This window comes from Gopherus evgoodei, chromosome 3, assembly GCF_007399415.2.
Source record: "Gopherus evgoodei ecotype Sinaloan lineage chromosome 3, rGopEvg1_v1.p, whole genome shotgun sequence".
Taxonomy (NCBI): domain Eukaryota; kingdom Metazoa; phylum Chordata; order Testudines; family Testudinidae; genus Gopherus; species Gopherus evgoodei.
The window spans coordinates 210,206,319-210,348,900 of record NC_044324.1 but is presented as its reverse complement, the minus strand read 5'-3'; the positions used below and the strand labels follow the sequence as shown (position 1 = coordinate 210,348,900).

Below are 142,582 nucleotides of genomic sequence, written 5' to 3'. Positions count from 1 at the left end.
GTACTTTCAGTCTTTCCAAATAAATACAAAAGTGGCTTATTAAATATTATTTTTCTATGGGCATTGTCAAATGACTGCCTACATTCATTTCCTGGAGTTTCTTATGTCATATTTTAGTCCTTGTCGCAGGGCAAGTGCACTCTGCCTCCTCTTGGGGTGGGCTGTCTGTGTGTGTTAATTACTTCCCCATGGTCACATCTTTATGACCATCCCTTATCTTGGGGTAGAGAGAGGCCTAGCAGTAAAATATGGCCACTCTCTCTCAAGGTTGTGTGATCCAATGACCAGAGTCAAGGTGACGGCCCTTTCCCACTGGGCTGTGGGACCTAATGGCCTGAGTCAGGATGGCTCCCTAGTTCAGCCAGAGTGTATAACCTAGTGGTCAGAGTCAGCGTGGCCACTTGACTCAGCAAGGCAGTGTGGCCTAGTGGCAAGAGTCAGTAGGACCACCCTCTCTCAGGGCTGCATGGCCCAATGGCCAAAGTCAGTATAAATATTCCCATAGGGCTGCATGGCCTGTCAGGGAAATGAGCTGCCACCCTGGGGTGGATGGCAGCCAGGTAAGGGGAGCCAGGCCCTCCCTGCTCCACCAGGTCCCAGCTCAGGCCCTGTCTGGCAAGTATGCCCACCACAAGGGCAGCAGGGAATCCACTCAAAACACACTTACCCCACTCAACACAATAACTAGTCCCCTCAAGCTACTTCCTACCATGTTCCTGATGCAGCAGTCCCAGCATCTCCAGGGTCTCTGGGCTCCTTGGTCAGTGCAGCTCCATCATGCCTTGGGCATCCTCTGGAGTCTCAGCATCCCTGGCTTCTACCATCTGAGGCTTCTGCAGTTCCAGACTGGAGGTCACAGGGTGTATCCTCCCTCTTCAGAGATCTACCCCCAATGAGCCAAGCTGTTCCCTTTTATACCCAGTTTCCATCAGGAGCATGCCCAGCAGGGCTGCAAGGGCGAGGCCTCCTTGGTCCAGAGAGTAGAGTTAACCATCGCAGTACCAGAGTGGGGCAAGTGCACCCTGTCACAGTCCTCCATTGATGGATAATGGTAAATAACTTTCAGTAGTGTTATTGTCTCCTGAAAATGCTACACTCTTTCTCATGAAAGCCTCAATCAGGAAAACATTTATTTATATACTTAAAGTTTAGCACACGTGTAACTACGGTACATATCTGTTTACGCATGGATGTCAGGAGTCAAGCCATCACGACCACGTGTTAACAGACGGTGGGTTAAGAGAACCGTGCTGAAATATATATACATGTATAATTATCTAGGATTACATACATATTCACAGTGTCCTAAATACTGCAGGCCTATCTGTTAATGGTGCTTTGCAAGAATATGAATTCAAATGTGTAATCTATTAAAAACATTATTATTACTACACAGGGGTGAAAGTAACTCAAGACAGTTACCAGTATGGGGTGAGGGCGGCTCTGGCCCCCAGAAGGGGCAGGGCCTTGGGTGGAAGGGGCGGGGCTAGCGATCAGCATCCCCCTGCCAGCCCTTCCAGGCTGCTTGGTCTGTGCCACCCAGGGTTCCCATGGTGATTTAAAAGGACCCGGGGCTCCAGATGCTGCTGCTGCAGTAGTGGCATCTGGAGCCATGGGCCCTTTTAAATTCCCAGCCCCCGAGCAGCTTTTGCCAGCCATCAGCGTCCGAGGCGGAGCAAAAGGGGCTGGGACCTTAAAGCGCTGCAGGGTCCTTTGCTGCAGCAGCGCTTTAACGTTCCTGCGCCCCCACCTCCCGTCGGCAGCCCAGCGCTACCTCAGCAAAGGCCCATCCTTAAAGCGCTGCCCTTTTTGCCTCCCCTGCAGAGCTGCCGATAGAGTGGGGGGGGAAGGGGCAGCAACGTTAAAGTGCTGCCAGTGCTGCCATAGCAGCACTTTAAGGATGATCCTTTGCCGCAGCAGCGCTTTGAGGATTCTTAAAGTGCTGCCGCAGCAAAGGACCATCCTTTAAGTGCTGCTGCGGCAGCACTTTAACGTTGCTGCCCCTTCCCTCCACCCCCCGCCCCCGTTGAAGGTAAAGACGTACCACACATTTCCACTCCACACTTCCTGTCGATTTCTATGTCAGTGAGTCAGTGAGCAAATCTGTAGTGTTACATAGCAAGTTCCTGTACCGCACATTAATGAGTCTCGCGTGTTAAATAGGTAGCACTGGGAGGCATGGCGCTACCGTGCGTTAAGCGGATTCGCGCATAAACGGGTCACGCGTAAACAGGTCTGTACTGTAATCATGTACTTAAACACATTAGTAAATGCTTTCAGGATCAGGGCCATCCAGAAAAAAAAAACAACTCTAAGTTGTTTGTTACAATGTACATATGCCAAAAAATACTGGAAACAATTACACAGGCAGACTGAATTCCTGACCCCACTAAAGTCATTGTCAAAACTCCCATTGACTTCACATGAGCCAAGATTTCACCCAATAGTTCATTATGGGACTAATCCAAAGACAACTGAAGTCAATAGCAATGTTTCTGTAAACTTCAATCGTAATCTCTTAAATAAATGTGCACAGGTAGGTCAGGATTCTCTGGTCTGCTAAAGCCACTTCATACTGTGCAAAGTGACACTAAAACAACCAAAGGCCAAATGCATGACAACTTTCCACTGATGCCAAGTGAATAGAGGCAGCTATGTCTTCTCATATGCTTACTGGCTTCCCCATCACTGGGGTAATGGGAGAAAGGAGGTATGCATAATTAATCACACCTTATGTTGGCTTTCTCCACAGGGTGAATTTCATCTGGAATGCTCAAACTGTCACTAGTCTCTAGTTTAGGTAACGTCGAAGGTAAGATTATCTCCCAAAGTGAAGAGAGCCTGGAATATTCAATAAAATGGTATCCATTCTCCTTTCAATATATGCAAATCACCCTGTTAAAGTTAATGGTGGTTTTGTGGTTGGTCCACATCAAAGGTAGGATAGATGTCTTTGGTGCATTGCATATAAGTTTTTAATTACAGTATAATGAGAAAAATAGATGGGCTGCAACAAGATATAAAGAACTAACTGCAAGTGATTTGATTTTAAAAGAGAGAATTTTGTTGAGTTTTACATTGCCAGCATAATCCAATCAACCCACAAGGAAAGAGAACATTTGGCTTTGCATACAGATTTCCACTGAACCTGGTGAAGGTTGGGAGGCCTTGTGTAAAGTAGGAAAATCTGTAAGTGTTTTCTCCACCATGCAGATCTATTGCTGTTACCAATGGTGGAAGCTTCAGTATAAGAAGGTGGCCTTGTGCTGTGAGCACAATGCCTGCAGGAGCAAAGGGAAGCATGGTTTCTGTGCCATCCAGAGACTGGATGCAGTATGCACTGATTTGTCCCTGCCTGCTCAGTTGAGGAATTTGGTGCCAACAGTGTTGCTGGAGCTGATCAGTCTTTTCACTCAGAGGAGCCCAAACACAGCCATTGTGACTAGCCCTTATGCAGGTTCATGAAGAGATGCCTTGTTACGTCCACCCCTTGCACATCTCCACAGAGGTCTGTGGTGCCCTAAATGTGCATAACCAAGACTGCTTCCTCCCAGCAGCAGAACTAGCTTGGCTGGCCAGCTCCAATGGTCAGATTCTCCTCTGGACTGAAACTGAGACAATCCAGTATAGTCATTAAATAGGACACTTGTTCAGAGAAGTGGCAATTACAGTGCATCATACATGTCAGTGCTCTGAGATGGGCGGAACTGCCTACAGAAAACTGCCATCCGATGGTGTTGAGGCAGGAGAAGAGTTATGATCACTGCTACGGATTGGCTAAGAAGCATGCACAAGGTTAGGTTGTACTAAAAACATCTCGCTACATCTGAAACCCAGTCCAACACCCGCCCCTTCCCTAATCACTTGTTTGTCTCATTCACGTGCTATGTCTTGTTTATTTAGATTATTAGCCCTTTGGAGAAGGGACCGTCATTTACTATATCAGTAAAGTTCTAGTACAATGAGGCCCCACTGGCTGAGGGCTCTAGATGCTACAACAATGTAAATGATAAATAATGATAAATTGGAAACTAAAGCTCCATGCTCCTGTTATAAGACTGAACAAAGTTCTCAGCTAATTAACATCAAAAGCAACCTCCCTCACTAACTCCTGCCTTCCAGATGATAGTATTCTCTACATACCCCGTGGGGAACCACCCCAGTAGCAGTCACTTCAAGAGCTGTTGGTTTGAGATTTGATTTTTTTTTAATTCAATTTTTGGTTATTTGTGGTGGATGGGCAAGAGGGATAAGATCATGCCCAACACAAAAAACTCACCTCCTGCCTCTTTGCCTAGGGCAGGGATAGGCAACCTATGGCATGGGTGCTGGAGGCGGCCCGCAAGCTAATTTTCAGTGGCACTCACATTGTCTGGGTCCTGGCCACTGGTCCGAAGGGCTCTGCATTTTATTTAATTTTAAATAAAGCTTCTTAAATATTTTTAAAACCTTATTTACTTTACATACAACAATAGTTTAGTTATATATTATAGACTTATAGAAAGAGACCTTCTAAGAATGTTAAAATGTATTATTGGCACGTGAAACCGTAAATTAGAGTGAATGAATGAAGACTCTGCACACCAGTTCTGAAAGGTTGCCGACCCCTGGCCTAGGGTGACCAGCCAAAGGCTACACCACTTTTCCACTGATATGAAGAACCCCCAGAATATTCACAACATTGCCCATAGCAATGCCCGCTGTGGTCAGAAGACACAGCAAGTGGTGCAGAGGACGGTGACCGTAAAAGAGAGGTTAACATGAATAGGTAAGTCAAACTGGCTGGTGGGGGCTGATAGGGAATGGCACTTACATAGTACTGAACTGGAACTGTCCACCAGTCAGGGACTACACATGGGTTAATTTAAATGGGCACAGAAATACAGTCCAGATTCTTTGCCTCATTCCAAGTGGATTTCCAGGCAGAATGAGGCCTCTATTTGTTTGTCACACTAGTGTAGACTTCATAAGCTAATCTTTTTCAGTTTGTGCCTACTTGGAATGGGTTCTTGGTATGTTCCTCAATGCTGAGGTTCAGCTTTTGTTCAAGGGAAACAGAAACATGAAGAATGGTGTTAGAGGTTTTTAAATTTAACTGTGGGTGATGAATTGTGACTAGAAGTGACTGGAGTCTATAGTGATGTCCCACTGCCCCCCAGAGAATCGAATCTCTCTGCAGAAAAGCAGTATTGCCCATACCAGTGTCTGTATTTCAGAAATTCCTCCTGTGCATCTGAGAACCTCATTGGAAGGAAGCGCTGCCATACAGGAAAGTTATCCTCATGGGTGGCAGGTATCATAGGCTGGGACAGGTTATGCCTCCCCAAACAGCCTAGCATGGCCCCACCCACCCTCTGCCCTCACACCCCTCCTGCAGTTCCCGGCACTCTGCCTGGCCCATGCTGTCTGGGGCTGGGCGGCCTGTCACAGGGATTTGGGGTGGCTGGCACTGGAGCCGCGCTGCCCAGCACCTTGGGGCTGGGGATGCTGCGGTCATGCTGCCCAGCAGCCCGGCGCTGAGGGTGCTCTGGGCTCCTGTGGGGAAGGGAGAGAAAGGTGAGGGGGCTAGCCCCTCCTATGGTCAGGTCACCACCTGCCCATGGTTATCCTGCAGTCTTGTAGCTGCAACCTATCTCTGTGTTGATGCACTCAGGCAAGGACAATATTCTGTAAGCATCTTGCTGTTTTTCTTTTTGAGGTGGGGAAATTCCCCCCCTTTTATTTCCTGTTCCTGTATCAGGATAACCCTTCCTTCTAGGTAAGGAGGTCAGGATGTGGCTCCCAGCCAGAACCTATCAATAACAAACAGTCCTGTGTTGGCTGCAGAAGGTTTCACAAGAGCACTGTAATGTGCTCCTTACTCACAAAGGACTGAGTGTGCTGGCCTCACAGTGATTCTAGGCCCTACAAGCCTAAGAGTGTGGGATCAAACTTGGGACTGTAACATGGATTCCCCATTTGACAGCACATTATGTTGCCTCCAGACTGGTCTTTGTTGGCTCCTTTGAAGCTGAAGTAAATATGTATCTATTTAAACAAGTACAGTGGTTGGCCAGCGGTGGTGCAGTGCATAGCCGGAGATAAGATCCACATATACAAGCTATCTTGATACTCATCTTCCCTGGACCAGTGAAGATCAGGTATATTGTAAAACAATCATGGCTCTCACTTGACATTTGCAGACTATTGGTACTCAGCTTGTGTTTTCTAATCCTTCCATTCATGAGCAAACCCGTTGTCAGTTTACTTCCTGGTTGAAAGATGCAGACTGTGTCTCTGTACCTACAGTTATAGTGTCAAAAATTCATTGTCTTCTCTTTCATGCAGGATAACTGCCGCTGCTTGTATTTTCCTGCCCACAATCTCCCATGGAGACTTTGTAATAACTTAATTAGCACTTAGCTCAGATTGTATATAGGTGTTCATGGTGAAGTATACAATACTCCATTATTTGTAGACAGAAAGATAAACACATCTTGCCTGAAAGAAACCTGTTTCTCACCTTTTGGTGACTGGCCCCAAATCACAGATGTTAAGAACATAATTTTTATTATATGCACATAACTCCTTACCTATTATCCATTCACACATTCTGCAATGATTACGAGGACCAGTGTGACACAGGCTTTCTGCAGAGACATTATTTGACAGTCTTTGGTAAACTAGTATGTAGACACCAGACCCAGGGAATCCCTGTAACCCTTATGCATCCCTGTGCCCTCTGCTCGTTGGCACCAAGAGGTCTCTGGGTCACAGAGGGATACTAGGGGAAGGGAGGGAATAGGAAGGGAGGCGTTGTGGGCTGTGTTGTGGTGTTTGGAGATGGCTGGGAATCACATGACCTACAGTGAATTCCTGCCCTGTCCCTGGAGCAAGTCTGGATGGTTGCAGACCAAAGCTCTGGCCAGGCTTTGCCCCACACTTTGGTACTAAGCAGATGCTTCATCTTCCCTCCAGCAGGCAGGACTCATCCCTGGGTTAGTCATAGAATCCATCCAGGTCCCTGGAGTCAGACAGACTCTCCTTTCTGCCCTTGCTCTACATCTTGCCGTCGCATTCAGAACCACCCAGAGCCTGGCCAGTCCATAGCTGGGATGGGATGGGAGCCCTGGTTCTGGCTGCGGAGGAGAGGGGACCAGGTACGCCTCCTCCTTCTTCACCTGGAGTTGAGCAGGATGGCAATCAGCAGACAAGTGGCACGGGGTAGGAGCAGGTGAACTTTGGGTGGCCGAAGTGCTAACTGGGTGGGCCATGGCCAGCCCTGTGTCTATGCCCTCTGTGTAAGAGATGTCACCTTTAGAGCTCTTAGCAACTCATAATGGGCCAAATTCTGTGCTACACAACTGCAACCCCATTGACGTCAATGGAATTATACTGGTGTTTACTCATTCTTGAACCAAGCGGTTTGCCAACATCTAGCAAGTTGTTTCTGTTAGGAGGAGAAATTGATAATGGAGTCAGGTATTTATTTGACGCAATGTACACGAAGTTCTGTTTCCCTGAACACAGTAGGAATCAAACAACTGGAGATAGTGTCTTTGCTCACAGCAACACCAACTCTTTCAACCACTACCCTCAAAAGCTCTTTTTCTAGGCTTCTTCCAGGGCTGTGCTCCCAGCAGCTTGTTCAGGATCTGTGTCTGTCTCTCTCCAGGTACGTCTACACTACAGGATTATTCCGATTTTACATAAACCGGTTTTGTAAAACAGATTGTATAAAGTCGAGTGCACGCGGCCACACTAAGCACATTAATTGGGCGGGGTGCGTCCATGGTCCGAGGCTAGCGTCGATTTCTGGAGCTTTGCACTGTGGGTAGCTATTCCGTAGCTATCGCATAGTTCCCGCAGTCTCCCCCGCCCATTGGAATTCTGGGTTGAGATCCCAGTGCCTGATGGGGCAAAAATCATTGTCGCGGGTGGTTCTGGGTAAATGTCATCACTCATTCCTTCCTCCGTGAAAGCAACGGCAGACAATCATTTCGCGCCCTTTTTCCCTGGATTGCCCTGGCAGATGCCATAGCATGGCAACCATGGAGCCTGTTTTGCCTTTTGTCACTTTCACCGTATGTGTACTGGATGCCGCTGACAGAGGCGATACTGCAGCGCTACACAGCAGCATTCATTTGCCTTTGCGTGATAGCAGAGACGGTTATCAGTTGTTCTGTACTGTCTGCTGTGTCATTGTACATTGGCAATGAGATGACGGTTATCTGTCGTTCTGTACTGTCTGCTACTGTCATGGGTGCCCCTGGCTGAGGTCGGCTGGGGGCGCAAAGACAAAAATGGGAATGACTCCCTGAGTCAATTCCTCCTTTATAGTATCTAAAAATAGAGTCAGTCCTGCCTAGAATATGGGGCAAGTGTACTAGAGAACCAGTGTACCAGAGAACCAGAAAGCACAGCCGCTCCGTGTCAGATCCCGCAGAAATGATGAGCTGCATGCCATTCTCAGGGGGTGCCTCTGCAACAACCCCACCTGTAGGGAACCGCGGAAGACTGTGTTAAGGCCTAGCTAGGGTATTTCCATTTTCTCAGCGGCCGGTCACTGTAGGACACAGCACGCCAGTAATAATCCGCTCTTAACTGGTTAGGACCAGTTTGTATGGCCCTTAGCCAAAGGGCGAACACAGCCTGTGGAAAGTCCCTGGCCTTTGGCCAAGGGGCGGACACAGCCTGTGGAAAGTCCCTATTTGCTTATGTATGAGTTGTGTTTGTGTCTTGTATATATAGCTGCATGATCCCGGTCCCGCCTTTGGACTCCATAACAGGCCAAGCTTCAGTGCGCTGGGTTCCCCGCCTCCGTGACAGCAACGCCATGAGTCCCCGTTGTGGGTGTGTCACTTTACCTTCATTAAAGCCAATAACTCACAGTGTGTGTGGCCCTCGTTCTTGCAGAGCACCCTGGGTAGGCCCGTAGCCTCCCAAGAACCTTACACCACCCATTGCTTCCCTCCTCCCCCAACCTTCCTGGGCTACCATGGCAGTGCCCCCCCCCATTTGTGTGATGAAGTAATAAAGAATGCAGGAATAAGAAACACTGACTTGTTAGTGAGATAAAATGAGGGGGAGGCAGCCTTCAGCTGCTATGATAGTCCAGGCAGGACATTAAGCGGTGTGGGGGAGAGAAACCCAGCATCTCACTGCTATGATAGTCCAGGCAGTACAGAATCTTTTCTTTACACATGAAAGGGAGAGGGCTGATGTAGCTCAGCCCCTAGTTGCTATGATGAGGACGATTACCAGCTGCTCTGTACCATCTACTGGGAATGACCGGGAATCATTCCTATTTTTACCCAGGCGCCCCCGGCCAGCCTCACCTGAGGCCAGCCAGGAGCACTCACAGGCTGATGACGAGGACGGCTATCAGTCCTACTGCACTGTACCATCTGCCACCGGGGAGGGGAAGAGAGAGGATGCTACTGTTTACTGCTGCAGCACCGTGTCTACCAGCAGCATGCAGTATACATAGGGTGACATATAAAAAAGTCAAGAAATGATTTTTTCCCCTTTTCTATCACGGAGGGGGAGGGGGGGTAAATTGACGAGATAGACCCTGAACCACCCCGGACAATGTGTTTGACCCTACAGGCATTGGGAGCTCAGCCAAGAATGCAAATACTTTTCAGAGACTGCAGGTACTGTGGGATAGCTGGAGTCCTCGGTATCCCCTCCCTCCCTCCCTCCATGAGCATCCATTTGATTCTTTGGCTTTCCGTTACGCATGTCACGCAGCACTGTGCTGTGGACTCTGTATCATAGCCTGGAGATTTTTTTCAAATGCTTTGGCATTTCGTCTTCTGTAACAGCGCTGTGATAGAACAGATTTGTCTCCCCATACAGCGGTCAGATCCAGTATCTCCCGTACAGTCCATGCTGGAGCTTTTTTTGGATTTGAGACTGCATCACCACCCGTGCTGATCAGAGCTCCATGCTGGACAAATATGAAATGAAATTCAAAAGTTCGCGGGGCTTTTCCTGTCCACCTGGCCACTGCATCCGAGTTCAGATTGCTGCCCAGAGCGGTCACAGTGGAGCACTGTGGGATACCGCCCGGAGGCCAATACTGTCGATTTACGGCCACACTAACCCTAATCCCATATGGTAATACCGATTTTAGCGCTACTCCTCTCGTTGAGGAGGAGTACAGAAACCGATTTAAAGAGCCCTTTATATCGATATAAAGGGCCTCGTTGTGTGGACGGGTACAGCGTTAAATCGGTTCAACGCTGCTAAAATCGGTTTAAATGCGTAGTGTAGACCAGGCCTCCATCTTGATTCTCCACTCACCCAGACATACATCCTTATCTCCAGGCAACACTCAGTGAAAATCTCTCCTTCCAAGAAGTTAAAATTCCTAATGGCTTGGCTATGCCTTTGGATTGGAGACCGCTGTTGCATCTTATGTTTAACCTGAATAAAGGGCACTTGTTACACTCATCAATTTATGTGGGTTTAATCCATTTAATCTATTACAGAAGGTTTCTAATTACCTTCATCCCTTTGGTGGCCAAATATCAGAAGGGATGTTCTGGGCCCAGCACAATTTTTAGACTTGCTAAGTGGAATCTTGTCACCTTTCTCCTCCCAGGCTGAGTATCCTCACCTTCTCTCTCCCAGTGATGATGAGTTCTGCCAGGTTTTTCTGGAACAGAACTGCTGGAGGGTGTCTAAAGGAGACCTAATTAATAACCTACAGCAGACCACGGGCTCCTTACACAGCCTGAACCCAAGAAACCCCCAACTGCAAGGGAACCGGAATAGGAACAGTGAGTGGGGCATCCCTAGAAGAGGGACTTTACATCTGACAACACCTGACAAAAGCAGTGGGAAGGTGAGTTGCAAAACAGCCAAGAGTAGTGAGGAGATAATACAGAGATTCACAGAGAAACACTCAGGGCCAGATCCACAGCTGGTGTTAATAGGCATTGCTCCATTGGCTTCAGTGGAGCTATGCTGATTTACACCATCAGAGGATCTGTCCCCATGGGTTCACTATTTTGATTCCCTTTTTTAGAAGGCATTAGTGACCGTGAAATATTTGGCTGTACTGATTATACAGTATCCTCCCACCCCCGCCACACACACACACAAAAGAGAAAGAGTTATGGTTAAACATGTGTTTCAATGGAGTCAAGCTAGTATTCCCCCCAAAATTACACTTTCTTTAAAAAACCCTAACCTTAAAAAAACCTCATCATTCAAAGTCTAGAAATGGAATGATTAAGGGATCCAGCCAGTTTCCCACTATTTCTCTCAACACCCAATACATACTGCTCATCCATCCTTAATGATGATCCTTTCTTTTGTCTGCCAAGGCAGCCTGATGTGGCATGTTCTGAAGGAGCAGAGAGACTTCAGCTGGACACGACAGGGGTTAAAGAATACCTGTGGGTTCAGCTAGCCCCGCCCCGTTATACTTGCAGTACCTGCAGCCAGTGCCAGGCCTGGAGGAGGGGGAGAAAGAAGAGAGCCTGGCTCAGTCATGGACTGACTGGTGAAGAGGCAGGAACTGTCTGTATGCCTGCCAGAAGGCACAGACCAGCAACCGGCCTGCCAACGCAGTCACTGGAGGCAACTGGTGAGACTCCCCATCCAGTGGTCAAGGGCCCCTATCTCTGGCCCCCGGCCAGTCTGAAGGTGCGACCCTTGCGTTGGGGAGAGTTTGCTGATCTTGGTGAAAGGACTTCCCAGTTCTCAGCATCAGCCCAGGCCAACCAGGCCCCCTCCCAGCCAGGAGGGAAGCTCCCCTCCATTATCCAAATTGGACATCCTGACTCGCCTCTCTGATTTTGTGGAGGAGCAATGGGCTGATGATACCCTGAGTCAGGCATATGCCCAGGTGGCTGCAGTGAACGGAGAGACTGTCGAATGCCAACAAGCGGGACAGTTCCCAAGCTTTGAGATTCAAGGTGACCGTCTGTACCGCATAGAGAAAGACCAACTGACTGAAGAGGGCCAGCATCAGTTCCTGGTGCCCCTATCATACTGAAAGGAAGTTATATGACTTGCCCATGCCGTACCCGCGGCTGGGCACGTTGGAAGGGAAAAGATGCTAGCCCAGATTTTAGCCCGGTTCTTTTGGCCAGGAGTCTACTGAGAAGTGGCAGACTTCTGTGCCTCATGCCCAGAGTGCCAGCTCACCGCACCTCGGCCAGCTGAGAGAACCCTGTTGATCCCACTCTCATTTGTAAGTATACCCTTTGAGTGAATTGGAGTCAACTTATTTGGCCCGCTAGAGAAGAGTGCTGCTGGATACCGGTTCATTCTTCTTGTAGTGGACTACACGACCCGGTACCCTGAAGTAGTGTCACTGTGCTCCAAGGGGATGGCTACAGAACTTATGAACATCTTTGTCCAAGTTGGGGTTCTCTGGGAAATCTTGACAGATCAAGGGACAAACTTTAGTCCCAGACAATCAAGCAGCTCTGCTGGTTACTCAGAATCAAGACCTTAAGAACATCTGTATACCACCTCCAAACAGACGGCCTGGTAGAGCACTTTAACCAAACCCTAAAAACAATGCTCCGAAGGTTCGTCCTGACAGATGTCCGGCATTGGGACCAGCTGCTCCCATCTCTCTTGATCTCAGTGCAGGAAGTACCTCAGTCTTCCACCGGCTTCTCACCATTTGAGCTTTTATACGGAAGGCAACAAAAGGCAAGAACGATGGGAAAAGCAACCATCCCAAGCCAACGACATGGTGCAGTATGTTTTAAACCTGCGTGAGAGGCTTGAGGCCCTAGGCTTGTTTGCCAGGGAGAACCTCCTAATGCCCAGGATACCCAAGAAATAGCCTACAATAAATGGGAGTTTCAGCCCTGTGACCAGGTGCTGTTATTGTTGCCCAGTTCAGAATCGAAGCTCCTAGCCCGCTGGCAAGGACTATATGATGTGATCTGACATTTGGGACAGGTGAACTATGAAATTAAGCAACCAGACAAACGTAAGGTATGATAAATCTACCACTGAACCTGTTAAAACTGTGGAAAGCCCAGGAAGCCTTACTAATAGCGCCCTACCCACCAGAGCCTGAACTAGGCCCACAAGTGGAGGCCTCAACTCCAGGGGGTGGTCAAGATTGGGGACAATCTTACCCCAGAGCAGAGAGATCAGGCGCAAAAACTGATCACTGCCTTCTCTTCTGTTTTCTCGACCCGACCAGGGCGGACTCACCTAATAACTCATAATATTCAAATGGACTCGGGAGTTAAGGTCAGAGAAAAGCCCTGGCCCCTCCTCCAGAAGCTTAGAGAGACCATGAAAGAGGAACTCTGCTCAATGTTAGCGTTGGAGGTGATTGAGGAATCGTTTAGTGACTGGAAAAGCCCTATGGTACTGGTCCCTAAGCCCAGTGAAAGCACCTGTTTTTGCATCAACTTCCATAAGGTCAATTCAGTATTGATGTTCAATGCCTATCCAATGCCACAGGTTGATGAACTGCTTGACCAGCTGGGAAAGGCAGAATACATCACCACTTTAGATTTAACGAAGGGCTATTGGCAGATCCCTCTCACACCCGAGTCCAGGGAAAAAATCGCTTTCTCCACCCCCTTTGGACTTTTTCAGTTCCAGACCATGCTCTTTGGTTTGCATGGGGTCCCAGCCACATTTCAGCAGCTAATGAACTGAATTCTCCATCCCAATAGCAGATATGCAGCCACGTACCTTGGCAACGTGGTAATTTATAGTCGCAACTGGCAACACCATTTGAAACATGTGACTTCAGTCCTGCAGAACCCCGCCAAATGCCACCTTGAGAAGAATGAGACCACCTACCTTGGGTACACATTGGGAAAGGACTTGATCCGACCCTTGGTTAGCAAAGTTCAAGCCCTCCAGCTGTGCCCCATGCCATCCTCAAAGAAACATGTATACCGATTCCTGGGACTAGCCTGGTATTACCGCCGCTTTATCCCAGGATTCTCCTCCATTGCAGTCCCCCATCCGATCTCCTCAAGAATGAGAGTCCTGAAATGATCCAGTAGACCAGAGCCTGTGAGGAGGCGTTTCAAACTCTGAAGGCCCGGCTCTCTCAGAAACCCATCTTGTACAGCCCTGAGTTTGCCAAGGACTTTTTGTTACAAACAGACACCTCAGATGTGGGGCTAGGAGCTGTTCAATCACAGGTAGCCGGGGGTGATGAACGCCCAATCCTATATATTACCAGGAAGCTATTCCCGCGAGAGAAGACCTATACTGTAATCAAAAGAGAAGCTCTGGTGGCAAAATGGGTCATAGATTCACTCTGTTATTATCTTCTCTGTTATTATCTGCACACTTCACCCTCATTACCGACCTTGCCCTCTCCATTGGCTCCATGCCATGAAGGACACAAATTCCAGAATCATGAGGTGGTACCTTTCCCTCCAGCCCTTCTCCTTTCGTATCCAGCATCCCGGCTTCTCACCGTTTGAGCTTTTATATGGGAAAGTGCATCTGAATGCAGACTTCTTTTCACGGGATGGGGGAGAGCAGTTGGGGAGGGGGGGCAGACCCCAAAGGGGCCATGAGGGTGGATGTGTGAAGGAACAGAGAGACTGCAGCTGGGCACAGCAGGGATTAAAGAATGCAGCTGCTGGAGTCAGGTAAATCTCCCCCTGCCAAGGGGAACGAACAGATAAGCCCCAATTGTGGGGCAACTGGACTTGCGGGGCTGCTCCCCAAACCAAAAGGATTTGCATAGGGAGCAGGCCAGGAAAACAGGCCTTGAACCCCTGCTTACAGCTGGGGAAAAGATCCATTTCCCCTGTTTAGGGATTGAGTGACACAGGACCCTGGGCCAGGATCCGAGGGAGAAGGAAGGATCAAGTCCCTCTATACCCCCCCAACCTATGATCTAGCCACTAGGCTCCCCAGCCACTGAGGGCCCTATCACACATGTATTCAGTTGATTTTAATATATGTTAATTAAATGTATAGAAAAGATTTTGAAAGGACTATAATCCCAGCATACAATACTTTATGTCAGCGTTTTATACACTTTCTTATAGTGCAACGTGTTGGTAGAGTTGAAGAATATTTTTATGAACAGAGTTTGAATGAATGATCTCTTTGGTGTCATGACATGGGTTGATTACATGGTGTTATACGTATATGTAAATGTATGCAGTTTGTATGTTTAACTATACGAACTATACTTTGTAGCCAGGGCCGGCGCTTCCATTAGGCGGCACCCTAGGCGGTCGCCTAGGGCGCCAGGATTCGGAGGCAGCATTTTGTGCGCTCCCTACGGGTCGCACAGGAGCTTCTGGTTCTGCTCCCATCTTGCCGCCGAAGAAGGACCTTCTGCTGATGTGCCGTGGAAAACAGCGGCAGGCAATTGAGCAGCTCAATGACTGCCGCTGTCGCCTGCGGCATTTCGGCAGAGGATCCTTCTTCGGCGGCGTGACGAGAGTGGAACCAGAAGCTCCCGCGCACCCCGTGGGGAGTGCACAAAATGCTGCCTCCCAAATTCTGCCTAGGGCGCCAGAAATTCTGGCACTGCTCCTGTTTGTAGCACCTAATGTGTATAAGATAGGATCGATTCTCCCTCAGAGCTATGCATGCCGGGGAATCTTTGCATGTGGCTGTCCCTGCTCCTGCACAGAAGAGGAGACTGGCCTCCTCCATGGCATCATCCTCCCTCCTCAGACCCCACAGAGAGTACTCCAGGTAAAGGGTCATGCTGAGACATTTATTGGAGACTGAGTGGATTGCAGGCAGGAGTGGGTGCATTGGGTGTACATATAGCATTCTTTCTTCAGCCTCTTAGTGATTTCTGGGCCTTTATATTATTTTTTCAGTGGCCATGCCCTGAGGGTCCTGAGGACAGCTGTAGTTATGGGGAGTATAGAACAACATTGTGAGGGATTGTATGGGGCTCCCAGAGATCATAGCAACTGAGACAGGATCTGGATCTGGTTTCTTGAGGGTCCCTGAACACCCATAGGGTTTCTGGATGGTTCCTGCAGCCTATTTCAAGGGGGTTGGGTAAACCCCAAGCTCCTGAGTGAACAACTAAAGAGGAACTGTGATTTTCTCCCAGAGCTCCTCCTGTAAAGTTTTCTATGAGAGATGGTCATCTTTTTGTGTACAGTAATGTTGCAGTATATATTAGTGTGACATCAGATTTGGATCCCTTGGCTAAGAAATGGTACTTTTTAATCTAGCACTGCCACTTTGAACTTTGCACTTATTTTTACAGAGTTTATAGGGCAAAGTTAAGGTTCTGTGGGAGGTGCTAATTGGATAGGATGATAGTGTGCAGTGAAGGATTTTATGGCACTAGGGCAATATCTGGATCCCTTTAGTTTCCAGACTTTTAAAGCTAGCTTCATCCTTAACCATGGAACAGTACACATCTTCTGAGAGAAAGAATGCATGAAGATGTCTCAAAGACACCGGGATAAATCCCTATGCTTACAAAGAGTAACGTGAGATCTTAAATGAGCATGCAGATAAGACAACATTTTGTTAATCTGAAAGATCGATTACTGTCTGGAATTCAATTCTTCTCCCTCAGACAATGATGAGCTGCAGCACCCCTACCAAGTTTCAAATCTGTAATTCTGGGGTTTTTATTTTAAACTTGATATTTAGACCACAATGCCATTACCTCCTGCTGAATATCAGCATATAGCCCTATTCCTAACTTGTCACCTTTTAATATCTGGACAACACCAAAGATCCCAAAAGGTGATGCTGCAAAGAGGACAGAGTGCATGCTAATAATAGTTCCACAGAGACGTCCTTAGGATTTGTGGTGCCCTAGGCAGGATTATTAAACTGGTGCCCCTGTGCCTGACTTGCTCTGAGCAACACAAACATAAGCTTACAGTATTGGAAAACTTGCCACATGCATGTTATTAAAACCAGTTTAACTTAATGAAGCACACTGTAATGCTGATGGACTAGCACTAAAGAAGTAGCGCTATAGAAAAAATTCTGATTTGACAGAATGATGCAAATAATATAATTTTTTTAATTTGTCAACATTTTATTGGAAATGTATATGAAGAGGTATTGAAACAAGGATTAGCTTTTAATTAAAAGCAATCGTTCTGGCTTTTTTGGCTGCAAAATCAGGAATAATGTCATCGTATGACAAAGACAAAGTGATGTCTTGTTTGATTGCAAGAATAGCAAGACCAGTCAAGCGTTCCTGACTCCATGTAGAGTGGCGATAGTTTTTAATGAGCTTTAGTTTTGAGAAACTCTGTTCTCCTGATGCTACTGTTACAGAAATTGTCAGTAGAATACGAGTGGCAATGTACACATTAGGAGATATATCAACAAGTTTGCTCGTATGAGTAAACTGTACAATGTCCATCATTGATTTTGCATGTGGCAACATTGATGACAGTGTACTCAATTCCTTGTACAGTTCAAGTCCATTTAAATCAAAACTATCGCCGTGTTTCAGGATGCTCTCTAGGTTCGTGCACTTTGTCATTGGTTGCTCTTGTTTTCCTATTTTGTTGAATTTAGTCCCGCTCAGCCTGCTGCCAGCTGAGTGAATGGAACCCCGGGCCGACCGTGGGTTGAGTGGCTCAGCTGGGAACTCAGCCGCCGGTCTGCTTAGCCCGCTGCCAGCCTGGGGTTCCTTGGGGATCCCCAGGCCAGCAGTGGGTGCTGAGTGGGGCCGGTGGCTGGGACCCTGGCTGGCAATGGGTAGCAGCCAGAACCCCAGAGAATCAAAAATCAGCTGGCATGCCACCTTTGGCACATGTGCCATAGGTTGCCGACCCCTGTTCTATATCAGTCATTCCCAAACTGGGGTTCATGAACCTCTGGGGGTTTGCAGAACATTACTGGGGGTTCACCAGAAAAATTTCACTAATGACAGCCAGAGGACCCCAGGCACTGGAAACAGCAGATGGGACCCGGTTGCAGGGCAGTCACCCTGAGCCCAGGGAGAGCGGGGCCGGGCAGTTGGGGCTGGCAGCCCGAGTTCCGGCAGTCAGTGAGGGAGCCGGCAGCCCAAACCCCAGCACTCCGCGTGGGGCTGGTTGCCCAAGCCCCAGGGAGAGTGATGCCAGCAGCCCGAGTCCCAGCGGTCAGCAAGGTAGCCGGCAGCCTGAACCCCAGTGCTCTGTGCGGGGCTGGCAGCCCGAGTAACAGGAAGAGTGGGGCTGGGCAGTTGGGGCTGGCAGCGGGGAAGCCGGCAGCCCGAACCCCAGCCTGAGCTCCAGGAACAGCGGGGCGGGCAGTTGGGGCATCCATCACACTGAGGACATTTAAATTTAAATCCCTGAAAATATTCACTTTTAGGAGGGGGTTCATGACATTTCACAATTCAGTGAAAGGGGTTTGAGGGCTGTTAAAGTTTGGGAACCACTGCTCTATACACTAGTAAGGAAATTAGCATATTACAGTTGTTGGAGGGCTCTATTTAGCACAGGGGTAGGCAACCTATGGCACACGTGCCGAAGGAGGCACACAAGCTGATTTTCAGTGGCACTCACGCTGCCCAGGTCCTGGCCACCGGTCCGGGGGGCTCTGCATTTTAATGTAATTTTAAATGAATCTTCTTAAACATTTTTAAAAACCTTATTTACTTTACGTACAACAATAGTTTAGTTATATATTATAGACTTATAGAAAGAGATCTTCTAAAAACGTTGCAATGTATTACTGGCACATGAACCTTACATTAGAGTGAATAAATGAAGACTTGACACACTACTTCTGAAAGGTTGCCGACCCCTGATTTAGCAGTAACAGGGCTATAGGAAAGTCAGTCAACATTTTTTGTTTCTCTGATGAAAACTGGCCCACTCCCTTCCCCATACCAAACTTGTGACAAATAATTGTCAATAACTTAATTTTCTGTTTTTGGCTCAGATATTGATTTTTTTTTTAATGAAATTGAATTCAGGATTGTTAGCAAGCATTTTTGGCACACAAATTTTTTAAATGACAATCTAAATGGCAACACAGTACTGCTTTCATGCTTGGCTCACCCCCCAGCCTGCTGATCCAACAGCTGCAGTAGAGGAGGAGATAGGTGGAAAACTGTAGGACCCCAAAACCCACCTCTTGGGGTGCAAAGTGGCAACAGCAGCAGCAGCAAACCCTCAGGTCCGATCACACTGCAATGGGCACCAACACCAGCCCAACAGACCATGGTGAAGTTAGCACAGCATCTGATCTCAGGGACGGGGCACCCATGGAGCAACAGCAGCTCATCCTGCCCTGTGCAGCTCTGCCCGGATGTGCTCCCCAGCTAGGCTGACCAGATCCAGATGTCCTGATTTTATAGTGCCAGTCCCCATATTTGGGGCTTTTTCTTATATAGGCACCAGCAGCCTATATAAGAAAAAGACTCCCAAATTGGGACTGTCCTTATAAAAGTGGAACATCTGCTCTCCCTACCCCAACCCCCTGTCCTGATTTTTTGCACATGCTATCTGGCTACCCCCAGCCCAGTCCTGTGCGACCATTCCAATCCTGCCTGCCAAGGAAGTGAGTTACTTTCACTTTCATTCCTCAGTAGGCAGCCAGGGAAGGGGGAGAAGGGGTGCTCCATTGGGGGAGGGAGAAAGGTAGGGTGCTCCGTGGGGCAGAGGGGAGAAGAATGGATGTTATGGGGGACAACAAAGGATACTTCCAGAGCCTCCGAGCCTGCCTCACCTCACGCCGGGGGAAAGAGTCACACTCACAGGTGAGTTCCTTCCCCCACCCCTTCCCAGAGACCCCAGCAGCCAATCCTCTCCCTCAGACTGTGCTGCATTCAGCTCTCTCTAGGACCCAGCAGCCCTGCTCTTACACGCTCCACTGCTTTCAGTCTGTCCCGGCTCCGGGCAGAGCGGTGCTCCCAGACCTTGTTGTTGCCTGGGTGGCTGCCTCTTCTTTCTATGGCTAAGGACGGCCCTGTAGTTCCACCAGGCTGATTCTTGGGATCTTTATCCCAAAACTATGCAGTAGGAAACTTACATGTTAATTCATTGATCGTGTAAATTGGGCTTTGGTGTTCACAGGGGGCACAGTGGAATTGCAGATTTGCTGGAATGGCTCAAAGGAAATGAAATCACCTTCCTATCAACGAAGCTCTAACGTCATCTGTCCAATACCTATGCAATGGGAAATGCCAATGCAATATGTAGAATAATAGACTGACCAGTATTGGCCCCAAAGTATTATAGGCTAAGCAAACTCCTAAAAAAAAAGTCCTGAAATAGTACTTTGAAAAAATTTCTGAATTTGCTTTTAGTGTGTTCACAACCCTTCTGGGACGACTTGTGCTTAAAGTAAAGCATGTGCTTAGTGCTTTGCTGGATCAGAGCCTTCCTGTAAATATTCTACTGAATAAATTACTAGAAGGCTAAAGAAGAGGAAGTCTCTGATGATGTCTGGGATACAATTAAAGACTTCTGTCTTTGGAATCGTCTAATGAACGGCATCAACGCGATGATGAAGCAACAGCGGGATGCAATTTTTAGCATCTTCCAAACTAGGAAGAGAATGAGAATGCAGGTTCTACAAAGGTCATTGAGTGGAAACTGCCAGGTTTGAGCAGCTAGAATTAAGATTCAAGTAACGAAGTTGTGTTCTGCATTCAGCTCAAAAACGAAGCACTAGAGGCTGTTTTCTGGACCTGCTGCTAGGAGGTAGTGGACAACAGAAACCGGGACAGTAGTATTACCTATGAATCCATGAGATCCAGGGAAGGGGGACATTTTACTCCATGTGAGACTGTTAAAATTAGGTCTGGGAAGAAAGATAACAGCTGTCCTGAACAGTATACTTGAGGCATCTTGAAGTGGCGTGTTTGCAGTTGAAGATGATTGTTTGTTGCGATCTTCAGAGAGAAAATTAAGTTTGCATATTGTTAACATTTAACGTTAGGGTACGGACTCCTGAATCTGTGTTGTCCCTTGCTGTTGTTCTTGGGTTACACCATTTAAATGTATTGATAATATCTATACATTCATCTTTTGGTTCAGCCGGCCCTTGTGAATGGTTACCTACAGTGAAGAGGTAGAGTGGCCTAAAAGCATCAGCCCTTCAGTTACATTGCACACTAACAAAAACAATTCCCCAGAGCAGGAAATTTCCACGTGTCCCTGCAGCGCCAGCAGTGAAGGGTGAAGGGGCAGAGCTTAGGCAGCCTTGCTCCAGTCTTACAAGCCCCCTTTGCTGACCCTGGCGCTGGGCGGGGGGGTTTCCTTCCCGGGGGGCTGCTGTCTGCGGGAGGAGCGGGCTGGGGGTCACCGTGGGGGGGGGGGCCTCCAGGGCTGGCTCAGGCTCAGGCCTCGCCCCTTGAGGCGGGGCGGGGGAGAACGAGGCGGGCTCCGGGGAGAAGAGCCGCTCGGGCCAGAGCCGCGTGCAGAGGCGCCGGCAGGGGTCGCTGTGGAGAGCGCGGCGGGCTCCGTCCACCGCTGGGTTTGTCCCCGCCCGGCCCCCGTCACTCGTAGTCATGGCGGCGGAGCAGCCCCAGCCCGAGGGCTCCAAGCCGCTGAGCGGGCTGCTGAGCGGCATCGCGCAGGCCACGTACTACGGCCACGCGGGCATCACCGAGGAGCTGCTGCGGGGCCAGCTCTACCCCGAGGCGGCGCCGCACGAGTTCCGGGCCCTGCTCGCCAAGATGAGCGGCGTCCTCAAGGTAGCAGCGCCCGCGGCCGGGCCGGGCTGGGCTGGGGGACCGGGGAGGGGGTGTCGGGACGGACCCTTGATGTCACCGCTGACGGGCGTGACACGGAGGCCTCGTGGTTTAAACAGACCCAGCTCCTCAGTCTTCCCTTGGGCGTGCCCCGTGAGCATCCGTGTGGCCAGCAGAGTTGGGGGCTGGGGTTGCCCCGAGGCAATTGGGATGGTCCCTGAAACCTCAGAGGAGCAGCGGGGTTGGTGCCTGCCCGTTTGCTTAAAAAACACCAAAATAAATCCCCTGCTCCGGTAGGTCTGTTCTTCTGCCATGTTCCAGCTGCACCCGAGATTTGGGACAAGTGGGTGGGTAAAACCACGGGGCATGGCTGGCATGGCGGGCGGTTATTAGTGTCTGGAAGAGGGAAGAAGGCTACTTTTTCTTTTAAATGTTCTACTGGTTGAGGCTGGTTTGACTGGCCACCGACTAGACATAACTAGGGCCCTACCAAATTCATGGTCCATTTTGGTCAATTTCATGGTAATAGGATTTTTTAAATAGTCAGTTTCATGGTTTCAGATGTTTACATCTGAAATCTCCTAGTGTTGTAACTCTGGGGGGGGAAGGGGAAGAGGGTTGGTGGTGATGCAACAGCGGGCTGTGGTGAGTAGTGGGATTGCCACCCTTACTTCTGTGTGGCTGCTGGCAGGGGCGCTGTCTTCAGAGTTGGGTGACCAGAGAGCAGAAGCTGCTGGCCAGGTGCCCAGCTCTGAAGTCAGTGTCACCACCTGCGGCAACTCAGAAGTGAGGGTCACAGAGTATCGTGGGGGTCATCACTTGGGGGAGTGGGCAGGGCCGGTTTTATGGGTGGATGACTGCCTAGCGCCTGGGGGTCATGGAGGTGCCCTCATCAAACCCCCCTCCCCTCAAAGCCATCCCAAGGCATCTTTAACCTTTGAGTGCTGGACCAGGAGCTGGGTTGGGGGTGCCCCAGACTGTGCACTGGGGTCCAGCTGTTAGTCCCAACTTGGCTGGGGAAGGACAGGATCTCCACTTCCCCTGCATGGGCCACTCCAGGGGCCAGCTCAGACCCATCTCAGGGAACCTCCCCTAGCTACAGGAAGCTCCAGCCCATCTGAAACTAGCAGCTGGAGCCCGGTGCATGGTGGGAGACCCCCTACCCTACAATAGCCAGATTTCATGGGGGAAATCAGATTTCATGGTCCATTATGCGTTTTTTAATGGCTGTGAATTTGGTAGGGCCTTAGACGTAACACACAGTAGTAGCAAGAGCTTCCCCCCGTGGTGTCCCACTAATGTTTCTCAGCGTTGATGGGAGGGACCATTTCAAGGGTGATAAGGTAGCTCAGTTTCTAAACTAATTTGTTCTTTGATGTCTCAGTTGAGAGTGCCAGCAGAATAACCAATTGATGGTGGTTTTGTGATGTGAACAGCTGTCCATTGGACAGTGCACTGAGGCCACCAAACCATTTTATATAGACATGAAAACAGGTATCATGTGGAGTGAACGTTAGTTGTTACCAATCTAAGGCCATGTTCTGCAGTCAGACCCTCTTACTGCATGGAGATATCAGCATAGATGCAATTGTAGGGTCAGGTGTTTCACCTGGATGTGAACGTGTCATTTAGAAGTTAAAGGCTCTATCGCATTTCCAATTTCTGAAAAATCTGTTTCTCCCGAAGACAATATTTCTTACACTGAATTTAACTATCCATTATATGAGTGACCATATTGCCTAAATCAGTGTATCTAGCCAGTCACTCAGTGAAACAAATAACGGTGAACGCACATGTTGCAAAGCGGAAGAGTTGTTAGAATACTCTCTGCTCTGTGATGTTATTGCAACATTTAATTGGAGCAGGTTGGAGTTGGCTGCAGCTGAGTGTCTTTATACTTTGGCACATCAAAGGAACAGGAAAAGTTGGCAGAGTGCATTGGTACCCTGGTAACCTATTGACACAATGTCTCTGTGCTACAGATAGGGAAAATGGAACTGATCAACCTCCATTAAAATGTCAAATTACTATCTGAAGTCATTGTACATCTCGCTGTACAGAAATGAGTTACATCTGTCAGCATAGTTCAGCAGATAGGAAACTAGAATGTGACTCTGGAGACTGGAGTTCTATTTCCAACTCATCTAAATTGAAGTTACTTGCCTAAAATCAAACAGCACCTGTTTGTCCTTCTGTTTCTCCTCTCACTCTATATCTGTCTTTTTTTATTTAGAGTGTAAGCTCTTTTCAGGGCAAAGACTGGCTTCTGCTGTGTGTTTGTAAAGTGCCTTGTGCAATGGGGCACTGATCTCATTGGGGGACGTCAGGCACTACTGTGATGCAGATAATAACACATACAAAATAATAGACCTTTAAAATGATTTATATATGAAATGTATAGGACAAAGTGCAGTTTTCTTTTGTATCATTTTAAAAAAATGAAAGGCAACTAGTAGGTACTCCCTGATTTGTATGAATAATTATTGTAATAGGCATGCCTGCTGTGAATAACTCGTTCCCAACATAAACTGAGTAGGAAATAAGAGATTTTATTTACCCTTCAAACAGATTTTCTTCGGGTATCCCTAGTAGAGGAGGAAAACCTTCATCTGGCATTGGAAGTAGAAATATTTCTTAGGAATGTATTTTTTTATCTCTACGTCCTACTAGGTCTAGATCCTACTAAGAAGTTAGTTATTAGCAGACTGCAGCAGACAGTGATGCTTTGCTTAAGACTGTAATTAAGAGATATACAGTAATCAGCCCATTGGGTCTATCTTCAGATGGCTAAATCATTGCTGCCACCTAGTGGGGAAAGTTAGATTTCTCAAATTACATTTTTAGGGATTTTTATTAGTAGTATTAATGGCTTTTGGGGATACTCGTATCCAAATGCATTTAAAAACATTCATTGGCTTGCATACTGTAAACAGTGTTGTGCATTGAATATTTCTATTGTGCTTTTCCCCCAAAACACATTTGCTTTATACCCTATATTTGTACCATCACAAGGTATCACTTTTTTTATTAGATGCTACTTGTTTTATTCAGATTGACTAAACCATTCTTCAGCATTACTTGTTGTTCAAATTATTGTCTTTCTGAACAGTCGTTGTGGCTCTTGTGGAGTATTTGGGACTGCTATATGTGACTTCTTATGAAGCAAAAACTAGCAGGGAAGAATAAATATAAATGTCTTTATAGAAATTTTTTGTTTCTGATTGAAATTGCAAGGTTGAAAGTAGGCATTGTCCAAAAAGATGCTATAAAAGGCATCATCTTCTTGTTCCATGTTTTGCTATCAGTTACTTCTGAACTGAAATATCGTCAATTTACTAGTGAAAGCAATAACTTGGTTTGTGTATATGGGTACACTCAACTGAGTATCTTAAATATGAGCTATTGCTTCAAATCCCATCCCACTCATATCCTAAAGGCTGATATCACCAGCTGCAAAATCTGCCTGTTCTTTCATGACTATATTGGCCCTGCAATGCAAATCGTAGCAAACTTTTGTTTTTGTCAGTAAACTAAGGAGTTACGTACACTTTTGCCAAACAGTGTTCACATTTAAATAACACTTTAAACTGAGAGTCATGGTCTGGGTATGGAACCGAGAACCAAAAAGTCTTGCATTCGGATTCCAGCTACTGATCCCCTCGGTGGCCTGTGGCCAGTTTCCCTTTATGTAAAATGGGGATATTACCTCCCTTACATGACCTTTGAGGATTAAGGACTTGTCCCTTTAGGTCTTTTCTCACATGCACAAACGTTATTTATTTCCCACTACTCATGATGCCTGATAGTGTTGCGGCACTAGGGTATAATTTTGTAAAGTTCTTTGCAGATAAAAACACTATTTATGCTACATAATTTTACTAAGGAAATATTATATTTTTTCTGTATTTGTGGCAGTGAATAATTTTTGGGATGAAGTGATTATATGTTCCCCTCTCTTCCTTCCCTCGCAAATTGTAAATATGGTTTATTGTTACCACGTTAACTCTTCCCATTCTGTATTTTTGTTTCTGACATCACTTTCTGCTGCAATCAGGATTTTTTAATTGCCTATATTTTGACTGATGGTTTTTGTTCAATTCTTGGTTTGTTTTACTTTGATTCTGTGTCTCTGGTTCTGAGTCTGTTCAGTGTACTGTATATCAGGGCATGTCTACATTAGCGGGCTACATCGGTCCAGCTGCACCGCATCTGGTGAAGACATGCATAGCACTGTTGTGGACAGTACTTAAGTCGATGTAACTTATGTCGCTCAAGGGGGTGTCTTTTTCTCACCCCTGGGCAACGTAAGTTACATCGACTTAAGAGGTAGCATAGCCCAGCCTTCAGGGTAGTGAAGACCCGCTAACTCGACCACAGATCGCTCTCCTGTCAACTCCGGTACTCCACCGGAACGAGAAGCGTAAAGTAAGTCAATGGGAGAGTTTCTGCCATCGACCCAGCGTGAACTAGACCAGGCCTGCACAACTTGTAAAGCGGTGAGGGCCATATTACTCCAAAGAAAACAGCTGAGGGCTGAAACACACCCCCAGCACCGCCAAAACACAACACCTCACCCCCCCAGTGCTGTCTGCCCTGTGGAAACAAACCCTTCTTCCCCAGCACCACCCCGCTGAAACAGCTGTGGGCTAAAAGGAAGGTTGGGGGTGTGTGATGTTGTAAGAATTTTTCAATTAAAACAAACAATTGCATGTATGGTACACTAGGAAGGCATTGACAGCGTGTGGAAACCTGTAGTGTAGAGTGGGGAAGAAACGGTGTGCATAGGGTGACCAGATCACAGCAGTAAAATAGGACCCACCCCATCCCCGCTCAGTCCCACCATCACACTTCTTTTCACTCCTAGCTCCCCTCCATCCCCCGCTGGCTTGCTAGTCAATCCCCCACCCACCACTCACCTCCTTTCACCTCCTCTCTCCCCTGCCAGAAACCCCCATGCCCGCCCCTAGAACTCCTACTGGCTCACTGCTTGCCTCTTTGCCCACCCGCTCGCCTCTGACTCGCCTCTCGCCCCCTGACCCCCCCAAGTATAAAGCCTCATTCAAATACCCAGGGGTCACTATATTACTGCACACAGCAGTCAATCAAAGCAGTTATAGATAAATTTCTGCATTATGCATTTTTACTTTTATATGACTTTGTATTGAACCTTGGTAATACGTTATAGCGGGCCCCTGAGGTAGTATAATTAAGGTAAAAGAAAAATGTCTTTTTGCTAGAAGTAGAATAAGATCTTCCCCTCACTTTGTAATCGATTGCCCTGTTGAATGAATGAGGTGTGAATGAGGAAGGTGTGGAAGGCAGCACCTCCAGGCAGCTGCAACCCTTGGAGAGGGGATGGGAGCCAGACCAGATCAGGCCCAATGCTGCTCGCTCATCTGGATGTAATGGGCCAGTGGTGGCCACTCCCATAGTTCAGACTGATCCTAACTTACAACTAAGATCCATTTTTAACTTCCGTGTAACTTCAAAAAATTACCAGATCCCCTGAGCTCTCCTAGGCCAGGCAGGATTTGTCTGGGAGGTTTGGTAACCTTCAGAAAAGGGGATTTGCAATTAAGGTATTCACAACTATCCATCATTCCTTTCTGAACATTTTCCTAGCTTCCTACTCCCAAAGTCCCAAAATGGCTTGGCCCCATACACCGGGTGTCTGGCTGAGTTGGACGGGGGCCTCTGGGTGTTACTGGGGGAGAGCCGAGGGATCAGAAAGACCTATATCATGTTTATAACATTGACTCTGTAAATTATTTAAACTGCCCTTCTGCTGAGTCCTGAAATGTAGTGTCTTAAATGTATACAGGCGAGTTTCATCTTACGCACATTTAACATGCGCAAATTCAGCTTTGCGCGGTCGGCAAAAAAAAAAAAGAGAGAAAAATAACAATTTTAATACTGTACCTGTAGTGCGGGCGATTCTGCCTGCCATTACACTCAATGTAATTTTGACTATATGCGATTTTTGCTTTACGTGCTGACAGCGGAACATAACCCCAGTGTAAGATGAGACTCGCCTGTATAGTGTCAGAATTCCCCAAGACCCCTAAGTTTATAAGTGCTTCATCTTCTCCATGTATGTGTATGTAGCTCTGTAGATAATATTCACCACCGTTGAAATGTGACAGCTATTCAACAGCACAAAGTACTGTATTGTAGTTCAGGGCTGGATGTAAGGGAAAATGACACATCCAATTGAAACAGCAAGGGAGATTAGGTTGGCAGAATGTAATTGCTAGAGTTGGAATTTGGCCAGGATACAGGGGTTAACAATGCTTTTCTTATGGCAAGTCCCAGGTTTTCTTTGAGGACTACATGAGTTCAGATCCTCATTGTTTTTAAGGCAACCCAACCGCGCAGTGCCTATAAAATCATGTTGGGGCATTGGCTCAGTATTGACTCACAGGGTAGGGTGTCTGGCAGACCACTGAGAAAGCATGTACATACAGTCTGTAGTGGGAATGCTAGGGATGGGACTAATTCAGGAGCCTGTGAAAATTGCTCCTTAACTTTCTGGAAAGGTTAATTGGTCAATATGGTTTTGTCTATGCTGCAGTTAAAAACCCCATGCCAGCTGACTTGGAATAGCACTATCTTAGTTTTCCTTAACATTTCTTTTTAAAAGAGCAACATAATAGTTATGTCTATGCTTCCTCTTTTTGAGCTCTCTTAGCAGGTTCATAGGTCTGAAGATGATGGCCCTGGCAACCATCTGAGGAAAAGGGTGTGAAAAGGTGGGATTAAAGCCAATGAGGGCTTCCTTTTCCTTATTGGATATTAGGTGCTTCAAGAGCAGAGTGGATGAGTGGCTCCACCTGAAAATCTGTCATATCACCTCCTTAGCAGTTGTCAAGTCTGTTCCCAGATGTACGTTGGCCATATCTTGATTTTCCATTAGCTCCAGAAAATCTTCCTCACAGCTGTGATGTTTTCAGTAGTGCTGGGCATTTCTCACTGATGCTTTTCTTTTTTCCTTCCATTGGTGCATTACAGGGGATGGAAAGGAACATAGGAATTGCCATAGTAGATTAGAGTACTTGTTCATTTCAGAGCACTGGCATTTACTTACTCAACTGGTCAATGATGTGCACTTTGTGGGTAATTTCTCTCCTATACCCAGTCCAGTCACCTGATGTTGCGAAGCCTGAGATTTGATTACCCACATCGCTCTTAGGGCAGGTCTACGCTTACAACACTGCAGCGGCGCAGTACTAGTGCAGTTGCACCTCTATAATGCTTCAGTGAATATGCTGCTATGCCAATGGGAGAGCTTCTCCTGTTGGGTGTAGTTAATCCACCTCCACGAGAGGTGGGTAGCTGAGTTGATGGGCGAAGCTCTTCTGTTGACACAGCGCTGTTTACACTGGGGGTTAAGTTGGTATAACTGCGTTGCTCAGGAGTGTGGATTTTTCACACCCATAGCTACATAGTTATACCAGTGTAAGTTTAGAGTGTAAACCTGGCCTAAGTTAGTACTTGTTTTATTTTTTATTTTTTAAGGAATAATCAGAAAATCTAGGCATACTATTTGGATGTGTTTGCAATCAACATAAATGAGAACAAAGGCAGTCTTGTACCCCTCTGCTCCCCACACGTGGAAACCGTGGTATACTTTGAAAATATTGGTTTTATTGGAAGCAATTAAATATGAACCCCCAAACTCTGTATCAGGTCTATTGCAGAAATAAGCATTTAAATGTTTTCTTTCACCAAAGTTCTGCATAAAATATTGTCCCTCTGGGTATAAAGAATCCAGGGGGAGGGGGTGTCTTAAAAATCCAGTTCTTATTACAGGTTTCCTTTCCTGTCAACATACCATTTGTGGGAGGTAAGGATGAAAGAAAGGGGAGGCATTAATTCATGTCCTGATATTTTAGTAATAACATGTCCTGAATATGGTATTGCATACTTTTGCTGCTCCATTAGGGGATAATGAAAGCAAGGTGGAAGCACTTTGGTCCCTTTTGTTCCACAAATATTACAAAGAATTAAACCATAATCCTTGATAAAACAACTTTGTAACAGCCATAAACCAAACTTTGGAGTCCTTTCTAGCCACAGTTCTTAGAATTCTTGTTTTATGTGTGGCCAATTGCTGTGTTTCAGGTCCTGCTTCTCCAAACACGTGTTGTTGACGTTTACTCAAAGTTTTGCAGGAGAAAAAATGTTTATGGTCATATCCTCAAAGAATAACACAATTGAGATTTTTCTATTAAATTACCTTGAGATCTGGAGAAAACAGCTGGAGAAGTCCTGCTACTGCCAGGTCTGCCCGTGCAAACTTTAGATTCTGTGTGTGATGTCTGGTAGAGGAGCAATATTGTTGCTCTTTATTCTGGCTTACCTTTTGATTCCCTCTCCATAGCATGCCGTAACACCACTTAGCATACTGTTTAATAAGGTCCTTCCTTTGGCTGTAGTCTTCCTGAGCTGTGACTTTTACCTTCATCCAGCTGACATATTCAGATAATATTTTGTAAAGCTGGGCTATGCCAGCCGATAAGATTTTTCATTCCTCTGACTCATGACTATTAATGTTTCTTCTGAGACACAAAATCAGCCACTGCTGTGTTTCTGGAACATGCTTTCTTCTCCACTTGTTTGTGTTTGTTTTTTTCCCCTGATCGCAGTTTTTTCCATAGAGCGCAATTAGTTGTAAATGAGCTGACCTTTGTTTCCAAAACCTCAAAACCCTCCTCTAGGGTGTTAGGATCTTGTGAGTTTATAAAAATATTTTTTCAGCCAGTTTGGTTTTGTCAGAAAGTAGTGCTTGGTGGCAAGGAGGCCAATGTTATTGGACTTCATGCGCAGAAGAGATCTGTTTTTAGATTTCTCTCCATTTCCTTTTAGCGTCTTTCATCTGAGTTCACCATAGCCTTCTCCACCGTAAGGTTACAGAAAAGTTTAGGAATGTGGGCAAATAAAATGATGACCAAACAGTTTGTGGGAGCTCTAATGTGGCCATTGTAACTTCCAAGCACTTTTGTCTCCTAAAGCAGGGGTGGCCAGCCTTAGCCTGAGAAGGAGCCAGAATTTACCAATGTACATTGCCAAAGAGCCACAGTAATACGTCAGCAGCCCCTCATCCACTCATTCCAGCCCCTAGTGCCTCCCGCTCACCGGCAGCCCTGCCGATCAGTGCCTCCCCCTCCCTCCTGATCAGCCGTTTCGTGGTGTGCAGGAGGCACTGGGGAAGAGGAGAAGGAGCGAGGGCACGGCAGGCTCAGGGGAGGGAGTGGGAAGGGATGGAGTATGGGCAGGGCCTGTGGCAGAGTCAGGGGTTGAACAGTGAGCACCCCCCAGCACATTGGAAAGTTGGTGCCTGTAGCTCCAGCCCCGGAGTCGGTGCCTATACAAGGAGCCACATACTAACTTCTGAAGAGCCTCATGTGGCTGAGCCACAGGTTGGCCACCCCTGTCCTAAAGAGAAAACATGTTGAAGTTGGGACCCTAATACAAAAATATAATTCAATAAAAGTATAGCGAGACAAGGCGGGTGAGGTAATATCTTTTATTGGACCTACTTCTGTTGGTGAGAGAGATGAGCTTTTGAGCTACACAGAGCACTTCCTTAGGTCTGGGAAAGGTACTTGGGCCAGGTCTACACTACAGACCTATATCAATATAACTGTCACTCGGGTGTGAAAAATCCACAATACCTGAGTGATGTAGTTATACCTAACCCTGTGTGTAGATAGTGCTATCCCATCTTCACTGGTGCAGCTGCACAGCTATATCTCTGTACACGAAGACAAGCCCTCAGGGTATGTCTACACTTAGGCTTTGTCTACACTACAATGTTAAGTCAACACAAGTTATGCCAATGATTATAAACCACTAACTAATTACATCGATTGTGCAGGCTCACGCAGCACTCCTTGTGTCAGCTGAGTGCATCCACAGATGGTGCTCTAGCATCGAGAGAGAGCAGTGCACCATAGGTAGCTATCGCACTGTGCAACTTGTGCATGAGGGGTGTGGGTTCACCGTCCCATGGTGCAGTTTTTTCTGTCCCATCATTCCATGGGCTTCCGACTACATTTCCTGATAGTTTTCAACAGCCCATGTAAACTGTGTGCCCCCCACCTCTGCCTGAAAGCATGGATCCTGCACTGCTCACCAATCTTGTGAGAAGTGTTATATAGTAAATCCTCACATAATGTCATCCCAGTTAACATTGTTTCATTGTTACGTCGCTGATCCATTAAAGAACATGCTCGTTTAAAGTTGCGCAATGCTCCCTTATAATGTTGTTTGGCAGCTGCCTGCTTTTTCCACTGCTTGCAGGAGGAGCAGACCGTTGGAGCTGGCTGGTGGAGGCTTGGAACCAGGGTGGGCTGGCAATCCCTCTATCAGCTCCCCCAAGTTCCCTGTGCAGCAGCTGCCCAGCAGGCTATCAGTTGCTGGGCAGTTCAGGTCCCTCCCCACACTGCCATGTGCTGCTCTTGCCCTCTGCCTTGGAGCTGCTCCCAGGAGCCTCCTGCTTGCTGTGCAGGGATGGGGATGAGGGTAGAGGGGTGCTGATGTCAGGGTGTCCACCTCCCCCCACTCCTGTACCCCATGTCCACAGAGCAGGGGGGTGGGGGAAACGCAACAGAGCTCAGGATGGAGGGAGCTTGCTGTCAGCAGCTGGTGTCTCAACTTGCTGATCTACTTAAAAAAGACAGCATACTTAGAGTGGGGTCAGTGTACTTAAAGGGGCAATGCACGTCTCTCTCTCACACGCATGCACACAATGTGTGTCTCTGTCTCACACACACACACATGGACCACATAGCACTTTGGATAGTAGAGGGAGTGGTGCGCTCCAGTGGGATAGCGTGGTTTCATCATCACCTTCAGTTTCAACAGGGAATGTTTGCAGCCACTGCATGCGTCTATAGTTTCTCCTCCCTCCATTTGTGCTGCCTTGTAGAGTGTGAGGCTACATTAAAAAACAATGTATTAACCCTTGAGGGCTCAGCCGAGTGATAGTTCATCATTTAGCAGCAAGGCATTCCCTGGGAAATATCCCACCCTCTTCCACCTTCTGACTTCGCCACCTCAACCAAACTTCACAATCATCATTGCTCTGTGTGTGTGTGTGTGTGGGTATACGTTATTCCTGTAGTGTTTGTGGTGAAGACGCTCTGTGGTGGCGAGAGAGAGCTCTCCCGGTGGCATAAAATACCCATCCCCATGAGTGGCAGAACCTGCCATGGTGTGAGAAGCTTTTCCACCGACATAGCGCTGTACACACTAGCACTTACGCTGGCGTAACTTATATCTCTTAAGGATGTGATTTATTCACACCCCTGAGCAACATAAAATTATGACCGCTGTAGTAGACATAACCTCAAAGTCACAGCTAAATAGCAGGGTGAACTGGTAGTTTAGCAAAAGTAGTTAGTACATATTCTAAGGCAGTGGTTTTCAAACTTTTTTTCTGGCAACCCAGTTAAAGAGAATTGTTGATGCCCGCAACCCAGTGGAGCTGAGCATGAGGGGCTTCGGGTGCAGGAGGGGGTCAGGGCTCTGAGCTGTGGGTGCAGGCTCTGGGGTGGGGCCAGGGATGAGGAGTTTGGAGTGCAGAAGGGGCTCGGTTGAGGGCTCAGGGCTGGGGCAGGGGATTGGGACATGAGTTTACCTTGGGTGGATCCCGGTTAGCGGTGCGGTGGGGGTGCTAAGGCAGGCTTCCTTCCTGTCTTGGCACCACGGACCACGTAGTGCCCCAGAAGTGGCTAGCAGCAGGTCTGGCTCCTAGGCAGAGGTATGCAAGCAGCTCTTGCCCACGGGCTCCACCACCCCCAACTCCCATTAATTGGGAACCAGCCAATGGGAATGTGGAGCCGGTGCTCGGCGCGGGAGCAATGCGCAGAGCCCCATAGACCCCCCAGTTAGGAGCCGGACCTGCTGCTAGCCACTTCCAGGGCACAGCACAGTGTCAGAACAGGTAAGGACTAGCCTGCCATAGCTGGGTAGCGCCCCCGAAGGACTTTTAACGGCCTGGTCAGTAGTGCTGACCCAGTGCCTTACATTCTGTCGCGACTTGCAGTTTGAAAACCACTATTCTAAGGGACCACGCAAGGTTAAGTGGCCTGTTAACACCACTGTAGTCACGGGGAAAAAAAGAGCCCTAGGTATCTCAAAAGCTCATCTCTCTCACCAGTAGAAGTTGGTCCCTTAAAAGATATTGCATCACCCGCCTTGTCTCTGTAATATCCTGGGACTGACATAGCTCACAAATACTGCATACCACAATGGAAGTATAGACATTTTCGATAATTATATGACTCGCTGTGGAATATTTTGTATTGGAAACAGTTCTATTCTCTTCCTGTAGATGGCAGTAAAATACCAGCTTTGCCTTAAATGATTACTTGATAAATGTGTTGGAAACAATAAACACTCTTTGAGTATTCCTGTCACTGGCTGTTCTGCTTCAGACCAAACTTTGTATACTTTGGCCATTTAACAATAAAAATATTTCATTCAGCCTTAAGATGCTAAATATTTGGGTTTGTATTTGAATTATTAATATTCATTTCTGCAAATGCTGAGTAAATGTTAACATTGTAAGACATATTCTGGTATTCCACTGCTAAAATATTAATCAGACTTGTATACATATTACATATGATTAATAAAAGGCTGTCACTTAAGTTATTAAATGCATCCAACATCCTTGTATATTTAACTCCTGTTAAATATATTTGTCCCTTTCCTTGTTTGTATCTTTTCAGAATTATTGGAAAGCGTGCCTGTTTCAGTACAGGACTTTGATTCTGCTCGTTTAATTTCACTGTTCATCTATCAAGAGGCTGGCAGTGCCATTGGTATTTTGGCTATATTGTGCCAACAGCATACACAGTTTATATAATTTCTGTCTTGAGGCCATTCCTATATTGTGATGTGCCCGGTACTTCTAGTGATTATTTTTCTCCCTATCCTTTGACAACATCTCTTAAATAAGAAACTTTTTAATCGAAATGTGATCTAAGGGTATGCGGGGGAGAACACAAAGCCACTAATGATTAAAACTGTGCCAATACAGAAGTAGCTCTGGAGGAGTTGTGCCACATTTCAGATGCTTGTAAAGAGTGATTTGTTCTAGTATGATGTGCTGGCTCTCTAAAGGGTGTCATACTGCTTCCAGAGACTGATCTCAATCCCTTCCCTATGAAGTTACTGTTGTTTACCCAGAGAGGGGAGTCCCAAAGTATTACTGCTGCCACTTTACTGGCAGCTGTGGTTATGAGTCTATTAATTCTCTTGAAAAGAAATAGTCCTAACGTCAGGAGATGGGCAGAGAGACTACCATAGGAAATCACTCATTTCTGTGGGCTCCGAGCCTTAAAACTACTCTTCAGGGTTTCTATTGGCAATAGTTTGTGAGGAATAGAAATATTATGGTTTCCTGTTTGAAGAGGGGCTGCCCCCCAAATGTATTGTCATCCCTCTGCAGACTGAAAAGAAAGAGCCTAGTAATTCATGTAGTTTCTAGACGGTGATTTTCCTGGTGGGGGCTGCCAGATTCCAAGGGAAAGATATTGGCTGGATAGCTAGTTCTAGAATCTTGTTCTGCAGCCTAGTCCTCCGGTAGATTGAAACTGTAAATTTTACAGTGAATGATAAAATAGTAATAATTCAGCATCTGAAATCTTCTAGGGTATGTGGTTTCTGTCAGTTATTTGCCCTTCCCTCATGCTTCAGAGCACCCTGTGTTTTGGGAAAGCCACTGACTGGATGACTCTCCTCCCCTCTAGGCTTCTGCAACCTCTGTGGTCTATGAACCACCCTTTTGTATCTGGGGAATCGGTTCCTCTTAAGATAAATGTGACTTGGTTTGAAATCTTACGCAGTCTAGTGATTAGGGAGCATTGTGGCTCAAAGGTGGCTTTGTGCAGACAAGAGAAGTTGTGGAAGTGGAGGGAAATGTCTCGGGGGGGCGAGGAGAACCTACATGGGGTTCTGTACACTACTTTGCATGGGATTCCATGATGCTTACAGCTGGCTGGGTGGTCCTGGGCAAGGATGGTCAGCCACATGCTGCTCTACAATTACTCCGGATGGGTGATACCAGCTGCAGCACTGACTGCTTTGAAGTTACTGCAGAGAAGGGGGTTCAAAGAGAAAAAAATAGGAAAGTGGAAGAGAGGATTCTCAGGAATGCAAATAACGTCATCACTGGGATTTTGAAATGGAAGAAGATATACTTTAAAAATTACATTAAGTGACCGAAAAGCACATTTATGAACTCATTGGCCCTCTCCAGAGGGATCTCCAGGTTATGATACGGAATTGTATAAATGTAACAAAATAGGATCTTATTTTTTGAACTGAGTAATTCAGATAATGATCTTAACATTCTGTAGTTATACTGGATAACACGGAAGCTAGCAAACTGGTTTCAAGACACCTCGCCCCAAGAGATTTTAATATGGAACATATTGACTTCATTTTTATGTTTAAGATCCAATTTTATTAGTAGACTCAAACAGTGGATTCCCTAGGTGGGACGGCATAATGAACCTACTCTGCAGTTACAAGTAAAGTAAATAAATTGGTTGTAAATCGTAGAAATGTGTACTGTATGTAAAGGAGATGTTATCTCTCTAACCACTTACTTTATATACTAGTATACAGTTCATTCCGATGGCTCAGTGCTTGTAATGTGTTACTTTACCTGTTACTGGGTTGTGACAGCTAGTTAACAGTAACGCTACACGAAAGTTTAGGGTAGGAAGTGAGTACCTGTGCAGTTGGAAATGGGAAGTATTATTACCCAAACTGTACAGTAGAACAGTACAATAGTACCCCTGCTATTTTATTTTAAAAAATTATTAAATTGTAGGTAACTGTACAATCAATCTAAAGAAGACCAGATGCAGGTCATCGGAAGCAAAAAAAAGCAATGGCAGAGAGGAAGTGGGGAAAAGGAAGTAGAGAAGACTGGTCAAAGGGCATTCTGTGAATGGAGAACATCTAAAGTGGAAGTTAGATCAAGAGGCTTACAGTGAACAATGGTGTATTGATTATACATATCAATGAAGACCATAAGTTTTGAAAATGTTCTACTCTCAAGTCTTTTATATGCCACCCTTTCTGGGGCTGCCAAATTGCAAAGCTCATTAATTCTCTGTGGCAAGGGAAGTTGAGGTCTAAAATATGGTGGGTTGGTTGTTTTTTTTTTTAAGTTACTAGGAAGGCACACGAGATCCAGAGATGATGGAATTTCCCAGTGTGAACAGCTGGGTATGAATAGGTAGAGCCCTGTGTGGATACGAAATTTGTATCTACATCCAGTCCACAGATACAAAGAGAGTATCCGCAGATTTGCAGGGCTCTATTTATAGGACCACAACTTGATGCTTGAGGGAAATCCCTGATCATGCTACCTTCCAAAATCATAAGCCATATAGCATTTCCACAGCATGTGCAAGGCCATGTCTGCTGTAGCTGGACAGAAACAGCAGGAATTGTTGTCCTTTATTCTGATTTTATTCATTCTGATTGGAGACCAGTAAAATCAGAGTTGTATTTTCTGTTGTATAAGTTTGAGACCTAGGTCTAGAGAGAGTCATTTAATGAGGCCAATAATAGATCATAGTCCACTCAATACTGTAAACTGTAGGTTTCTGTCCATATGATTTTTTTAAAGGCTCCAGGCTGACCTCCAGGTATTGATAATAGAATAAATGGCAAAATCAGATCCCCTATCAAATCCAGTCTTGTAAAGTCAACAAGATGGCAACTTCTGCTGCTCCAGACTGAAGGTGTCTGTAACTATCTTTTAATGGCAAGTACGGGCAAAAGAGCTACTTTTGTTTTTGCAAGCTGAATGGTATAACAGGCTCTGAATAAAAAGATATCATTGGTACAGAGCTGAGTGAATGTGAAAATGGCCCTAAGCAGGCACTCCTTCCATATCAAAGGCTTCCCCCTTACAAGGAAATCTGGGTTGCCCCAAAGAACTTATGTATATAACATGGGGTGAAACTTTAGAACTCTGGCTAGATCTGTTCAGATCTTTCTCATGGGTATAACAGTGGGAAAGATCGTGGAGTAACAATAGCTCAGTGGTTTGAACATTGGCCTGCTAAACCCAGGGTTGGGAGTTCAATGCTTGAGGGGGCCATTTAGAGATCTGGGACAAAAATCTGTGTGGGAATTGGTCCTGCTTTGAGCAGGAGGTTGGACTAGATGATCTCGTGAGGTTGCTTCTAACCTGATATTCTATGATTCTAAGAAAGTGCTGTAGGACGTTTAATGATTGCAAACTGTCAGAACCTTGGTTTTATTGTATCCTCAGCTTCACAGTGCCCTTTAGCACCCCCAGGGGCATTAATTCATTCTGTGATCAAGATAAAATGCTTACTACTGAATTAGTAACCAGTTATTTGCAGTACTTAGGCATTCCCCTAATCATTTTCCAGTTCATTGTATGAACTTTGGGAAACAGTTTGTGACCTTCATTTTATTCATGGGTGAATTTTAATGGCCATGAAAACGAGTGACTAATGCATTAGCTTGAACATGGCATGGTATGGACAAGCATTACACAAGCACTGATATCAATGTACCTGCTCCAGAACAGGGTATTGTAATCTCTGATTGCCATCAGGGACAGATTGTGTGGTACATGTTGTGATTTGAACAATTTGGGAAAAGGCTGATCTCACTGTAACACACTTTTTCCAGGCAACCTCCATGTTATTTAGGAGTCTGGGCCTTGTATGAAGGGTCTCCAAAATTAACCCATGGTGCCACTTAATTGAAAATGTGCTATTTTTCTCTGTCTTAGCCTAATTTCATTTGTGTTCTTGTGTGCTATCTGATGTATCTGTGGATTTATCAAATACATGTCTGGTTAGCAGAGAGAAGGGAATAGCTGTATTTCCTATGTCCTAATGCAGTGACGTATGGGAACTGCTGCAGCCCTATTAGCTTGTATTGGCGCTGTAGTGTTTTCTGTCTTTCAAGAAATTTATGGTTGTGCCAAACATGCTTTATTTGATTTGATTTAAATCTTTAAAAATACTGTTAAAAGCCCAAGTGACCTGCTGTTAATGATGTGAAGTACATATTCTTAACAGATGGATTTCTTGATCAGTTTATCATTGCAAAGAAGTTGGATTCTCTTTTAGCAGTGCTCTGTACCTTGCTGTATCCTGCTGATTTTTCTGTTCCCAAATATATATCCTCTTTGGGCTTGTGCAATATCAATTTGTAATGTTTCTGATAAGTAATACCATTAATATGAACAAAATCAGCATGTTTTGCACTTACTCTTAAATGTTAGAAAATTGTTTGTTTAGTACAGGGGTGGGCAAGCTTTTTGGCCCAAGGGCCACATCTGGGTGTAGAAATTTTATTGTGGGCCGTGAATGCTCATGAAATTGGGGGTTGGGGTTCAGAAGGGGGTTCGGGCTCCGGCTGAGGGTGCGTGCTTTGGGGTGGGGCTGGGGATGAAGGGCTTACGGTGCAGGAGGGTGCTCCAGGCTGGGACCAAGGGGTGCGGAGGGCAGGAGGGGAATCAGGGCAAGGGGTTGGGACACAGGAGGGGGTCGGAGTGCAGTCTCTGGGCAGTGCTTACCTGAAGCAGCTCCCAGAAGCAGCGTCATGTCCCTTCTCCAGCTCCGATGCGGAGGCGTGGCCAGGCAGCTCTGCGCGCTGCCCTGTCCTCAGGCGCTGTCCCTGCAGTTCCCATTGGCCATGGTTTCCAGCCAATGGGAGCTACAGGGGCGGCGCTTTGGGCAGAGGCAACATGTGGAGCCCCCTGGCTGCCCCTATACATAGGAGCCAGAGGGGGGACATGCTACTGCTTCTGGGAGTCACGCAGAGTGGAGCAAGCCCCCTACCCTGCTCCCCAGCTGCAGCATCAGAGCAGGGCAAGCCCCGAACCCCGGTGGCTGCTCTAGGACCGGATTAAAACATCTGGAGGACTGGGTACAGCCTCTGGGCTGTAGTTTGCCCAACCCTGGTTTAGTCTATCTTTATGGGGGGTGGAGAGAGGAGAAGGCAATGGGAGGAAAGTCAGATGAAGGGTTGTGTGAGATAGTTTAGTTGAGCTCATGTTATAGACCCCAGTCCTGAGTCCTTATTTGGGCAAGATTCCCATTGACTTCAACGAGAATCTTATCTAAGTGAGGACTGTGGGATTGGGCTTCTCTTTTGCAGTCTGTTGTCGCAAGGCAAATGCTTCTGCTGTCTTAATATTAATTAAACACTACAGAAGATACATGTTATAAAACATATGCTTCCAAGAACTACTTGTATTTTCATACCTTGTTTATTAACCTTAATGCAAAATTATTTTTATTTGCTAAAGTAAAGTACACAGTGAATTATAGGAAAGTGCTTAAGGGGGAAATAAAGCTTATTGCCATTGATTTCAGAAGAGATAATTGTTCAGATTTCCAAATCGTCACAACTTACTAATTCAGGTTGATATTATGAAGTATCTCTATGAACATTGCTGTATCATGCACGCCTCTGGCTATGTGGATCTCAGCATTGCTGGCAAGGTGCAGTATCAGGTCTTCCCCAGACCAAGAGCAATGGGGAATGACTGTGCTTTGACCACACTATAGTTGTTCTAAGGCGAGTGACTGAGCTGAGAGACCAGTTTGGCCAAGTTGGGTGGGGAGTGGGGGTGTTAAAATACTTGGGGATTCGGTAGCTGCATCTACCCCATAGCAGTCTTGTGAGTGGCCAAGAGAGGGCGTTCAACCAGACCTGTCACAGTAGTCTCTAGGAATATTACTCCCTTAGATTTTTTTAACTCTAAATGTAACCTGGGGGGGGGAGGGGGGAGAGATGTGTTTTGACTCCTTTTTTGCTTCTATGTTATATATAAAGAGAGGCTGAAAGGACTGAGATTTTTGTACCCTTGAAATGTAGATATTGGCTACTCTGTTCTTTTCTGAAAGACTGTGGATGATTGGTTAACTAGTAGGCTTGTTTGCTGTCTCCAAAGTAGCAAGTGAAACCTAAATAATTGACAGGGGAGGTTGTATGCATTTGATTTAAATTATTTATTAATTTTATTTTTGATAGGGTTTGTAATGTAGCTCTGTCCAAGATGGAATCTGTTTCTGATCCAAGTTTATTAACTGAACAATTGAAGCGTCATTAGTATAGTTGATACTGTAAATTACTTTATATCAAGTAATTTTTTAACCCCATTAAGGGATCTTTATACACGCCTTATCCACCCACTGATTTAGGTGGGACTGCTTGAATACAGTGAGCAGGATTTGCCCATGGTCTTGTTTAAAGTGCACAAGCTCCTGTGTAGCTTTAGTAACCAAAGGTATAATCCAGAGTACTTTATCTGTTATGAAGCAGAGCACTTGTTGTCCTAAGCAGTAATTTGACAGTATAGTAGTCCTGTAGCAGCTGCTCAGCCTAGCCACTCACTGGCCTAGTTTTTCATCTTAACATGCTAGGACTGAACCTCTCCTCATTAAAAATGAGAATGACCTTGGAATATATTTGTTCTACTGGCTACACTTCAGCAATCTCTGCACTTGCCAATTCACAGCACTTACCTATAACTCCACTTAAATAAAAATAAGCCTTACTGAAGGAAACCAGAAACAAACAAAGTGGGATGAGCTTCAGAATAAAATTTCCCTGCCTGAGGTTGTCTGACATCTTCTTTTGAAATTATAATGGGTTAATTTTGGGAGGGGACGTGGTTTTCACAACTGTCTCCTTATAAAGATGACCTTGGTTTTCATACATCTCTTTTAACCAGTTCTGTGAACTGTTTTTTTTTGTTTTGTTTTTTAAAGAACAGTTATAGTATAAATATAGTTTGACTGAAATTCTGCATTTTCCAAATAAGGTTAGAATTTTTAGTCTTGTGAAGATGTTGGTGGATCTCTGCCAAAAAGATTCCTACCTCATTTTGTTGGGTGGTTGTTTCTCTAGTCTCCATAAACTCTGGTGTCAAGATTATAAAACATGTTCCTTGAATAAAGACAAACATAAAAGTAATATCTTTGCAAAAGGCAACTAGGCAAAATACATTTTTACTTAGTCTCTTCTGAGAATTGTGAATGAATTTCCTTTCTCTTTCCAGAGTACTGTCATGTACAATGGACATTTTTCACTGCTCTGTTTTCTACTTTTTTTATTTCAAGGGTAGTGATCAATGTTTTAACTTTTAATATGTGCTTTGAATTTTGTACAATGTCCAGGTTTGGAGTGGCATTTTATAAATAGAATTATTTGTAATGTCTTCATATTTTTTTTTTAGAGAATCTTCTGTGTAGTACTCTGAATTACTAAGTAAGAGCTAAATCTAAAACAAAATCTGTGCAGTGCCCATTTATCCAGAGAGGAAAATTAAAACATTTTACTAAAATAGTCTCAAAACTATCTTGGCATTGACTATTATATATGCAGTAGTCAGAATCATTTCTGTGGTTTTTTTGGAAGGTGCTCTCAAGCTGAATTCTTCTGAAACACTTCTACAGACAAGGTGCAACTTAGGGCTTGTTTCCGCTTAACGGTGGATCAACGCTGTGGCGATTTGATCCACTGGGGGTCTAGTGAAGATCCACTAAATTAACGGCAGATCACTCTCCCGTCGACTCTGGTACTCCACCGAAACAAGAAGAGTAGGGGGAGTCAGCGGAAGAGTGTCTCCCATCGACATACTGTAGTGTGGACCCCGCAGTAAGTAGATCTAAGCTACATCAATTTGAATTATGCTACTAACGTAACTCAAATTGTGTAGCTTAGGTCGACTTTTCCCTGTAGTGTATACCTGCCCTTAGAGAGACAAGGTATTATCTTTTATTTGAACAACTTCTGTTGGTGACAGAAATAAGATTTTGAGCTACACAGAGCTCTTCGGGTCTGAGAACGATACTCAGAATGTCACATCTAAATACTATTACTCCTGGAGGAATTCTACGCCACTGCTCATGCACAGAATTTATGTCCCCTGCAGATTTCTTTGCTTCCCTGCAGAAAAATGACTTTCTGGTGGGGAAGCAAAGGAAGCCACGAGAACGGTCATGCGACCCTCCTCAGCAGTATGTTTCGGGTGCCCAGGGCAGCTGACAGAGAGGTAAATCACTGTGGGGCAAGAGGCAGGACTGGGGAAGATCTGGCCGGTGGCTCGTAACCTGCGCCAAGCTCAGCTGCTAGTCCCAACTGGGCTGGGGAGGACAGGATTTCTTCCCCCTCATAGCATCCGGGGCCAGGTCAGACCCACTCCCAGATTTCTTTTCCAGCTGCAGGAAGCTTTGCAAACTCCCCCTCCCCATTTCCTGCACCCATTGCTCGTCAGCTGCAGTGGGAGGGATTCCTGTATGGGGAGCTGCTCCCCCATCCGCCCAACCCCCATGCATCAAGACCCTCCTGCCAAGCCTCTCCCCCCCGCATTCAGAACACCCCCACTTATGAGCCCCACTCCCCCTGCACCAGGGTCACCCCTATGAGCTGTGTGCACCTGGATCCCCAACCAGCTACACCTGCATCCCCACTCCGCTGAGCCCCATTCACCTGGACCCCCCTACAGAGTCCCATTACCGTTGCACCCAGAACCTCCCAGCAAGCCCCAGTGCATCCAGATACCCCCCGCACTCAGATCCCCCACTGAGCCACCCAGATTGCCCCACACAGAACCCTCTCAACCCACACCTGGATCACCCCAGATTCAGCCCCTCCACACTTGGATCCTACCTTGCTGAGTCTGCCTGCCTACACAGAGAGACGGGGCCTGGGGTATTTCTGGGGCAGGCCTAGTCCTTGCACTGTGAGTTACAGATTGCTGTAATAAACCATAAATCTAGTATCTTTATTAAGACTATGATTTTTAGTGTCTAGGGCCTGGTTTACACTAGAGAATTAGGTCAGTATAACTGCCATGCAGTTAAATTATCCTAACCCCGGTGTAGACAGCTACTACCTCTCAGGGAGGTGTGTTACCTATGCTACTGGGAGAACTCTTCCCATCGGTGTAAGTAATGTCTTCGCTGAGGTGCAGGCAGGACCGGCGCTAGTGTTTTTAGCGCCCTAGGCGCACCGCCATTGGGCCGCCCTGCGCGCTGGTCCTGCGGCTCCGGTGGAGCTGCCGCAGTCGTGCCTGCGGGAGGTCCACCTGAGCCGCGGGAGCAGCGAACCGTCTGCAGGAATGCCCACTGGAGCCGCGAGACCAGGGGACCCTCTGCAGGCACGACTGTGGCAGGTCCACCGGAGCTGCCTGCCGCCCCCCCGCACCCCCCCCCCCGCAAAATGCCGCCGCCCAATAATCCTGACGCCCTAGGCAATTGCCTAGGCCTCCTAAATGGAAGCGCCGGCCCTGGGTGCAGGTGCGCTGTGTATCATTTTAAGTGTAGACAAGCCCTTGTCTTTGTAACTTCTTTAACCAGCTCCTCCAAGAATCTCACCTTTTGCCTTCTAGTCCAGAATCCTTGTGAACACTGTTAGAGAATGATGATGACTTCCTCGTCAGACAGGACAGTGTGTTCCTAGGACTACTTTAAATCTCAGAATTGCAACAATGAAACTCTAAAGGATTGACTAGGAACCGTGTCTGCCAGACAGATTTTTCTAGTTCCTTGGGCAAATAGGCTGTTCATGTTCAAGAACTTAATCAACATGAGCTGTCTAGTCAATCCTGTTGAAATCCATGTCAAATAAACATCAAAAGCTCTTCTGTGGCAGAGATCACACCCTTTTGTTTGTCTCTGAAGAGTCAATCGCTCCTTTGGCATTACATAAATAAGATGATTAAACTCTAGTGTCCCTGCCATGTTGGAGAGAATGGGGAGTGGAATACTTCGCCTTTATCTATATTCTCGCTATTCTTCAGCCCTTCCCTAGCTTGGCCTCCAAGGAATAAAGCTTTACAGCTCTTATCTGGGAAAGATGATGGCTGCTGAGCTGCTTGGTGGTTGAAATACCTCATTAAACACTTCTCAGGATGCACTTTCCCTTTTGAAGCAAGAGGATTTTGTCATTTTTCTCTTGCTGTTTTTTTTTTTAGCTCAAACGTGAGGAGGGTTCTACTGTCAGATTATTTTAAAACATAGTAATATTTGAAACTTCTACCTGCCTCTCTTATATAATTCCCAGAAGTATGAAATAAGTCTTATCCAAAGCCGGAAAGATTTGACCTGCCAATATCACAGTACAGTTTCCTCTTATTTTGGGTTTTTCATGTCACTTTGGATAAAATAATCGGATGATGTCTGTCTGTCTGTCTGTCTGATTCCATATATAATATCACACACACACACGATCCCAGACTGTAGAGCTAAGTGTTGTACTATTAAGTTGTAAACTTATTTTATTATTATCTGGATCTTTTTTGGGTACCCTCTCTCTCATTCAGAAGTTGACATTAAGTGACAACGTTCTTCATTGATTTTTTTTTGTGTGCAAGTATTGTTATCTAATTCAGTCATCATTGATAAAACTTAAAGGGTGGAAATATTTGTTTTTAATATATATGCTATGGCTTTGAAAGTTTAAACTAGCTAAAGATTGAGAGTAAAGTTGCTTTACTATCGGATGTGTTAAAGTATATATGGTGCGATGGCTGTTAGCGCTCCATTTATTTTTTTTAAAGGTATTTATGAAAATTTAAATGGTTCCTTCTTTATACATTTTTATTAGTTGTGGTCTATATGGTTACTGTTGGTGATAACTTAACAAGTGCTGTGGGACTGGATCTGTCTTTTTGACTTGGGAATTTCAAAAAAAGTCAGATGTGGGTTATGGATTCTGTCCATTCTCTTTCATGAGAATCTGTGAAATCAGTCTACTTTTTTAGGGTAATTGGAAAGGATTTCATTCAGCTGAGACTTTTGTGTCTCTTTTTTTAAAACTGAGGGCATGTCTACACTTAAAACGCTGCATTGGCTCCGCTGCAGCGCTTTAAAGAAGATGTTCTATGCCAACAGGAGAGAGCTCTCCCATCAGCATCATTAATCCTCCTCCCCCAGAGGTGGTAGCTTATCTGTGGGAGACGCTCTCCCACCGACATAGCGCTGTCTACATGGGGGTTAAGTCGGTAGAGCTACATTGCTCAGTGTGTGGAATTTTCACACTCCTGAGCGACGTAGTTAGGCTGATATAGATCTGTAGTGTAGCCCAGACCTAAGATTCATCTTAAATGTATCCCTCTATTTCTGGATGAGCTGAATTAAAGTCAGAATGGCTGCTGCTTGCTTGCTTGCTTATTTATTTAATTATTTAAAATAGGTGAGATCGTTAATACTTTTTTAAAAGATTTAATCATTACGATGGGTGATTAGAAATTATTTTAATTCTTTTAATAATATAAGTTCATGCTCGAAATCAGACATAGTAGGCTCTTGAATCTGGACCTCCCACATCCCCAGTAAGTGCTCCAACCGTCAGGTTATTGGCTATTCTGGGGCAGGTCAAAATCTTGTATGCTCAGATACTATGAGAAAGGACCCATCTAAGATTAGTTAATTAAGATTCTAACCAGCATCAAGTTTTTTGGAAATTCTTACCCAGAGGCATTTTTCAAGTGCAAGGACTAAAACCACCTGTTCTTTAAGATTTGCATTCTCTAAGCAAAAGCCAGCAACTTACTATTTATAAGTGCACTTGGCACTTTATAGATCTATAGAAAGTCAAGGCTAGACAGGTAACAAGTAAAAATATTTGTGTTATTGCTTATTGTATTATCACTTCTATACAGGGTTCATTAAAGACACTCTCTGCTTACGCTCGACTGCAATCTTCCTTCAGCTGATGGCACTGACTCTTCACAATCTTTATATCAACTTTCTTTTAAGTGTTTCTTAGAATTGATTACAGTGCTGAAATTTCTAAGAGAGACTAATTCTTATTTTACACATACAGTGGGCCACATCCTGTCCCCTGCTCTGGCCTCTTTGTACTGCTTCAGTGCCCTGATTAAGGGCTTGTCTACATCAGAAAGTTGCAGCGCTGGTGAGGGAGTTACAGCGCTGCAACTTAGGAGGTGTACACATCTGCAGGGCACCACCAGCGCTGCAACTCCCTGTTTGCAGCGCTGGCCGTACTCCCGTTTTGTCTCGGGTGTAGAGGATCCAGCGCTGGTGATCCAGCGCTGGTAATCAAATATAGACACTTACCAGCGCTTTTCTTGACCTCCGTGGAATAAGCAGGTATCCCAGCATACCTGAGGAAGCCTCTGGTAATCAAGCTGGTCTCCTTCCCCGGCTTGCTCTCTCGTTCCCCGAACCCCCGAGCAAGCAGGTCTCCTTCCCTGCGGTTTGCAGGGTGGTTCGGGGAACGCGAGAGCAAACCGCGGCGAAGCTGGTCTCCTTTCCCGGTTTGCTCTCGCGTTCCCCGAACCCCCGAGCAAGCAGGTCTCCTTCCCTGCGGTTTGCAGGGTGGTTAGGGGAACGCGAGAGCAAACCGCGGCGAAGCTGGTCTCCTTTCCCGGTTTGCTCTCGCGTTCCCCGAACCCCCCTTGAAGCCGCCCAACAGCGCTGCAGTGTGGCCACATCTAACACCACTTGCAGCGCTGGTTGCTGTAAGTGTGGCCACTCTGCAGCGCTGGCCCTATACAGCTGTACTAATACAGCTGTAACAACCAGCACTGCAAAATTTTAGATGTAGACATGGCCTAAGAAGCTGAGGATTCCCTGGGTATGGGAGAATCCCTGGTGGGCATAGAGCCAGAATAGTTGTCTAGTCATCACTCCCCTCAAGATCTCCTGACCCAGTATGTGACATGGCTGGGGTACTGCTTACTCCAACAAGCCCTGGCTAACATAACTAGTGGGTGTAGTGTGGAAGAACAGCTTCAGAGGTACATGTTACACAGAGGGGCTAACAGGCTGCAGTAGCTCTGAGCATCAGGGGAAAGCATATGTGGCTTAAAGCTACCTTTTACCCCACTGCACCTTTGCAACCTGTCTGGAGCTCAGCTTGCCTGGACACAAGAATTAGGTCCTGTGTGTGTGTATGTATATGTAGAGTGTCTTTAATAAAGTCTGTATAGAAGTGATAATACAATACAACAAATTCCCCCCTCCCCCCCGTTTTGCTCAGCACCTTGTTTTCTTCCTTCATTCATTCCCTCCCTTCCCTCTTATTTCCATTTGTTTGCTCTCTTCCTCTCCAACCTGCCATATTTTCTCTTTGCCTCCTCTTGCTTTCTGACCTCTCAACTGCTATGGAAGGTGGCAGCTTCAGGCTGAAGATGATGATGGTAGCACCTACAAGAACTCCTCCTTTCTTCCTGTCCCATTTCCAACTGATTAGCAGTGTGCTGGGTGTTGCCCCGAGCTACACAGATGCAGAATACCACCGCAGAGTGTGGGAAAGCAGGATAGGAAGCCAGAATTGGCTCCATAGCATGATATACATCAACATGACTGATAGAAGCTTGAAGATACTAGAGGAGGAATGGATTGTTGCGCTCTGGCGATGGTAGTTGGTTGCAATTATAGCTGCATTGATTGATGGCCAATCTCACTTGCAGCCTATAGCTCTATTTAAAATATGATCAGCAGCGTTTTGAGTTTTAGCGTTCGAGCGTTTTAGAAAGCTGAACACTTTGAGTAGCAAAGATGGAGAGTTAATTTCCTCTCCTGACTGATGAGATGCTTTGAGCAAGAATTGACAGTGATTGAAAGATGCAGGAAAATGAAGTGTTTGTCCGTTGTCTTTACTGTGATTTAAGTAACAGAGAGGAAATCACTATGTAGGAGCTTATACTTTGTCCGATTTCATTTGTTGGGAGAACACTAACATGCAAAATAACACAGTAATAATTGCCAAGAATAACCCCAATTAATCACTGCCTCATGATAAATTTAGAGAGGACTAAAACTTCCGTTCCCTCCTGTCTTCAAAATATGAGCTGACCTAGCTTCTATTTTTAGCTGTACTGAGTGAAACCTGATTAGACATGAAGCAGCAGTCCAGAGCAGCAAGTAATTTCCCCAGAATGTTTGGAGAAAACCTGATAAATGGAGTGCTTATTATTTTATTTCTGAAGGAGAAGTAAGGGCAGTCACATGGCCTTTTTGGAGCAAGGCAGGTCGTATAGCAAGCTCCACTGCTTCCTCTCGCTTTCTTCCCAGCTCTTAGTCCCTTCCCTAGAGTTTTCTTCTGTCTCTCTCCCAATGTTTCTTCAGCTCTGTCTGAATCTGTTTTTGCTCTTGTGCATTTTATCTCTGCCTTCTCTTCATTTTTAAGAGGTAGTGCTGCAAATGGTCTCAACTTGTTTAATATTTTAAATCTCAAATATAGCTCCTCCATGGGGATGGGGAATATTGAACTGTAAATAGTTTTGGACTGAATCATAGTATAATATGGTTTTAAAAGGCCTACAGAAAATATGTCCTTTGGTTATACAGAACCATAGAAATAGTGCTTCAGTTTTTTAATAAATAAAATGGCTGTGGGAATCAGTCACCCATATACAATATATACATTAAAGAAATAGTGGGAATGCAGCACAAAACCCTCAAAGTGTCGCAGGAGATTGATGTAAACTGGGGGAGAACTGATAGCGAAGCTAGAAATGAAGTTTATGGAGATTGCTCAGTTGAGTACTGTCTCGGATAGACAAAGCATTTCAAATTTTAACATCCTCATGTGTGACCCTTACAGTAATAACTGTTCAGTATGTATGTGCATTTCATTTTTCTCTCCCTACGTTTGCACATGCATGCTCTGTCTCTCACCTGTCCATAGTTTATGTCCTCTCAGGAGAGCTCTCTCCTTAAACTTTTCACCAAATATGCAGACAGCATTTGTAGGGACCTAGCTATAATTAACCTTAGTAGTAGGTGGGGAGCACTCTGTTTTTAATTGTTGATCATTTGGTGTAAAGCACATAAGAGGAGCTTTAAGTTGATCCAAACAGATAAGCCATAGGGACTAATCCTTCGTTTAAAGAAAATTTTCTCTTTTGCTACGATTTTAAGTCTTGATTGGTAAGTTTGCAGGAAATACTATTTGTGACCACAGCAGAGGATCTCAGATTGTTTTTCACTTGGTGGTTGTCCATTTTAATCAGTCCTTCCCTCCTCTGTCACCAAAGCAACTCTTCGTGTCACAGTGAATTGGGCACTTTCTGAAGTAGGTAACTTTAGGAGGCACTGCATCCCTGAAGTGCCTGTTTAAAACTGTCAGAAGTGCAAGACAGACTGATGGTAGAGGCAGGATGGAGAGAAAATTTGGCCACTTTAGAGGATTTTTAAATATAATAATAAACTCTTTCACATTCAGTTGCGGGCTAGTCTTGACCTAAATATGTCTCAGCCTGTGTGAATCAATCCAGACAGCAACAGTATTATGGTCTAGTGTTAACATTAAAAAAAAAAAATCGGGGAAAAGCTTCAGGTTAAGGAGTCCAAAAAAATATAATCATGTGTTAGAAGATTATGGAGGAGTAATTATCAGCTGCATTGAGAAAGTGGCAGAGTAGGGAAGGATAGCAGTGATATGCGGGAAAGGGTTTGTTTTCTTCCCCATGCAGAGCTGGGGACTATTGTAAGAAGTGTGTATGAAATCATACTTAGTAATACGATTAGAAAGGCAGGAAAGATGTAATGGGGCTATTTTTGTCTGAAATTTCAGAAGTGCTTACAGATCTTGGTTGTTAACAGAAGAAGTTAGTTATCCACCTTGCCGCTCTGCAGCCTGTGTAACCTCTTCTTTTGGAAGATTAAAGAAACCAGAACAACTTGAAGAAAAAAAATTTGCACACACACATCCATTGAATATCCAGTGATGTAACCAGGGCAGTCACTCTCTTCCATGATCAAACAGCTGTATAAATCAGGATTAAAAAAAAGATTCCAAACCATCTTATTCTCTAGAAAAACTTCTGAGCATTAAGTGGTGATATCCCTTTTGAATTTACTGGTGGCAAACCTGACGTGTTCTATCTGAAAAAATCCGTTCTTCCCTGGAAATAAACACTTTTTTTTCTTTTCACTTTTAAACATGAATCACAGCTCAGTAAGGGGCTGAATCAAAACAATTGTGTGAGCTACTGCATAAATAGAATAAAGTAAACCTTTAATTGTAATACCCCCAATGGATTAAAAAACAAGAGAACAGTTTAAAAACCTACTAAGTTGATTAAGTGTGTTGTGATTTCTGAATAAGATGTTCGCTTTTTATTCAGGAGGTCATTTGCCACATTCACAAGGTAAGAAAAAAGGGATGGACAGACCATTGCATCTAATTTGCCTTAATGCTGACTCTCTTAAGAGAGCTGTTACGCTCAAATAAATAATTTACATGAGGCACAACCTGCCAAATATTTGAAAACCGCCTCTGTATCGTGGGAAACTTGGGAAAGTGAGCTTGACTAACATTCAGAGCACATCTATGGGAAACAGCTCATTGTAATGGAGATGGCTATATTAGCAACCATGGGAGAGAAGCTGGGGTGGAAATACAGGATTGGAGAGATGAGAAGATATCTACATATGGAGAAATCCTGTGAGATTTCTCTTGACGTAAACTCCTGTTGATGCCAGAGCATATATGACAGTGTTAGGCACCTGGTTTGACTGCACAAGGACCCCTGTGCAGAAGGATAGTGAGGACTACCTGGATCCAACAGCTATTTCTCCTGCTTTCTCCCCACATGTAGTACACACAAGTAGTATTGAGGCTGCGTGCCCTAAATGAAGGCATGGCTTGGTCCAGTGTTGGCTCTAAATCCAACAAATATCCTATTTCAAAAACACTTAATGAAGGAGATGTGTAATTGCTTAATATTAATAGGGATTAAGTGTATGTAGAAGTATGTTAACATACTGAGCCACATTCAGAGCTAATGTGAGTTGGTACAGCTCCATTAAAGGATATGGAGCTTCATCTAGTTACTTATCTCTGAATTTGGTCATGCTCTCCCTGCATGTACTGAATTTATGATGCCTTAAAAAGTTTTTAAAGGTTATTTCTAGAAGAATCATCATTAAACTATTTGTAACAAAACAACCACCCTTGCCGACAAGAAATCCAGTGAGGCAAGTTATTAATAGGGTACATAGTACTGAATTGTTTTTGTTTCTATGTGCCTTTGATTTCATTGTGCTAAAAACTGGCAGCAATCTTCAGTTTTGAGGGTTAGTTAAAGACAGTGCCTGCAGGTCTTGTCATGGCAAATTCTTGGAACCCTGCCATAACTGTTGACAAGTAAAGTTTTGTTTCTGGAAACTAAGGGTGTTTTCCCACTGGATTTTACCAGTTGTTTTTCGTTGTCATTACATGCTTGTCAGACTCTATTTCTCAGAAAAGATAATGAATTTAAATCTGTATTTCCTGCTATGCATACCAGAGCACATGTCTAATGGTTCTAATGAAAATTAGACAAATTCCAACCTCTCCAGATAATCAAATATATTCCATTAAGGAAATGGTATTTGAAGTAACATTTTTATTAGCTGATTTATTTTAAGAGTTAATGGAAATATGTGAAGATGAATGAAAGGAAAAAACTATGAAGAAACTATTTGTTATTGTTAGTATACAATGTTGTTTGTTTTCTAGAAAGAAACCTATCCAGGACAGGAATTTGAATCCTCATAATATAGTGCAAAATGCTTTCTGTAAACAATTTATATTTAAAACATCTGATTTTAATATAATTTACATTTTAAAATCTGTAGCAGGAGATCACTGTACCTGTGAAAATTTGCATAGTCTGTTCACACAACAGTGACAGAATGGGAATGCAATTGTAATACATTGGTTAGATCTTGCTCTTCTTAGTTGCTTAGGTAAATAGTCATGCAAATATAAATGAGATTACACACATGACTAGAGTATGATTTAGCCCATTGTTAACGGACTTCTTTCCTGCCCTCATGCTGGTGGTTTAATAATAAAAACATCTTTTCTATTGGAATAGTAAGTATTTTATGTAAACATTGTCCATGCGCAGGATAAGTAGCATTCTGAGTGTTTTAACACCAGGAGTTCAGAGCCAGGATAAATATTTTTCATGTGGCTTAGTTTTATCTTATTCCTCATTTATGTGCATCACAGAACTGCAAAATTATGGGATAGTGTCTGCTCAACAGAGGCCCTTGGTGGTATAGCAGGAGTACGCTCAGTCAGTGTAGAGCCATTGATGAGACTGTGTGGGCAAAGTTTGCACAGTACTTGCCTGTATCCAGGTCAAGATACTGCAAAAGGTCCCATCTCCATGAGAAAAAGACATTGTGTTGCGGGACTCAATTGCAACATGGTTGTGCCTGACAAGTTAAAGCAGTGTGGCCTTGCAGTGTAGGGTGTTCTTTAATCACAGTAAATTCAGAAACTAATAGAAGTTGTGTGACTAAATGCATTACGTGGCTTTGAAAATCACAGCCTCCTGCAACACTAAATTGTGTTTTGACCATATTGATTGTTGCTGTGTTGTAATTTAGTAGCATTTTTGTAGTATGAGCAGGATTTTGAACTCTTGCTTCTATGAGCTCTAAAATTCTACTTAGTCAAAATAAAAAAATATTTTCTGACTTTTTGTTGTTGTTTGCATTTGTATTTATAGCATCTACGTATCCCATCTGAGCCGGGGTACTGCATTATCTAGGTGCTGACCAAACATGTTAAGAAGACATATCCTGCCTCCAGGAGCTTTCAATTGAAATAGACAAGATAGACAAAAAGCTGGAAGGGGAAATGAGAAACAGAGGCACAGATAAGTAAAGTGACTTGCCCAAGGTCACACAGTAGAGCCAGAATCATGAATGTCAGGGTTGGAAGGGACCTCAGGAGGTCATCTAGTCCAACCCCCTGCTCAAAGCAGGACCAATCCCCAACTAAATCATCCCAGCCAGGACTTTGTCAAGCCTGACCTTAAAAACCTCTATGGAAGGAGATTCCACCACCTCCCTAGGTAACCCATTCCAGTGCTTCACCACCATCCTAGTGAAATAGTATTTCCTAATATCCAACGTAGACCTCCCCCACTACATCTTGAGACCATTACTCCTTGTTCTGTCATTTGGTACCATTGAGAACAGTCTAGATCCATCCTCTTTGGAACCCCCTCTCAGGTAGTTGAAAGCAGCTATCTAATCCCCCCCTCCCCCGTTCTTCTCTTCTGCAGACTAAATAATCTGTTCCCTCAATCTCTTATAAATCATATGCTCCAGCCCCCTAATCACTTTTGTTGCCCTCTGCTGGACTCTTACCAGTTTTTTCACATCCTTTTTGTTGTGTGGGGCCCAAAACTGGACCCAGTACTCCAGATGAGGCCTCACCAATGCCGAATAGAGGGGAATGTTCACGTCCCTCAGTCTGCTGGCAAAATGCTGTTAGCCTTCTTGGCAACAAGGGCACACTGTTGACTCATATCCAGCTTCTTGTCCACTGTAACCCCTAGATCCTTTTCTGCAGAACTACTGCCTAGCCACTCAGCCCATCGTCTGTAACAGTGAATGGGATTCTTCCGTCCTAAGTGCAGGACTCTGCACTTGTCCTTGTTGAACCTCATCAGATTTCTTTTGGCCCAATCCTCTAATTTGTCTAGGTCCCTGTGTATCGTATCCCTACCTTCCAGCTTATCTACCACTCCTCCCAGTTTAATGTTATCTGCAAACTTGCTGAGGGTGCAGTCCATGCCATCCTCCAGATAGTTAATGAAGATATTGAACAAAACCAGCGCCGGGACCGACCCTTGGGGCACTCTGCTTGATACCGGCTGCCAACTAGACAAGGAGCCATTGATCACTACTCATTGAGCCCAACGATCTAGCCAGCTTTCTATCCAGCTTATAGTCCATTCATCCAGCCCATACTTCCTTACCTTGCTGGCAAGAATACTGTGGGAAACGGTATCAAAAGCTTTGCTAAAGTCAAGGAATAACACGAATAGAAATAGAGCCTAGCTCTCCTGATTTCTATTCCAGTATATTATCCAGTAGTAAGTGGTTCTCAAACTTTTGTACTGGTGACCCCTTTCACATAGGAAGCCTCTGAGTGCGACCCCCACTGACAAATTAAAAACACCTTTTAATATATTTAACACCACTATTAATGCTGGAGCCGAACGGGTGTTTGGGGTGGAGGCTAGCAGCTCGTAACCCCACATGTAATAACCTCACGACCCCTTGAGGGGTCCCGTCCCCCGTTTGAGAGCCTCCGCACTAGATCATGTTACTGCCTGTCAGTTAGAAGGGTCAAAGTGTTTCTATGATTATGTTCAGTCATTATCTTTAAATATAGTTTACAGTTAAAGGACCTCATTCTGATCTCACTCTGGAATAAATCAGTAATAAGTCTGTTGAACTCAGTGGAGTTACACCTGTGCAAACCCCCTCAAACTTGCTAATATAATTCACTTTGTGTTTCCTGGAGTATGAAAGGCCCTGTACAAGTGCAGACTTGTCTAATTCCATTGTGTAACCTGGCAAGAAGTACTGGCAAAGTGAGCGCAGTTTTCTTAAAACACGTCAGTTCTGCAAAGGATATGCCATTGGGAGAATAAACACCTACTCCAAAGACTCTGTGATTAATGATGGATGATTTTTGAGTGGACATATGTTGAGTGGACATATGCTTGACTATCTGTTATCATTCGCTGTTGTAAATGAACAGCAGTCTTTTTAGTTTGCAGCAGTTTGTGTTTCTTCCTTCTCAAATTGAATCCCTAATTTCTTTTTGGGAATGTGTTTAGAAAAACAAAACAAAATCTCAAGCTCACTCCTCAGTCTCCTTCCTACTCCCTACTCTTTTTTTTCTTTTTCTGAGAAACGTTTTGGTTCTCTTTACTCCATTAATAAACAAAAGAGGTGTAGCCACCCCGATCCCTTCCAGCTACCTCTCTCTTTGCATGTCATCTTTAATTCTCTGAACACAGGATATGTCCTTTTGGAGCACACTTATCATCAAGTCAGATATCTTGCCTGATGCTTTTAGAGAAAGGTAACCTGACCTTCCTTCCACTTTAAGCTTCATCTACACTAGGAAATTGACTGTAATTAGTAGTGCATCCTCCTGAACCAGTACTGAAAATTAATTAACTGCTAGAGCCAATGGGAGAAAGCATTCTTCAGCACCACAGAGTCTCAAGGACATTTTCTGTAATGTTGCTGAAATGAGTTTGTACTGTTTTTGGTGGCAGGGAGGCCATTTTTATCACTGGTTTGGGGGGACCCATTGGTGAAGGTTGGTAGCAGTAGTCAATATCCTGGTGTAAGCAGAGCTTTAAATGATCATCATAAGTCCCAGAACGTGAGAGTGTGAGGGGAAAATGCACAATCAGGGATGAAGATGATCTATTTAGTTTAAAATTTAAAACCGTTTAACCTAAATTAAGGTTAGTCCATAGACGCTGCAAAAAAGAGTATTCACTGTACTTGTGCATTCTGGTTGATTACTGAATGGGCATTGTTAAGAATGGTAGCTGTAAGAGCTCCATAACTGAAAGAAATGTTAATGATGCTGCATGCAGTATGAATAGAATCATGTCTTGAAGCAAATTTAAATTAAAACATTGACTCAGACTTAATAAAGTGATCAAGAATTGAACCACTGTCATTCCTACATAGGTAATTAAGTGACAATGAAATTGTTTCTGGATATTTAAAGAATGGATTGCACAAGTAGCAGGAACAATTCATATGCCAAAGAAAACAAAGGCTTGCCAGCCACCTTAATTGCTGAGCCAGGTTCTTTGTAACTTGCATCTGTCTTGTCTCAGAACAAAATATAATTGAGTTATGATGAGAAGGAATATTAAAACTAATATTACATGATATTTCTTGTGTCTTTTGTTTGATCTAATATTTTGTTGTAACTCAAAGTATTTTAAAGAAAATATGCCTATAGTTAGTATATATACAATTAAAAACAGAAGAATACTTAGTTCTCTATACCTCAAAAAATCAAAATTCCTCCTCCATAGTTGTAAACCTAAAGAACTTTTGGGGGAATCGATTGTTTCCAAATTCAGATGTTTACTTGTTTTGAATTTATACAGAAATGTTATGTTATATAATGCATCTGATAAATGCAAATTCATTTTTAAAAATCCACAAAGTTAATGCCTCATGGTGGTTGCAAATTTAATACAGTTGAGATGGGAAAAAATTAAGGTTCCCATAGCAATGCTAACTGTCCACATTGCACATATGTAGTTTGATTGCTACTTAGGATGTTTGGTTTTCTTCCTTTGTTTCATACTGTAGTGTTTATGGTAGCAGACTGGCTCTGACTATATGAAAACATGGGGTTATGTAATTTACATTGAAACATAACTATCAGTCAATAAATAGAGCATATGTGCAATGTGAACAAGTTTAGCTGTGCTCTGTAAGTTGTAATATTTATTTCCTGTCATCCTTATGTTTTAAAATTTGTAAAAGTAGCACTAAGCATTCCTCTCTAATGGACCCACTTTAGCAAAGTCCCAGTTACACTGCATCTTGAGCATAGTAAGGAACTTTTGCAGTGAAATTGACCAGTTCAGCAAGTTTCACCTTGCTCTTTTTAGGAGCTCTTTGCTGTGCCCTTTGATTTGTGGCAAAGTTTCACTGCAAAGTCCCTTCCTGTGAGGAACAGGCACCATAACTGAACTGTTGCTTATTTTTTATCTATTAGCATCTCAGTCTTGGATGCCAACTTTCAGTCCTGTGGCACTGTTCTAATTTGACTTAGAACCAATAGCTAACGAATCATAGAGTCCATAAATCATATTGTAGGTAGTGCAAGAAGTGATCATTACAGGTAAGATTGCCTGCTGTTTTATCAGACCTTTGTTTTCAGTTATTTACAACTTTGCCAAATGTAAACCATTTGGGTTGAAAATTCCCCTGCCGGGTGTCTGCCTTAGGCTTTTTTTTCTTTTCTCTTCTCTTTTTTCTTTTTTCTTTTTGATGGGAGAAGGGACAGGATGGTAGGGGAGAAGTTTAATCTAAAGCAGTTGGGCCATTTCAAGGAACCAGGTTGGGGTGGCTAACCTGTGGCTCCCGCCACATGCGGCTCTTCAGAAGTTAATATGCGGCTCCTTGTATAGGCACTGACCCTGGGGCTGTAGCTACAGGTGCCAACTTTCTGATGTGCCAGGGGGTGCACACTTCCCAATCCCTGGCTCTGCCACAGGCCTATCCTCCACTCCACCCCTTCCCACCCCCTCCCCTGAGCCTACCATGCCCTCTCTTCTCTCCCTCCCCTCCAGAGCCTCCTGCATGCCACAAAACAGCTGATCAAGAGGTGCAGGGAGGGAGGGACAGGTGCTGATTGGCAGGGCTGCTGGTGGGTGGGAGGCGCTGGAAGCAAGAGAGGGAAGCTGATTGGGGGCTGCTGACATGTTACTGTGGGTCATTGGTAAATTCTCGCTCCTTCTCAGGCTCAGGTTGGCCACCCCTGGTCTAACCCCTCCATGCCTTGGAGCAGGAACTCAGAATTAAAACAGTGGAGTCTCCCTGGTGGCAGTGATATGTTTCTTGCTATCTGCATGAAAATCTGCCCAAATTTGGTCAAGTTATAAACGTTTAAAAAATCTGTTTGTACCTGCTTAATAGTTTTGTTAGCTTAGCGACTAAATTCTCTGAAGAGTTCCTCTGCACCGAGCATGATAAATAGAGCTGGTTTGGTTTTTATTCCAAACTGGAGCAAAACCAACTTTTGAAATATTGGAATTCTCGGGTAACTGCATTTCATGTTCTCCACACAGCTCCAGTGTTAGATCCCGCTCACAGCAAATGGGTATCAATCAGATTGCACAAGTACCGTCTCCACAGATAAGCTGAGCATCATGGGCGGCAGGTGAAGCTTCCCTTGGGGGGGAGGCTAGCACCCTGTCCTGCCTCTGCTTCCTGCAGCCCTGCCTCTTCTGCCCACAGCCCCACCCACACTCCACCCCCGCTCTGCCCCAGACCTCCTTCACGCTCGCCCCCCCTGCCACCGTTTTTCACATCACTCCTCTTCTCCACTCCCCTCCACTGAGGGGCCCCCACCGCCCTCAGGGACATCGCGGATGGAGGGGCCTCATGTTGGAGGAGAGGAGGGATGTGGCGAGCAGCAGGGACATCTGGTGGGGGGGTGGAGAGGAGGGGAAGAGACAGAGTGCAGGTGGGGCTGCCATGGCCTAGGCATCCGGGTAGCGAGTCATCAGTGCCTGTGCCAGGGGAGGCTTAGCCTCCCCAGGCCTTTTATATTCCCCACCTGTGCTGAACATGCTCCATCACAGGGCAGCAGGGACCGAGCAGAACTTTCCCTGTACTTGTGCTTCCTGACTGCCATGAGCTGCTGTGGCACCAGACACAGTAACTGAGAGCAGAGAGACTCCCTTCTGTGCTCTTAATGGTCCTCTGCAGGAAGGTGAAATACGGGGGTCAGGGAGAGTTGCCATGTGCGGGGTCGGGGGCAGAAGCTTGGATGGGAGGAGGATATGTGAGGAAGGAAGGTATGGGCGGAAGGTGAGGAAATCCCAGAATTAAGGCTACCTGCGCAACCTGACTTTGGCCCATCATGCATATGTATTAGGACGCAGTCTTTAATCATGATCACATAGTGTTTTTTCCACAAGACTCCTGTTTTGATCAGTGCACAGTAATATGTGTTACTGCATCTGAGGAGGAATAGAACAGGAGCCAATTTTATGCATAGCTGAATGAATGAACTTGTATCTCAAGTTGGTCTTGCTCTTTATTTGTGTTGCTATAAACAAGTTTATATAAGGGGTTTTTTCGGCCTACTCCGTTCTTCCTCACAACTTACACAAATGTCAGATAACTGGTAACACATATATGCGCAGACAGAATATTTTTCATATTGATAAAATGACAGAAAATATTTCACACTCCTGTTAGCTGACAGTCTTCTGCATGAAAAAAAAAAAGACATTTGAAACCAATTTTTCTTTTGGCAAATGAAGACTGGTACTCTTTTTTCCACTTACAGGACCATTAGAGTTAATTGAGATAAATATCTCTGCCATAAAAGCAAAGAAAGTCTGCACAGATATTGGTCACATTAGAGGAATAAGTATTAGAGATGTGTACTAGACATATTGAAGGGTTTTTGTGTTTTTCTTCATTTTATAAGCCTTTGAATCATACAAGAGGTAGCAGCTAGGCCAGTTTGAGAATTCTGTGGCATAGTTACCTGCTTTGAAAAAATTGTGAAAGCTTCAGAAAAAAATGCTTTCTATTCTAGCAGGCAAAACAGAATCCCATTATGGATACAACTTGTTTTTTCTTCTGAAAAATACACAGGCAATGGAGTGTGTGGTGTATATACTTAGATGTAAGCATATACTGTTATTGGCCGTATGTGTTGTGGGTAGCAGAATCCTGCTGTCATTATCCATAACCTTTTATAACGTGTGCCCCCTTTCTTGTATTGGGCTATACATAAACCTTTCATTTCTTTTGCCAGCCAGTCTAGTTAGTTTTAATCTAGTTTAATTTTTTTAAATCATCTACTGTTGCACCCATTCAATCTGTAAGAAAGTAATGAACCCTGCCTGAGCAGCATAAGAACATAAGAATGGCCATACTGGGTCAGACCAGTGTTTCATTTAACCCAGTATCCTCTCTTCTGACAGTGGCTAATTCCAGGTACTTCAGCAGAATGAACAGAACAGGTGACTACCAGGTGATCCATCCTCTGTTGGTCAATCCCAGCATCTGGCAGCACCTACCTCCCTCTTATCCTCTGATCCCAGACTATTAAGGATGAAAAGGGGGTGGGAGGAAGGGAAAATTAATACTTATTCAAAGGGCTTTACAAAATATTAACTAGTTTGCAGTGCCTCTCCAGGGTACATAATTATTATCCTCACTTTACCAATGGAGAAGCTGAGATCATAGTTTGTGACTTGTTCAAAACCACACAAAGTATCGATATCTGAACTGGATTAGAATTTGGGAACAAGATAGTTACTCCTTTCTTCTCCGCATTGTTTAGGCCCCAGTAGGAGCACTGGTTCAGTTTTGGGTAGTGCAATTTTTAAAAAGTGGGATCAACAGTGTTTAGCACCTTCCAGGATTTTGCCCCTAGAATATATAGTAGAGCAACATGAATAAAATGGCATGGAAATTAGACCTACCAATAGAGGTTAAAAACTAAGGATAGTGTTTTTTAGTCTTGTCTCACTCTTTCCTTTATCTCCATAAAGATACTCCTTCGTCCTGACATGAGTACAGGGGGATTGGACTAGGTGACCTCTCGAGTTCCCTTCCAGTCTTATGATTCTCTAATTGATTCTATGATATTTAAACAGATCTTGCAGACAGGGATCGGTTATATGCATTTGTCACTGAAGGCAAGACCAAAAGTAACCGTTTTAAGTTGCAGCAAAGAAAACTTAGGTTAAATATTGGGGGAAAATGCTATGGCAGTCTGAACAGTTGTCGTCCTAGCATATGCACAATGTGCTTTGTGTGGCACATGACCAGGATTCATCACCAAATTTGGTCTGCTGGTTGGATCATTAGCTTCCCTGGCCTGGGCTGGGTACTGACACAGAATGTAATCTGAATGCTGATCCATGCCCCCCAGTTAGACAATGAAAAATTGAGGCTCTAGAATCATCATCACTGGAGAAAAAGTCAGCTTTGACATCTATCAGAGACAGTTTTGAATAATCATTTCTGTCACCGTGTTGAGAGGAGGACTAAATAACCAAATGGAGCTTCCTTGCAGCACACAGACACAGTACATGAAACAGAATCCACTGGTACATCAGAATAATACTTAGTTAAGTTTAAAAATTAGTTCATAGGTGTATAATTGTTGACGTGAGGATACCTTTAAATACTACATGAAATGAAGGTGGAAATATTTTTGAGACATAAAGAACACATGGAATAGCTTGCCTTGTTTTTTACTGGGTACTTTGAAGATCCAGGACAGGTTCCAAAACGATGGCAAACTTACCTCCACAAGGAGATCCACCAGTGCAATATTTACTAGTCTTGGTCTTTTGTCCTATGATGTGAAGATTGAGCTGCTCTGAGAGTACTGTGGAAGTAATGTGAGTACTCTAGTGAATCAGGATTTCTCTCCATCTGTCTCAGTCTTGATTGGGGAAACACTGCACGCTCCCCCATCCTCCTATTTTTCACAGAGGACCTCCATCCACTATCCCTAACTTTCCTCCACAAACACACTGTTTCTGTATGTGCTACTTAATTCTTCACCACTGTTCCCTATGGGACTAAGCCGCTCCAGATGATGTGGTGTAAAAGTTTGGGGTAATAGGGAGAAAGTTGCATATAACAGTCAATTGAATGGCTTTTCCAGGGTTCCTAGATTTGCCCACAATATTCTTGTACAAAATGACTTTCATAAAAGTTTGAAAATGTATGGATGTGCTGCTCTTTTTGTAGATTGTGAAAAAATACATTCAAGCAGGCTTGTCTTTCTTTTTTTCTCTCCAGTCTGTAGCTTCAGCAGACATGGATTTGAACCAGCTGGAGGCCTTTCTTACTGCCCAAACCAAAAAGCAGGGAGGTATCACAGCAGATCAGGCTGCAGTCATTGCAAAATTTTGGAAAAACCACAGAACAAAAATTCGAGAGAGTCTGATAAATCAAAGTAGGTGGGACAACACCTTGAAAAACATGAACTGGAGAGTGGATTTGAAATCGCAGTCAAGACACGTCGATCAAATAAACACCCCTGTTGCAATTGTTGAAATGGAGCTGGGGAAAAATGGGCAGGTGAGCTATCTTCGTTTTTAATAATTAAAAGATCTGATCTTGGGAAACTCAGACACTAAAACATTTTACCTATTGATTAATTCTTGCACCTGTGCTCACCTTCTTTGGTATAATCTGGTTTCTCTACATAGTCCAGAATAGAGTTCTCAAGTTCAATTCCTAGCCTTTTTAACTTCAGCTCAGGGTGTCCTGAGGTGTAGAAGGCAAACACTCACTCATTCAGCCTTCCTGGTTTTTATGCTAGAATTATTTTGAAAGTTTTCTCTGTTGCCATACACAGAATATGCTAAAACTATAACATGTTGTTGTTATCTGCAAACAAATGCTAGTATTAGGTATAACTACAAGGCACTAGGTTTGCTATGGGCAATATTACTATGGGGAAATCTGTAGATGCTTTTAATTTAGGATTAGACTCATGAAATATAGTTTTCATAAAATAACGGCCAATCATAAAGTTCTATTTGCAGTTTTCTTATTGTGACTCTTATTCTATGTAGTCACGATCTGTTTGAAAGAGATGGCTTCTTCCACCCAACTGCAGGAAACTTGAGCTTGGATTCACAATTTTTAAGTCTGCAGCTCTTTTTCTTAAACGTTTACAGTTCAGTTACCTAGATAACCAAATAACCAGTTTTCCCATTATGAATTTTTATTCTCTTTTTAGATAGGAAATGGTTTTCGATTTGGTATCTCTTCCTTTGCAAAGTTTCGGCCAACCTTTGAATCTTTTATTTTAATAGCATAGCTAGTGTGATTCACTCAGTTTAGTACAAAATTAGAAAAAAATCCAAATATCACTTTAAAGCAATACCAAGCTTATGCTAAGCATACAAGGTCAAGTTCTACCCCATTACATCTGCCCTTAGTACCCACTGACTTAGTTCTAATTGAGATCAGAATGTGACTGGAAGGTGTGCAAACGGAGAGAATGAGAATGAGAATCCTACTGAAGCAGCATTTACTTTGCTTAATGAATAGCATTTTATGTGAGACAGCCTGTTTGTTTGATCCTCTTCTTTTGTCCAGATTTCTTGTGCATTTTCAACACAGAGGACATTCTCTTGTTATGCGTTTCTAAAGTGACCCATCACTATAATATGTAAGAGCTTTAAAATTTTCTACCCAATTTTATCATTTTTTCCCATATCTTAAGGTTAGAAATGAGTGCAACCCATTAATAGCAAATGAAAGGAACCCTGATCATTAAAAAGAGTGTGTGTGTGTGTGTGTGTGTGCTTAAAAATATATAGTTATTAGTCCTTGTTGGAATTATTTTTTTCCCTCACTGGATTCCTTCAGTAACAAACTAATTTACAAATACTTTTATGGTCTGTCATTCTCGAGCAGGAGGCAGGCAAAGGAAACATGATGCAGGAGGGGAAAATGTAACAGGCATTTCTGATAAATTTGATTTCTATTTAAAAAAAATCACAGCAAAAAGATTCCATTTTTATAAACAATATTCATGACTCACTTGAATTATCTTAGCAAGTCCTTTTCATATTTCAAATATGCTTAACACAGAGGATTGTGCAAATCTATTTCTAAACTACCATTTTCTCTAAAGTACATCCAGCAAATTCTCATTTACTTTATTAAGGCCAAAATCCAATCTACTCAGTGAGTTAAGGGACTATTCAATCTGAATACATTGATTTCAGTTATAACACAGAATACAAAGTGCTCACTTTAAATTATTAATTTTTATTACAAATACTTCACTGTAAAAAAGATAAAATAAATATTTTTCAATTCACCTCATGTAAATCCACTTAGTCCTACTTCTTGTTCAGCTAATCGCCAAGACAAACAAGTTTGTTTATATTTACGGGAGATAATGCTGCCCGCTTCTTATTTACAATGCCACCTGAAAGTGAGAACAAAGGGTCGTGTGGCACTGTTGTAGCTGGTATTGGAAGGTATTTGCTTGCCAGATATGCTAAACATTCGTATGCCTCTTCATGCTTCGACTTGTAGGCTCTGAAGTTTTACATTTTTGTTTTTGAATGCAGTTATTTAAAACAATAATAATAATTCTACATTTGTAAGTTGCACTTTCACGATAAAGAGATTGTATTACAGTACTTGTAAGAGGTAAACTGAAAACTACTATTTCTTTTGTTTATATTAGTTGTACTGTAAAAAAGATAAGGTGAACACTACACTTTGTATTCTGTGTTGTAATTAAAATCAGTATATTTGAAAATATAGAAAAACATCCAAAAATATTTATAATAAATTTAAATTGGTATTCTATTATTGTTTAATAGTGCTATTAGTCACGATTAATCACAGTTCTATTATTTTTAATCTTGTGATAAATTGCAATTATATTTTTTAATCATTTGACAGCCCTAGAATAAATGTATTGGAATCTAGCTCTTATTGAACAAGAAACCACAGATAATTAGGTTTCTCATCAGCTGATAACATTTGAGTTAAATTTGTATATGTTTTTAAATATTGCTTCACTGAATCTTTGGTTTAGGGTCACAATAGCTTTATAGTTTTTTTCCATTGGTCTCTCTGTGGGGTTTATTCTTAATTGCTCATTGTTACATTCATGTCTTGAGTAGATTTGGAGTCTGTAGTACTTTTATTACTGTGATCAAGAAAATACATGTATTATTGCCAGTCTGTAATTTAATAGTCAGGACTTGTTTGGATTTGTTCTTCTTTTTTCTTCTTTTCTTGGATTTGTTTAAGATAGCTAGCTGATAATTCAGGAATAAATTATTCAGAACAGACTGTTTTCATTTGGACACCTGATAGCAGGGGGTATATGTGTGTGTGTTGCTGTGTAACAAATTAACTTAAATATTTTATTTGTTTAAACAGAGGCAATGAAAAGCTCTGTAGGAAGTGCATCTTTCCAGAATTCAAAATCAAACAGATACTTCATAGATCTGTCTGCAGCTGATTAGAATCACTAAACAGGATATAGGATGTTCCGATGCAATGTCAGTTGTCCCCTGCTTTGAGTTATTGACACATTTACACTTTAATCACTTTTTATGCTTTGCCATCTCTGAATTTAAACCAATATCAATTGTCTTATGTCTGAAAGGCTTTTTAAAGAACTAACATGCAGAGCTTGCTATGCTTCCATGACTGGTTCAGTAGCAACAACAGACCAAGCTTTAAGATTTAGTTTGTGTTGGCTAATTTTATTAATGTTTTCTGCTGGGTTTTATTTTACCCATATTATTTAGATTGAAAATTAAAATATCTATTTTCTACAACTCATAAATATGTTATTGATGTCATTTGGAGCTGTGACATTCAGTGCTTTATAAAGAAGTGTGTTGCAAGGGGGTAGCTGACACAGGAAAAAGGGGGGAAATTGAGCTGGGTTACTGAGGGGGCCCACTCTTTGGACTCTTTGGGTCCACTCTTTCTGGTAAAACACTTTACCAAAACTGCTGCTCCCAGATTATGACATGCTTTTTTTCAGACCACTTTAAGGACTGTTGACAATATGGAGGAAATGAGTTGTTTTTCCCTCTCCTCCTTCTCAGTTAACATTTTTAGCAATCTGCATGCCTGAGAGCTGGGTCTACTACTACAGATACTAACTCCTCTAACTTCAGGAAGGTAGCATCTGTATTCTTGATTTGCATTTTGGCACTTTCTCAAGTGAATACTGTACTTAGAGATTTTATGTCTTTTGTATGTTCAGTATGCTGCTGCTGCCTGTTTTTTATAGATGGTTGTCAAAGAAGCATAAAAACATTAGTCAGCCCCACCAAATACTCAGCTTCACTGGCTCCCCATTCATGTTAGGGGCTGACTGAAAACTGTCTTAAAATTGCCTTGCTTCAGTCTACTTCATTGACTTTTTCCTCTGTCTCCTCATGCCATTCTTTGCTCATCTATTACCAGCCTTTTCTCTTTCCTTTCTAAGCTTAATCTGTTGTGCTTTCTAACGCCCTTATCCCTCTTCATACAAGAGTCTTATCTTCTGCCATCTAAAAATGCCTTCATGTATCTACACCTCATTGATTCTATCTTCAAATTTGGTGTAGCTTTTCTCCTTTGCTTATACCTCTTCATCTCATTCTCCCTCTCTGTTATTCCTTCATAACTATTTTTTTCCTCTGAAGTCTTTTTTTGGGAGGATACATTTTCAGTGGCATCAGAAAGTAAATGCCACTATGGTTTGCTATTAAACCTTGGAGCTGTGCCATATAAACTTAAACTTATGTTCTGGCCTGGGTGAGTGTCCTCTGATAGGAGACTCTCCCTTTTCTCTTGAGCTGTTTACTTTCCATCCAATATACAAATCCAGTTAATGTTAAACTTATTATTAGAAATGTGCACTTATAAATCAACCGCAAACTATTCAAAGTCGAAATGCTTTATTAGTCACTTGCAATGTATACCTGTCACTGAGGTCCTCCTGTTTACCGGAGAAGGCAAACTTTTGTTTCTATCATGAATAGTCTGCAGCTACTCCACTGCTGACTGTCTTTGACAGTAGAAACGTATAGAGAAAATATGTGCATTGCTAACGCTATCCGTTTTCCTTTTTACTGAAGAGTCAATTCTTTTTCTTCATACAAGCTTTTTTTTAATTTAAAAAAAAAACCAGCAAGAATGGGTGATGTTATTTACTGGCTGCATGGTTGAGAACTTTAAAGGCAAAAGATCGGTCATGGCATGAAGGGAGAACAATACTTCATTGTATTCTATTGTAATTTAGAGTCCAGCACTGAAGAGTATGACATACTCTCTGAAAACCAGCTTGGTTTAAGGTGGTCACAACTTCTTTCTGAGTTTCTGGAATTTAGAGAGACAAGGTAGGTGAGGTAATATCTTTTATTGGACCAACTTCTGTTGGTGAAAGAGTCAAACTTTCGAGCTTACACAGAGCTCTTCAGGTCTGGGAGAGGTATTTACAGTATCACAGGGTTTGTCTACACTACCCGCCAGATTGGCGGGCAGCGATCAATCCAGCATAGGTTGATTTATCGCATCTACTATAGACATGATAAATCGACCTCTGAGCTCTCTCCCATTGACTCTAGTACTCCACCAGAATGAGAAGCACAAGCAGAGTCAATGGGAGAGTATCAGCTGTCGACTTACCGCAGTGAAGACGCTGCGGTAAGTAGATCTAAGTACATCAACTTCAGCTACGCTATTCATGTAACTGAAGTTGTGTATCTTAGATCCACCCTGTGTGGTAGTGTAGACAAGCCTACAGCTAAATACAAGTTGGAACAGATTGTTATGCATGAGGAGTTAACACATGTTGCAGGAGACCATTCAAAGTAAAGTGGGTAATTAACACTTCAGTCTGTAAAATAAAGGGGAGTTAGCAGGTTACAGATTATTGTAGTGAGCCATAAATCCAGTATCTTTATTGAGTCCGATTTCTGTTGTCTAGCAAAGTTGTGAATTTAAGCTGCCACACTCATCTTTTGATGATGTTGTACATGTTTTCTTTGAGGACATGGACTCTGCACTATTTTCATGAACATTACAAGCACAGGTGCACAAGAAGAACCGACTGAGTGACAGGTATACATTGCAAGTGACTAATAAAGCATTTCCAAGGAAAATGACAATTCCTTGAAGGACAGATTGCTGTGGGATATAGTGAAAATCAGTTCAAGGTTGTTAGTGGCATTTACGGAGCTGCTGAGGATGATAGTGTGTTGGTTCTGGGCCCAAGAAACAAGCATTGGCTAATGGGATCACATGGGTTAGCCTGCCTGCTGCACCCCAAACGCCTCATCCCTGGCCCAGCCCTATGCCCCGCACCCTCTCCTGCACCCCAACTCTCCCAGCCCAGAGCCCGCACCCAGCACCCAACCCCCCTCCTAGTTGGTGTTCCTTACATAGTAAATCTAGGCCTCTGTAAGAAATTTGGAATCTGTGGTTTGTGTTTAGTTCCAGCAGTAGCTTTCACTGCTAAAGAACAGGCTGAGGATATGTCATGAGTAAGTCGTGCTATGGATAGGGAAAAAATTAAATCTGCCATTGCTGCTACCAAAGATGGATAAACACTACAGTTCAGGTTGTAACCTAGCTATTTCTGAAGGTAATTTTAGAGAACCTATTTTTAGTAGACTGTATGTTCTGAAAAGACAGATCTGTTTTTGTAGAATGCAAAGAGATGCTTGCCATGGTAAAACAGTTCCAGATTCCATAATTGCAGAATAAAGAGAACATGGTTTGCAATGAAAAAAAATTGTACTTATTCTCCCTACATCCTTAAACTAGTCTAAACTTACATTACTGGAGCTATTGCTTCAGTCAAATATTGGAATTCAGTTAAGAAATATTGCATTCAGTTAAGAGTCCAAACAAATCGATAAACTTAATAGACATTGTGATTAAAACTGTAAAAAAAACACTGAGTAGAAGTTAGTGAAAAATCACCTTAGTGACCAGGAAGAACATAATCACTGGAGCTTTTGTTCGCCTTGGAAATTTCCAACTTAGAGGGAACAGTTACATAACTGAGTACAGTGAAAAGTGAACGTAAAAACATAAAAGGGCAATGGGTCACATAGCTCAGAGAACTAGAGCAGAACTGATTTATTATTTATTATTTGCTAAACAGAACACATTGTACTGGTGGTGGTTCTTCACTTTGTTTTGTATCCTTTCCTGAAAGCTCAGCAAAAAAAAAAAAAAAAGTAGCATATCACTGAGAGCAAAACTTTAATTTCTTTATGAAGTATGTTGTGGTTCTAAAAGTACAGCTTTGAGGCATCAGTTAAAAAAATGTAAGTTTAATTCTAATTTTCATTTTGTCAGAGCTCATGCTTTTAGGTCAAGAGGTCCTGGATTCACTTCCCTGCAGATGACCCAGACTGGCATTGTTACATTTATCTGTGCTGTCTCTAAGCTCTAGATCATAGTTTGTTCCCAGCGCAAGGAACAGAACTCAGGAATCCTGATACCCAACATTCTGATGCTAGTTTACAAAAAAAAGTCTCTCAGTATGGGATGTTTGTCAGAGGATAATTGCATGCTTCTTCCCTCCACCCATTTCATCCCCCATTACTCAGATAGGTGAAATAAGAGATCCGTGCTTTGGTTAAGGGGAGCTGTCCTTTTAAGAAGATGGTGTGCCAGACTGAGTGTATTTGAGACTGAGAGCAATGTTTGGGAGATGTTGCCCGTGTTCACCGAGTGGTAAATCCTGTCTGTGCAAACTCAAAAAAGCTCAGAACTTGTTTTAATAAACTTACCTTTCCAGAAAATGGCCTTCACTCTTGAAGGTGTGTACCTAGCACATATGGGGGATTGGATTCCTTATGAGATGCTAATGAGCTTCAGAGCCTTTTGCCTGTAGGTCGCCTCTCTGAATTCAGTCGAATTTGATAGGCATTAACAACTATTCCCATCTGATTGATGATTGGTGCGCCTGTACAGGATGTTGAGTGAGTCTCCATTCCAGTTCCCACATCATAAACTCATCACATGCTTTGCATTAGTTTGCAGACTCAGCAGAGAAACCAAGAACCTCATGAACCATAGCGAGCGAACTGCCCCATTACCTTGTAATAGAACATGAGTGCCTACCCTGTTGGCCAAGCAGGCACACTTCCCTTCACTGCCTCTACTGGGGTTCAGAAATATGCTCTCCCTCTGGAGTGTTTAAACAATTTTCTCCTTCTCCTGGAGTTTAACTTCCCCCAAAACACTCAGCTCCCTTTTAGGACTAGGGGTCTTCTCAACCCTCCTTCTTGTGTTTGTGGGTTTTGTTCTTTCTTTCAGTCTCGGTCTCTGTCTGTCTGTCTTGGCCTCCGTGGTCTGTAGTCTTCCCTCACACCCAGGGATCATCCCACTCTCCTCCTGGGACTGGAGATTCTGGTCCTGACACACCCATTCGCCTCTCAAGTTCAGGGTTTCTCATTCTAGGGCCTGAGGTTTTCTCTCACACTGTTCCCTACTTGGCACAGGTCCCCTTGTAGGCTTTGCTTGTTACCTCAGGCCAGCTGTGGCTTTCAACCAGCTTCTCCCCTTCAGCTGGTGTCTGTCTCCAATTAGTCCCCAGCTCAAAGGGTTCAGCAGCCCCCCTTCTGTTTGGTGCCTCTCTGATCTGAGGGAACAGGCAGCATACATACAGCCATCTTTTCTGGAGCTGATTCTGACTGGATGGGCGGAAGGACAGCCTTGCCCCACTCTGTGCAAGGCTCATAGTCCCAGGCCCTTAAAGGAATAGAAACACTGGTTTTCCCTCAAACACAGCCTATTCCCCTGGGTCCACTTCCTCTTTCTGTCTCCATATCTGTCTTTGTCATTTTCCTTGACCCTTGGATACTAAACTTAAAGGGGGGGCACACCATGAGATAGATGAGATGACCCTTCAGTCTTCCTATCCCCTAGGGGACAGACCCCACCGTCACATGCCAGTAGAGCAGGGGCGGGCAAACTTTTTGGCCTGAGGACTGCATCGGGTTTTGGAAATTGTATGGAGAGCCAGTTAGGGGAGGGGGTCATGGCCTGTCCCCCACCCCTAATCTGCCCCCCCCGGACTCCTTCCCCATCTACCCTCCCTCCCCCGTTCCCTGATGGTACCCCGCCCGGGACACCTGCCCCATGCACCCCTCCACTCCCTGTCCCCTGACCGCCCCCATCCAATCCCCCCTCCCACTCCTGACTGCCCCCTCCGGGCCCCTGCTCCCATTCAACCCCCCTGTTCCCTGCCCTCTGACTGCCCCAACCCCTATCCAAACCCCAGACCCCTGCCCACCCCTCAGAACTTCCTTGTCCTCTATCCTCAACCCCCCTGCTCCCTGCCCCCTTACCATGCTGCCTGGGGCACCGATGGCTGGCAGCGCTACAGCCATGCCGCCTGGCTGGAGCCATCCACTCCATCGCCACTGCACAGCACAGAGTAATGGGTCAGGCTGGGCTCTGCAGCTGCCCCAGAAGCTCACAGCCCGGCTGCCCAGAGCACTGCGGCGAAGCGAGCTGAGGCTGCAGAGGGGGAATGGCAAGGGAGGGGTTGGGGGTAGCCTCCTAGGCCAGGAACTCAGGGGCCGGACAGGAGGGTCCTGTGGGCCAGATGTGGCCTGTGGGCTGTAATTTGCCCACCTCTGCCATAGAGGAAGTTTCACTCAGATTAGGGTTGAGACATGCTGACAGGACAGTTCACGTGCAAAGTTTACCCTACTTTGGATACAGAACTTCATTCAGTAGGGCTGTCTTTCAATAGCATGAAATCCAGACAGTTTCTGAAGACTGAGCTTGTGCTTATATGCAAATGTATTGCAAATCTGCACAAAATGTATTGTGGAGCTGCATGAAACTCAGCAGCTACAAAACATGATCTGACTGGCCAGTCTGAATGAGGCCAAACTGTGCTGCAACCTTATTAACAAAATGGGTTCTAGCCCAGTGTTTCTCAGCATTTTTTGATACCAGGGACTGGCTTGCCACCTTCCTAAACTGTGTCAGGGAATTGTCAGGGACTGGCACCCAACCACGGACTGGTCATTGAGAAACACTGTTCTAGCATCAGTCACTACCTAGGCTTAGAGCAGCAGGGTTATTCTAGCACAGGTTGGCCCCATCTGTGCTTCCCAAATGGAGATTTAACCTTGCTGTGGTTAAACTAGGTTTTAACTGTCATATAGTTATGAAGCCTGGGAAGGTAGAATCACATTTGTAGACACAGTCTTTAGGTGATGAGTTTAGGCAGGGTCAGAGCAAAATAGAACAGATGGATTAAACAACCAAATCTTTATCACTGTTCCTGTGGCTAATAGCAAACGTGCGGCAGCAGATGGCACTTCCTGCTGAGTAACTACCTGCTTTCTCATTGAAGACACAGTACTTACACGCAGATTGTGTATGTTGAGTGCTGCATTTCCAGCTCTTGAGAGGCCAGAAAGCCTCTTTCTGATGTTAGGCATGCTCCGCTACAGGGATATGTCATTCATTATTCAAGTTTGGAGATGAATAAATTTTATACATCAAAAAATTGGTTCATAAAACTGTGAATGGTGGTTGTTTTTTTTCAGTTTGTAAAATAATTTATCTCTGGAATGCACAAATATTAAAGGGTTGGGGGAAATCTAAAGCTTAACTTACAAAAAAAAAATAAAGTTCTGCCTGATTTTGCAACACAAAGTATTAGAAATTTTCTCTATTGGCTAGCCTGTGTACAGCAAATCCCGTATGTTGGGTTTTTCTTTGTGATTTCGTTAGTTGGTGCTCTGTCATGTTCTGTCCGCATTCTCCATTCTTGGGAGCAGTCAAGGTATCGAAATTTACAAGAAGCTGACAACTCAACAAAGAAGTATTCTTGCAAATGTGAATGCCTTTCACATGGCTGTTCAGACATCCTGGTATTACAAGGATGGCCTGGCCAAATGGATCAAAACAGCATTTTACCAGCAGACTAACATTCCCCCACACTGGTAATATGCTACACCACTGCCAAGAAGAGTTTGGAGGCCCAGCTGGGCCCTGGTACACTAGATTCCTAAATGACACCATGCTGGAGTCCGATACAAAAGAAACTGGGCCTGTGTGTGTGTGTCTCTCTCCTCACCCTGTGTAAATATTAAGGAAAGTGTACTTTTTATTTATAAAATCTAGAAACGATAGAAAATATTTTAGGAGAAGCTAGGCTCCTTTTCGGGGGAGTAAATTTATATTGTAGAAAATATCATTTTCGTGTGGATACTGTAACAATGAAGTTAGTATCTTTAAATGTCTACTTCTCTGCTGCTTTATAGGTAAAGTTTTCAGCAGGTGGCTGCTGGAATTTGCACAGGAAATTTTTATGTTTATTTTTGGTATCGTGCCTCTGCAGGTGCAGTTGTCTCATTTGTATGTGCAAATGCAGTAACTTTACAATTGTACCTTTGCAGGCTGGCCTTTGCCTCCTCTTGCTGAAAATGTGGACCAATAACTAGGTCAGGAAATGTAACTGCTGCTGAAAGAGAAAACAGAATGTGATACCAAGTAGCAAAAAGAAAGGCCTTTAAAGTTAGCTGTATCTTAACATTTACCTCTTCTGCATGGTACAGAAGGAGCCAAGGGCCACTAAAGTTAATGTAGACTCCCACTGATTTTAATGGGCTTTGTATGAGACTCCAGGTGAGTGGCTTTTCAAAGCAATTTGTGGTAAGCTAAAAACTGAACGCACTATAAACTGAACATTTGAGTTCCTGTCACCAGGGATTTCAGTCATAAAACTCAGCTGAGCAAACTCTCTCCTCTTTCTACTCGCATTTCCAGTAGCTGTTGGAGGAAAACATGTGTTGCTGTACTGTGACCAAGTGGGGTGGTTGAATAAGGCTCTGTGTACACTGCAGACCTTACATTGACACAGCTATACCACTGCAAGCTCTCCCGTGTAGTCACTCTATGCGGACGGGAGAGCGCTCTCCTGCCTGAATAATTAAACCATCCCCAATGAGTGGCAGTAGCTATGTTAGTGGGGAAATGTCTCCCAATGACATAGTGCTGTCCACACCGGTGCTTTTGTCGGTGAAGTTTGTTGTTGTTTTTTCACACCCCTGACCGACAAAAGTTTTGCCGAGAAAAGTTCTAGTGTAGACACAGCCTAAGAAGCAGTTAAAGATGCTAACACCTCTGTTCTTTGGTTGTAAATATGATTATCTGCATCTTTTTTAATTTTGAGGGATGCTTATTGCTATCTCTGTTTAGGGCATGTCTAATTTTGACAGGGTGATTACACCTTCAGTATGCTTTGTAAAATATTGTGTCCTGGAGTAACTTTAAGGCCATGGAACCTGTCTGGCTTTAAATATGATATTTAGGGTAAGGCTTTTGGATCTTTTGTGGAAATGCAGAGGTGTTCTAGTGTCTCAGCCAGATGAGGTGTATCTCATTGGCTCTAGTTCAGATGTACAGTATAAAAAGCTGAGGGGCTTTTTTTTCAGAGGAGAGAGAACTAGATGGAAGAGCGTGTGATCTTGTATGGGATACAGTCTTGTTTGTAAGAGTGCTTCTACTCTTTAAAATGTAAAGAGAACCTGAGGAAGGGGTGAGTTCCTCAAAAATTTGCTATTTGTGAGAGGCTGACCTCATGGGCGCTTCTCCCATTTCCAGAGCCATTCCTCCTGTGACATCTGATTTGCCTTGGATGTGTTCTGACATTGCACCATTTAAGTATTTCAGTGCATCACTGCAATGTTAAAAGTACGTTGTTGGTCTAAGAGTCAGTCCTACTAAAGCAGGGGTGGCTCTTCAGAGGTTAATATGTGGCTCCTTGTATAGGCACCAACTCTGGGGCTGGAGCTGCAGGTGCCAACTTTCCAGAGTGCCAGGGTGTGCTCACTGCTCAATCCCTGGCTCTGCCACAGGCCCTGCCCCCGCTCACCCCTTCCCACCCCCTCCCCTGAGCCTGCCATGCCCTCGCTCCTCCTCTTCCCCTCCAGAGCCTCCTGCACACCATGAAACAGCTGATGGGGAGATGTGGGGAAGGATGGGGAGGCGCTGATCAATGGGGCTGCTGGTGGGCAGGAGGCGCTGGGGGGAGGGAGCTTCAAAAAAATTTATAGTACATCCCTCCCCATTCTATTCTTTTTACCTTAAAATATACAAGTACAGTCTAGTTAAAGATTAAGGTCCTCTATCCTCCGTGTGGGAATGAACACACATTTTTGGGTTTTTTAGAAGCAGTTGCGCATAGGGGATTAAAAGTTTGAAAGAGAACTTTTCTGAAAGGATGTCAAGGTGCCAAATCCTCCTCTTTTGGGGAAAAATATCCTATTTTTAATTTTAAACCAGTTTTTAAAATACTTCAGTTCTGTGCTTGGTGCCATTTTCAAACAGCAAAAGAGAGAGAGAGGTTGCTCCTAATTCAAATCCATCACCAGTAATAATAAGAAAAAAATTGTAATGATAGGTACATGCATATTAAAGTTTCCTCCAGAGGATCTGACTCTTCAGTCCTGGCCTAGATTTCTGGCTGGGACTTGGGCTTAGGCGATGCAGAGCAGGACTGTGATTGGCTTTCCAGACAGCCGTCATCAGGTTCCTGAGTCCCCGAAAAATCCTGGCTCTCAGGCATTCTTGTGCTCATCTCATGATGGGTTTGGCTGGTTGCCCTTAGTGATGGGGGAGAGTGTGGGTAGCAGGTCCTGGGCAGTGCCTGAGATGGGTCATACCGTAGTGTAGAATCTTGTCCAGTTCACCAAAAAATGGACCAGTCACATGTCCTCTGCTGGATTGCCTAATGTTATTTCTCATTTCAGTGTACTTTGTCTTGAGCTGCTTGCTCTTTATCTGACACTGGCTGGCGTCCCTAGTGGATATCTGCTTCGCTACGCCCACAAAAAGGTCCTTGTTCCTGTGTCTGGCCAAAAGCGCTTCCTGAATCAACACTTCTCCCAGATGGTGGTCTCAGCACAGCTCCAGGCAGCTGTGCAAGGCATGTTGTGGGGCTTCTGGAGTGCTGTCAAGATTATATCACCAGAATGATGATATACTGGAACCAGAAGCAAAGGGGGCAAAATCTGGCTCTCCAGTTTTAAAAGGGGGAAGGGCAGTCCTGGAAACTCGACACCAGGGCAGGGAGGGCACTCAAGTAAATGGACAGGTCAGTGACTGTCAGCCTGCAAAGAACTTTAGTATAGCCGCAGAAGCAAGCAAAAAATGGTGCACAGCAATCGCATGCACATAAACAAAAGACCGAACTAATACTGTTCAAAGTAAGCCTAGTCCACTTGGCAAGAGTTCACAATAAATGTGTAGTGTACAGTGATGGGTTGTGTCGTGTGCATGCAAGTCTTTTGAAACCATATGAACTCGATCCAATTTAAAACCTGCATAGACAAGCCCTAAGAGTAACTGAATTCTATTCCTTCTAGAATTATCTAATCAGCTGCACCCATGCAAATCTATTAAAGGCAACAAGGTTGCATAGGCACGTCTGAACGCATATTTTCGACTATCAACCCTCTGTTACGTTGGTGAGGTGTGATAAGGAAAGAATACAGCTTGCCTATGGTTAAGCAAGGTTAAACTCCACTGGTGCAAATCATAACTTTCCTTGTCTGCACTTCGGGTTTTCATTGGTGTAGCCACATCAGTTGCTGGCCACCGATTGCTGGAATTGGGACAGATCCCCAAATGTACACTAGGCTTTTGAGCCTCATTTGAATTTGCAAGACTCCTGATAGTCAGAAAAATTGGTTTGACATATAAACTGATCATGTTTGATTACTGAGAGGCAATAAATGTTAAATCCAAGAATGCCATTTTTATAGAATCACTTTCAAAAGCAGAACCTCACTTCAAGGTATTGTAAAATTTGCATTCCACTTAAGCTGTAAATATGACAAAGGATTTGGAAGAATTAGCATCATGATGTCATTTTCAAGAATGCAGCCTGGAAGGAAGCATCTTAAAAGAACCCAAGCTTGAATAGAGTCACAGCGTAACATTATGTAGGACAGAGGTGGGCAAGCTACAGCCCGTGGGCCACATCTGGCCCATGAGACCGTCCTGCCTGGTCCTTGAGCTCCTGGCTAGGGAGGCTGGTGCCCAACCCCTCCTCTGCTGTCCCTCTTCCCCCGCAGCCTCAGCTCGCTGCACCGCCAGTGCTCTGGCCCGCCACTCCTGCCAGGAAGGTGGTGGGACTGTGACCTCCTGCCACTCTGAGCTGCATGGTAAGGGGGCGGGGGGGGGTGGATATGGGGCAGGGGTTCCCAGGGGTAAGTCAGGGGACAGAGGATGGTTGGATGGGACAGAGGTTTGGGGGGGGGGCAGTCAGGGGACAGGGAGCAGGAGGGGTTGAATGGGGTGGGGGTATGGATAGGGGTTGGGGAAGTCAGGGGACAGGGAATAGGGGGACTGGATAGGGGGTGGGATTCCGGGGGGCAGTTGGGGTGGGGGTCCCAGGAGGGCGTGGTCAGGGGACAAGGAGCGGGGGGGGGGGTTAGATGTGTCAGTAGTTCTAAGGGGGGCAGTCAGGGGGCGGAAAGTGGGAGGGGGCAGATAGAGGGAGGGGTCCAGGCTGTTTGGGGAGGCACAGCCTTCCCTATCCGGCCCTCCATAAAGTTTCGCAACCCAGATGTAGCCCTCGGGCCAAAAAGTTTGCCCACCCCTGATGTGGGAATTTACAGTAGCCCAATATATTTAGTCTTAAGTAATGTATGAGGCATGACAGATCATCAGTGCAGTGTATCATGGTCAGAAGCAAAAACCCCTTTTAGAAAATTACACTGCTGCTCGAAGCAGTCGTTTTAAGTAATTCGTGGTTAATTTTAAATTGCCTGCTTTTACGGCTTTTATGGAAATGAAGCACTTAAATATTCCAGAACCAGGGTGCTTAGAAAGATGGCTATGAAGGAGCTAGAGTGTGATCAAATTTAATTAGATTGGAATCTGCTCCTGCTTACAGATATCTAGTTTATATGTTGGGAACAAATAGAGAATGCTTGAAAAACTGTTCTTTGCCGTGCAAAACATTGTGGAGACTTGCAAAGAACACTTGACTCACCTGTCAGTCTCTCACTGCATGAATCATATAAAAATTGTTATTGAATTTACATAAAAATACTTGATGTGCTGTTGTACTTTGCACCTCCACAGTAAGCAGGTCATTACATCATTGTCAGATAAAGATGTTTTACGCACCTTCTTCCTCTGAAGCATCAGTTACTGGCTACTATTGGAGACTGTATGGCCCATTGATTTGATCCACTTTGGCAACTTCTGTGTTTTGATAAAATATTAATGATTGTGAAGAAATTTACTAGGTCATTTTGGCTGTATCATACACTATTCATATTATAACTTACATAGTCAGTGGCTTTCTTCCTCACTTGAACAGATTGCTGTTTCCTGCTTAGGAAGGTGGGAGATTGCAGAGATTTTCTTTCCCAAACTACATTTTATAGAAGATTTATGCAGAATAGAAGGACAGGTGATTACAGCTTCACTGTTTTGGCAGGGAAAATAGTTATGGTGGTGTTGAGTTGATGTCAGTACACTCTGAAAGACAAGGTACTGCTGTCTGCTGCATTAGAAACCTGTTTGTGAATGAAAATCAATATGTGTGATAGGGATAAAATATAGATCATATACATGGATGAGTGGATATAGACAACCTCTCTAAATGCTTTATGTACAAAAAAACACAATAAAAGAACATGAAGAAAAGAAATTTAGAGTCTGAAAATTCCAAATGCAACCTGTGATGGTTGTGGAATTGGTACATAGTAATCTAATTCTGAGATGTAATGATTTTATGAACACTGTATGTGACTTGGTAGGTGAGGGTGAGTTACTGTATATTGGGTTATAAAACTCTTCTATCTGAATGCATTGATCTAGTTTAATAGTGGGCTCTGGGAAGACAAGCCTGGATAAAAACAAAGGCTCCAGATAAGGACACCCGAGCACACACTTGAAAGACAGTGGGCAAAGCTGTCAGTTTAAGGATCTTAAATCCTGCCTCCAAGGAAGAGGAAAGCTTGTTTTGCCAGGCTGGGAACGTAGAGATCAGAAAGACTGAACAAAAGAAGAGGAGAGGAAGAAATGGCCTGTGGGATGCTACCGCATCCCCTGGCTTGAAGTGGTTTCCGTCGTATACAGGGTTTACAGATTGATTCAATGGGTCTCAGCACCCCCACTATATAAATTGTTCCACAGAATTACTGCCTCATTCATTGCACAGGATGGAGAGGGTTCACTGAATTGGGTAGCTGTTAAATATTTTATGTTCATTATTTGTGTGGCTTAGCACCCTTCATACTCTGCTCCAAATTCAGAACTGTTCATTTCCTCATGGGCTTTTTTATATAATACTCATCACTATAATGTCTGAGTGCTTCACAAACAGTAACGTTTATTTTCAACAGGAACCCTATGAGGTGAGGTGGTATTATAATCTCCATTTTAAAGATGAGGAAATGAGGCACAATACTTACATACACTTTTCATGTTCAGAGCACAACTTCCCTTGATTCAGTTGCAGTTGTTGCAGACACAAAGTGCCCGAGGGGGGCAACAGCGGGGTTCGTTGCCCGGTGTACTTCGTGCCAATAAACACCAGGGTGGAGAAGCAAACAAAGATTATTTGAGATCTCAAAGCGGTGCAAGGAGACTGATGCCTCAAATCAAGCATACCTACACAAGCGGCTTTTCCCTTTTTATAAGTTTTTTTTCCTCTTTCTTCTTTCTCCCCCCCCCCCCTTTCTTCCCCTGTAGCAGTTATGTAAGCGCAGGTGCATTAAGTAATCTTGGCCGTGGCAGCTCGTTAGTAAGTTTTCCTTCTGCAAATTATCTTGTCCTTCTGCTAAAGGTGCACAGGCCTTTTCACTACTGCTTTAGACCGGTTTGAGCTGTGCTGCAACTGAGAATTTACTGTTACACATTTAATTTCACAGCTGCTAGCTTTCTAGATCAAGTAGAGTTCAACATGGAGGAGCTTTGGTTCACTGAGGCCTAGATTTGTGCCTAGTGACACCAACACAGTCACAAGTGTTCAGTTGTTCTGCAAACCAGGATGCAAATGTTTCAAGTTGGGCACTCAGAAAATGAAGAACACACAGTTAGAACCTCAGTGGCAAAGGGGGAGAGAGAATCCAGTCTTCCGGGGCAGCATTCAATTGTCTTAACCATGAGATCATCCATTTTCTTTCTGCAGTTCCCTGTCTCGTTCACTACATACCTTACAACTTTTGTCACAAATAAAGCAGGGGTCCTGCAGACAACAGCCCTACTCATTACATAACCCTGATTAATTCCCTGAGCACAGTCCATCCTATACCCTAAATGAGGCAGAGGTCCCATGAAAAATATAGTATTTGGTTGTATAATTAAAGACAATTGTGATAGGTTTGGTTACAGAGACCCCCTTGGGACTGTCACCTGACATGCTGAAACTACCTCTGAGCCCTTTTTCCCTGTCAGCTTGGGACTCTAGAACCCTGCCTTGTTGAACCAGACCTGCAAGCCTGCTGCAACACAAACTCAATGTCTGAACCACGTCACCAAAGTTGCAGGCTTTAATTGAAAACCACTAAGCAGGTACTCCTGTCTCTAACACCCAGCTTCCAATGGGATCCAAGCTCCAAATAAATCTGTTTTACTCTGTATAAAGCTTATACAGGGTAAACTCATGTAACACTGATGGAGAGATATACACAACTGTTTGCTCCCCCAGATATTAATAGACACAACAAAGTAAGTCACCAAGCAAAATAAAACAAAACATGCAAGTCTAAGCCCAATACATTTAAGAAACTGAATACATGTAAATCTCACCCTCAGAGATGTTCCAATAAGCTTCTTTCACAGACTAGGCTCCTTCCTGGTCTAGGCCCAATCCTTTCCCCGGTACAGTTCTTGTTAGTTCCAGCTCAGGTGGTAATTCTGGGATTTCTCATGATTGGCAGCCCTGTTTGTTCTGTTCCACCCCTTTTATAGCTTTGGCCCAGGCAGGAATCCCTTGTCTCTCTGGGTTCCCACCCCTCCTCCTGAATGAAAATGCATCAGGTTTAAGATGGATTCCAGTATCAGGTGACATGGTCACATGTCACTGTAAGACCTTATTCTTCATTACTCACAAGCTGGCCCCCACATCCACAAGAAGGCTTGCAGGTAAATAAACCATCTGTAGCCAATTACCCTAGTCAGTGGGTGCCATCAAGATTCTAAACCACCATTAATGGCCCACACTTTGCATAATTACAATAGGGCCTCAGAGTTAACTTCATATTTCTAGTTTTAGGTACAATAATGGTACATACGTCCAAATGAGATGAACACACACGGTAGATTATAAGCTTTGTAATGATACCTTGCAAGAGACCTTTTGCATAAAGCATATTCCAGTTACATTATATTCACATTCCAAGCATATTTTCCTAAAGCATATGGAGTGCAACGTCACAACAATATAATACATATGCACAAGGAGGCTGAGTTAGGGTTGCACAGGGAACTCTAATTCTGGCATTCCTAATTTTTGAGTACTTGACTTTGAAATTGTAATGTTCTTTTCAAATAAGTTTTATTTAATGTAATACATATGCAGTTGTCTAGATTCTGAAAAATTCAGTTGTAATATTTGCTAATCCTGATGTTTTCTTAAAACTAATCTTTGCTAAAAGTACTAAAATATTTTATTTTTGGTACAATAGTCTTACTATTGGAAAACCTTGTTGTATCAAGATGTTTTAAAAGGTCAGTTGTGTTATCTGATATTCATTTGAGTTTTCTGCTGTGGTGGGAAATATTTGATTTGGCACACAGAGAAGATATTCATGGAACAGAGCTATTTCTACTGTCTGGTTCGTAGTGAACTTTTTGAAAAAGTCTGTCTTGCTTTTAGCAGAGTTTTCTTTAAAAATTAACAATGTGGGTTGGGAAAGAAGATTCAGATTGCGGAAAGGTATTTATTTGACTTGGACCTCCTATGTGTACAGTTGAACATTTACCTATAGTTAAATAAATGTATTTAAGGATTATATGCAAATAAATGAGGAACACTCTTGACCATTTATAAGACTCAGAAAAAAACACAGCTGGGACAACTTCAAGGAAAGAAAATTCAATATGAGGGTGTTTGGAAAGAAAATATTAACCCCTCCCTGTGCATAGGGTGGGAAATAGTTTAGAAGCCCTTTCTTTCCCTGTTACCATCTTCCTAGTCCATCTACTGCCTCTTAGTTTAATAAGAATTGTAGTATGCCAAGAAACTTGTGCTCCTGTGTAAAAACAAATTTATATGCAAAATATCCAGCCTCATCTTTTCCTTGCAGCTTCCATTTTCCCTGTGGGACAAACATGGAACTAATATGTAAAACTGTCACCATTTTATAAGCATTGTATGTGACCTTGTCAGTGATGTACAGTTACTGTATAAATAGGGTTCAGATTCAGTAGTGTTTGTACAGGAAGATGACTCGATGGTTTCCTAGGTAACAATACCCAAGACTAACTTGAAAGACAATGGCAATCTTCCAGGCTCAAGGTCAAAATGACCTTTTGTTTTGTTTGCCAGGCTGGGAGGCTAGAAATCAAAAGAGCTAAAAGCAGTTAAGTGTTTTGATCCCTGCGAAAGGTGGTGAGTTGTCAGGGGCTGCCCAGGTGTTGTCAGTGAGCTCTGACAGAGAGAGAAGCTGATGCAGAGAGAGGCTCTGCAGAGGAGTCTCTGAGAAGTTAGGCTTGTCTACACTACTACTTTTGTCCCTCAGGGATTTGAAAAAACGCACACTTGACCAACTTAAGTTTCACTGGCAGAAGTCTGGTGTGGACAGTGCTATGTCGGCAGGAGAGTCCAACTAGTGCTCCTGAGGGCATTCGGCACCAACAAATTAAAAATTCTGCGCACAGTATTTTCAAATTCTGCAAATTGTATTTGTCAAATAAATGTGGAGACTGCTGCATAGTACTGGGGAGCACAGGCCACTTGCTGCACAGAGGTGAGAGATCACTGTGCAGCTCCCCCCAGGACATGGACTCAGCGGTGAAGCTGTACCCATCTCTGACACACCACAAGGACCAGGCCTGCCCCTCTAAGCCAGATGCACCAGGTATGGGCAGGCAGGCTCAGAAAGGCAGGATCAAAGTGTGGAGGGACTTAGCATGGGGGGGTCCAGGTATGGGTTGAGAGGGTTCAGTGTGGGGCACTCTGAGTGCAGGCTGCTCGTTGGGGGATCTGGGTGCAGGGGGATCTGGATGCACAGGGGCTTATTTGAGGGCGGGTTTCTGGGTGCATCAGTAATGGGACTCTGCAGGGGGGTCTAGGTGAAGGTGGTTGGAGCACAGCGAGGGAGTGTCAGAGTGTGAAGGGATAGAGCTCAGTAGGGGGGTCGGTGTGGGGAATTCAGTGCGGGGTCCAGATGCTGGGGAAGTGAGGCTTGATTGGGTGGGGATCCAGTTGTGGGTGGCTTGTTGGGCTGATCCAGGTGCCGGGGGAGTGGGGTTCTGGGTGCGGGGAGGGGGAGGCTTGGTGGGAGGGTCTGGGTTGAGGGGGTGTGGATGCACAGGGATTGGGCGGATGGGGGAGCAGGTCTCTGTACAGTGATCCCTCCCCCTGCAGCTGAGTAACGATGGGTGCAGGAAGCATGGGGAGTGAGGGGGAATTTGCAGAGCTTCCTATAGTTGGGGGAGAAATCTGGGGATGCATCTGACACAGGCCCGGCTGCCATGTCTGGGAAGTAGTAGTCTCATCCTCCCCAGCCCAGCCGGGACTAGCAGCTGAGCCCAGCGCAGGTTAGGAACCACCAGCCGGGTCTTCCCCAGCCCCTCCTCCTGCCCCACAGTGATTTACCTCTCTGCTGGCTGCCTAGGGCACCTGAAACATCCTGCTGGAGAGGGTCGCTTGATGCTGTTGTGGCTTTCCTTTGCTTCCCTATCAGAAAGTCATTTTTCTGCGGGAAAGCAAAGAAATCTGCGGGGAACATAAATTCTGTGCATGTGCAGTGGTGTAGAATTCCCCCAGGAGTATACCAGGGTCCCCATTATCAAAGATGCTTAAAGACTTGGTAAACTAGGCAAATGGATAGTCACTTTGATTATTTTTAGGATATATTTTCTCTGAAATGCTTTTGTTCTTCAAGTGCTTTCTCATCTCCATTCCATGTTAGGCGCATGTGCGCTGCATGCACCATTACTGGAGATTTTTCCCTGAATGTACTTTGTTTTAAGGAGCTCCTTGGTCATGGATTACCACTGTCATTGCCCTGGCGGGAACAGCTTTGCTGGTCTGGACATAAGTTAAACCTGCTAGGTAAATCATAGTTGATACAGAAGGGAATGCACCCCAGGGCCCAGTCTGAGAGTGGGAGAGTTTTGTGTGATTCCACCCTGACGACAAGAATTCTGAGACCTAGAAGAGGTGTTTTCAGAGAGACCTGGAGAGATCAGAGTGTACTTCATCCAGTAACTGTGTCACCTTGATCTGTTAATTCCTGTTTCTTATTCCTTCCATTTCCTCCTTCTGCCTTCACTGACCAGTTCTTTCTCCCACTCCTCTGGTTTCTTCCTAGTGTACTGCTCCTGCCATCCTGTCTACCTTCCATGTTCTTTCCCCTGTTGCTTTTCCTCTGTCATCTTCCCAGGTTCCTTCTACCTCTTCTGCTCTTTCCTTTCACCAGCGTCTGCCTGGGTCTCTAATAATTCAAAGGGCGCTGAGTTGTTCCAAGAGCCGTTGGAATCAGAGACCACTATTAATGCCTTTTTCTGTGCATCCTGTGAGGAGAGAAGCTGATGGGGCAGGACAGATGCGGGTGTGTGTACATACGCGATGATGAGGCAGGACAGATGACGTGTGTGTGTGTGTTTTCACTATTGCACTGGGAGCAGAGCCGTGTTCTGGAAACAGTAAATTCTTATTCTTCAAAGTTAAAAACTATTTCCCAAAAAAGTTGTAAATATGTTAAAGTTAAATATAAATGCTTTCTTTTTCTTTTTTTTTTAAATAATGGAGAAATCTTCATGTGAACCTGTAGGTGAAACAAGTTCATGTTTAGTATGTTTGTGGGTGAATTAATACTCATTTAATAGTCCATTTTACCTGACTTTTTAATGTGCTATATGTAATCTCTTCACTTGTAAATTCATATTCCTGAAGGGCATAATTTGGTTAGATGCATTTATTATTGTTTATATTGTGTTAGTGCCTAGATGTCCTTTTTTGCCAGATGTTGTGTGGGTGAGTAAAACAAAGACAGTTCCTGCGCGAGAGTGCTCAGAGTGCAGGACTATAACCAGCATACCTAATGGATAAATAGGGTTGAGGTTGGGTGAGAGGCAGATTACAGTAAAGATATTTACATGTGTATAAGTAAATAGACTGTCATCACTATGCAGATAAGTGAAGTATATTAATGCTATGCATTTAACTGTACAAATTTCTATTATGTGCTTCATTGCCACCTCTGAGAATTGCCATGTATTTGCATGTTTGTTTTGTAACTATCACATTTTTCACAACTGTTCTTTTAAACAGAATCACTTAGCAACCTCAACTTTAAACTTAACTAAATATTGTTTAGGTATTTAATAAGTTTACCAAGGAAACCAAGCGTGCATGGGCTTGAGGTATCTGTAGAGCATTTCTTTAAATATCATTTGACTAAGATGTCAAGGTTTCATTTTCTGTGCTTTATTCGTAGGATGCTGTTCATACTTTATACAAAAAATGTTGCCTCCCCTCCCCCCTTAATATTTCTGTCATACTGTGGTTTTAGTTAGACTTGCTTTAACATAAATTCTTGAGACTGAAGAACAAGGTATAGGAATATATGAAAACCCAGATACATTTATTTTAAAACGAATGGTTTAATATGTTGGAAGATGTCTGTGTTTTGTGCTGAAATCAGTTTGCTTTTCCAGTGGCAAATGCTATTAAACTATGCTAACACTGTAGCATTCAAAACTGTAGGCATGCTAAAGCTCCAATTGACAATTACATGTTTTGCCATTGACTGAAACAGGAGTTGGATTAGCCTCTTTATTTATGGCTTTTCTTTAAATGACCCACAAGAAACTCCCCTCAACTGTTTCCTCATGGTATCAAATGCTCTTAAATATTTCTTTTGCTTGAGACTTTAAATATATACCTCATTTACAGCCTTTGTGTCGCTTACCCATCACTGTATTCAGAAGCCTCATCTAGGATTTAGTGCTGAGCAAAGATACATAAATTGAGAATCTGAGAAGGGAAAAGTAAACAGTGGAGGAAAAAAGAGGCTTTTGTGAGTCCAAGATGAGCATTTTAGTCATATGATCAGTATAAGCAGGAGACTTTTTTTATCAGCTTTTTAGCATGTGTTTTTGTGACTGATGTGTCCTTGGCTATTACAATTTATGGGTATGGTATAAAAATCTAAACAGAAAAGGAATGGCTTCTATAACTCTGGCTAAGTTACCCTGATTTAGAAGCATGGCAGAGACTTAACATTTTTCGGTAGAGTTGCCTTCAACCACACAGTGAAAGTACCATATTGTGGTGTTGACAGCTAAGTCATCTCACAAAAAAAGAAGCAAAGGCTTTGTTAAACAAGTTGTGTTTGATATTTACCTGAGGTATAAAATATACCTTGAGTTTTTTGTAAACAGGGTCTCATTATTTGCATAAAAATCTGACTATAACAAGCCCTTCCGGGTTATCCAGGTCTTGGGATTGTATTGTTTTCCTTTCCATCTGTGGCATTTTCACTTTTCTGGTTAGAAAACAGCTAATTATAATTTCTCAGATACTCTTGTAACTCTCCTTCACTGGGTTTGTACACACCCATTCACACACAGGCCTTATCTTCTTTGGGAATTTGCCCCTGATGATCTGCCATTCAGTGGCCACAGGGTCATTCCACAATATTTTGGCACCTGAGGCGGGGAGCTCAAATGACTCCCCCAGACTCCCTTGCTTGGGCCACAACTTTGAAAGATCTTGATTCTGCCTTCCTCCAGCACAGCATTCCTCCATCTTTGTGCATCTAGAGCAGAGAGAATACATATGCACCAGCAACAGACACAATTTTCTACACTCTGGGTCCTAATGGTACACACTCCCCCACCTTCCCCCTCTCCCCACCACAGTCTGGCACCTGATACCGCTGCCTCAGTTCGCCTCATGGTAAGGCCAGTCCTGAGTGGCCAGTCACTGATTTAGCTGTACTGGTGCTAACTCCAAGAATAGACAATCAGGATAAGCTCAACTGGTTGTAAGAAGCTACTCCAGTGGCTGGCCCTCAATTATTGGAATTGGGGCAAATTTGCAGTATAGACATGGTCATAGATATCAGAGGTGTTACTTGGTTTTAGATTCTTATGAGAGTAGAAATCCAGATGTTTCACAGGAAAACTGATGATCTCTATAGAAGTCAATGGAACATTATGATTTCATCCACATTGATAAAAATGTTACCTGTGTGTTCCTTGATATCCCCTAATTAGTCTTGCTGTATTATGACAGTCGTGTGTCAGTAATAATTTACCAGTTTTATGTGTGAAGTAATCCCATATGTTAGGGCTACAACTTGGGCAGTGTTTTTTGTCACCTTATATCTTTAGTAAAATATAGATCAGTTGTGTTGCTAATTTTTATTCAAACACTGATTTTGATAACTATGTGCCACAATTCTTCCTCCCTGTCCCAAGCCCCTCACTTTTTCCTGGTGGGACTTATTCACATAAATGCTGAAACTAGGGGTTCTGGGGATGCTGCCGCACCCCCTGGCTCGAAGTAGTTTCGATGTATAGAGGGTTTACAGTTTGATTCAATGGCTCTGAGCACCCCCACTATAAAATTGTTCCAGCAGTCCTGCTGCTTCAAGGCAGGGAGCCTCAAGCATCCCCTTGTAGTGTAGCCAGTCGGCTTGCAAGGGAGGGGCAAAACCCGTGATTTTGTGATAAAAGAACATTCATTTTGGGTTTAGTCCTGGATATTATGTCTGGAGTTAATGGTTGTGGTTATAAGCTTACTAAGGCATTATATTCTACCCCTACAATACAATGTTAATGTTTTTGTTTCAGAGGTTTTAATTCTCTTCTAACATCTCTTTTACATCATCTCCTCAGGAATAGATTTGAGCTCTTTCTGGGCTACAAGTAACCTAGGCAGGGGTGTGTGTGTACACGCACACACAAAAGACTGTCTTATTAGACATTAACGTGGGCTAAATTACAGCGTGATTTCATATTTTATATACATGAGCACCCAAAGCAACCATCATAATTAAGATTTGTGGGCACAAAAGAAAAGAGAAAAAAAATTATCCTGCTATTTTTAAAGTAGATAGGACTTGTCTCCTACAAGGAGCAGCACCAGGAATTAATTGCCCATTTTTTCTCCTAAGAAAACTGGAATCCAAAACAGAGCTTGTCTTACTTGCAACACCTGCAGGTTTCTGGATTGTGGTCAAACACTACAGCATTTCAGTCAGATACCATGGTGTGCTTACATACTCTCACAGAACCAATGTGGACTTGTCAAATAATTCTTATAAACATTTCATTGTTTTGATTCAGGGATGATTAAATCTCAGAAATATTTAATCCAGCCACAAAGTTCTTGTAGTTAATTTTGAATCAACTCATTTGTAATGATTTGCTTACAGCTCTCTGCTTATCTGCAGCTCGTTCCATTGTGCTGCAATAGCTTTAGGGAAATGGTCTTAAGTACAGGCATAAGGATTTGTCCTATAATGTGCTGCACAGTGAGATGGAAATATCTCCCTGATTTTCAGGTGAATCAGTATCAAATACATATTTTTAGCTGTAGCCTATAGAGACAGATTTAGCATTTTATTTTGCTAGAACACAAGGAAACTACAGGCCTGTATCCTTTCAGATGTTGGCTTAAGCAGTTATCATAAGGCATAAGTAATTTAGCATGAAGCTTTGAGGCCTGTGACCTTTAGCATAGATAAATGGCACAACATTTACCCTGAGTTTTGGGGAACTTCAAACTTTAAGGGGGTTGGTGTTTAAAATGCTACCAAGTAACCACAGAAATGTTGAATTTGTCTTGGCAACTAATTGATGCATATGGTAATAAGTTAAATTTGTTAACATACTAATCTATGGGATAAAGAGTACCCCAACATTATTAGAGTGAGGAAGTTATTTATGAACAAGAGAGGCTGGGCTTTCAAATGACTATTCATGATAGGCCCTAGGCCCTGTAATGGAACATAAGAATGGCCGTACTGGGTCAGACCAAAGGGCCATCTAGCTCGGTATCCTGTCTACCGACAATGACCAATGCCAGGTGCCCCAGAGGGAGTGAACCTAACGGGTAATGATCAAGTGATCTCTCTCTTGCCATGCATCTCCACCCTCTGACAAACAGAGTCTAGGGACACCATTCCTTACCCATCCTGGCTAATAGCCATTAATGAAATTAACCTCCATGAATTTATCCAGTTGTCTTTTAAACGCTGTTCTAGTCCTAGCCTTCGCAACCTCCTCAGGCATGAAGTTCCATAAATTGACTATGCGTTGTGTGAAGAACTTCCTTTTATTTGTTTTAAACCTGCTGCCTATTAATTTCATTTGGTAACCCCTAGTTCTTGTATTATGGGAATAAGTAAATAACTTATCTACTTTCTCCACATCATTCATGATTTTATATACCTCTATCATATCCCCCCTTAGTCTCCTCTTTTCCAAGCTGAAAAGTCCTAGCCTCTTTAATCTCCCCTCAGACCAGTTCCAAAACCCTAACCATTTTAGTAGCCCTTCTTTGAACCTTTTCTAGTGCCAGTGTATTTTTCTGAGATGAGGAGACCACATCTGTATGCAGTATTCAAGATGTGGGCATACCATTGATTTATATAAGGGCAATAATATATTCTCCTTCTTATTCTCTATCCTCTTTTTAATGATTCCTTACATCCCGTTTGATTTTTTTGACCGTCTCTGCACACTGCGTGGACGTCTTCAGAGAACTATCCCCGATGACTCCAAGATCTTTTCCCTGATTTGTTGTAGCTAAATTAGCCCCCATCATATTGTATGTATAGTTGGGATTATTTTTTCTAATGTGCGTTACTTTACGTTTATCCACATTAAATTTCATTTGCCATATTGTTGCCCAATCACTTAGTTTTGTGAGATCTTTTTGAAGTTCTTCACAGTTTGCTTTCGTCTTAACTATCTTGAGCAGTCTAGTATCATCTGCAAACTTTGTCACCTCACTTTTTACCCCTTTCTCCAGATCATTTATGAATAATTTGAATAGGCCAGACCAGCATGTAAGTAGGTGGTTTGAGTGGATGGGTGGTCATTCTCAGTCGATCTGGATCATTGGACTCATTTGGCATGCCAGGAATGAAGCTGGACCTTTGAAAATATGAGCATGTGTGAGAGGAGTGGTACAAAATATCACCTTCATTCTGTATTTTTGGCATTTTAAGTTGAATGGAGCTTTTCTGTCTTTACTAATTGTGCTATAAAAGTGATTAAAGATTTGCCCTGCCCTCAGTGTGAGTGTCTCCATTGTGCTCACCAGGGTTCCTGACCAGGTACTGAACTTAATAACCTGAATTCTGTTGTGCCTGGTTCTCATACTAGAACCCTACAGTCCCCCCGCTCTTTGAATTAGAATTAATTGGAAATATAATCAATAACCCCTAAAGAATCAGGCTGCATAGCCACATTGAAACATGGTTGTTACTAGCAGGGTCTAGTATGGTTTCCACTTACCTGTGTGGAAAGGGATCTTTAGATTCAAGAAAAGTGTTAGAGTTATGTTTATATACAATACTATTATAGACTGCTTGTGGGATATGAGGAAGCCATCTGTAGCATAATTTGGCTAATATTCTAAAAAATTGCCACACTGATCATGAAAACTGTGCTAGAAACAATCTTGTTTAAAAGCATAGCTGTAGCTACCTTGGTTCTGATCCAGCATGGGTATGGTTCTGGTTCTAATTTGTTTGCCATCTGTACAAACCATGATTAATGTTTTGTAATTGCTAGATCTTCCAGACCAGGAGCATACTTTGGTTGTAATAATCAAAATAAATTTGGAGTTTATTTTTGGCAATTATGTTTGTTAAGCATGACAAACAATTTAATGAGCACTTACTTAACGTCTGTAAACTTACACTAATTTTAGTTTTAAAATGTATTTTATGGGTAATATGAAGATCAGCTGATAAGGAACATTAAAAAGTAGCTTACTACATGCCAGAAGGTTAAAAAACAAACAAAACAAAAATCTGTCATCTGGGTCAGCTCTCTTCTGGGAGAAACCCAGAAATAAAAACACTAAAACAAAGAACCAGATTTTGCTGTAACCAGACAGTTCCCATGAAAGTTCATGCTGTTGGATTCACACAGGTTCATTGTCCAATATTAGAAAACAAAGATTTTTGAATCTCAGGATCCAAGATTGACTAGTAGTTTCTTTCTTCTCTTAAGAGAAGAGAGAGACAATAGCACATCAGGATGGATTTTACTTCAAGATTATGATTATCGTGCGATGGTCAACTGAATATGTCCCTTTTCCAGGTGGAGGTATTGAGGAGCTTAGTTTTGAAAAGGAATAATACACTTTAGCAATAGTTAGAATTGGACTTCACTCAGTGATAAAAGGAAGTAAAAAAGGAGGCCAAGCTACTAAAAATATAGTACATTAACTGGGTACCAAAGTGCGTGAAATGTAAGTACTGCCATACGGGGTCAGACCAATGGTCAGTCTAGTCCAGTATCCTGTCTCCGACAGTGGCCAGTACCAGATCTACACTAGAAAATAATCATAACTCTTTTGTAATGAAAAGTTGCTAAATAAAATAAAAAATATGGATGTACAACCTCTTTTTCAAGTGAGCAGTCATTATGCATTGTCAGTAGGCTCATTGGAGCAGATAACTAGCATAAGGAAATATTACTCACATGAGCAAGGGTTTGCAGGATCAGGTCTCTAATAGCTTCTTTAAGAATATAAAGTATAGTTCAAATTCTGTGCGTCTAGTTAGTGGAGTTTGATTTGTGTATAAGAGAGAACCTCAGACTGGGCAAGGGAAAATTTCCACAGAGAAGAAATTTCTCCTCACACGTAGACGTACTTAGAGGACACAATCCTGCTGAACTATCCCTCAGTCCGGGAAAGTGTAAAACAGAAAATTGAACAGTAAGCTCTTTGTGGCCAGAGATCTTGTCATTTTACACATTTACCTAAAGCTTGTAGCTTCTCAAAAAGTAATAACAGAAACAGGGATTTGAGGCCCAAACAGGTTGTTGAATTTAAGGGCATAATTGTCTTGTCAATAGCGTTGGATTTTTCACCTGGCATTATATCCAAGGCGAGGTTTTATTTACTTCAAAGGGTGAATGCTAAGAGATACCACTGTAGTTCTGGAAATGTTAGATTGATTTGAGTTGGTTCATGAGGACATCAGCTTTAATTTTCCATATCATCTTTCCTTGTATAAACCCATACAGTGGGAACCTGTTTCCCTGCAATAGAGCTTGCAGTACTGCCTGAAGCTGTAATACTATTCTGAAATGACTGAAGTGAATAAAAGTTGCAGTTTTGCTTCATTCCCGTCCAGGAAGCAGAAAATAATAATGTTTTAAATGCATCTTGTGTAAGAGAAATAATTACGGAAAGAGTCAGTTTAAAAGTACTTTCCTAGAGAGAAATGTAAGAGCTTCAATATTAGCTGCAAAGAACCATTGACAATTGATATGTTACAAAAAATCTACACCTGTACCTCGATATAACGCTATCCTCGGGAACCAAAAAATCTTACTGCGTTATAGATGAAACTGCATTATATCGAACTTGCTTTGATCCGCCAGAGCACACCGTCCCCCCCCGAAGGCTGCTTTACCGCATTATATCCGAATTCGTGTTATATCAGATCACGTTATATCGAGGCAGAGGGGTATTATGAATGCAAAAACTAAAGGGAGTTTACTAATGCCATATAGTACTTGCCTCAAGCAAAATGTGGGGCAACACTTTTTTCTTTTGACAGCTAAATGAGGAGACAGTCTATATTTTCAAGATAACATGAGGATTTTTTTAGTTTTAACTTACTGGCTTTAATGTATTTCTATTTTGGACATAGAGCAGCATGTGCACAGAAATGCTTTCATTACTGTCCAGTGGCACCTCATGACTCCAAATGAGAGGATGTTCCTTGTCCTTAGGATGGATGCAAAAGTTTTCATCCAAGTCCACGCTTTACAGACTTTCTGGCTGTCCTGCTAAGTTCTGCAGCCAGAAAGCTGACCTATCACTCTGTAGAATCTAAGAGATGGTGGCTGTCTCCCTCTGTATTGGCACCCTTTTGGCCTTTCTGTTCAGGGTGCTGAAGGTGGACCTAGGAAAGGTATCTTTTTTTGAAAATTGTCTTGTTAGATCCAGACTAGAAGAATTGCATATGATCTGTCAGGCCATCTGAACAAAAGGGTTTTTTGCTTCTTAGGGAAGAAACCGTAACTAGGATGGCCAGTTGCTTCATAACACATGATCTTTGATTCCACTCAGGCCTCTGTCTTTCTTTGTGACTCCCTCTTTGATGCAAGTAGGATGGAATAATGGAGTAGCCACAGGAGGGTGGGACCACATTTGAGTGAAGAACTGGTATACTGAAGTAGATGCAAAATCCAAACGTGCTCGTCTACCAGGGCCACTGAGAGCGGGTTCAGGCCCCGATGAAAAAAAATTTTTGGGCCCCCCAGCAAGGGTGGACTGGCTAAACGGCCGACGAAGCCGGGCCTCAGGCCTCCTTCTGGACTGCCAGGCCCCAGTAATTTGTACTGGTTTTCCCCCCACCCTCGGCGGCCCTGCGCCTACCCTAAAAGGACATCCAAGCTCTTTTAGAACCACCAAAAGACACAGTCCCATAAGGACCTGCTTCCCCAGCACTCCAGAATCTTGTCCCCTCCCCCATTAAAACAGGATCAGAAAATTCCCTTTCACTTCCTTCAGTGTTAGTTTCCTCCTCCTCTTTCTCTTTTTTTTGTTACATTTGCTTTCATAGCATTCCTTCCTTGGTCAAACAGGTGGGGAGAACTGAGCTCTGTCCTTGCTATAGCCCAGTATCTTTTTATTATTTTCTGTGGTCAGGTCTACATGCACTTTAGCTGAGTAGTCTTGCCATACTGGCTCTTCGGTCTTTCACAGACATGCAACAAATTTCTTCTTCCTACCTGACCATTCTCCTCAGGGTGGATGACTTGAATCTGTTAAGGTTAAATGTGTGTGAAGTCCTGCTTCTCTTGTTCAGAAGTTGAGAAAAGTTTAATGCTTGCTTGTTCTGAAAGCTGTAATAACAGCAAGTCTGCTACAAAACCACTATTACCAGATGAGCAATGGACTTCCTCTTACCTACTTACAAGCCAACCAAACACCAGTATTGAAGGGTGCTAGAAGGATGCTAGAGGGTTCGTGACTTCCTGGGCTATGCAGTTGAAGCCGCTACTTTCAAGAAGGGTAAGGTGACAATGTGTCTCACTGTCAGCTAGCTCTGTCTGCATCTGAGGATCTCCTCCTCTGTGTTCAAGTGGTACAATAAGGAAAACTTTCCATATGTTACTGCTCATTGCATCCACTGTATGTCCTTCACTTTCAATATTGATAGGATGGGAGGTGCATGTATGACAAGATTACTCATTAGGAATTGCTGTTGCTGCCCTTTCTTCTCCCATCTACATCCTCCCCCAAGGGGAATTGCCATTTATATTCTTGTACCTTTCTCTTGTTTCTCTTTAACTTCTCACTCTGCACATCTCTCTCTTTGGAGGAGCCTTATATGCAAGGCTTATGGACAGATTGTTTGTCAGCTTCCTTGCTGGTAGGTGGAGTGATCATGGTCTATAACCTTGATTGTCCCTAGTAGTAGATAGAAGAAGGAAGGATGTACCACCAGAGCAATCTCCAGTGAGTAATATCTTTGCTCAAATATTTAATTTTACTAAAGCTACAAATAAAACCATCTGTAATATTATCCTAGCTCTCAACTGATCCTGAGTTTGTCCTCTTCCTATAGTTTTAGATGTGGTGTTCTGTTTCTTCCTTTTGGAAGTTGCATCAGTTTGTCCTTTAGACTTCATGGTTTTTAAACAGTTATTAAATAGGAGATAATGCAAGATAAGTTTTCTGAGTAAAATTACACTTTTAAATAGGTCTGTCATAGAAACACAGCGAGAATGGGTAATAGTTTTTCAAATCGGGGACGGACAAGAGAAAATCTTCTTGGATTTGTTTCATTTAGTACATATCAAATTAAGTGCAAATGGACCAAGTACCACCAAAGAACTCTTACTGTGCAATTCTGCATGATTCCCAAAACCTGCATCCAAACACTTAAATGATACTTGTCTTTTCAAACTCAATATTAAATCTATTGTGCCCTCTCTCTTTCTCATGATAGTCTATCTTTTTTGTTGTTTTGCCTGGGATGTGATCTTACTGCCTGTATTAATCTTTACTAAATATAACTTGTGTGTGTCTTCAGAATTCTGGAACAATAACTGAATGCTTGAATTTTAAATTAATTTACCTTCATTATATCTAACTATCCATAACATTTCTACTAGGTAGCATGACAATTTGATTATAGAGTGGGTTTAATTTTATTGATTTCATTTTACATAAAAACGTTAGGGTAATTTAATGTCACATTACTTGATAAATGCCTTTGTAAATATAAAACAGTCTATCCCCCCCCCCCAAAAACAGAACAAACAAACAAAAAAAAACAACCCTCAGACAGATTCAGTGGGGTTGCATGGCTGTAAAGGAAAGCTGAATTTGGCCCTATATTTTCAGTTCATCTGAGAATCTCAAAGCTTTGGAGCTCCATTAATTAAACTTCCAAACACCCATCTGCAGTAAGAGGAATTAACCCCTCTACTTCCTATCTGAACAGGAAACCAAACGGGTCAGCAGCGTGTCCATACATGGACACAAGTGTCCATGGTAAACATTTTGAGGTCTGTGGTAATTTTTCAAAAAATTGAATGACATAAGCACCACCACCCAATGTCTGTCATGAAGTATGGTAATTTTGTCCAGTGTCCGTCGCGCAGCATGGTGGTGCCGACCCCTGAAGCCAACAGGGCCACCCATCTATAGTGTATTCCCTCATTTACAGCAAATCAGAAGGAAAGGCTGACTGGTGATTTTCCAGTTTCTCAGGTTGAATCTGAGTTCAGCTCAGCTGGTTAGCGTCAGAGCTCAAAATTTCAGACATCAGGAGATTTCTCTGTGCCTCAGTCCTCCATCTATAAAATAGGCACAATAAACTTCCTTTTGTCTATTAGATTGTAAACTATTTGGAGGAGGGATAATCTCTCTCTTACTATGAGGGTGTTCAGGGCGGTGTGCAATGGGACCCTGTTTATAGCTGGAATCTCTAAGGCATTACTAGAATACAAATAGTCAAACAACAGAAATAAGTCTTACATGTATGGGCCAAATTCAATCTGAGTTTTGTGAAAATTGAATGACTCTCTGGTACAGAAATATACTGTGTACTTTTCCTATTATGTAGTTTTAAAAATCCCAACCTTTCTGATTATTCTTTGTACATTAGAAAGGCAGGGGGAAGAGAGAGACAAACCCATTTTACCTTTGAAAGTGCAGATCATCTACAGTTACTAATTAAGAGCCTTGTTCAGTACGCTTTAGTCATTCTTTACTTCGGTAAAACTCCCATTGAGTTTTGCTTTGAGCAGGGAGTGCTCAATTGAACCTTATGTTGCTGGAGATGACAATATAGTAAGACTTGCAATAATTGTCACAAGTAGATAGTGTTTAATTAGTGGTGCAATTTGCACTATAAATCCTAATTATCAGAGTTTCTAACTTCGCCATAAATAAGGCTATGTTTTAGGCACGGGTGTTTTTAGTAAAGTCATGGACAGATCATGGGCAGTAAACAAAAATTAACGGCCCATGACCTGTCCATGACTTGTGCTATATACCTCTGACTAAAGCTTGGGGAGAGGGGGCCTCAGATGCTCAGGGGGCAGCCCAGAGGGAGCCGTGGGTGCTCGGGGGGCAGCCCAAGGGGAGCCAGGGGTGCTGGAGTGGGCTGGGGGCGGTCCAGGACCTCCACTGGCACTGGGGGAGGGCGGGCAGTAGCAGGTGGTCCAGGACCCTTGCTAGTGCTAGTGTGGAGGTTGGCGGGTCTGGCAGGGTCCCCACTTGACTTCACGCTGTCCCGGAAGTGGCAGCATCCCCATTCCGTCCATTTCTAGGCCGAGGCACAGCAAGGCAGCTGTGCACACTGCCTCTGCTCCAAGCACCAGCACTGCAGCTCCCATTGGCTGGGAGTGTTAAATAAGTAAATAAAAGCCAGAGTGAAAAAGAACAGCATGCATTACGGATAACCTTAATGCAAGTTTTTATTTTTTGTATTTGGAACCAAGATATTAAGATAATTGGGTATTAAAGTTCACTTTTGCTTGCAAAGATGTAATTGTATGCAGTTTTTTGGTCTACAGAATTTTTGTATTGGTAGTAATTCCTGTGAAAGAACGAACTTGTTCAATCTGTGACAGGGTCAGGCCAGATGGCTACAGGAAAGTGTTTTGAGGGCAGATATATTAGTCCCAGATTAAGTAGATCCCTTTTCCCTGGGTGAGGTAACAGGGACAGTTCCAGAACAAGCAGGAACTTGCTGGAACCAATTAAGGCAGGCAGGCTAATTAGAACACCTGGAGCCAATTGAGAAGAAACTGCTAGAATCAATTAGGACAGGCTATCTAATCAGGGCACCTGAGTTTAAAAAGGACCTCAGTTCAGTTTGTGGTGTGCACGCGAGGAGCTGGGAGCGGGAAGTCATCTTGCTGGAGGATTGAAGAATAAAAGAATTATCAGACACCAGGAGAAAGGTCCTGTGGGGTGAGGATAAAGAAGATGTTGGGAGGAGGCCATGGGGAAGTAGCCCAGGGAGTTGTAGCTGCCGCACAGCTGTACCAGGAGGCACTCTAGACAGCTGCAATCCACAGGGCCCTTGGCTGGAACCTGGGGTAGAAGGTGGGCCCAGGTTGCCCCCAAATCTCCCAACTCCTGATCAGACACAGGAGGAATTGACCTGGACTGTGGGTTCTACCAGAGGGGAAGGTCTCTGTGCTGTTCCCTGACCCATATGGTGAATATCTGAGGTGAACAAATCCACCAGTAAGCACAGGACCCACCAAGATAGAGGAGGAACTTTGTCACACATCCTAGGATGAGTTTGAAGTTAGGTTCTGAGTCTGATAGGAAGAAAGTCTCTCATTTTACCTTTGAATTGAGCATATTTGATATAAAATTAATGAGAAACAATAAACATGGAAGCTGACAGTGCCATATTTTGTTTCTCTTTACAGACTGAAAACTCATATTGTCATGTGTGCCTTTACGGTTGAATAAGATTAGTTTAATATCTCTATTTAAAATATTTCTTAGAAGAGCATTTGTGAAGTATCTAAAGTGACACTATTGAATTTTGACAATTATTTGACTTAAATGAAACTGACCTAATTTCTGTTTTATGTAGCTTTTATTCAAAAACACAAAGCAATCACTTTTCACAAAAACTGCAATGAATGGGGTGTTGTAGATCAGGGCTGAGGAGATTTTGATCAGATTAATCTGCACAGTCTCTTTCCTCTTTGGGATATTACAACAGGCTTCTTGGAATGTCAGTATGCTTGGCATATTGTGAGATTGGTCTAGTTGGGAATAGTATCTCATGAAGATTTAACATTATTTATTTCATTTTATTCAGCACAACACTGTTAGAGTATTTTAGGCATTGGTACATTACAAATTTAGTCCTGTTCCTGCAAACTCTTAATTTTACTGACAGGAGTAGTCCCAGTGATTTCAGTGAGTAAAGTTTTAAGCTTGTTCATATTTTAGGGGGCATTATATTGTTTTCTGTAGCATTGAATGTTTAGTGCAGTACCTGACTTCCAAGAGACTCTTGCTTGGTCCTGAAACATTTTTCAGTGATAAAACCGTTTGAGGTAGTACTGTTTTGTCAGTTAGGCAACCTGTGTAGACAGCAAAACTATGGTGGTTGAAAACCATTCAAAACTAGGTCAAAACCTAATGGGCAGCTTTGACTGTTTTAAAGCATTTTGACCAGCATAATAGTGATACCTGAAATGGTTTTTCAAGATTAGCTTTTAGAAAAACATTTCAGGACAAGATATATTTTCCAACCTTCTTTTAAACTCATCTCTCTCCTTCCAGCAACTGATTTCTAGAGGGTTAGCTAAAGGAATAGAGTTTAAGATCCCTCAGTAGGCTGCAGAATTACTACAGTGTGAATGAAAGTTTGCCCAGTACCTGCCACACCATACCTTGCTCAAGCTAGTGTTGTGATACACTGTAATTGTCTCTATACTAGGGCTATAATTCCATCATTTAAAGAACACTAAATTCAGCCTTTTTTTTTTTAAGGAAAGAAAAGACATCAATGTCTAGGTTAATTGTAAAGGAATATCGTAGAATGAATATAATTTCCTTGTTATGTGAAAGTTTCTTTAAACACTGCAGACCATATTAATCCCTAGTGTAGAACCATTGCGATAAATGGAGGTACCCCAGAGATTAATCCAGTCCACTGTTACCATAATATTCATCAATTTTAATCTACATTTTAACACTGGCCCATCACATTAGTATTTGAACACCTAATTCCAAAACAATAAACAAAATATATTGAAATTAAAGAACTCTCCTTGTTTGAGAAATAAAACTTGGCTCGTTCTCCTTTGCATTCAGTGTGCTCTGTAGACTTTTTGCCTGTATCACAAGCCTCAATATTAGATTTATAAATTTTTTATGAATACTATCAACAGTACTTGTAAATTAGGGTGCAAGAGTTTTTTCATAGTCAGGATCAGGGACTTAACTCTTGGTTTTGAAACTAACACTCAACACTCTCGCTCTATCTCTATCAGATTGAAGGGGCTAGCAAGAGAAAGAGAGAGAAAATGCCATTTCCTCCCCTTGTTCTTCTGGGCTGACTCCATTTTGTATGTTTTCCTGCACTTCAGGTTAACAATATGCAATAGCTATTAAATTATGTATATGCTAAGAGAGATTCTATTTCTGTTATTTTTTCATTTAATAAAAAGCAGCTGCAGATCAGGTATCTGTTCTTAAACACAGCAGACTGGATTTGCTATTAATGTCTGAGGATTTTTAACTGATGTTGAGGAAAGGGGAAAGGTGCAGTAGGTAAAACTTTGCTTTTTTGATTCCTTGACTTGAAACATTAGTCTGAAAAGAAATATCTGGGAAGCTCTGTATTGTAGAGCTGGTATAATCTTTTCTCTAAGCAATAAGAATAAAGGTTATGAATTATTTTTAGCTCTGGCTATTTGCTTTAAAAATCTGGTAATTGTAACTGACTGCACAGGGTATCAGTCTAGACTCTAGAACAGTGTTTCCTCAGTTGTTACATTTCATTTTATAAGAAGATCCATTCACAGATCACCTCCTAATGCATTTCCTTCAACTTCCATTGATAATTTCTCAAAAATACTTTATTCTGTTTATCACCAGAAAGAGTTCCTGAACCTCGGATGCCTGTATACCAGGAGTGGGCAAACTTTTTGGCCCGAGGGCCACATCAGGGTTGCGAAACTCTACGGAGGGCCAAACACTATCTGCTCCCTCCCACTTCCTAACCCCCTGACTGCCCCTCTCAGAACTCCTGACCCATCCAACCCCCCCAGCTCCTTGTCCCCTGACCACCCCCTCCCAGGACCCCCCGCCCCAACTGCCCTCCCAGGACCCCACTCCATATCCAACTCCCCCTGCTCCCTGTCCTCTGACTGGCCCAACTCCTGTCCACCCCACAACAGGCCCCTCGGGACTCCCACACCTATCCAACCCTCCCCCTTCCCCCACCGGTCCCTGTCTCCTGATAGGCCCTCAGGGCTTCCATGCCTATCCACGCCCCCATTCCCCATCCCTTGACCGCCCCCCCCCCCAGAACCTCTGCCCCATCCAACTGCTCCCTGCCCTCTGGAACCCCATGCCCCTTATCCACACACATCCCCACTCCCCACCCCCTTACCATGCCGCTCAGAGCGGCAGGACTGGAAGTCGCGCTGCCTGGCTGGAGCCAGCCACACTGCCCAGAGTGCTGCCTGCACAGCAGCATAGCTGCAGGGGAGGAAGGACAGCAGGGGATGGGCCGCGGGCTAGCCTTCCCGGCCCGGAGCTCAAGGGCAGGGCAGAACAGTCCCACGGGCCGGATGTGGCCTGCGGGCCGTCATTTGCCCATCTCTGCTGTAGACTATAATCTTGGAACTACTGATTTACAGAATAAATCGTATGTGTCTTGAAAATGAAAGCTAACATCTGTTTTCCTTTAAATTAATTTATCATATATTTTTTGGCTTCCTATCTGCATCATATTTAAAAGGACACTGTCAAGTGACTAGGCCCACATTTTTATTTACTTGAAATAAAGTTTCATTGAGGAATTTGAGAACAGAATTCACATATGATCACTTTAGTCTTGAAGAGTTCCAGAATGTTCGGGATCAAAGCAAAGGCACGTGGCTCACTGAAATACCAGCTGGGGTACAGTATTGCTCCCTGTGCTGCATACACTGGATATGTGCACTCGAGCAAGCACTCTCTGTTCCTGAAACCTATTCACATCCTGGAGGGTAGGGGTGTGAGTGCTCAAAAGAGTGCAAATGGAAATACAAATTGCAGAATTGCATAAGCATAGTACTGAGGAGAGGAAAACTAGTGAATAGAGTTTTTGTGATAAATTGAATGGCTATGCTAGAGGTATCTAAGCGTTGTTGGCAGCCAACAAGCATTTCTGCTTTGTGGAATCTTCAGTCATGTAATCAAGTGAAACCTATAGTTGGATGTAGAAGGATTTTATTTTATTAATTTTGATGAATATCCAAGTATTTTCTCAGGGTTTACCACTTAAGTTATTACTCTAGTAGAAATTAAAGGCAGAAAAACTTCAGATGCTAATTGTCGTTTAGAGAAGTTGAAATTCATTACAGATTTTCAAATATGTGATCATATTGCAAATTAGTTAATATTTCTTTCTGAATAATTGCACACTGAATTCCTTGCTAGAGCCACCAAACACACACACACTGTTTTATTATCATCAAGTGATATTTAACATTTGGAAACAATTGTGGGCATTCTGTTTCTTTGGAAAAGGGAAAAATTGACAACTAATATCATTTACCCACCTCTCTGAATCCTCTTCCTTTTAGAATTTACACAGCTCCTGCAGAAATAACCACTTTTACTTAATTTTACATTGTTTGTGCTGCTATAGTTAAACATCTGTCAGTTTCTGTTGTAATTTATGTTTCCAGGCATTTATCACTCAGCTTGACCCTTAAAAGGTCTTTTTTGAGAACATTATCTTTACTGTTGGCTTGTCCTTCCCTTATTCGGCTGGCATGAATTGGAGATTACCACCTCTTCTCACCTTCTCTCATAGTTGTGGTTTAAGGTTTTGGGCACCCTCTGCTTGGGCACTCTGTTCCTGAGAATGCACTGTTCTAATGTATATTCTAATTAATGCAATAGACTCTTGTGATACATATATCAAAGCACGGTCCTATAGTTCTGGTGAGTATATTCTCAGTTTGTCTTGATGAAGAAGGGATTTAAGGACAATGAGTCAGGAAGTCCCAAGACAACCCATCAAGGTTACTGGTCTATAGATGATAAAACTTCACTTACCAATACTAATCTTCCCACACTCAGAGATAAGCAAACAAGGAGTGTTCTTTAAATGCATCGGTGATGCACAATTCTGTCACCTGAGTCTCAGCATCCAGCATGAGCAGAGATATGTAGGTTGGGCAAAGTGGCGGAGGGCGTGGGGTGTGAGGACTTGAAATTTAAAATTGATATGGTGTTCAGTAGGAAGCCATGGGAGCAGGGCCGGCTCCAGTCTCCAGCGCGCCAAGCGTGTGCTTGGGGCTGCATGCCGCGGGGGGTGCTCTGCTGGTTGCCAGGAGGGCAGCAGGCGGCTCTGGTGGACCTCCCGCAGGCTTGCCTGTGGAGGGTCCGTTGGTCCCATGGCTCCGGTGAACCTCCTGCAGGCGTCCCTGCGAAAGGTCCGCTGGTCCCGCGGCTCTGGTGGACTTCCCGCAGGCACACTTGCAGGAGGTCCACCGGAGCCGCGGGACCAGCGGACCCTCCACAGGAATACCTGCGGGAAGTCCACCGAAACCGCAGGAGCGGCAGAGTGCCCCCTGCGGCGTGCTTCTGTGTTTGGGGCGGCAAAATGGCTAGAGCCGACCCTGCATGGGTGCAGCTCACACAGGGGAGTGTTGTGGTCTGGTTGCAAGACAGATAATTTAGACTTTTGCATTTGGGGTAGATTGGAGGGGAAAGAGATGGCTGTTAGGCAGGCTAGAGAAGAGGATGTTGTAATAATCAGTGTGGGAAATGACACAAGCTTTTTAGCTGTTGGGAAAGAAAGAGGTAGATTTTATAAAAGTTGTGGAGAAAAACTCATCATGATTTGGTGACAGTCTGGATATTTGGGGACAAGATGAGAAAAGAGTCAAAGATGACTCCACAGATGTAAGTTTTAGGGACATGCAGAATGGTATTGTTAAGCTTGACCATCTTAAGCTTGAGATGATGACAGGCCCTTGATGATGATATATCTGAGATACGGTGAAATATGCCGGACAGGACAAGAGTGGGACCGGGCCAGTGTAGAAAGGTAGTTCATTAGTATAAAGATGAATATCAAAGCACAGAGCAAATGAAGTTACCCTGGAGTAGGATGTAGAGGGAGCGAAGGGCATAGCAGTAGCCAAAGAAGTGAAATCCTGAGGGACTCTGAGAGATACTTGAAGAAGAGATGCCAAAGGAGGCACTGAAAGAAGATTTTGGAGAGAGAGAGCGAGCAGGGGACCCACAAAACCCAGGCAAATATAGTACATCAAGGAAGATGAGGGGAGTAATCAGCTGTATTAAAGGCCACAAGAAGATCAAGGAGAATTAGAACAGAATGGCGATAGTGTATTTAGCCAGGAATTAGGTGGTTTGAATGAGTACAGTTTTGGTGAGCAGAAAGGGCAACAAAAAAAATACCCGGAAGTAACTCAGGGAGTGAGTCTGAGGCTATAACTTAAAATATAACATTAAATATTGCCATATGCTATAGGCAAACTAGGGGCCAGCTTTGGTCCATGGCATTCTTTGTTGTGGTCCACAGAAGGAGGCATTTTGAAAACCCCACATGGTAAGATGGTACAGTACAAAGAATGAAGTTGGAAAAACAAACCACAGCTGTAGATGATAACTGTATTTTAAATACTGATTTAATAATGTCAAACTTTTGGAAGCAAGGACAAGGTACCTGCTCTTTAAGATTTTTGTAGAAGATATGAGATACTGTAATTAGGAATTATAGCAGAGAGGCAGGATGTAGTGAAATGAAAGTTTGGAAATCTGGGTTGTGTCCCAGCACTGCCAGAGATTTCTGTTGTGAACTTTGGCAAGTTATTGAATCTCCCTTGGTCTCCATTGCTTGTCTGTAAAATTAATATATTATGTATCTCACAAGGTATTTAAAGAATAAATGTAGGTACACAGGTAAAATGCACTGATAAAGTAATGGTGCATGCCATAGAAAAACATATAAAAATAATAAGCTGAGTAAATACCTTAAATGTTTCAGTAAATTTTTGCTCAGATAAATTGAAATGGCTCAGGCCCCCTTTTTTGTTGCCTTTCACCAATATTCTAGCAAATGAGTTTACTGGAAGGAACCGTTTTGGAATCATGCAATTTTAAGTGACCATTATGGAGTATTTCGGGGAGGGAAAAACAGGTTTTGAACTCAAACCCAGATATTCTCATTTTCAGTCAGCAACAAAAGCCAATCCTACTTTTGACATGTCCACCCAAATCTAATAACAGCTATGATTTGATTATGCAAATTGATAACTTGCAGTTCATCGCTTTGAATAACCTGCAGAACAACAATTATTTACAAAATGTATGTGGTAAACTTGTAATAATGTATACATATGAGAAACATACAAACAGCTCACAGGCAATTCACAAATGTGAAATGAGGCTGAACTTTTCAAATTTTTTTTCTCAGTTCTGTTGGTTGTAAAGTATCTTGCACATGCATTGAGGTGGACTTGAAGATCTAATAAATACTTTGTGTCTAATTTCTGAGACTGTATGACACAGAACTGTTTCTTGGTTACAGTTTTGCAGGAGATGAAATTGCTATTTTCATATCTAATTTCTTTGGTAGCATAATATCTTGCAGATAATGAGGGAATGATGCTTATTATAATGGCTAATTTGTTTTGGTCCAAACTCTCTAAGGGCAAACTATTTTTAGAGCCTATCTGTACCATAAACTAACATAGGTGTTCTGAACCTCACTTAGATAGGGATGGGTCACTTTACTAAAAAATACACACCACTTTGCTCCATAAAATGATTAAATACAAATTCAAGTTGTTTATTAATGTGTGCATGGGTCAACAAAGCTGTCACAGGATTCAGGGTTTACACATGAGGAGAGATTGCAAAACAAAATGTATGTAGCTTCAAAAAAAGCAAAGTTGTAAGAGATTCTGAACAGTGCAATAAAAGATCAGCCCTTTCTTTTTCCAGTCATTGACTGAAATAATTATACTTTTTTTTTATACTACATGTAGATATTTTTAGTATCACCTAATTAATAAATAGACTGGCAGAAAATCAGAGGAAAGTCAGCCTTAATAAAACTTACTTAAACCATACAGTAGGAAATTCCATAGACATGCACGTAAGAAAGATTTCAAGAACATATCAGGTCTAGATATTTGTAAACAGAATCCTACCAAAGGAATGCTCCATGTTCTTGTTCATATGAAGTTAGTTTCCCATGTACCGAAGGACAGGATTGCTCCGCTGGGCCTTCACAGTGATCCAGGGAACAGAATGGCCTCAAGCCAGACTGTAGAATAGAGGTTGTCAGTCGTCCGCGGACCACCAGTGATCCGCGAGCTCCATTCAGATGGTCCATGGATAGTTCCCTCTAAGGTGCATGCCTGGAAAGCCATACACAAGAGAATGAAGGGCCATGCACCTAATTAGTGGAGCCACACCTGCATGGTGGTAGCCTTGGGGGGAATAAGGGGTAGGTGGGAGGAGGCAGTGGAGTGAGAAGAGGGGATGGGGTGAATTTGGGACACGCAGAGCTGCGATTGCCAGAGAAAGAGGCGACTTTCCCCAGCTTGAAGGCTGCGGCTTCTGGGGAGAGACTTCCCTCCTTCCCAGCCGCAGCTCAGAGGCTGCCATGGTGGGGGACAGAGGGCACATCCATCACATTAGAAAGATAAGACTATTGATATTAAAATAGGAGTCGTGTGCTTTTTATTTGTAGAACAAAAAAAGTTTCTATTAAGGTTTTTTTTTATATAGCGCTTTTATCTGAAGTGCTTTACAATAGTTAGCTAACGGTACAAACAACATTTGTAAAGATCATTAAGTGGTCCACCGAGACCCTGAGCAATTTTCAAGTGGTATGCAATTTTTTTTTTTTTTTTTTTTTGAGACCCACTACTGTAGAGAATGCAGCACAGGCGCGGTTGTCTAGTAAAGCTTTTGTGCTTGGAGTTATCTGTGGGGAGGAGCCAGAGAAAAAGGACTTTGTGTGGGGAATGAGGATTGGGGAGCAAAGAGTTGTTGTTGCTGTAAGAGGGGTCAGGCAATGAGGAAGGGTGCTTGTTAGGGTGACCACCTTTTCAAAAGGCAAAAATGGGACACATGCGGGAGCCCCGCCACCTCTGTGGCCCTGCCCCTTCTCTTCCCCCTGAGGCCTGGCCCCCTGGCCTGGCCAGAAGCCATGGTAAGAGCCACCCAGGGGAAAACTGCCCAGGGGACAGGTGGAAGGTAAGCCTGGGCTGCCTGGGCGTCTCTTAGTACTGCTCAGCTCCAGTTTCTGGCTGAGCCAGGGGGTGAGCTAGAGGACAAACAGGGGTTGAGGCTTCATGGTGAGGAGGGGACTAAGGCACACCTCAGCCTTTCTCCCCCCCGCCCCTCAGGAGAAGCTGGCGCCGCCCCGGAGCCTTGGGCAGGTGTGGAGCAGCACTGCAGGGAATCTGGGACAAATGTTGTCCCAGAGTCATTCAGCCCAGGAACTGGACTTGAACTCTGGATTTCAGGACTCTCCTGCCCAATTTGTGATGGGTAGTCATGCTAGGCAAGCCTTGGATTGGTTATTTGAGAAAATGTGTATTTTACTAGCCCCTAAGGGAAGAAAGAAATCTAAATCTTGATAAAGAAAAGTTACTTTAAAGCTCATCAAGATGAAACCCATTTGAAATTTAAAATTTTGTAGAAGGTCTGCATACCCCTAGAAATTATTCTCACTTTATGCAATAGTGATGTAGAATTCTTTGTAGCTGGTGGTTGGTGAGTCAAATACTATGACTAGAATTTTCAGAAATAAGGGCTGGATTATTTAATGACTACAAATAATATAGTTAAAATAATATGGATGATTACGTGCTTACCAGGTGTAAATTACTTACATGCATAAAGAATTTTCACCTTTGAAAAGCATGGCAGAGGAGCACCCTCATTGGTACTATGAAGAAGCCTTCTAGGAATTATCAACCCAGTGTTTGAATGCTTTAACGATCCACATCATTCCAGCCATAGCTATTGTGCAGATCTCCCTGCTCAGATGATACCTGCCTATGAGTATAACTTTTCCCATTATGAAGAGTTTTTGCTTTTTACTGCACTAATTACCATATTTCATACCAGTGATACAAAAGATCAGATTCTTGGTAAGAAATTTTTCCTTGATATAGTTTAAAATTAAACAACTCTTCCTGCAACTGCTGTCTTCAGTTATTTATAATTTATAGTACAGAGGATATTTAAAACCCGTCAACTACATTTACTTATTCTCACTGTATTACCATTATGTGCCTTTTTGTCTGTGCTTGTCTATTCAGAATCCTGCACACATAACTATACCATTTTAAGGACTTGTCAAAAGGAAGCTTCTGAAGAGCAGATAATGAAAACACTGTAGTAAAATTATTTCCTGTCATATTATTAGAGGAACTCAATAATGGGAATCTGCAGCATCCAGATGAGTCATTTCTTGGAAGCACTCAGTTACAAACCGGGGGTAAAGAACAGTGTTGTTTTGTTCCTCTTGTATGATAAAACTTTTGAAATGCTGGAACACATTACACACTAGTGGAGTTTTAATGAACGTTACATTCTCTAATGCATACTTTTGAGAACAATATCTGAAAACTTGAGAACAAGCCTTCTTAGATAGCCTTGATAAAGTTTAGGAGACTGTTTGCAAGGCAGGAAACTTAGTTAGAAGTTGCTTCAAACCTTGGTTTTCCATCTACATACTGCATTGTGCACCATGAAAGATAAGTCTCAAAAGTCTCATTTAGCTGTCCAGAAGTCTCCATGTCGTCACTAGACAAAAGGCAAAAAATCAAGCACTTAATCTGGGTTCCTATAGCTTGAAATTTTTATCATGATTTATGTACAAGTTCTTGGTGAATGGATTTGCCATGTGTGGCATCATTAAGGATACAGCAGGAGCTGTTTTTCCCCCTCCCAATAGGAATAATTTCCACATTTATTTCACAGGATGATTGATTTAGATATTCTCAGCTTCTTTGCTAAGAGTATGAAAGTAATCGGCAAAAACATCTTAAAAATGTGTGGATCTGTATATAATAGGATTGCCAGGCATCAGTTTTTGGAACTCTGCCTGCCCTGGCTCTGTATGGCTCCCAGAAGCGGATGGCATATCTGTCTCCTAGGCGCAGGGGCAGCTGCGAGGGCTGTGCGCGATGCCCCCAACCCAAGCTGCAGGAGGCAGCGCACAGAGCCTCCAGCCCCTCTGCCTAGGAGCTGGATATGTCAGCCGCCTCCAGGAGCCACCTGAGGTAAGTGCCGCCCGGCCGGAGCCCTGAGCCCCCTCCCACACCCAAACTCCCTCCCAAAGCCTGCATCCTGCACCCCGCACCCAACCTCCCTGCCCCAATATGGAGCCCCTTCCTTGAGCCCTCACTCCCTTTCATGCCCCAGCCTGGTGAAAGTGAGTGAGAGTGGGAGCAAGCAAGTGATGGAGTGAGCAGGGGGCAGGGCTTCAAAGAAGGGGCGGGGGGGGCAAGGGTGTTTGGTTTTGTGTGATTAGAAAGTTGGCAACCCTAATATATAAAGATGTCACCTAGCTGTTTTGCTAAGTTGTAGCCGAAGTCACTGGTGAATCTTGCTGTTAACTGGTTAGTGGTCTGCCCCCAAAAGCAAACTAGCTATTTACTGTTACAGTATGGGATGCCACTATAGTTAAAGTGTCACAATTTTTGTTTAAAGTTCAACCTTTCTAAGTCTTCTAAAATTGACATTTCTTTGCAATTTGGTGGGCCCCCGGATGGTACATGATGGGGTTAGTGACCCAAATTTGGGATCATTTGAGTTGGGGTTTGTGGTGATAAACACGATGCCATCAAAGAAACACCTGACTTCACTATCAGTTTCTCCTCCCAATGGAAACAACCTATAAGCCCCTGAATACTGGTTAACTACCAGGGTTTAACCAGTATATGCCATTATTAGGCTTGGAAGGATTCGTTTTTTTCAGTAAGTGTAAGTAATTGTCAATTTCACCATCCAGGTACAAACCCCAATGAAAAAATAAGTCGTAGTTGAAATTTACAGATAGGCAACATAAGAAAGTGCTGCTTTAAAATTTGAGAATTTGATTTGAGGATATTTACTTTGTATATTTTGACATGTGATGTTGACAATTTATAACTGTTAAAACAAAGTTTTAAGTTTATCTGTGTTTACTGTTATTAAATAAGTCTGAAACCACCATTGTCTGATTCCCCCGTAATTTCCCACACCTGTGAAAATTTAAATAATCTAAACAAAATTAAAAAAATCAATAATATCTGTCAGAATTATATTAAAAAAATCAAATTCTGCCATGCAGAAAGTGGCAGGATCCCCAGGATGCAGCCTGGGACTGTGGGACCGCTGTGCCCCCCTTAACTCTCCAGCCTGGGCTGTCTCACACAGTGCTTTGCTAGTGACAAGCAGCAAACCCCTCCAGGCACTGTTATCAATCAGCACAACCACATGTGGAGCCCCACACCAAGCTAGATTGTATGAATACTCCCAGAGCCACTCATGAATCACACAGAGAAAGGCAGCAGCCGAATCCCCCCAGCTCCCTGCACTGTACCTCAGAAATATACCATCTTGCACTGCTCAAGATGAGCAGTGCAAGTTTATTAATTGGTTCACCGTTTCATCAATGGAAAGTGGATGTACGCCAGACCTTGTACACCTGAACAGATTTACCAAACTCTTCAGGCAAACTTACTGGTAAAGATAAACAGTAAAAGAAGTTTATTTACTACAAAAGATAGATGTTAAGTGATTACAAGTGATAGGCAAAAAGTCAGAGTGATTACCAAAAGAAAATATAAGCACGCAATTCAAACTCTCAACACTATTAGACTGGGCAACATCTAGATTAAGCAATTTTTCTCACCCCACTGGGTATTGCAGTTCATAGTACACAGGTTTCACCCTTGAAACCCCCGTCTCCTCTGTTGGAGTCTTCAGCCTTCTGAGTGTCCTTATTGCTTGCAGCATAGGTGCGGGGAGGAGAAAAGTCCAAGCATGTGGCCACTGTGTTCTGTTTTAGTCCACGTACTTGGAGAACACAAGTCCAGGTATGTGTGGCGGAGCATTGCTGTGTCTCCAGGCAAGGTTGAGCAATTCCCCTGCTGTGGTCTTGTGCAGGTGAGTCATTGAATTGTAGCTCCCTTGCTGGACAATGGCTGTTGATGTTTTTTCCACATCCACCCGGGCGTCGATTATCCCCTTGATTATTGTCTTTGGGGAGCTAGTATCTGGGTGCTTCCCAACCACAGCATATTTTAGTGACAGCTATACAATGCAATCTTATAACTTTATATGCATTAATGATGTACATATTTAGATGGAACAGTGGGGTTCAGCAGATCATAACCTTTCACATGATACCTTACAAGGCATGAATATGGGTTGCAGAGCACTCCCCTGGGGTGTAGAGTGTCATACCTAACCATTGTATAACCCCTGGCTTAAGGTGAAATACAGAATGTCATGGTAATAGAAATGGAATTTATAAGGGATTCTGTGACTGAGGGTATGTCTACACTACGAAATTAGGTCGATTTTATAGAAGTCTTTTTTTAGAAATCGTTTTTATGCAGTTGATTATGCGTGTCCCCACACAAAATGCTCTAAGTGCATTAAGTTGTCGGACTGCATCCACAATACCGAGGCTAGCGTTGCACTGTGGGTAGCTGTGAGTAGCTATCCCACAGTTCCTGCAGTCTCCGCTGCCCATTGGGATTCTGGGTTGAGATCCCAATGCCTGATGGGGCAAAAACAGTGTCACGGGTGGTTCTGGGTACATGTCATCAAGCCCCTCTCTCCCTCCCCCCCTCCGTGAGAGCAACGGCAGACAATCGTTTCGCACTTTTTTTCCGTGGGTTACCTGAGCAGACGCCATACCATGGCAAGCATGGAGCCCACTCAGCCCACCATCACCATACGTCTCCTGGGTGCTGGCAGACATGGGACTGCATTGCTACACACCAGCAGCTCACTGCCTTTTGCCAGCAGATGGTGCATTACGATTGGAAGCCATCATCATATTCCCAGGTGCTCTCTTAGCTGACCTCGGTGGTCAGTCAGGGGCACCTGAGCAGACATGGGAGTGACTCAGCCAGGTCATTCCAATCTTCTGCCGAGCACCCAGGAGATGATGATGGCTTGCAGTCGTACTGTACCATCTGCTGCCAGCCCAAGATGTAAAAGATAGATGGATCAAAACAAGAAATTGACCCAATTTGTTATGTGAAATCAACGGCCTGCTAAACCCAGGGTTTTAAGTTCAGTCCTTGAGCGGGCCATTCTGTGACAGTTGTTTTTCTCCTTGATGCAAAGCCACCCCTTTTGTTGATTTTAATTCCCTGTAAGCCATGTCATCAGTCGCCCTTCCCTCTGTCAGAGCAATGGCAGACAATTGTTTCGCGCAAAACCAGGCGAGGAGACAATGGCAGCGCGATGACGAGAGGGACATGGTCTGATAGACTTCTCACAAAGTACGGGCCGGGCAGTATGCCCCTGCAATGTGCACATCGTGCTGATGAGCTCTGCAAACACACTGGCCAAACAGGAAATGAAATTCAAAAGTTTGCGAGCCTTTTCCTTTCTACCTGGCCAGTGCAACTGAGTTGAGAGCGCTATCCAGAGTGGTCACAATGGAGCACACTGGGATAGCTCCCAGATGCCAATACCATCGAATTGCATCCATACTATCCCGAATTCGACCCGGCAAGGCCGATTTCAGCACTAATTCCCTCTTTGGAGGTGGAGTAAAGAAATTGATTTCAAGAGCCCTTTAAGTTGGGGGAAAAAGGGCTTCGTTGTGTGGACGAGTCCAGGCTTAAATCGAGGTAACGCTGCTAAATTTGACCTAAAGTCGTAGTGTAAACCAGGCCTAAGTTGCTCCCGTATGTGAAACCAAATGTACCAGTTGGGTGGCTAATATCAGATGTAAACGACCAACCATGTTTTGAGTTCAACAATGCCAGCATAAAGGGGTTCAGGTCTCTGTACTATTAACAAGCTGTAGAATTAAATGATGTAACAGCCAAAAGAAATGTTTTTAAAGGCCTCTGTGCATCAGTGAAGGACGCGGTGCCCTCATTTTAATGAAGGTGAGAGCTGGTGTAGTGGTAAGGGAGAAACACTAAGCAGACGTTGCCAGCTGTTGCAAAAGTATTGTTGTTAATCTTCAAAGGGAGTTAATCTCTCTCTCTCTCTGTGAGATTGTTTTACTTTTAAAAAATATATATCTATAACTACTGTATCATGAATTGCTTCATCTGAGCTGGTGAGTTAATACACTTTCTACTTGCATGACAGCCAAATCAGTATACCAGCCCTTTGAGAGTTTTAAATATAGAATCCCTGAACAGTTGTCTAATGCTTTTCTTGTAATTTATTGTACTTTACAAAATAGAATATAAAAGAAAAAACAGTGTTGGAAGGTAAACCCAGGGACATTAATAAAAAATAACAAATTTGACAAGTTAAAAGTTGGCTGTTACTATTTTATCATCCTTGGAGACTGTGTAATTAATGTTTTAAAACCTGCAGCAACCCATTAAAAATAGCACTGATTTCAGGGGCACCTTAAGAGAGAGACTTTATAAAAGTTTTCCTGGGTTGTTTCACTTGGGGTTTTCTATCATATTCTTCATAATACTGCAGGTAAAGCGTGTGTGTTTTTATATAATGTGCTAAGTGCTTTTGTTATATACTTTTAGCAGAATGATTAGTTTAGTTGAACATACTGAAAAGATCAAACCATTATGGATATTAGCAAAGCCCATCATTCAGCAAAACAGCTTCCTCAGTACTAAAGATGAGCCCAAGCCAAAACATTTCCTTTGTTAGTTTGTCCCATTCTATTACCCCCTGTTTATTACCTTAGGCATATTATCTAAATTCTGGGTTGTGAACTCTCTGGGGCAAGGACTATTTATATGAATGATGCCTATTACAGTGGGACTCTAATTTTTATTTGGGGGCCCTAAGCACTGGTACAACTTAAAAAAAACCCAAATTACCATTATCACAATTTGAAGAGGTAGGAATCTGAACTTCGTAGCATCAAGAGGGAGGATTTTAATAATGGAATGATGAGAAACAGATCCATCGAAGTTAGGTACATAAATTAAATATTCATTTTGAGTACTAGTAAAGCACTCATGTTTTTTTGAGACTCAAAAAGAGAGAAGGGAGAAACCTAGCACCAATCTGACTTAGTTTAATTTAGCAGTTTGAGGGGAAAAGATGTGAGGGGGAAATCCCAAAAACATATGCCATAGCCCCAGGCAGACACACAATCCCACTCTTATATTATATTTAGAATTGTTTTCATAACTTGTTTCAAGAACCATTAATTGGGGACTAAAGGGGAGAGGGGCAGTTCTAAATGCAAAGCTAATTCCCTCAGGATAATCCTTTTATCCAAGGGAATTAAGACCTGTTTTATGCTGATCAGTGCCATTCTAACAAGTCTGCAGTACACAAAAATTAATACAAGTCAAGCATACCGCCATGCACATCTTTCTCAAAACTCTTGAAAGTGAGATACTGTTGCTGGCTCTGAGTCATAATGCAACTAGCGCACCCCAAGGTTCTTCATGCATCTCTTGCAATGCATCTGTCTCTCATGTTGCTCATACTATATCCCCAAATTCTTCCTGAAAATAGACAAAGTGGGTGAGGCAACACTGGATTTTGGACAAGCTTCTGTTGGTGAGAGAGACAAGCTTTTGAGTTCTTTAGGTCTTCAGGCTCTGTGTAAGCTTGTCTCTCTCCCCAACAGAAGTTGGTCCAGTAACCAATATTACCTCATCCACCTTGTCTCTCTAATATCCTGGACAAACAAGGCTAGAACAACACTGAAAACAGCAGTATCTGAAAGTGGTGGTGATGGTGTTGGGCACAAATAAGAACCAGCATGAGGTAGTTGAACCCAGCTTCATTAATTAATGAAGCTAAGTATGTTTTCAAATCTCCAGAGATGAAGGCAAAGTAATGTACATCGGTAGGAATAATGTGAACTTTTGTATACTTCACCGGATTCTACGTTAATTAACAATTCAAGAAAAAAGTTTTGAGCATCTCTGTGAATAATTCAAAGAAATTCTCTGCTTAGTGTGCAACAGCTGTCCAATTAAAAGCAAACATAATATTAGAATGCCATAAAACTGAAGTATCAGGTACCCCCACAAATTACGAGGCACGTGCACAAAAATGCATTTTTCTTTCTCTCTCACTTCTGTTCAGTGGGTACTGGACAGTTTTTGTGATGGTATTATTGTGGGAAGGCTCGGTGGGATTTTTTTTGCTCTGAAAGTGCTGAAGTTAGAAGTCAGCCTGGTGTCTTTTCTTTCAGGAGTGAGTTCCAGGGTCAGTTACCAGAAAGCTCTGTCTCCTGCATGCACAAATTTCACTCTTGAGGTGGGCATTTCAGTTGTTTTGCTGGAACATAACTGTCATAGAAAGTCATGGTCACAGAGGCAACTTGGAGTAATCCACTGGAGATCTCAGGTTTGGGGAGAACATGTATTGTCCAGTCACAGGCATGAAAGGGAAGGAAATGTCCTGTTACTGTAGCTCTTCAGCAGAAGCAATGACCTTAAATCTGCCTAGGGTAAAGTTCCAAATCCCAAGAAGTCTGGTTAGGGTGACCAGACAGCAAGTGTGAAAAATCAGGTCAGGAGGTGGGGGGTAATAGGATCCTATATAAGAAAAAGACCCAAAAATCAGGACTGTCCATATAAAATCAGGACATCTGGTCACCCTAAGTCAGGTTGATAAGGGAGCCTATAGAAAGCTGGAAGGCACTTTACAGATATGTACCACAGAGCAAGTCTTGTAAAAGCTAGCTGCACAGTGAGGATACAGACTGGAATTTATGGTTACTAGGATGGAGAAAGAGGCGCATGGGAGATAATCCAGCTTTCAGAGTAGAAATTACACAAAATTAACTTAGTCATTCACATGCAACTCTGAACTTCAGATGGGGTTAAGTCCTCATATATTTTCAAGGTCCTGTCCTGCTACTTTAAGAACATGACTCCTTGCCAAAGTGTGGGGTGGGGGAGGAGAATGAGCTGCTAAAAATAGCTGATGGGTAGTATCAGAAGTTTGTACTTTCCCATTCACTAACATCTGCAGTTTTCCTGTGTGACTGACTTTATATGAACTGTGGATCACTATTACAATTGTTAAATGACTGTTCTGCAGTTCTTACAAAAACGGTTTTGATGTACTCCTACTTGTCCTTGAATTTAAACAGAAATGTAGAGCATTTTCCTCTGAATCAACTCTCCTTCTGAAAAGAAGTAGTTTAGTGTGAAGTCTGTCAAAAGGAATGTGAAATATTGTGAGTTTAAAAAAAAACACCTTCATGACAAGGCTGTTTTTAAGGGCACAATGAAAAATGGTTTCTGATCTGTCCCGATTGATTCAGTTATTTAAAAATCTGATGTGGGTGGTGCAGTGACAGCAATGCAGATATTGTACTTCATTCGCAGCTTCATTCGCTCCTCTGACGAATTATGAAATTACATGTTTATTAAAACAAAGTTATAGTATTAACTAAGGCAAAGGGCAGAGTCAAAGGCCCCTTGATGTCAGTGAGACTCTGCATGGATGGAGTCTCTCTGTAGGACTAGCATGCTCATAATTTCGTAGCTTCAGCTTTTGTCCTGTTTCTTAGCTTTTCCCCCTCCGTGAGGAAAGAGAGGTGGACGGTAGGGTAGTTACATATTATAGATCTTGGCAAGCGTGAGTTTCAGTAAAATAGCAGTGAAAAATTTGCAAATCTTTAACTCTTTTTTCCCCGAAAATAAATATCTTTCACTCTTTCATTATCTCTGTGACTGCAAGTGGTGCTGGTGGCTGTCAGTGGGCATGGTCAAAAGCTCATTGAAGTCAGTGGCAGGACTCCCTCTGACTCCAGTGGTCCAACAAGAGCTGCAATTTTACTGATACTTCCCTGCAGAAAGTCCTGAAGTGGTAATAAGGCAATCCCTCTCTCCTTTAGGTTATAAAATAACTTCCAACGTAAACCCGATTTTGGACTTTCTATACATAAAACTTTTACACTGAAATTTCTCATGGTTAGTCTGAGACCAGATTAAAAAAAAAAAAAATTCAGTGTCTCGTCCGTTCTAAATTTGTGCTCTATATTGTCTGCTTTTACTTCATAATTATTCTATAAAATTAAACTCATGTAGGTCCTAATAAGGATTTGTACTTTGCAATAGTGATATAACCCCTCGCAGTCCCTTTCTCCATTGCAGTGGTATTTTTGAGCCTTCAGTGTAGTAAAAGGAAGTGCTCGTATTATTTAACTGTAATCGGCAGCACTTTTAACTCTTGAGTCTTTCTGTTTATAGTAACAATACTTTCTGTTTGTAGTAAAAATGGTGGCCAGTGCCTCATGACACCTATTACATGTTGTCATTGTTTGAGTGCCCCTGACCTGCTGGTGAGATTTATAAGGTTCTTCAGGTGGTTGAAAATGCTTTTGTAATCGCTATTGAATAGGTGGGAGTACTCTTATGAATTTTAAGTTACAATTTTTAAAGTTGCTTAAAATCAAGTTCCATGATATTGGGAGTTCCATGAGATCTCTCAAAACTGGTGGGTGGTTATGCATTTGTTTGATGTGCTTGGCGCTGTACAAGAGAAATGATCTTTGTCCTGAACAACTTGCAGACTAAGAAGTTGTCACTTATAAAAAGGGCTTGTCTCCTGTAGGGAAACTGTATACATTTCCAATCATTACTAGCCATGGTTCTCCTCCAGTGTTTACTCCGGGGGGAATTCTGTGTGCCCTTGGAGTTCTTTGCTTTCCTGCAGAAAGTGACAGGGAAGCAAGGAGAAACCACGTCCCAAACAGAGGCGAGGCATGGGGGGGGGGTAACATGGGGTCACATGCCACAGCCCCCTCCATTTCTGCAAGCACAGATTTGCCAGGCTGAAGGAGGGTGCCACTTGGTTCTGATGACTCTGCAACTAGATGCTGCCTCCAGGGTCCTAGTGCTGGTCATGCTCCCTTTCTGTGTGCTGTTTTCTGTACAACAGTCAGTGTCTGTTGTGGGGTAGGGCAAGAGGGGTGGGGTGGGGGAAATGGGGAAAAGGGGTGAGGTTGTCGGGAGGGAGAAAGAGGCAGTGGGGAAGGAAGGGGATGGGTAGGGCAGAGGGAGGGGGATGGGGAGTGAAGGGAGGGAGATGGGGCAGGGGGCAGATGGAGAAGAGGAGATAAGGGAATCGGGGGCAGGGAGGGGGAACCCAGTGTGTGGTGTCCCCAGCAGTAGCTGCAGTTGGGGCTCCCCCATTAAGCAGGCCCATTGAACCACCACCCAGACAAGCCCCACACTCCCCTGCACCTTGACCACCCCCATAACCCAGACCCCCACCCCACTGAGCCCTAACCAGTTGCAGCCAAACTCCCACCCCACCAAGCCTTGCTGCCCCAGGACTGGAACCCCCCGGTAAACCCCTCATACCCAGACCTCCTCTGCCGAATCCCAGCCACCTTCACCTGCCACCACCACCCCCTCCGAGCCCCTGTGAATCCAGATCCCCCACTGAGCCCCCCGCATCCATATTGCCCCACACAGAACCCTGTCAACCCACACGTGGATCGTGCTGGGCTGGCCCTGCCTGCCCACACCTGGTGCAGAGGGGCAGGCCCAGCCCTTGCGCTATGTCAGGGTCAGATGCAGACTCACTGCCAAGTCCAGGTCCCTGGGGAGATGTAGGCAGCCGGGTGATCTCTCACCTTCATGCAGCCAGTGGCCTGTGCTGCCATTACTGGAGCCTCTGCATTTATTTACAGACAAATAACATTCACAGAATTTTGCAGCATTTTAAAATATTGTGCACAGAATTTGTATTATTTTGGTGCAGAATTCCCTCAGGAGCAAATGTTAGGGGCCCTGGCATGGAGTAGAGATGGCATTTTAACAACTCTTTCATCTAATTCTGCTTTGCTTTGGAGAAGGTGTACATATTACAGTGCTTCCACACGAGCATTTCTGACTCTGGAGCTGAATGACCGTGTGCAACAATGGGAAAGGTTTGCAAAAACTTCCTAGTATAGGCAAGGCCAAAAAAAACAAGAGAGCAGCAATACAGAGTAACAGCACTTCCTGAACAATAGAGAGATAGTACAGTTCAGTTCAGCCTACGTGGATATTAGAACTAAGTGCTCAAGCTAAAGACATAAGCAAAAACTTTATTTTTAGCCCATTTATACCCAGGCTAGGCCTGGCAAGAACACAACACAGCGGCATAAGTTTTAATTCAGGTCACAATAGCCAGGCTGAACTTCTTCACAGCAGGGCTGAACTGAGAGCAAGTTTTAAAATGATTATTGAACTGTTATTTTTATAATCTAGATGAACCCTTCTGCCCTATAGACATCATCTTTTAACCAGGCTTGCAGCTAGTGACAGGTTTTGTGTTCATATGCAGCACAGCTAAACCTTGGTTACTGTGTATGGCAGCTAACCTTATGGTGCCCAGTGGCGTAGGCTTGGTATTCTTGTACCCAGATGAGAAGCGGTTTTGATGTATTGTCATGTCTGTGTATCTAGGTCAGCGGTCTTTCCTCCTCCCGACACTGTGCAGTAGGACAGCCTAGAGCGCAGCGGCTCCTTGCATGACTGCTGCTGGAGAGATAGTGTTACACAGAGACAAAGTGGGTGAAGTGATTTCTTCCATTGGATCAACTTCTCTTGGTGAGAGAGAGACACTTCCAGGCTACGACGCCAATAAAAGATATTGCCTCACCCACCTTATTTCTCTAATACCCTGGGACCAGCTCGGCTCCAGCAGCGCTGTTACACACAGGCAGATGCACAAACACACTTGCCATATTTCTTATGCAAAAACTGCCTCGTGGCCAAAACCACGTGTGTTAGAACCAGTACAGATGACTGTCAGAGCCCAGTAACAAAACCTGATTGAACCTGTAGGCTACATCCACACTGCAGCTGGGAGGTGTAATTCCCAGCTCAGGAAGAAGTACACAGGCTAGGCCTGATTGAGCTACTGCACTAAAAATAGCACTGTGGCCAAGGCAGATGAGGCTAAATGCCTGAGCATGTATCTAGGGTCTTGGCTGGGATTGTAGTCAAGCAACTAACCCAGGCCACCTGTGCCGCTGAGTCTGCACCACTATTTTTAACATGGTAGCTCAGTCAAAACTGGAAATTACACCAGTCAGCTGCAGTGTAGATACCCATAGACAGGGTTTAGGAAAGTTTGGCCACACAATACTCAGATAATTAAACCAGCAAGAGAGGCTTATGGTCCTAGTGACGGAACGATTTGTAAATCTGACTACAGTGTTCATTTTTCATGGTCATATTTTTTTCTCTTTAAAATATTAAAAAACATTAACAAAGAAAACTCTGTTCTTCATTCATCTGCTTTTCTGCTTCCAATCAGCGCATGTAATCTTGCACCTTCCATACAAGAGCAAAAGCACACATCATTCTAGAAGGAACAAAAGAGAAGTTTTAGAACAACATGTCTCTAACATTTGTTAAATTAAAGTAATTTAGTCTTTTGTTTGCTTTTGGAACAAACCACCAATCGAGTCTTTGTTAAAGCTAACTGGCAATTTAAAGCCAAGATTTCAAACCCAATGATATTGCTCAACACCTCTGAAAATGAGGCCTGTTTCTTAGGTATCTTGGGGCTGGTCTGTACACAGGTTTTTGGGCTGGTATAACTATTTCAGTTAGGAGTGTGATTTCCCTGCCCTTCCCCCTCCACATACAAACTCACCTGAAATAGTTATACTGGTGCTATCCTAGTCTGGATGCCGTTGTACCAGTACAAAGGTGCCTTATACTGATATAGCTTTTTTGCCTTCCCACACAGGAGTAAATTATACTGCTATAATTACATAAACACAGGCATATACTGGTATTACTACATCCATATTAGGGGAGTGGTTCTAGTTACTGGTTGTACTGCTATGCCACTATAATTGATGTGAATCAACTTTTGTGTGTATAAAAGCTTTAAATATGGGTTTAGGTGTCTAAAGCCTTGACTACACATAAATTGCCCCATCTTGGTTTGTGTGTCCAAACATGATGCGATTAACGAAAGAAACAGATTTAATTAAATCAGTGTAACCTTTCTGTGTAGAGCTCTATAAAAATGGCAGAGAATTTCATACTTACATTTCTGTGCTGAATGCCTCCTGCAGCCTGGTTACACTGGAGACAGCATATATATCTGGGATTAGCTTGGCTTTTATTTTAGATTTGCCCTTCCTCTTTAACAAAAGCAGTGCTAGTTTTAACATTTTATTTTAACCACTGTTTGATTTAGATCTGCTCTGCGGTGGGTTAGATTATATGGTGGTTAAAATGCTGATGCCCACCCTCCCATACCCATGCTGAATTGGCAGTACCAATGGTGGGAAATAGAAAAAAAAATCAAAGCCTACTGTAGGCAATCCCTATAGTCATAGCAGATGCTAGATGTTACAAGACCTGAAAATAGAAAATGACCTGGATTTTTAGAAATTAAGCACCCGTTGGCAAAGCTACTGGCTGTGACACTTCAGCTTTGCAGGTGTGTTTTTAAAAAAGCCCAACAACAACAAATTAAACAAAGCAACACAGAGATGTCAAACAGAAATAGAAAGACGCGTACCGATTTGCACGGGAGGGAACACAGTAAAGCATCTTTATTGTAAACAAGGAAGGAAATATGCTTCTAGGATCCGATATCCCTCAGTGGAAAACTTTTAGGAGACTTCACACAGTGGTGAAAGTAAGCAGGTATGGGCCGGTATGGAGTACCGGTAAGAAAAGGTGCAGTAGCTACCGGCAAGAAAATGGAGCACTCTCTGACTCCGCCTCCTGGCTTCAGCGAAATTGAGGGACCGGGAGCCCAGCTCCACAAATGTTTTGGGGCCGGGTCTCCTCTCTGGCCCCACTTGCTTCCTCCTCACACCTCCCCTGAGTGTGCCCCAGCCCCCCTTTGCTTCCCCCATGCACCTCCTTGGGTCCTGGAGCAGAGCGTTTGTCTCTCTCTGTCTCCTGCAGCTTCATGCGGCCTGCCTGCATTAACTGCTGCCACAGGGTCCTAGTGCCCCCCTTCTCTACTGCCAGGGCAGTCTGTGCTTCCCCCTTGGAGCCTTTCATTTTCCAATGGGACCCTCCACCAGTACAGCCGCCCTGCTGCCCGTGCTGGGCAAGGGGCAGCCCCAGTGAGGGACAGCAGCAGGGAGGAGGCACACGTGATGGCAGCTGCCCCCCGCCCGGCATGGCACCCACCACAGGGGAGGTGAGGGGGATTCCTGGACCTGAGATGGGCCCTAGGAGCACGCGCAGTGACAGTGGGGGGGTGAATGTGCTGCCAGGGGGGAGAAGGGGGTCCCTACCCCACAGCTCGCTGCTGCCAGCAGGGAGAGGGCTGGGGGAGAGTCCTTCTCTCTGGCTCCAGTCCCAGGGCAGCCTGCCTGCGCCCCAAACTCATCCCCAGCCCTGACTCACCCCAGAGCCCACACCCCCAGCCAGAGCCCTCATCCCCTCTGCACCTCAACCCTCTGTCCTAGCTCTGAGCCTCTCCAACACCCCAAACCCCTCATCTCTAGCCCCAGCCAGAGCCCTCATCCCCCTGCACCCTAACTCTCTGCCTCAGCCTTGAGTCCCCTCCCACACCCCAAGCCCCTCATCCCCAGCCACATCCCAAATCCACCCACAGCCTCACCCCACAGCCCTCACCTCTGCTCCCCCTCCCTCCACACCCCCTCTTATCCCCAAACTTCCTCCCAGAACCTGCACCCCTTACCTCCACACTCGCTCTCAGAGCCTGCACCCCTCCTGCACCCCAGACCCCTGCCCAGCCCAGGGCCTGCACCCCAGACCTCCTCCCCCACCCAGACTCCCTCCCAGAGTCTTGGGCAGGTGGGGGGTGGAGTTTGGGGGAGCAGAATTTGGGCAGGAGCAGGTTCTGGGCACCAGCAAAATTTCTACAAACCTGCCACCCCTGCCGGCAAGAGCTGGTGCGCCATACCGGGGTGGACCAGCTTCCTGAGGCAGCAATTTAAAGGGCTTGGAGCCCAGGGCCCTTTAAATTGCTGCCAGAGCCATGAGGTAGCAGCTGTGGGGCTTGGGTGGTGATTTAAAGGGCCCAGCTACCACCCCGGGCCCTTTAAATCGCCGTTGGAGCCCCACTGCTGCTACCCCTGGGCTCCGAGGACAATTTAAAGGGCCCAGGCCCTTTAAATAGCCCCCGGAGCCTGCCGGAGTCCTGGGGTAGCGGCAGCAGGGCTCTGGTGGCTATTGAAAGGGTTCAGGGCTCCCACTGCCTCTATCACCCCAGACCGTTTAAATAGTCAGCGGAGTCCTGCTGCTGCTACCCCAGGGCGCCAGCAGCAAGGCTCCGGAGACAATTTAAAGAGCCCTGGAGGGTAGTGGCAGCAGCTGCTGAAGCCCTGAGGCTCCATCGGCAATTTAAAGGGCCTGGGGCTCTGCTGCGGTAGCAGCAGCTAGAGCCCCGGGCCCTTTAAATTGCCTCATTTAAATTGCCCCCGAACCCCAGAGCTCCCAGCCACCTCTGCAGCTGGGAGCTCAGGGGGTGATTTAAAGGGCTTGGAGCTCCCAGCTGCTGCTACCACAGCCCTAGGCCCGGGCCCTTTAAATCCTGATTTAAAGGGCCTGGGGATTTAAAGGCCCCACCTCTTCTGGTGGAGGCCAGGCCCCTCCTCCGGATTTCAGAGTGTGGGCAAATCCTTTGTTACTTTCACCCCTGACTTCACATATCCTTGCAGCCCTTGCTCTGACAGCCTCTTTGTTAGTTAATGGTTCACACAGCAGAACTACAATAAATGATGGTGCTGCTTTCTGTTTTTCAGTTCTCTTGTGAGAACCTGCAATGGGAAGTCTTGCAGAGGGAGGGGAGCCAACATCATCTGGAGAGAGTGTAATTAAGACAAAAAACAGGAAGCCGATGGCTTCTGCCAAAAACCTAGCTTATCCCCTTCAGTTTTTAAATGTATGTATTGATCCAAAGGGAGTGGCATTCCAAATAATGTAATTTAATTTAGCTGTGAAAGTCCTGCCTATCTACAATGCCAGCAGTGCCTGTTTTGTACAGTACTCGGTGTACCTGGCGTCTAATACGGCATTTTTAATTGTTTTAAGACTTCTTGCACCCTGCTGGCTATTTGTAGCTCCTGCTGTCGGGGCACAAAGATGAGGAAGGGTCTGGAGACAGACTCTAAACACAATGCCTATTTCTCATTCACAGTGAGGTTTCTTCACACCACTCTGGCAGAAATCAGAAATTCATAAGAACCCTTTTTTAAAAAAACAAAACAAATATAGCAAGATTTGGGAATCATGGTAGGCAGGGCACAGAGGACTGAGGGAATGTATGGGGTAGTTTTCTATCCATTCCAGCTAGACTGAGGGAATAGAATGGAAAGTCCCCATACCTAGAGGATAGGAGAGTGTAAATTAAGTGCTCCTCCATTCAGTGGACAAGGAGGTTGCAGTTTTCTGTGTGCATTCAAGGTTGGATATTGACTGTAAGATGTTCAACTAATGGGGGCGGGCAGGTGGCTTCCCCCTAAAGTGGGGGGAAAAAATCAAAATATCATGATTTGCTGTAGTCTCCCAATTTAATATTTGGAATTAGCAAGAGTGTGGCAAGGAGGAAAGGAGAAATCTAACATATGGAATGGAAGAAATGAGATTCCATACAGAGCTTTTCGTGCTCAAAGTGCTGTATTCCAAAGTGTTATCTGAAGCATACCATTGGAGTAAGACCAGTGGTGGTAATATCAACTCTGGCTTACTTCTGCTAATCAAAGGAGAGTCTGTCTTCGTTTCAGAAAGGATTTGCTTGTGCTTAAGGTGAAGCTCTGTGACCACCACTGCAGCAAATTCAGAATTATAAAAGTGGGAGGACAGTGTAAGGAAAGACAAGGAAGGAAGCTGAATTGATAAAATCTCCCACTGGGACTCAAGCTCTAGAATTCCTCTCTCAAAAAATCATTGAAAAATAGGTGAGGTCTAGAAGTATTTTAATGACACCTACTTCCCATTTGATTTTTCCTACATTAGGTAAATTGATTCTAGCCTTTGCCTGTTGCTTTTGCCTCGTCTGGTTGCTGGAATATAGTCTTTTTTTAATAGGCCAGGCACCATGACTTACAGAATGCACTGTTAAGCAAGATGTAATTTTCTGCAACTCTCCTCTTCTGTTTTCTCCTCTTTTCTCTGGTCTCTCTTTCTTGTGTCCACTCCTTCCTCTCATCTACATGATCTCTTTTTTAGTGTTCTGCAGTAGAGGAGGAAGTACTGACTCTTTTTTTTTCTGATAAGGGATGTTGAATTGCCTGTTTCTGTCCTAAACGTTAATGTACAACTCTGGGATTCAGGCAGTGAGTTATAATGGAGTATAACTGCTAATTCTGTAGTGATGATAGCTGCATTATCTTCTGGCTACCACAGAACGGGATTATATTTTCTTAAAGTTTCTGCTAGATAATAGTAGCCTGCGCTGTATAATATTGTTCATATTCACATCAATGGTAACTGACCTGGAAGATATTTTTGTGCCCACTCTAGGTGTATGTTGATAGGAACATACACATTTTTCAGTGAGTAAAGATATTTTGTCAGCATTTTATTTTCTGCTAATGTTGTTAGACTTGATGTCCTTTTTAGACCAGTATAGTAACGGTTTGTCTGCCCAAGAGCACTCAGGAGCTTAAAGATAACTCAACTAAAGGTGTGAAGTCCATGCACATTAACATTCCACTCCACTTCATCCCATGTGAATGCTCTCATTCAGGAGTGTCAGAGAATAATAGAATATTAGGGTTGGAAGAGACCTCAGGAGGTCATCTTGTCCAATCCCCTGTTCAAAGCAGGACCAACATCCAGTAAATCATTCCAAACAGGGCTTTGTCAAGCAGGGCCTTAAAAACCAATAAGGATGGAGATTCTACCACCTTCCCATTCCAGTGCTTCACCACCCTCCTAGTGAAACAGTGTTTCCTAATATCCAACTTAGACCTCCCCCACTGCAACTTGAGACCATTGCTCCTTGTTCTGTCATCTGCCACCACTGAGAACAGTGGAGCTCCATCCTCTTTGGAACCCCCCTTCAGGTAGTTGAAGGCTGCTATCAAATCTCCCCTCACTCTTCTGTAGACTAAATAAGCCCAATTCCCGCAGCCTCTCTTTGTAAGTAATGTGCCCCAGCCCCCTACTCATTTTCGTTGCTCTCCGCTGGATTCTCTCCAGTTTGTCCTCATCCCTTCTGTAGTGGGGAGGGGGGGCCAAAACTGGGCGCAATACTCCAGGTGTGGCCTCACTAGTGCCGAGCAGAGGGGAATAATCACTTCCCTCCATCTGATGGCAATGCTCCTACTAAGCTGTTGGCCTTCTTGGCAACAAGGGCACACTGCTGACTCATATCTAGCTTCTCGTCCACTGTAATCCCCAGGTCCTTTTCTGCAGAACTGCTGCTTAGCCAGTCGGTCCCCAGCCTGTAGCAGTGCATGGGATTCTTCCTTCCTAAATGCAGGACTGTGCACATGTCCTTGTTGAATCTCATCAGATTTCTCTTGGCCCAATCCTCCAATTTGTCTAGGTCGCTCTAAACCCTATCCCTACCCTCCAGCATATCTACCTCTCCCCCTAGTTTAGTTGCATCTGCGAACTTGCTGAGGGTGCAATTAATCCCATCATCCAGATCATTAATGAAGATGTTGAACAAAACTGGCCCCAGGACCGACCGCTGGGGCACTCCGCTTCATACCGCAATTACACGGAATGAAGACCACTTTACTTCTGAATGAGAACACCCATAGGCTTTAGTGCACTTTAACTTATGCACATTGACTTCACACCTTTATTTGATTCACTTCACTTTCCTGAGTGTCCCCATGTTGACATGTCCTGAGTGAAGCACACAGTGCTAGTACCATAAAGGAAGAGTGGGCCCTTCTGTCACTGCTATTGTGAGGAAAAAGAAAACAGTTCAGTACTTAGTATATTGCTCTTTGAAAAATAAAGTACAGTTAACGGTCCAAAACACAACGGATCATACTAGGGTTACTGCAGTGTTTGGAGCCATAGTTAAAGTAGTGTTGTAGTTGTAGTATTTTAACCTGAGTGTAGAAAGGTTTATATTACATTTAAGAAACAATAGTGTGGGCCAAATTTATCCCTGGTGTAACTTGATTAACTTCCATTGAGCTGCACTAGTGATGAATCTGTCTTTCGGTTATCCAATTTCTGCTTGTTAGAATTATGGGCCTGAGCCTGAAAGTTGCTGAGTACCTGAATCTCCCGCTGAAATCAATGGAAAACACCCTGGCATAGAGAGAAATGAAGAGCCTGAAGCCAAGTGATAAGCTTTAATTGTTGGTTGGTGCTTGGAAGATGCTGTGCTAGAGAAAGTTGTAAGAATACTGCATAGAGGGCTCCTGTAACAGACGTGTATGACTTTCAGTTCAGATAACTGGTTATTTTACAGATGGGCTCTGCTACACTTTCAAGTGGTTTCCTACTAAAGGCCATGTTCTAATACCCTTCCCACCTTACTCCATGAGTGGTTCAGATTAAATCGTTGTGGTCACCAGGACTACTCATGGAGTGAGATACTATGCAACGTGAGTAGGAGTATCAGAATCTGGGTCTTTTTTTTTCAGTTGGAGACTATTCCTTGTCATTCATGATTTCACAAGCCTAGTTAATGTTACTAGCAAATTCAGAACAGATATGACAACTTCCACTTAATCTCTTTGTGCCTCAAGTTCCTCATCAGTAAAATGGGGGAAATACTTAAGGGTGTTGCAAGGCTTAATTCATTATTGGGGGAGAGCCAGCCCATTGCAGAGGTCCTGCACAAGACCCTAAGTAACGTAAGCAACACTTATGCCCTTACTGCGGTTCTAAAGTGGGGTCTAATTAAGTGGCACATAGGCTCTTGTGGGTCCTCTGCATGGGTGAATATCACCCTAATGCTTTAAAGCACTTTGAGATGCTTAGATTGAAGGTGCTATAATAATTTTTTTAAAAAAGAACCTAGCCTTGATCCTTTGATTTTGACAGTGATAACCTCATTTCCCATCTGAGGCAAAAGCTGTAGAATGTAAAATACAGAACAGTATTTATGATGTGTTATACAGAAAGTCATACTCCAGAAGGAGTTCTCTTATAGACACTGAATGGTTTATTCATAAAAAGGAGTAGTTCTAGTTTTAATGCATCTTGATTCTATACTTGATGTCATTTCCACACTTACTTAAATAAGTCATCCAAGCAGCATTGGAAAATGATTTTACTTAGCAATTCTGTCAACTGATTGAGTATGTCAGTAGGTAGGCATGGAGATCCAAGAAATCAAGCTTAACAAAAAAGAATTTAAGTGACCTTCAAAAAAGAACTAGATAAGTTTATGGAGGATAGGTCCATCCGTGGCTATTAGCCAGGATGGGCAGGGATAATGTCCCTAGTCTCTGTTTGCCAGAAGCTGGGAATGGGCAACAGAGGATTGATTACCTGTTCTGTTCATTCTCTCTGGGTCACCTGGCAATGGCCACTGTCGGAAGACAGGATACTGGGCTAGATGGACCTTTGGTCTGACTCAGTATGGCCGTTCTTATGATCAATCAGTTATGCCGACATAAAAGATTTTTGCTGTAATCTCACAATGCTTTATTTACCATTTTTTTAAATGCTGCAATATTGTACCTAACAATAGCAACCACACACAGTTTTCACAATAAAAATAAGTTGGTTTCAAATGGTACTTTAATATGAGACTGGAATTGGCATTCTGTTGATGTTTATACATATCAATTATCTGAACCTCTGATATGAGCCACAATCATAAATTTTGACTACAATTTTTCCATTATCCAGAATAATTATCCTATATCTAGAAGACTGGCTTATTATTCATGCTATTTCTGACGTACTAACACTACTGCTTTATGCTCTTGAAAAGGACATTTAGTAATTTTTGTCCAAAACAGCTAATCCAAAGATTCAGCTAATCTCAATCAAGAATGAATGAATAGTGTCCTGGCAACATCTGGAAGCAGGTATTCACAGTAGTTATGACTCAGGTCCCTTTTTAGTAATGAAAGGAAACATGATATGGATAATCACAAATGCACGATAATTAGCTGGTTTGGACATTATGCATACATGACTTGCTTGGTATCAGGCTTCCCATTTACACCTTGTGGTTTGATTTCATTTTTTTTCTTTAGTTGGGAGAATGCATAAGAAATCCTCAGTGAAAGGTATTGGGCGATTAGATGAAACAGGCCCCTATTCTGGTAGCAGGGCATAAGGATTCACCTAGGGTAAAAATTTAATATAGGAGCGAGCAACTATTTAAAAAAGGAAATTGCAACAGGTTAAATATAATCTCTAAAATAGGAAGACGCTTAAAGGGCTCAAAATAATAATAAACTCACATATGAAATAGTCAGGGATTGAAAAAGAGCATTACAACCAAAAACTAACTTTCCAGCATCAAACTGTTAAGATGTCAGCGTTCTATTTAATTCTTTATTTTATATAACATTTAAATATATTTTTTCTTTGTAATTAGATATGCGATTAAAATCTATTTAATGATACAGTTGAGTTTTCTTGTAGCACTTTGATGGGAGCAAAATTTTCCCTGCATAAAGTTAGTGGGACATTTTGAGAGATACAAGCACGAGAAGGTTAATCTGTGTGTGCATGCTTATAAATCTGTCGTTTAAGGCTCAAAACGATAGATGGAAAATTTTCAATAAATTAATAACATAAAAGCAGTTAAATTAAATTTTCTGCACAATACCCAATAGCCTTGTGCTCCTGGAATTTCTCCAACCTCTGCAATCTTTTCTATTTAATCTGTGATGTTACATGATTGATTCTACATTAAAAGAATTTAAAAAAAAATCTGAAAGAGAGGTAACTTTTTTTTCTGTGCTGACATAATTGTTAGCTTCAGTTAGTCTCAGTTCATGTAGTTCCAAAATAATAAAGAGAAACTGGGAGATGCTCTGAATACCAAGTGTTTGTACTCATTGTGTTTGTTGGATGAAGAATTATGGAAATGCATTGCACTTTACCCTAGGGTTTTTTAATGTCAAAATTAAAAGCTTATTATAAAAATAGCTCTAAATCTGATTATAAAAAAGAGTCAAATTGTGTCAGAAATGAGTTCATATCAAGCCAACTGGGCAAATAGGATTGCCATCCCAGTTTTCTGGGATTATCCAAATTTTGTTGTGGTCATCCCACATCCTGCTGTATCTTGCAGGATATTAATGGATCCTAAAATAACTTTTGAGGCCTGCAATATGATCATGATGTGATGCAACATGATAGATGATTCAATGCAACATCCTCATATTACATCGTGCCGTGCTAGCGTGAGCCTTATGAGAGGCAACCCTAGGCAAAGCATGGTTTTTACCATTTATTGGGTGCATTTTATCTGAACATTTAAACAGCAAAAATGCAGCATGCTCATGAACATAAATATCCTCACTTATCACATTTGAAACTATGTGCTTGCTACTCTCATCCTGAATTGGGAAAAAGCAAAAGTGGGCACAATTAGTATTTTTTCCCTTTTCAGGGTACCTTCTATATTTTACTGTACATTGTCAAGACAACTTATGTTTTTATCTATTCTTTTACATCCATTTGTTGTGGTTGTAATCCATTAAGAATGACAGGTATCCTCAGGCAAAATGAACTCAGCAGAGCAGTAGTTAGCAGTCTCTGTGTAGCTATGCAGAGTCAAGACTGGGTAATCTTCCATTACTGGGGTGTGTGAGAGGACTGAGCAAGGCTCACTTATGATTGCATAACATTCCTGTGGTAGCTACGGGAATTGTTTACATGGAAAGTAATATTAGAACAATATTTGTGTACATAAATCAGTCTTCTTATTCAATTTAGCAACTGGAAATGAAACGAAACAGCACCATGTGACGAGCCAGCTCTCCATGGCTTGCCAGCAAGGGCTGTAAACTACAGTTGGAGAACCAATGGTTTGCAACAAGCATCAGAAATGAAGCTCTAAGTAGATTAGGACAGCCACCATTACAGGAAGACATGCTGATACAGCCTATATGGGAAGAGGGGGTTAAAAGAGATGGAAAAGAGAAAAGTCCAGCTTCTAATGGAGTACCCTCAGATTTACTAATGTACCCAGCTGCACCTTAGTAATATTGCATCATGAACTAGTGACATGTACCTAACTCCACAGCTCTGAAATAAAGACAAGTTTCATCACCAGCACATGAAAATGCTGGGAAATTTTCACATGTTGTGAGATAGCTTGATTTTTGTAAGGTTTTTGAGACAGTACCACATAACATTATCATAAACAAACTAGAGAAATATGGTCTAGACTCTACATGAAAATACTATAAGGTGAATGCATAACTGGGTGAAAAAACATACTCAAAGAATAGTTATCAATGGTTCACTGTCAAACTGGGAGGACATATCTAGTGGGGTCCCACAGAGGTCTGTTCTGGGTCTGATGGTATTCAACATTTTCATTAATGACTTGGATAATGGAGTAGAGGGTATGATTATAAAATTTGCAGATGACAAAAAGTCAGGAGGGGATTAGAACTCAAAACAATCTTGACAAATTGGAGAATTGGTCAGAAATCAACAAGATGACATTCAGTAAAGACAAGGATAAAGTATTGCACTTAGGAAGGAAAAATCAAATACATAAATACAAAATGGGGAATAAATGGCTAGGCAGTGGTTCTACCTACAAGGATCTGGGTATTATAGTGGATCACAAATTGAATATGAGCCAACCATGTGATGCTGTTGCAAAAAAGGCAAGGTCATTCTGAGGTGTATTAACCGGAGTGTCGTACATAGGAAATGGGAGGTAATTGTCCCGCTGTACTCGGCACCGGTGAGACCTCAGTTGGAGTTGTGTGTCCTGGACGAGATACCATACTTTAAGAAAGATGTGGACAAATTGGGGAGAGTCCAGCGAAGTGCATCAACAATAAGATGTTTAGAAAACCTGAGCTATGAGGAAAGTTGAAAAAATTGGGCATGTTTTAGTCTTGAGAAAACAAGAGTGAGGAGGGGCCTGATAAGTCTCCAACTATGTAAACAGTTGTTGCAAAGAGGGCTGTCATAAAGTTGTTCTCAGTGTCCACTAAAGCTAGTATAAGAAGTAATGGGCTTAATGCGCAGCAAGGGAGATTTCAGGTTAGATATTAGGAAAACTTCCTACTATATGGGTAGTTAATTCCTCAAATAGGCTTCTAAGAGAGGTTGTAGAATCCACATCACTGGAGGTTTTTAAGAACAGGTTTAACAACCACCTGTCAGGGACAGTCTGGGTGTACTCTGTCCTGCTGCAGTACAAGCGGATGGATTAGATGTCCTCTCAAGATCCCTTCCAGCCCTGCATTTCTATGATTCTATAAACAGCACATTGGAGCCATTATGCATATCTGGTGGCAAGAGAAAAATCACTGTAATTTTTGGTATTTCATGAGAGTCCTCATCTTCAAGTGAAAATGGAACCCATGACTACCTACTTCTGAGATATGGTATATACCAATCAGAATGTAATGCAATATATGTAAATGATTGTGCAAGTTCATTTAAATGTGTGTATTTACATTGTGTGCCTAGCTTTTCTTTTGACTCAGGTGTTAACTGTATAGTGCACTGTAGAATATATAGTTCATGTAACCATTTCCCCACCCAGCTAATCACCTATGATATGAGGTGGTGTTTATACGATCACCTCTCCCATGCCTCTGTAAAATTATTAAAATAGATTTAAGTGGTACATTTCTAGAAGGTATGACACACAGAAACTTTCAAATGTTGTTTGAAATTCTTTCCGCTAAACTAACGCATGCTGCCAAGCAAGAGTACATCAAATTACATATATAAACTTTTTACTTAATCAAGTTAAGTGATATTTTTAAGAGGTCTATCATCTATTAAGCCAATGTGAACAAAGTCCATTGAATGCATCAGCTGATAGTCATTTTGTATACTGGATCTGTGGTTTAAACATCCTCTTTCTCTTTTTAACTTAATACCCTGGAAACTAACATTCTGATATTTGCTTCTGCTTCTAGATGTTGCTATGGGAGATAAATATTTCTTTGGACATTTCAGTCACTTAAGTGTTTGCTAGAAGTACATATTTGGTACATGATGATCACAAAGAACAGACTCATATGATGCATTAGTGACTTGCTGTACTATTTTCAACTATACATTTGTGTGGCTTGAATTCTGTAATTGTTTTATCTACCTCCAACTAGCTGTTTTGATGCCAACTTTACTCAAGTGTTTGTACTGAAAGTAAGCTTTGTTTAAAATACATATCAAGTACTAATTGCTCACTGGTTTACCACCAGGGTCCAGGCCTGTTGTCCCTACACGAGACAGATTCCCAGTCCCTTATTTTACTGTTTAGAAGAAAGTCATTTGCCAGGCATAAATTTAGCTAAACACAATGATGCTGATAATTCTGTTTAAAGATAGGTGATGGTTAGTTATCTCATACTAAGGTTGAGTTTGTATTTGTATATCTTCTTGTTTCTAAATATAATTCCACTTAACTTTGAAATAGACATGTAAGCAGTGCTTACATCTGAAACGTTCCAAGGACAGGTTCTTGTACTATTTATTCCAGTACAGATTTGTTCACTAGAATAGGGCTGGGAAGCAGACCAAAAGGACAGAGGCCCTGAACTCTCAATATAATCCACACAGGAAGATCCATGCAGTGGGCCGCTGTCTACTTGCAAAAGCTTGATGGCAGGATTGGGGACACACTAACCGGCACACAAACTCCTGGAAACCAATCATAGCCATCCTTAATTTAAAACCCTGTGACCCATACTCTGGGATGCTCCTCTGAAATGTTTTCCTTGGTCACATGTTTTGGCAGAATTTTATTATATTGGTTTTGGAATTCTTCTCTCATTTTTACTGTCCTAGCTATGATACAGTGCTGACTTCTTGTTAACACACCCTGCTAAACAAATCATTTTAATATCTGTGCCTCTGTTTATTAATGTGTAAAATAGTTATACTTTCCAATTTACAAGAGTCTTGTGAGGCTTGGTTGATTGTAAATCACTGTGGTATTGAAGGAAAAATAGTATCCAAGTTGTCAGAGTCCCCGGGCGATGCTATGGAACTGCTGCCCACAAAGCCAGTCAGGACTTTGGGGAGCCTCCTCTCCCTTGGAGCAGACTGTCTTCAGGGCAAGAAGCTCATGCAGCTTCACCTTCCTGGGTCTGACCTTGGAGATTCAGCATCCTTTGCCCCTCCGTGCGCTTCCCACAGTGAGTCAGCCCAGGCGGGTCCTGGGGAAGCCAGAGGGTCCTGCACGCACCCCCACTTTGCAGTCAGATGTGACTCTTAGTCAGCCAGTAAAACAAAGGTTTATTAGATGACAGGAGCACAGTCTAAAACAGAGCTTGTAGGTACAGAGAACGGGACCCCTCACCTGAGTCCATTCTGGGGCCCAGCCAATCAGACGCCCCCATCTGCCCTCACTTCCCATCCCCAGCCAGCTCCCAACTGAAACCCCCTCCAGCCCCTCCTTCTCTGCTGAGTTCCTTTCCCAGGCCAGGAGGTCACTTGACCTCTTTGTTCTTCAACACCTTTAGCATCCCCTTGCAGCGGGGAAGGGCCCAGGCCATTAGTTGCCAGGAGACAGAGTGTTGGCCAGAAACTGAGGCACCCACACAGTATTCAGAGAAAACATTAAGGACAGTCCCACTTCATCACACAAGTTTAAAGAATTACCGGTAATTATTTTTTGCTTAGCCATAAAGGAATCTGACTTCAGCAAAGGAGATGCAATAAATGAATACATCTAGAGTAATTTACAGAAGTAATTGCTTGGTTCAGGCTTTCCTGCATCACATTACAATGAAAAATTATCAGCTTATTTCTCCTATTATTTAATCACTTACTACTGATTACTTTGACTTGAGACTGGAACAAAGGACAATACTTCTGAACTCAAGCACCTTTGATATTGCCTTTTTAACGAAATCCTGGTTTCCATAATTCCACTTTACTGTCAGAAAAGCATTCTGTGTACTGTAGTATTACACACAATTAATAAATAGAGATAACAGAAATTAATAATGTATTTCTTGTCATTGTGTGAATGTAAAACCACTTTTTAATGGCTAGTGCTTTTTAAAACCACTTACAGTTTTTGGTAACAAGAGCTAGAGGAAGGTCAGAAGTTAATGCTGGTTCTTAATCTCTAACGTAGAGCCTCAAGATGTTTGGGGGCTTTCCTGTTGCACTTTGTATTTGAGTTTTTACCTTATGCAGCCAGGGGTGAGGTCTCGAAGAAATCCCAGTCAAGCCAGCATTTCAAAAAGAGATACTAATGTCTGCAAAAAAAAATTGGCAAAAAGAAGAAAATACATGGTGAAGTTAAAGAAGCTAAATCAGTTCTGTCTTTTGCAAAGTCAGTGATTCGTATGAAGTCTATGAACCATCACTTGTGCTAAAAGGAGTGGCGCTTTTACTCACCCAGTGGTGCTTTTACTGATGGGGCGGCACTCCCAGTCTTCGGCGGCACCTCGGCGGTGGGACCTTCTCGCTCCACGGGTCTTCGGCGTCATTTCGATGGCAGGTCCTTCAGTGCTGCCGAAGACACCCGGAGCAAGTGAAGGGTGTGCCACTGAAGACCTGGAGCGCCACCAGGTGAGTAAAAATTAAAAAGGCGCCAAGAAATTGAAAAGGCGCCACTTGTGCTCACTGGGAGAAAGTCCGCTGCCCCGCTCCCTCCTGCTGTGCTACTGAGTGCCGTGACCTCAGAAACCAGGTCATGACATTCTTCTCTGTTCAGGTTGCAACAAACAAGGTTGAGTTGTGCCTACACAGCATCTATTTTCACAACACAAGTATATGCATCTGTGCATCTACCACAGTGCCTAACTGTGTTTGTATCAGTGTATTCTGGGGAAACAGAGACAGCTGTCCTGCACTGCCTCAGATGTAGCCAAAGTACATGCACACTCCCCTTAGCCCGAGCCAGCTGGCCCAGGCCAGCCGTGAGTTTTTAATTGCGATGTAGACATACCCTCTCTTTCTTTGATTAAGACCTCAGTTGAAATCCAGGCCTCTATCTCACAGGCCTAATAATCAACTTCAGGCATGCGTCAGAGCTTCTTCAGACTTCCGTAGCCAGGCTTTACGTGTAAAATTCATATGGAACTTTTTTTTTCTGCTCCTTGTTTTACCTGAGAGATATCAGGGATATCAAATTTGCTTTCCCATTCTTAACTGAATGACTTTTTAGGACATTAAATAATTGAACTACACATTTTCTTAGCTCTCAAAGGAAGGAATGAGGATTGAGTCTTTCATAAAGAAAGCTGGTTTTCCTCCAATGGTTGTCAAGAATTTGAGTTAAATAGGTTTTCTATTAAAACCAAAACCAACACCAACACCAGACTGATTCAAAACCCTGCTCCTCTCAATTGCTCAGGTTTCAGGCCTTGTCTAAATAAAAAAAATGTTCTGATTTAACTAAGGCCTTATCTACATGAGACAGTTTTAATAGCTATACTAGCTATATTTACACTGGCATAGTTACGCCATGTTGACACTTATTCTGGTAAAAGAGATGACTTTTTTCAGTTAACTTAAACTTCTTTTCCAAGTGGCAAAACCTAACCTGGAAAAAACTCATTCTAACACTAGAATAAGTTTGTCATCACAAAGGGAGGGGAGAGGAGAGTGGTTATATTGGTTTAAATTCATACCTTAGGTTTTACTGAGAAACCTTTCCTTTGTAGGCAAAGCCTAAATACCTTGGAAACAGATGTAGTTAAATTTCAAAAGAGAGGTGGCCACCTTTATATATCATAGTGAAGTCAAAAGAACCCAACTTCTTTTGTCCCATTTGCATGTCACGTTTCAGTGCAGTACTATAGCTCCAACAGTTTACAGTACAGTAATAAAAGTATGTATAGAAAATCTAGGACCATTTACTGTGCATACTTTCTCCTTTGCATCACTTCCAGAAGGCATAGGCATACTAGCCTATGTTAGATAAAGCCATCACTGCCCCGTTATTCCAAGCCATCAGCATCCTGTGGGTCTCCTCCTTTCCCTCTTCAGCTAAGCTCCTTGATACAGGAACCGTGGGCTCAATCCCTCACACTGACCATGTAGGTGAGTTGTGTTACAGGCCTAGGCCCTGATCCATAGTTGGATCTGCACAGACAGACCTTTTGCATCTGTGTGGACACCTGTTGATATCAGTGGTGTTCAGTGAAGCTCTAATTGCATAATTGTGGCTCTGTTCTTTTAAAAAGTAAAATCCCAGACCCACTGAAGTCGATGAAAGTTTTGCCATTGAGTACAGTGGGACCAGGATTTCATCCCAGAATAGGGTAACCAGATGTCTCGTTTTTATAGGGACAGTCCCATTTGGGGGGACTTTTTCTTATATAGGTGCCTATTTCCCCCCACTCCCTGTCTCGTTTTTTCACAGTTGCTGTCTGGTCGCCCTACCCCAGGACTATAGCATGGCTTAGTCGAATTCTCTAAAATGTCAAAATAGAACTTTGCTAGTGTGGGTTTTGGTTTTGGTTTTAGAGATCAAAGCTGTGAAACCAGTTGGTAACATGTTTCAAAAGTGGTTTGATCTCATCTACACAGTCAAGACTACAACATGATCTGTGACATAGTGGACTTTTTTTGTAGCTGTGCACAAAATTATTTCTTTGGTGTATTTGAGAAAGACAAAAAGTAGTAAAGCTTTGCAGTCTAAGGCTTGGAAGTATATTTTTCTTTAAGTAGAAATTGGCTTTGTACGTTCCAGTTTGTAGTGGTTATTCCAAAAGCTGTGGATTTGAATTGCATATTGCCTATGCTTGCACATATAAATGTTAGTTGCTCCTGATGGGAGTAAACTATAAAGCCTCAGATGATTACGTAACTGATCATTTGAAGCGCTGTCTTATCAAGATGATTTACCAGTCAAAATGCCTAGGAAGTTAGAAATTGTCGTCTTATCCCCTCTTCCACCATGAATGTGAGGAAATCTCATACAATTCCAAATGCATTTTCAAGTGTGAGAGACCTGGATTTTTTCCAGTGCACTCTAACTAGTCAAGAAGCTGCAACAGAGCACAATGCCAACTGGAGATAAGCTGTCAAATTCCATACCAAACATTTTAATACCACAGACTGATCAAATTTAACTTTGCTCCATAAGGGGGTATGTATTTGATATGTGGCTACAGGGTGCCGAAGTGTATTCTGTGAAACGTCATTAATAGGCATTGCAAAGTATAGCAATAAATTGTGAGAGGTTGTCTTCAATGTCCAGTCCTAGCATTCAAACCTATTTATACAATTTTCAGATTCCTGAGCTGTCATATGGATATTTGTTGAAGATACTAGACATGAATAGTTAAATAAAAATATTACATTAACGCTGAAATAGGTTTGGTTGAAAAATGTTGTGCTTAATTATTTGTTGGGGTGGGGTATTTATTTGTATTTGTCTTGTGACTCCTGAACCAATATGAATTTCGTTCTGACTACAATGGCACTGCACTGTTTGAATCAAAATCAGTAAAAAGCTTTATTTTAAAAAAACAAAAGTTGTAGAGGATTATCAGAGGAGCGCCATGCTAATATGCAGCCTGATTCTGGGTTGTGTATTCTTGGTCTGTTGGATTAAATCAGCAAATAAGGATGCAAAATGAGTTTAAGTAGCAATTTAAATAAATAAATGAATCAGTTTTAGAAGGTGCAAATCTAAAACAATTTATGCAGAAGGAACTGTCCAGTGGAGAGAGCTGTAACAGAGAAGTTACCATTAAGTGAGCTGGGGGCAGGGGGCGGGGGTGTGAAGAGGCAACAACATGAAGACACATGATAAATGTAGAGTTAAGTAACACTTTAAAATTTTAGTCTGATTTTTCAAAAATTCAGTGGTACAATTGCAGTTATCATAAATGTGTGTGCAAATTGTACAATTGAGCCCACATCCCTGATTTGTACATGCAATTGTGGTTATTCCAGGTGCAATTTCAGTGCACCATTGCCTGACGTACTAAAAATCAGGTTCTGTCATTTCACTTATTTCTCTTTTATGATTAAGTTTTGTGTGTTCTCTTTGATCTGTGCTGCTAATAAACAAGCTAACTTCTTTGTGTATATATTTTCTTTTGCTTGCACTTCTCTCTACCTTTTTTCTCCTTGAAAAACCAGTAAAGATTCTTGTATTAGAAAAAGAAAGCAAGCAGTGAAGTTGCTTCATGTGCATATGAAAAACAATTTGTTCTTTGTTTTAAATTCATGTAATGCGTTTCTGAAATTTAGATAATCAACTTCAGACATTTTTCAAGTTGATATTATCTGTTAAGTGCATAGAATTAAGTCTGAAAAATATTAAATGTTGAAACAAAGGTATTTTGAAGTAATGGTAGAGGTTTTAGTCTAACTGATTTTTAAAAAAAAATCAGAGTTGAGGCTGCCCTTCCAGATAAAGAAGTCATGGATATTCAGTGAGTCAGGTTGCCTGGAAGGCTGAATATTCTAATCTTTCTTCTCAAAAAAGTGCACTCCCTTCATGGGATAAGAAGTTATTACTGTATTTGAATGTAGGGTTTGCTTTCCTTTTTAAAATTGAGCATTTCAAGACACCGGAGGTTTGTAATATAAAAATGCAGCCCCCATGATTTCTATTTTCACTGTTGTTTTATTTCTGACCTTAATGTCTGATGTGCAGTCCCTGTCACACTGCAGAGTAGCTGTGTCTGCACTAGCGTTTTTGTAATTATTTCCCAGTGTTTCTCTACCATTGGTGCAGCTTCACCTGGACTTGCATTTGCAATGCAGCCAGATACACTTGCTATATCTAAATGTTTCTTCCAAATTATCCAAGGAACTTTATCTAACTGATATATTGATGAGTAGGACTGATGGGAGAGAAATCTCATGAAGTCTTTTTCCTGTTGGTTTTTATTAACTAATTCCACGTGGTTAGAAACATTTTATTTTTTCTTGTGGTGTTTATTTTCTCTGTCCCTGACAAGATCCCTTCCATTTCGTTTATCCTGATTTATACCCCACTTGAGAATAACTATATTTGTGAATGGAGTGACCTGGCCTTTCAGAGCGAGTCTGTGCTGCTGCTTAATTGTCTGTAGGCATAACTGTTCTGTGATATCAAGTATTGTGGGGATCTCCCTCAATGAAATTCAGTGTCCCCTCCAGCAATCGTGCTGACTATTCAGTTTTTCTTACTTAACTAAATATCATTTTTCTCCTTTTATTTTCTAGGAATCTGAATTTCTGTGTTTGGAATTTGACGAGGCCAAGGTGAATCAAATGCTGAAGAAACTGTCAGAGATTGAAGAGAGCATAACGGCGCTGACACAGACCACCTGACTGTTAAGATAAATAAAGAGATTGTGACACAGAACATAGATGGCCTTAGTACTTGTTAATAATTTCTGTTTTTATATAGGAAATTGTTACCAATAGTCTAGTGATATTTGATCATAAAATAAAATATTGGGGGCTCGGTTGTGCCACTTTGACACTTGTGAGCACTTACTCAAACAAGAAATCCCATTGGATTCAATGGGGCTACTAGCCTAATTGCATAATAGCTGATTAAGACTGTGCCTAATGAAGCCCTGCATGTTAGACTAGTGTGGCTTTCCTTTTCATGCCTCTTCATGATTTGTCGAGTCATCTTCTGACTACTCTGACTCTTGAGATAAATATTGGGCTGCAGTCAGTATCCAAGGGAAACTGAACAGCCCTGTGGCAGGGGAAAAAGACAGACAATCTAACGGCTGTTCAGATTTTTCCTTATAAAGTAAAGACCTATGACAATTCTTTCCCTTTCTCTTTGAAATGTAAGGGAGCAAACTGGGATCTTAGTCAAAGTCTGTGATAGAGATCTGTTGTGGTTGTGCACTAGGTATAAAAACTAACACAACGTCAACCAACTAAGAATAGGTGAGACAAGAGGTTTAACTGCCACAGGTAGAGAAAAACATGAAGGAGAAACTGAATCAGAAAATCTCTGCTAATGAAGTATAGTAGACAGTCAAACACAGAGACCTGAAGTTCTGATAGACTCTGATTAGTACACCTGCTCCCGTCACACCCTGAATCTTATAAAAGAATTGATTTAATTAGTTCACTAGCATATGCATGTAGGACATTACTGAAAACAGTTATCAAAAGAGGGAAGCAAATCCATCAGCCATTCCAAAGCACAGAGTAGAACTCTCCTGGTATGTATATATGCGCGCGCGCACACACACACACACACACACAAGGCTATAAATGTCGTAGCAAAAATCCTAGGCCCCACATCGGAAATAATCCTCGTCACTGATAAAAACCTTTTTGCACTTTAGCAGATTTGCCACACACCAAATAGCTTCCACCATGTATTTGCCCACAAAGAATCTGATCCTGCAGAGTACTGAGTCCTTTCATAGGCTTAAACCAGGGATGGATGTGGCCCACAATCGCTTAACCATGATTCATTTCAGTGGCTTCCACTGTATACAGAAATTAAACAAACAAATGCTGTCAAGATTCATTATATAGGAATAATTTTCTCATTACTGTGAACACCTGTAGTGCCCTGTCTAGTCACAAGCACACTGATCAAAGGAACACTTGTATTTAATTTTGTATTGATCTGTAAATGTAGGGCCCATTCTGTTCCCACTGAAGTCGATGGAAGTTGGCCTTTTCTTTTTATCCAGACTGTAACAATGTGTGTGTACTCACCCATTTGTTTTGAATTTGGTGTGTTTGGCACCACACAACCCTGAGGCTCTATACAGGCACAGAGTTTTTTCTACTGCAGTGACTTGACTAGAGGTTTATTTTTTAGTGTACTTAGTGTAACCAAATCCTAATCGTTCCAACCCCTTCCTTCCCTTTTCGCTGGCCCACCAGCAGGCTGTTCAGTTAATTGAGCAGTATTCATACTACGTTAAAGTTCGGTAACTTTTCCTTTCCAGAAATGGGATGTGAGCCCTTTTTCTGATATGGGGCTGCCATGATCCAAACTCCACAGACAGGGGACAAGATCCATTGCTCCTAAAGATTGGGCATGGAGATTTCCTAGCCTTTACTCTTTGCTACTGTGCTGAAGAACATCGGTGAGGGGCTATGATGGTGACCTGTGGAAACAGGAGGGATCCCGGAGTTGGAAAAGATGGCAAAACTAAATGCAATAAAAATAAACCTCACCTCAGATAAACTAACTCCTCATCCTCATAAAAGCTGTCTCTCTCTACATAGCTTTGGGGCCAGGATGAAAGCATGGAATGTGAAGCCCTGAAATTCTGGAACACATGTACATGTGTGTCTATATATAGATATAAGGCAGTTATTTATCTAAAACGTATATTTCATTAGCACCCGGTATGTTTAAATAATTAAGTAGTCGTTGGGCCAGTGAGAGAGTGTGAGAATGACTCTGTAGCCTGGTGGTTAGCACAGCCCCTTGAGAGGAGGGAGACTCGAGTCCCTGTTTCAATAGCTATTTCATTATTTATAAAGAGTGGCATAGCTTGAACAAGAGACAGTGAGTGACATCTGCCTCACGCTATGCCAGAGCCCAGCAATTAGAATATTTTCCTGGGATGTAGGAGACCTAACTTCAAATCACGGCTCCGCAACAGATCTCCTACAACCTGTTCAAGTGCTCTAAATGCTGAGCTAAAAGTTATAAGGGGGTATCTGCACCACCAGCTCTGCCAACGTTTTGTTGAAAAAGGCCTGACCTGGCCTAGGCACATAACTCCCGGAGAGGTACATGGCTGTGAATCTCCAGTGGAGCTAGGCACCTCCCTCTGACCTGAACTTGAGTGCCGCCAACTACCTTTGAGGGGTGGGGCTTAGACCGACCACTCTCCTCATTTCTGTTGGCTCGCTGAGGGGCTCCCTGCTCATCTGCTGGCTTTTGTGAATCCCTTTCTTAAGCACCTCTCTCTTCCCTATCAATCCTGGGTGCCTAAACTCGGTGGGAAATTGTGCTCGGTGGTCAGGACCCTAACATGTCCCTTTGTGGATCAAGCCCCTCCCTCTCTTGCAACTCTGCCTGGTCACCTGCATTCCATTGCGCTGCTCAATAGAGACTATTTTCTTGCTTTTCTTGTTACCACTGGCAAAAAACTTACACATATTAAGGGTAAAGGTTCCATTGATGCTTTCAATTTATTTTTGCTTTGTAAGCAACAGATAGAGCTAAGACTATATTAAGTGCTAGTAC

The 142,582-nt window shown here is 43.3% G+C and overlaps 1 protein-coding gene and 1 long non-coding RNA gene across 2 annotated transcripts; both read left to right on the top strand.

Annotated features, from left to right (window-relative positions):
* Positions 1-21,370: 21,370 nt before the first annotated feature.
* On the top strand, positions 21,371-139,874 carry COMMD1 (copper metabolism domain containing 1). The gene is made up of 3 exons (XM_030557945.1): positions 21,371-21,583; positions 61,930-62,211; positions 139,615-139,874. The coding sequence occupies exons 1-3, from the start codon at positions 21,398-21,400 to the stop codon at positions 139,720-139,722; spliced, it is 576 nt and encodes a 191-aa protein (XP_030413805.1). The 5' UTR covers positions 21,371-21,397; the 3' UTR covers positions 139,723-139,874.
* Positions 26,124-43,400, top strand: LOC115649212. Its single transcript, XR_003999782.1, has 3 exons — positions 26,124-26,244; positions 30,828-30,830; positions 43,387-43,400. It is a non-coding gene; the product is annotated as an uncharacterized LOC115649212 (long non-coding RNA).
* Positions 139,875-142,582: the final 2,708 nt, after the last annotated feature.

What these genes read in the sequence shown, in the direction of transcription:
- COMMD1 (XM_030557945.1), top strand. Translation starts at nt 21,398, where the DNA reads ATGGCGGCGGAGCAGCCCCAGCCCGAGGGCTCCAAGCCGCTGAGCGGG. An exon ending in AGATGAGCGGCGTCCTCAAG is followed by an intron (nt 21,584 to 61,929) that starts GTAGCAGCGCCC and finishes TTTTCTCTCCAG; the next exon opens with TCTGTAGCTTCAGCAGACAT. An exon ending in AGCTGGGGAAAAATGGGCAG is followed by an intron (nt 62,212 to 139,614) that starts GTGAGCTATCTT and finishes TTTATTTTCTAG; the next exon opens with GAATCTGAATTTCTGTGTTT.